The sequence below is a fragment of the Artibeus jamaicensis genome, unplaced genomic scaffold (genome assembly GCF_021234435.1).
Source record: "Artibeus jamaicensis isolate MK-2021 breed Jamaican fruit bat unplaced genomic scaffold, CSHL_Jam_final contig_482, whole genome shotgun sequence".
NCBI lineage: Eukaryota > Metazoa > Chordata > Mammalia > Chiroptera > Phyllostomidae > Artibeus > Artibeus jamaicensis.
In genome coordinates, this window is record NW_026521857.1 from 7,506,684 (window position 1) to 7,616,058 (window position 109,375).

The 109,375-nt window shown below is 40.2% G+C and overlaps 1 protein-coding gene across 3 annotated transcripts; it reads left to right on the plus strand.

Annotated features, from left to right (window-relative positions):
- Nucleotides 1-1,210: 1,210 nt before the first annotated feature.
- RNF144B (ring finger protein 144B) lies at nt 1,211-75,566 on the plus strand. Of its 3 annotated transcripts, XM_053668219.1 has the most exons (9): nt 1,212-1,666; nt 10,397-10,557; nt 13,295-13,492; nt 39,562-39,666; nt 50,608-50,668; nt 63,179-63,383; nt 65,242-65,386; nt 71,914-72,003; nt 73,123-75,566. In XM_053668219.1, exons 3-9 carry the CDS (start codon nt 13,328-13,330, stop codon nt 73,261-73,263), a joined length of 912 nt encoding a protein of 303 aa, XP_053524194.1. In that variant the 5' UTR covers nt 1,212-1,666; nt 10,397-10,557; nt 13,295-13,327; the 3' UTR covers nt 73,264-75,566. The 3 variants fall into 3 exon arrangements, with proteins under 3 accessions (XP_053524195.1, XP_053524194.1, XP_053524193.1); XM_053668218.1 differs by lacking the exon at nt 10,397-10,557; XM_053668220.1 differs by lacking the exons at nt 10,397-10,557; nt 39,562-39,666 and having other exon boundaries at nt 1,211-1,666.
- The last annotated feature ends 33,809 nt before the right edge of the window (nt 75,567-109,375 follow it).

Here is a 109,375-nt window from a genome sequence, read left to right on the forward strand (position 1 = left end):
CTGTGTGCTCTCCCTTCACTGGCACACTCAGACCCCTTCCACCAAGGGTTTACCAGTCTCCCTTTTAGGAAGCACATTCCCGTGTACAGTTGCAAAAGTAGAGTAAGGTTGCGGAGTGAGCACAGAAAGATTCTTGCATCAGAGTAAAGACATTTGTAAATTGCAGCAGATTTGGGACTGTGATTTTTGACATCTGGGGGAGTAAGTAGGTATATATTCTTTTAAAACATTACACAAATTGTCTAAGGTTTTGGAGAGAGGAAGGCACGCCACAGTCTCCCACAGTTTCTGGATTACTTTGTTACATTTTTTAAAATTGAGAATACAGCCTGTTAGGTTACTAAGCATTCCCCACATAATTTGTTGAGAAAGCATTTAAAGTGAAATCATTCTTTCATAAAGGTGCACACTGTACTTTATGAGGTAAATTAAGATGGTCTTGATTTCATTTGCTTGAATTTTCATTTTATCATTGGACACAAAAGGACAGATCAGGTACAAGGTGTTTTTTTTAATTTAAATCATTTTTTTATTTTTCAGTTACAGTGGACATACAATATTATATTACAATAGTTCCAGGTGTACACCACTATGATTAGACATTATATAACTTACTAAGTGATAATATTGACAAATCTCGTACCCATCTGACACCATACATAGTTCATCACCACCAAACCAGTATTCCAAGTGTTAGAGGGTTTTCTTGAAGGAGAAATCAAAACAATAAAATGGCAATAAATACGTCTCTATTAACAATTGAATCTATAGATGCAGAGAACATTTCCACAGTTGCCAGATGGGCAGGGTTTTGGGGAGATGGGTTAAAAAGATGAAGGGATTAAAATACAAATTGGTTGTTACAGAATAGTCATGCGGATGTAAAGTACAGCACAGGGACTATAGTTAATAATATTCTAATAACTAGATAGAAGGTGTTTTGATGAGATGTGCGTGGGACGTGTTTCTAAAAACAGTTGTCTGGCAAGGTGGGAAGGCAGGTCTGGGTTGTTGGAAGTAGAAGAAAAACATTTTTTAAGAGCCGGGAAGGAGAGAGACAGAGGCCCCCTGGGAGGACACAGTGCAGAGAAGCAGCAAGCTCTGAAAGCCAAGAGGCGGCTTGCTCCTGCCTGGGCTGGACGAGGGCGCACGGGGCTGCAGCTGCATACCCCGCTCAGCGTTTCTGCATCAGCTGTCCCAGAAGGAAGAGAGGTCCTGCCAAGTGGAGCCAGCTCAGGAAGACCGGATTGCGCCGGGCCCCTGACCGGCTCGGGCGGCCGGCCGGCCGGGACAGGGTTAAAAGACCATCACCTGCGGTTGAAGTGCGACTCAGATGGGAAGTAGGAAGTGCCGCGCCTGCGCTTCCTGTATAAATAAACGCTGGGCTGCGGGCGCTGCTGCTGGCGAGCTGAGCCGCACGCACTGCAAGGTTCCCCAGCGCCCTGGCGGCTCTCGAGGCGGAGGTGGTTGGTTGTAGGTCCTCCTCCTCCTCCGGGCCAATAGGTCTGGGAGCCCGAGTACTGTTACAGACCTGCAGAGTGCAGAGCTGTCAGCTGCAGAGCTCGGAGGACAGGGGAGAGAGAATGAAACAGCTTCTCCTCTCCGGTGTGCGCGCCAGAGGCTGCTGAGAAGCCCAGCGGCCGGAGGAACATAGCTCTACAGCCAGGTAGGTTTAGTACGCTTTTAAAAAACTGCAGGCAATAAAAATAAAGTTTAAAAAAATAAATAAAAGCTGTAGGCATTGCAAGACGGGAATGGTTTTGGACTAAGAAAAGAAAAACAGAGAGGAAACTATGATACCGTGGGTTTTTAGCTGTACTGTGTCTAGTGCCTCAACCATACAGAATTGAAATAATTTCGAATGCCTTAAACACCTGTTAACTTCTAAAAATAGATGTCTTTATAAAGGTAGATGAAACTAATTTCTGCTAAAACAGTCTCTACAGAATATGTTGGAAAATTCAAGGTTAGATCCAACCTCCCAATGTCTTCTTAAGGGGAGACCAAAAGTTGGCATAACCTCAAGTGTTTACCTGCTGTTACTTGGAAATGCTTAGCAGTATGTTAACACATGTAGATATGAACAAGATGTTATATTATCCATGGGATCTTGGCCATATATTATGCTGATTATTTTGTCAGGTAATTGATGTTTCAACAAAAAAATTTTAATCTTATACTGCTCTAGTAAAATTTAAGTTAAAATGAAACTGATTCCTGCTCTTTCAGCAGAGAAAAGGTATTTTTGCTTGCCCCTTCCAGGGTACCTTTTGCTTTTCTTGTTAGTGTCAGTGATTCTGCTGTAAGTCTACCCCTGATGCATATACTTCTCTTATTCAGATTTCTCAGAAATAAATCCCCCTTTCTGGGAAAATGTTCTCTGTCTTCATGGTTCCACTATAGTCTCTCATGTTCTTACTGCTTTCTGCTACACACACATCTTATCACAACATTAGCTGGAGCTCCTAATGGGACTATTTGTATTCTTTTATTGAATATCTTGAGATTTCTGGATGTTTATTTGAACATAGCCAGGTATGAATTTTAAAAAATGTGTCTATCATTTCTGAAGCAGCAGTTTGGGGGTGTCTAAGCAGAAGCAAAAAATGAACTTGGAGATGACTCAGTTTTCAGGGTGTGGGTAAGAGGCAGAAGGAACCCAGCCAGTCTTCACTGAGTTGTTGGCTAATTAAAGTATCAGCTGCAGCTTTCACTGAGATGAGCCTCTTGAGCTCTGGTCCTTTTCATATGATTCCTATGCTGGTTCCTCCTTTTTTTTTTATTCTGTCCACTCTTCCCAACCCTAGTCATTTTCATGGGTAAAAGTCCTTTAAGTACTTCTGGAACTACTTGAGAAGAAGAGGCGGGGAGGAATAGAACAATAGCCCCAGCAAATCCACAAAGCCACTTGGAGAGAATTGTATTAAGAAATCCAAGGCCTCATTTTCTCCCAATTCATGCCTTCTTCTCGCATACCTGTGTCTGGCATTTTTATCCTTTCTAGTGGGTGTAAACTGGGAAAAATAGGAAAGGAAATAAAAACCCACTTCAAAAGTAGCCTCTGACTAATTGAAACTGTAAACATGTGTAGAGAATGCTAAAAAGATGTTTAGTTGCAGAACTGGGTTGCTTGGCTTTTTATTTAAAACAAACAAAAACCTCAAGCCAACCAATCTCTCCCCACCCCCAAACCAATCACCCTAGATAACTTGCTTCTTATACACTACTGTGCTGGAAGTGAGGTTTGAATGTGGTCACACACTGTCTAAACCCAGAATTTTACAAATATTTACACTCATCAATGCCAGATATCTTTGTGCTGAGCCCCAAGAACATTCTCAGCGTTCAAAAGCACCATTCTCATGAATGGTTTCAGTTTATTGGCAATTTAAAGGCATTCAAGCTTCCAAACTAGGTCAGTTTAAGACATGTCTTTTAAAAAAATAATAATTAGTTTTTGAGTTTCCCAGATTATGAACCAAGTTTTCTCAGCTGAACTGTACAACAGAGAGAGGTTATGCTCTAGTTAGAAAGGAAAAAGTTTATTTTATCTATTTAGCTTCCTAGAAACTTTCTTTCTCTTCAATAATATGAATACATTTTATCTGAGAAAGTATATTTCAGTTTTTCATTTTGAAAAGTACTTTCAGTATTTTAGATGCTTTAGAAACATTTATGAGGACATTGGAATCATCTCTCTGTGGTGTTTTTTAACTAACTCTGGCCTGTGCGTTGCCCCTGGCCTTGACTAAGGGCATTACTTTCTAGTTAAGCGAGGTTTGGAAAAGTGTTTGAAATTGCCAGTTTGAGGTAGAGGTCAGGAATCATGCTGAACCTAGATGTTGATAGAGGAACAAAGTCCAAACAGTTTTTGGCGCTAAACTTACTTTGTGCAGCTAATTATTTTGAATTTGGCAAAGGGGCCCCGCTGCCCCCCATAAGTCATGCTTTCCACTTGGGGCTGTACGGAGTAGGTACCTGCAGCCATTGCTCCCAAGTTCTGTGACTTTTTCAGGGATGCCCGCCTTAATTTATAGAAGTTCCTTAGCTGCAGTAAATCACCAGGGTTTGAATTGCTGAAAGTAAATACAGATGAGAACCAGGCCTTTAATATTTTCTTTTTCCCATGTACATTCAGAAAACGTATCTACTGTAGTATTGAGTGCCTACTGTTTGTCAGGTATATGAATGCTAGGTGCTCAGAATATAAAGTTGTATAAGATGTGGCCTCTCTCCTCGTGGAATTCACATTAACTTGGAAGTGAGTTTGAACTGGAGTGGTAGTTCTCAGTTCGTGGTGTTTTACCTGAGCATGAAAAATACTTTGATGTTTGTCATCTCAACCGTGGCTTCTCAGATGCCTGTCACCTGAGCAGTCATAACATCTAAGCCCATTTATTTAATTATTTTAATTTAAAATTTTTTTTCACTTTAGGCATATGTGGGAGGTCTTGTGCTAATATTTTATTTTTATTAACTTTGGCATTTTTATTTACTTGGTCAGTGAGTACTTGTAACCCAATGCTTCATACTGTAGTAGTTACTTAAAAATGGAAAACAATGTATTAAAGAGACTAAAAGTGATTGGTGCTTTTGCAACATGGAATGAGGAAATTCTCATCTGTGATCAGATCCCTTCCTTGAATTGAAAACACAACAACCTAAGTGAAATGCACATCTCATATTTATAGCTTGAGATACTTCAGGTCACATGGCTGGTAGTATCTAGGAAAGCACATGCTTGGAAAGCCATGTCTCTTTGGTTTCTAATTCCTCTGCAGTCATAAATTTTGAGTCCTGCACCTTTAGTCAACTGGTTCTTTGTCTTTTTGGAAGGATGGAATAGGACATCTCATTTCTCTCTTGTGATCACACACAGTGGACTATGGTTGAAGCTGTAAACCCACAAATTGTCCTGTGTATGATTACATGAAACTACTTGTTGACAGTCTCCTCAACGAGCTTACTCTTTATAGGTAGGTGCTGCATGTACATCTACACCCCCAAGCACCTAACCTCTGTGGAATCCAGTTCTTTGTGTGTTGACTTTGTGTTCTGCACTATTGGTTCCTTAAGAAAATGATTTGGCAAAAGCATACAAAAATGAACACTCTGCACTTTGCCTAGAGTGTGATGGAGGAGATTCCTCTCCCAAACTGGTTTTAAATTTGTTTCTAATTAAAATTGTGATGTGCAACTTTTAACTTTCATAGAAGAGGCAGTATTTACTTGTGCTTTTATTCATTTGGAAAAAAAAGCACTGATGTAGCTATTTGTACTTTAGTGACTGCAGTTTGCTGGTAAGTCATGACCCAAGAAATCAGCCCTTCTCTTCCTGTGAGCCTTTCTGAAATAACACTTCTCCTTGATTTGTTAATTACATCATTGTCTGACCTGCCTTTGAGTGGCATTCCTTCCTGCTTCTGTGCTTTGTTGTTGTGCCAGGCAGGGGAAAGAAGATTATTCAGCAGGGCCCTGTGAATAATTGTGGGAGGCAAGGGAACCGCTGATTAAAAAGGGGTGGGCAGGGCACATGGTGGTGTCAAGGAGGGAGCTACTATGATGAATGTAAAATTACAATGCCAAAAATATCATTGACCTGTTATTATTCTCACTCCTGCCTTCTCTGATGTGTTTTTATTGTTAGGAAGGGTCAGAATGGATTTCCTCCTCTTGGGCCTTACCCTGTGGTAGTAATGAGAATATGAAAAGAAGGCAAGAAGAAAAGAAACGTGCTTTTTAGAAAAAGGATCAGCATTTTACCAGTGTTAAAACTTGATATCCTAGGTGCTCTGTACCTTATACAGTTTAGAATTAGTTTGCCACAACCTCATGATCTTCGTTGACCACGATGTCTTATCTCTTTCCATGTATTTCACCTGTATGTTTTGAAGGAAAAATATAAAAATTGGATGTTTTTATTCTCACCATAAAAAATTGCAACCATATGTGGTGATGAATTGTTAACTAACTTTATTATGGTATCCATTTCACAAAATAGGTATCGTAGGTTATAACGTTGCACACCTTCAACTTACACAATGTTCTGTATCAGTTATATCTCACTATAGCTGGAAAAAATCAGATCTTATTAAAATGGTCCTAACAGACTTCACTTATATCCTAATTTCAAATAGTAAACAGACCATCTGGGACACAGTGCTTGCTGATATTTAAGATGCCCATCTTGATGGCATGCCTGTCCTTTTCACCCACAGACAAGGTAGTAGAGCTATATTAGCATATCGGTCCATTTTAAAAGATAATGGTCTTCAAATTACAAAGTTACAATATTATTGCCATCCTGGAAACTGACGAGACAAAGATGTTAAACCTAAGGAATGAAAGACTGATTTTTTTCCATTTCTTGATTTCCTTTAAGTGACGATTTAAAATGGTGGGGAAGAGAACGGAATTTCCCTTTTACACCTGAGGCTCAGTGATCCACAGTGTTTTCCATCAATGTTGCTGCCTCACAAAGGGGAAGGTTTATTTCTCTCACATGTAAAAATTATTCAGTTATTGGGTTTATTTATTCTAAAGAATAGTTTCCAATCTATTTTATTTTTTTTCAAATAATGACCAAGTGTCCTACATGTGATGCCATGTATTTACTCATTGGCCTTGAGCATTGTTCTTTTTAAAAATAATTAAATAGATATAAAATATAATTGAGTAATTGCATTTCTCCAACTACTAGAGAGGGTATGTCCCAGTTTGTTCTTGCTCTCTCAGGGCAGATATTAGAACTGTTTTTTTCTGATATTATGGGATGTACGCTGGATCATCTAGTCCTTGAATGACCAGAGAGTGGGTCAAAGGTGTAAGCCAGGAATAGAACCACAACACTGGCCAGCATGGAGGTCTGCCATAAGTCCTTACCACCCATACTACCTGTGGTCCTCGCTTCTCTCCCAGCCAGCCGGTCTACCTTCCATTTCAGACTAAATTTAGGGTAGAACTTCAGCAAATGGCTAAAGAATGTCCATACTCTACTAGACTCTGTCAGTATTAGAGTCACTAATGGCTTCTGTTAAGAACATAAACCAGCAGCTAAATAAATCATTGTGTTAGGCAGAGTGCCAATATCAATACAAGCTAATTTTCAGATTGTGTTGAGTGGAAGCTGGTTGCCTGGCGTGTCATTCTTTGTTGGTACTGGGAGAGCTTTCCTCACAAGGCCTCTGGATCACTGTTCCTTTCTGCTGTATTAGAATATTCGCTTTGTGAGAATCTCTCATTATGCAAGGCTGTACCTTCCCGCCACCTACCCTTCCTGAAAAGTCATTCCCCATTGCAGTCACGTACTCAAACCTTTTATTGTAGTTAGCTCACGCGGATGACTTAGTGCCTTGCATGGGCATGGAAACGTTTTGAGAGTATTTGTGTACCTCCTCTTCTGTTGTGTCCCTTGTTCTTGAGTTACTCTCTTAGAATTTCATAGTGTAGCCTGGAACTAAGACCTCACTACAGACCAACTGGATTTTTACATACGTTAATATTCTGTCATATCAGTAGTATCCAGTTGGTTCATTTTGGTGGCTTTCTATTTCTCTTAGTCTCTTTCATTGTGCTTTATCAGTTTACTAAGTTGTAATGTTTTGGCAGAAGGGTGTAAAAATTCCTAAGTAACTACATAAGTATCCTAATAAAACATTGTCCTTTGCAACCACATAATCTTTTTATGGAATGGAGTAACTACTATGATTTTAGGTAGTGAAATGGGCATAAATACATCAGTTAAAAGTACTTTGAATGTTGGCTCGCCCACTGTCTGTGTTTTTGGAGCAGACTGCTTTTTCAGGCAAATTCCTTATACATTTTGTGCTTCCAACACTGCTTCTGAAGTATTCCTTTCTTTGACAATTCCAATGAAAATACATGAGGGGAAAAAGTGGCTTTCCTGTTCTTTCCCATCAGCTAATACTTGCTTCTCATATAATGAACACTTTTAGAGCAAGAGACACTCAGAATAGATGGAACTGCTGATTTCCCCTTCCTGGTAATTAAACGCAAAATCAGATGCTTTAGAGCGTTTTTTCTTCCTTGCACGCCCCAGCCATTCTGTCCTGTTATCTGATTAGTTTAGTTAAGCAGGTGATACTTTTACAATTTGGATGAAGTCTGCCCCTCACCAACCCACCCAGTCCTACCACCTACTTTAGAAAGTTTAAATCTGAAGGGAGCTCTTCCTTCCTTCCTTCCTTCCTTCCTTCCTTCCTTCCTTCCTTCCTTCCTTCCTTCCTTCCTTCCTTCCTTCCTTCCTTCCTTCTTTCCCTCCCTCCCTCCCTTCCTCATTCCTTCATTCCTTCCTTTCTTATTCCTCTCTCCCTCCCTTCCTGTCATTCTTTGCCAAAAATTATTTTCTCATTGGCTCTCACACTCAGTAAGAGGTATCACAGTTGTCATAATGGTGAAGTAATTATAATTGTTACTGGTTTAAATCAGGCAGTAGAGTAGAACATTGAAGTGACTTTCTTATTGTAGGTAAAATGTGAAGTATGAGGCAAAACAAGTTGAGTGGGAATGAGTTACGGGCTTTGTGAGAGGAAGACTTTCCTTGCAAACTGGAGGGGAGGGGTGAGTCGTCAGTGTACCTCGGAACATGTGGTCTCGTGAACGGGTCAGGAGGAGCTGTAAGTGAGTTGCCAGTCTTCCTGTGCACACCCGCTCTGAATCTCGCCATTTACTAGTAGTTTGGGTAGGGGGTGAGTTTCTACTCTTGGTAGTTTCCAGTTGTGGAGACTGGTGAATATTAACAATCATAAATGAAGAAAACTCGGACACCATGGAGCCAGCCATTCTGACATCTCAAGTGCAGGGGAATTTGTTAGCGAACATCAGGATTCTCCTGATTATTGCTTGAAGAGCTCAATTTCTAACACATCAGTGGTGAAAGGATTTCTTGATATTCTTTTTTCATGAAATGCCCACCATGTGTCTGTCATTCATTTGTAAAATACTCACTGCTGATTCTACAGAGAGTGAAAACCAAAGTGCTGGTCTTCCCACTGTGCCCGGTGAAGCCTGCAGCTTCTGTGATGGGGCCGAGAGCCTGCTGAGGGGAAGGTGTACGGCTCCTGGCCTGGGCCTCCCTGCATGGCTTCACCCAGCACCTCTCTGCTTTCATCTTTTGGAAAGCAGTGGTTTACCCAAGATTCTGTGTTCATAGAATTCCATTGCTTTAAAAACATTCGAGAGCCATCCCTTTAGGGAATTGGTGTTATTGAACACAGAAAAATAAATCACTCCTTTTTGAAGCATTAGTTTGGATTGTTCACATCTCAAAGAGATGAAATACGTGACTTCTTTCCTCTCTCTCACTGAGTCATGAGTAATTGCTGATTGGAATGCTTGGAATTTTTTTTAAAAACAAAACATCTCTGCTTTATAAAAAGTTTTGTCGTGAAATATTTATATATAAATATATTTCAAAATTTATATATATTTAAAACCATTTTATTGAGGTTTCATTGACAGACAAAAAGCTATATGTATTTAATGTATGCACCTTGGTGAGTTTAGAGATAAGTGTACACCAGCGGAACAATGTAATGTCTGTAGTTAAGAATACTGTATCCTAACCCTGGCTGTGTTGAGTGTCAGACTGTAAGGGGGCAGGGGTTGCTGGTTTGATTGCTAGTTGGCGCTCCTGCCTGGGTTGTGGACTGAGTCTCTGATTGGGGGGTTCAGGAGGCAACCAGTCTGTGTTCCTTTTGCACATCGATGTTTCTCTCCTTCTCTTTTCCCCTCCCTTCTTCTGTCTTTAAAAATAAATAAATAAAATCTTTAAAAAAGGATGCTATGTAGTATACGTAAAATTTTTCTAAGAGGGTAGATCTTACATTCAGTGTTCTAATAACACACACAAAATAATGATAAAGAGGGCAGAAGGAAACTTTTGGAGATGATGGATATATTTAAATTTTTTAACTTTGATTTTATACTGTATGTCACAGACTAAGGAGTAAAGACTTAAGTGTATGCTAAGGGACAAGATTATGTTTCAGATGGCCTTGATTAACGCAATTTCTAGTGCTGCCTTCCAAAGAAGACTATTTCTAAGATATACTTTCTAAAAGGTATTTAATTATGTCTGTGGTTTTTGAGAACGTTGAAAAAATGGCCTGTTTAATGTCCTCTGAAAAATATGGTAGGTTGAGGCTGAGAAATAAGTGACTTTCTTGAAGGGGGCCGAGATCTCTCACTAGGTTGAAACAGCAAGACTCATCTATTCACGGCAGCTTTCCCCAGATGGGCTCAGAAGTGCAATTGGCATTTGTGGGGTGGGGTGGGGTGGTGTGGTTCTGGCCTGTGTCATTTCCCATCTTCACCCCTCAGGAAGCATTTACAGGCTACAATTCTTGTTGTTTGACTTGGGATTTATCTTTTTTAGGGGGGAAGATAATTGAGAATATGTTGCGTGAGCAGTGTCAGGAAAACAGAGATGCGAAGACAGCAGTTGGGGAAGATTGATGAGCCTCGGTGTGCTTTGGGGAGTGTTGGAGAAACAAATGGGTGATAGTTTTCTAAGCATAAACTGGGAAGAGGGGAGAGGTAAAATAATTCATTTTTTACCCCTAACTTACACTAAAGAGATTTTTTTTAACTTCAAAATCCTGAATTTGATATATGGTTTGATTTGAATTTAATTTGCTCTTGAATGGTAACTCATTCATAGTTAATCAAATAAGAACACCGTGTCTTGAACCTTATTGGCTTGTTCCCAAGAGGTGTCATACTGGAAGCCGATCATTGGTTAGCATCCTATTTTTAACCAGATCTTCTACTGCCACTCATGTAGTAGGTGAAAAACCTTGAATAACTTCACATTACTAGAGTTAGTAACTATTGACTATTTCTGGTATGACATTAAGAAACTCAGTGCAGTTACATATCATAGATTTTTTCTTTCCAACTCATTTAATTTGGTGTTCCCTCCATTGCTTTCGTACTTTTATTTTTTTTAAACCTATTTATTGAGACTTAAGCAACTGTGGGACCTTGTAGCGAATGCTGAACGTGTTATTTCTTTTGCCCCAAAATTGGGAAGAAAAGGTCTGATTCTTGTAGAGAGAAAGGGTATTTACAATTATTTCTATGGCAAAATTTATTAGAATTTGCCATACTCTTTTTAAAATAGTAAGAACTTCAGGATTTTGCTTTTATTTCATCAGAACATGAATTTTCTTGATATAATATACTAGTAAACTGTGAATATGCAGGAAGCTTATTTGTATATGTATTTTACCTCTTTTAAAGATATTCTGGATAAAAACAATCTAGCGAAAGGACTTCAGTTATAATTTTTATTTTTCAGTGTAGACATATCCTTTCCTGTAGTTATTCCGTGTATGGAGACACATTTTATTTTTGTAAAGTTTCAGTGAACTTATGATAGCCGAGGTCATGGACTCCATGGTTCTCTCTCCCTCCCTCCCTCTCTGCCTTCCTACTTCTCTCTCTCCCTGCTCCAGCCCACTACATAATAATTCACTTGTGAGCCAGCTCTGGTGTAACAAACCAGGTACTGGGCTTGGCCCCACAAGATGGAGGTTTGAGTTTTGCTCTGCCGTATACAAACTCGGAGAACTTTGGCAGGTTACTTAAGGTCATAGGACCTCAACTCTATAAAATGAAGAAGATAATTCTCATGGTTGCAAAAGAATAAATGAAATACTGTACATGAAGGAACACAATTAATACTAACACCCTATTGAAATTTTTTTTATTGGAGTAAGATATACATAAGAGTCATTTCAAACATTTGAAGTGTATCATTTAGTGGCATTAATTGTATTTACATTGTTTTACAACCATCACACTATCCATTTCCAGAACCTTTTCAACATCCTAAACAGAAACCCTGTACTCATTAAATAACAACTTTGTTTCCATTTCCTCCAGCTCTTGGCAACCACCTTCCTAATTTCAGTCTCCATGGATTTGACTACTCTAGATACTCCATAGAAACGGAATCATATACCATTTGCGCTTTAGTCTCTGGCTTCTATCACTTAGCATAATGTCTTCAAGGTTCATCCATGTTGTAGCGTATGTCAGAATTTCAGTCCTTTTTGGGTCCTTAGTTCACTGTTGGTGGGATTGCAGACTGGTACAACCACTATGGAAAACAGTATGGAATTTTCTCAGAAAACTAGAAATCGACCTGCCTTTTGACCCAGCAATTCCACTGCTAGGATTATATCCTAAGAATCCTAAAACATCAATTTCAAAGAACCTATGCACCACAATGTTCATAGCAGCACAATTTACAATAGCCGAGAGTTGGAAGCAACCTAGGTGCCCATCAGTAAATGAATGGATGAAAAAATTGTGGTACATATACACAATGGAATTCTATGCTGCAGAGAGAAAGAAGGAGCTCCTACCCTTTGCAACAACATGGATGGAACTGGAAAGCATTATGCTGAGTGAAATAAGCCAGGTGCTGAAAGACAAATACCATATGATCTCACCTTTAACAGGAAACTAAACAACAAAACAAACAAGCAAGATGAATAAAAACAAAGACACTGAAATAGAGAACAAGGGGACAGTGACCAGAGGGGAGAGGGAAGGGAATTTAAGGGGAAAAAGGGGGAGGGATTTGGAGGAACAAATAGGAAGGACACAGGGACGAGAACTAAGAGGGGTGGAAATGGGAGGGAGGTGGGGAGCATGGGGTGGGGGGCCGGGATGGAGAGAAATAGACAAAAAAAACTGTACTTGAAAAATAACTAAATAAAATTAAAAAAAGAATTTCAGTCCTTTTAAAGACTGAATAATATTCCATTTTATATTTATGTTGTATTTAGTTTATCCATTCATTTATTGATGAATATTTGGATTGTTAATACCTTCTAGCTAATGTGAAAAATGCTGCTATTAACATTGGTGTGCAAATATCTGTGTGAGTCCCTTTTTCAGTATTTTTTTGGGGGGGTATATATCTAGAAGTAGAATTGCTGAATCACATGTTAGTTCTTTGTTGAGCGTTTTGGGTGACATCCTATTTTTAATTATTTTTGAATCTATTGAATTGTTTGTAGTTGCATGACTCCTAAATGGAGTGTTTGTTCATAGTGATTATTCCCATAGTTTACATGACTTGAGTCAGGACAGTGAGGTCACCTTAAATTTTAGGAATGCTTGCCCATGGTTTTCAGAAATATTCACTGTACGCTTAGAGATCATAGAGGGTGAGGATTTTCTCTGTTGGTATCCGACTGTGTTGGTTAAACATTAGCTGTATCAATGACTATAATATTTTCTGCTTTGCACCATTCTGCAGGGATTAAAGAGACTAAAGAGGCTGAGCAGGCTGATGGGCTCCCTTGGTAGGCTGCAGTACCTCACTATGACTGCCGAAAATCCAACGCCTGGAGACCTGGCTCTGGCTCCTCTTGTCACTTGCAAACTCTGCCTGTGTGAACAGTCTTTGGACAAGATGACCACACTCCAGGAATGCCAGTGCATCTTCTGCACAGATGTAAGTTTTCCTTGCTGCTTTCATCATGAGAAAATACAAAGAGAAGAAATGTGAAGGTCTAGGATCCATTACTGAGAAGCTGAGTTCGCTACTGTATGATCCTACTTTGGAGAGTAATTCCACGTTTGGGTCTATTTCCAAATAGTATCTTGAACGGTAAATTCTGTATATACTGGTTTTCAGGAAGAGTAAAATTTGTGTGTGAAATATAATTATTTGTTGGATAAGCACAGTTTTTCTGTTGTTAAAGTTTTAGCTAAGAAACAAAATAGAGACATTTTTAACATGCTTTAGTTAACTCTCATCAATAAGTTCATGGGATATTTTGAATGATAGAGAAATCAGGTAGTAATTTACTGAGTTTTCTTTTATATACTTGCTCATCTCCTACAAGGCACATGGTATACAACGGTTTTACTTTGTTGTATCTCCTTTTTTCCAATTTTCTCAATTTGCTGAAGGCTGCTTATTCCTCTTAATAGAGAAATGCTGTAACTCTCCAGGTGTGGGCTTGTCTCTTTCCTTCTGACACTTGGTATCAATGCTGGTGACCTTCACCGCATGTTTCCCTTAAGGTTGGTTGGTTGGTTGGTTGGTTAAGGTATAAAGCCAGGAAACAGACTGACAAGTTCAAAACTACCGAAGTCTGAGCCCAGGTGATCTCACTCAATTTTTCATTTATTCAAACATTTTTTGAGCTTCTCCTATGTGCTAGGCACAGTGCTGGGTGTTGGGAATATAAAAATGGGTAAGATACTTTCCACAGGGAAGATGGACACATTGAAGGTGTGCCACTAGAGTGTGGTGAAATTGGGATGGCTACCGCGGCCTCCCCCAGGACCATCTACTCCCTGGGGCTGCGAGGGTAGGAGGGGCCTCTGGGTGCAGTGATCTCCGAGCTGAGGCTTTAACTAGAGATTGCAGACTGATGCCCATAGACCACATTTGGCCTCAACACGTTTCTTTCTTTCTTTTTTTGATTGAGAGATTTAAAATAACTAATTTTATAAATTTTTCATGAAAAATGGAAAAAGTAGTAAGATACAGCTACTCTGTTGGTATCCTGTGTTCATAGGCCCAGAAACAGATGATCCTTCCTTCACTTATGTCCCTGTCTCTCTCGTGTATACAAGTCTACTTGAATCAACAGCACTTTAAAACTAAGGGTGGGTTGGTGAAGAGTCAGACAGGAAGAGTGCTGGCATCTCAGAGTGGTAGAGGGGAGGGTCTGATGCCTAGATTCAGTATTTACCACTTATCTTTGCGTTGATAGGCCTTGTATGGGCAGACTGTTAGTATTTATTATACAAACAGTACAGTAATCACCGGACAAATGAGGGTTTAATAACCTGACTTTGTGAAGGAAATTGAGCAGTGTAGTTACTGTGATCGGTGGTTAAATCAAGGGGACTAATGAGAAAGGAATCATTTAGGAAGTACAATCATTTATAAAGAGGCATGTTTATCACCAAGCTTTACTAAGCATTCTTTTTTTAACAGACAAATTAAGGTAAAATAAAATTTCCTTGTTGATTTAATCCATGTAGCACCTTTTTAAGTTAATTCATACCAATTTTCTTTTAAAATATTTTTCGATGGAGAATTTGGGTAGGGAGAAGCCTCAGCATGACTTTTAGGTAAAAAGGAAAGGGACTGAAATCCTTTTCATGTGTTTTGAACTCTAGGATCCAAAGATGGCAGAGAATAGCGTTGTCTGTTCATTCATTCAGCACCAATCTAGTGAGCAGCATCTGTATGCCAGGAACTGTTCTAGGCCCCAGGATCTGTCAGTTAAAGAAACAAAGCCCAGTAGAGATCCTTGCTGTTACCAGAGCAAGTTATACAATGAACAGTAGCCATAATGAATAGGAAATTATAGTATCGGGTGATAAGGGCTTAGAAAGAAAGTCTAGCAGGAGGTGAGGAGTGTGGGGTGAGGGGACGTGACCGTCCAAGCAGGCGAAGGCCTCTCGCTACCTGAGGTTCCTGCTGGTTCTGCTCATCTTGTCAGTGTGTGTTGCTTGATAGGAAGTGAGGCACTGGCCTTGTCATCTCAGGGCAGCTTTAGTTTCCTTTGGTCTTGCTTTGTTTCTGAATGCTCTGCTTCAAGAGTGATTATTTCTCTGACTTTTTCACACATTTCAGACTCTTGCTAGTCCTTGAAATTAATGAGTCAGAAGCAACATTTGGTTAAAAGCAGAATGGAAAACTTTTTTCAAGTGTTACTGGACAAAAAGCAGGTATGGAATTCAGTTTTCACTGAGATGTAATAGCACAGAATTCAAGTTGGTATGTCAGTGTTGGGTAAAGAGCACAAAGCTTGGGTCGTCTTTTATATTCACAAGGAGCTGACACTGACATATTGTTTCAGTAGATTCAGTTCCCAATTAAAGACGGAACAACTGCTTCTCATATGTCCTTCAGCAGTTTAGAGGTAGGAGTTATACAATTAGATCATTCTGTCATCTAGGTTCATACTTCCCTATTGTTGGGGAGTGCTCAAAAGCAGAAAGTCAAATGCCATGGTATTTTTGGTAACCCTCCAACTTTGGAACTTTTTGTACCCATAAACATTGGAACTTTTTGTACCTATTAACATTAACCTTGCTTGGCTTCATGATACCCCATTTCCTATGATTGGCCAAAATAGTAAACTGAATGTGTCTGATTACATCAGTGTCTGTAAATTTGCAATTGATACCAAATTCACCTGAAATGTTACTCTTATTGTTGGAGCTTTTATTTCTTCTTTAAAAAAAATTGATTGAAGAGGACTTGCGGCCAAGATGGAGGCGTAGGTGGGAACACTGTACCTCCTTGCAGAACCAAGTTTATGAACAACAAAGATGTAGAAACTGGAACACAACCAGAACAGAGAGAAAATTGAACTGGACAACAATGAACCATTCATCCAGACTGGTAAAAGGGGTGGAGTCAGCGGCTGGCGGAGAGGGGTCCCAGCAGGAAAAAGCTGCTGGACCAACTAAGGCTCGCAGGCGGTGGTTGGCAGATCCCAGGCACCGGGTGGCAACAAGCAGACCCAGTGAGAGCACAAGGCAGCGGGCTGACTATGGTCACACATTTGCACGCAGATAAACCTGGTGAAAAAACCGACAGTCAGATGGAGTGCACAAACCAGGGCCGCGGTGCAGGGAAATCAAGCCTAAAAGCATCAATTGAAAATACTTTTAAGGGTCGAGGTACTGGGAGAGGCTCCCAGACTCACAGAGAATATGTTGGGGAGCCCCACAGGGTCCTAGAATGTATACAAGCCCACCGGGGAACCAGCACCAGAAGGGCCCAATTTGCTTGTGGGAAGTGGTGGAAGGAACTGAAATACAAGTGGAGCAAGCACCATTGTTTTCTCTCTGACCCTGCCTCCACATACAGCGTCACAAGCCCAAAACGTGGGTGGCCCCGCCCTGGTGAAAACCTAAGGCTCCACACCTCAGAAGTAAAAGGCAGAAACAGACCAAAACATTATGGCTCAAGAAGAAGAACAGCTCAAAGCCCCAGAGCAAATACAACTAAGCAATCAAGAGATAGCCAACCTATCAGATGTACAGTTCAAAACACTGGTGATCAGGATGCTCACAGAACTGGTTGATTTTAGTCACAAATTAGATGAACAAATGAAGGCTAAACTAAGTGAAATGAAGCAAAATGCTCAGGGAACCAATGGTGATGGAAAGAACACTGGGACTTAAATCAATGGAGTGGATCAGAAGGAAGAAACATCCAATCAGAAAAGAATGAAAAAATAAGAATTCAAAAAAATGAGGAGAGGCTTAGGAACCTCCAGGACATCTTTAAACATTTCAACATCCAAATTATAGGGGTACCAGAAGGGGACTAGGAAGAGCAACAAGTGGAAAAGTTCTTTGAACAAATAATAAAGGAGAACTTCCCCAACCTGGCAAAGGAAATGGACTTCCAGGAAGTCCAGGAAGCTCAGAGAGTCCCAAAGAAGGTGGACCCAAGGAGGAACACACCAAGGCACATGATAATTACATTAGCCAAGGTTAAAATGAAGGAGAGAATTCTAGAAGCAGCCAGAGATAAGGGGACAGTCACCTACAAAGGAGTTCCCATCAGACTGTCAGCTGACTTCTCAAAAGAGACCTTATAGGCAAGAAGGGGCTGGAAAGAAGTATTCCAAATCATGAAAGGCCAGGACCTACATCTGAGATTGCTCTATCCAGCAAAGCTTTCATTTAGAATGGAAGGGCAGATAAAGTGCTTCTCAGATAAGGTCAAATTCAAGGAGTTCATCATTGCCAAGCCCTTATATGAAATGTTAAAGGGAGTTATCTAAGAAAAAGAAGATAAAAAAGATGAACAGTGAAAGGATAGCAAACTCATAGTTGTTAACAACCATACCTAAAACAAAAGCAAACTAAGAAGACAGCTAGATCAGGAGCAGAACCATAGAAATGGAGATCACATGGAGGGTTAGCAACAGGGGAGTGGGAGGAGGAGAAGGGGGGAGAAGGTACAGAAAATAAATAGCATAGATGGTAGGTAGAAAATAGATAGGAGGGCAAGAATATTATAGGAAATACAGAATCTAAAGAACTTGTGACATGTGGAAATGAACTTAAGGGGGGATTGGGGGGAGGAGGTATGCAGGGTGGAGGGGAATGAAGGGGGAAATGGGATAACTGTAATGGCATAATCAATAAAACATTAAAAATAAAAAATAAATTGAAAAATGTATCTAATCTTCACAAATATTTGCACTCATATGAAAGAGATCTGATGTGTTTTCAAGGCTGAAAAGAAATTTGTGACCTTTTAAATTGTGTCATATACTACTAATTTTCAACATTAAATGTAATTGGATGACATCTCTCAGTTATTGGCTGGGAAAGACCAAATATTTAAAATGGTTTTGCCAAGATAGTCCCTCTCTCCCCTTCATTAGGCAAATGTCCAAATGTAATGGTCTTCCTGATAGGTATGGTGCTATACTTACATATTTTTATAGATTTAATCAAGCTTTGTATACATTCTATCCTAGTCCTGTTTTCCCTAAGATCCATCCCTGAACATTTGTTGTGAGGTTAAAGCCTTTTTGCTTCCAACATCAGTGTGCTCTGGGAGTGCCCAGTAGACAGATGTAGGCTGTTTGACTTGAACACTGAATATTAGCCAGTTCATTCCCTATCTCTAGGGATACCTGGCCTTTCAATAGACATCCCTTGACCTGTGTGGTCCGTGGACCTGCGGCTCTGAGAAACAGAGATACTCCTTGAACAGAGTGTTCCACATGCAAATTAACTTGGAAAATGGTGTGTTCTCTTTCTCTCTTAGAGGGACCCAGTGCATATTTGCATTTTAGAGGCCCTGTGAAATATTGTGGTTAAGAGGAAAGCAAGGGACCCTGTTTAATCTCTTTTGAAGCATTTACATTTGATCATACCTTTTTTTTTTAGTGGAATACCTGTTAACTCACTACAACTAGAGCTCTGAAGAATGCTGCTTTAAATTATTCCATGTAGTTAATTCTCGATTTAAGTGACATCTAGAGAAAAGAATGTGATGAACATCACTTTAAACAATCCATCAATATATTGAGTTTATTTTTAAAGGAAACTTACCACATTCTAATTGCGAAGATGATTTTTGTTAAACTGCTTGGCTTAATATACAGAAGAAAGTGTAGTATAAAGCAAGGCAAGCTGAATTTACGTGGCAAAAATGGCCGTAGCTCTCACCAGCGTGACTGAAGTTACAAGTCATTAGGTGTATTATGGAGCCAGAGAAGTTTATTTGGGAGTTATGGAAAGAGGTGTTGCAAAATTACTTGTTTTTGTAATTTCTCAGGAATGTTGGTCTACTAACTAATAATATGCAAACAGTCTCTCTCTCTCTTTCTCCTATTTAATCCAAATATGCAAACTCAAATTTTCTTCTTCTGGCTTCTGCAGCACACTTTTTTTTAAAGATAATACCACACAATTATAATTAAGTGAAAGAAGAAAAATTCACAAAGGTGAGTTATCAGAGGAGGGTCAGTTTGTGGGTTTGCTCCCTTGTGAGCAATATTTGCCTCTTTGATTTATTTTGGAAGCTATTTCTGTCAGCCGTAAATTAAAGAATAAAGAAAACACAGTTTTTGCATGTTTTTATAACCTAGATAATTTCACCTGAAAAGAGTCGGTATGTTGGGCATGGCCTATTTACCTTTCAGATTAGAGACAGGATGTGTTGAGTAAAAAGAAAATAAAGTCCAGCTATATTCTTGCCTTTTTCCATTACGTTTTGTTGGCTCAAAGTAGTTAGAACTCCTTTTACTATTCATTTCTCTGAGCCAAATGGATTTTCCAATGTTTAAAAAAGTGAGAGGAAATATAAAACATTTCAGACCAAGCCCTTCTTTTCCTTGGGGCCTGTTGGGTGACCTTTAAGAAAAGCCCATGTATGGCCCGGGACACATTTCAGTTTGGGAAAATGAGCTCTGCGTGTGTGCGTATGTGCGTGTGTGCATGCACGTGTATATTTGTGTGGCAATGTACATATTTGTGCACCCACGTGGTTGGTAACTTTCAAATAAAACAAAGAACCTGCAGTGGTTCACTTCTGGATTTTGATATCTGTATTTTGAGAAAGAAACGCCAGTTTTCTACTGCCACCTCCATCTTCTCTCCCAGTGTAACATGATGATTAAGAGTGCAGATGCAAAGCTAGGAAGACCCAGGCTCAAGTTCAGCCTTGGTCATTTAATGGTGTGCGACTTTAGGTAAAATCTTTGGCTTTTCTGAACCTTTGTTTTGTCACCTGTAGGATGAAGGGAGGTAAGGGACGATGATACCTGTCTCAAAATGTTATATGAAGCTTCATGTAAGACTTCCAGTAAAGCAACTAGCTCAGTGCTAAGACTCTAGTAAATGGCTTTGCTCTTCTTTTCTTTCCTAAGTTCTGTCAGGATACTGAACTGTTCTATTTTTCAAAAACATTTTAGAGAAAGAAAATCCTATAAAAATCTTGTCTGGCTTCCTCATTAACATTTTATAAAAAGGAAGTTATATAGGTGATTTCAAACTCACTACTCTTCTGAAATAAACAGTTTAGCAATTAGAATAGACAGAAATTTCTCTGTTAAATTTGTCTAAAGAGACACTAATGGTTGGGTGTTCCAAATGAAGATCTTGAAGTAGGACTTCAAGAAAACACAAGTACAACTTTGAAAGGGAATAGATAAGCACATTTCTGATTGGATGTAAAAGATTTGGATGGAAGAGTATCTCAAGTTACCATTTATTTAAGAGCGTTTTAGTCCCAGTAAGAATATAATAATATAATTGCTTGTTGGCTTGATATGTGTGGTCTAGTATCATTGTGTTTTTTTAAATTGATAACTCCCTGTAACTGCAAGAAATAACAAGGCATTTTATTCCAGCAATGTCACAGAACAAGTTTTTGTCTCCCCTTCTAGTCACGTGACCTGCCGGTCTGTCCCGAAGCTTTAAAATTTTCTCTTCATTCCTGTGTCTTCTAGTCCTGTTCAATGTACAGAAAAGTAAATCCTGCCTCTCTTATTCTGTTGGCTTCTGGTACTAAAATATACTGGCTTGCCAGGTTGTGTTCTCCTTGGGTGATCAACATTGAGTCAGTGAATTTGTCTTTCTCTTGGTTTATTTGTAAATGACTTCATTATACTCATGGATCATACTTGTTAAAAGTTTCAATACAGTGCTATGATAGCTTTGTATTTATTAGTCAAGTCACTTGTTTAAAATACAAATTTTTACACTATATTTTTCCATTGGTGATTGAGCTGCTGCAGGTCAGATAGCATCTGAGAAGTAGGAGCAAATTATAACAGCATGAGAAATGGATTAGAGATGACTCAAGGAGGAGCTGGCTTCCTGGACCTATGATCTCATCCATGCCTAATGCTCACCACTTATTCAAGGAAAATGGTAAAATGTGGTAAGAGAGGAAGAGAGCAGCAAAAGAAAACCATAGTCTTCAGGCCAAGTGACTTTGTCATAGTATCATAGTCCCAGAATTGGAAGGAACCTTAGCTCTTCTAGTCCTCCCCTGCCACACCCCCGCCACCTTTCTAATGAAAGAAGGCCTTTTCCTGGATGCCAGTATGGTTTGGCATTTAAGAGAATGGGTCTCAAATCTGGTTGCCTGGGCTGCATTTATTCAACATATATTTGTCAGGCCATGTGTAGCTCTGATGGTTAAGATATAGTGGTGAATAACTGCATCAAGTCCTGGTTTTCAAATAGCAAAAATTTTAGTGCAAGACACAGAGATTAACAAGTAAATACAGAAGTCAGACAATACATGCTTTGAGGAAAAACAAAGCCAGACGGGGGGACATAGGGAGTGCTACAGGAGAAGGGATTTTCACTTTATGTTAGATGGTTAGGGAAGTCTCACTGATCAGATATTTTTTAGTGGCCGCCTGAAAGACATGGGGAATAGCTGTATAAATATCTGGAGAAGAGAGTTTTAGGCAGAGGCAAGCACTGTCATGGTCCTAAGCTGGGGGTGTGCTTAGTGTGTTCAGAGCAAGGAGGCTAGTGTGAATGAGTGTGTATGTGGGTGTGTGTGTGCGACCTGGGGGAGCAGTAGCAGATGAAGTCAGAGAGGCAGTGGCATTGGTATGTAGGACCTTGCAGGCTACAGTAAGGATTCGGACTTTAGTCTGATGTGAGAGCAGAAACCTTTGTAGAATTTTGAACCACAGAGTAACGTGATCTAACATTGTTGTAAGCAGATCACCATATAGTAAGGGTTCTCCAGACAAAGAGATCCAATAGGATGTGTATTTCCAATATGAGATATATGGATACATATGTAAAGGAATTGGCTTACACAGCTGTGGAGGTGAAGTCTCACAATCTGCAAGTGGGAGACTCGGGAGAACCAGTAGTGTAGTTCTAGTCTGAGTCCTAAGGCATGAGGATGAAGAGAACCACTGGTGTAAGTTCCCATCTAAAGGGAGGAGAAGGAGAAGACTGGTGTCCCAGCTCTTACACTCAGGCAGAGTGAAATCTTCTTCCCTTGCCTTTTTGTTCTATTCACATCCTCAACTGGATGGATGAGGCCCACCCACATGGGGTAGACAGAGTGTGCCCTATTCGCTAATCTCATCTGGAAACACCCTTACAGACACAACTAGAAATAACGTGAAACCCTGTGCCCTGCTCAAGTTGACATCTAAAATTACCCATCACAGTCACCCTGGCTGTGGCATAGAGAATGAACCAAGAGGAAAAGGGTAAATGCAGGCCAGAGATGGCAGTGGTTTGGACCAGCAGGTGGTAGCTGTTAATGTCTTTGGGTAGTCTAAGTCTTTGTTTTCTTTTATGTAATATAAGGATAATAATAAATCAATGCACATATAGAGAAGATGGCAGTAGATAACCTAGATAAAGCACTTAGTGCCTGGAATACAGCTGGCATGTGTTACTCTGCTGGTTGTAACCATCTAGATTTTGCTTGAAAACTTCAAGAATTGAGACATGCCATAACACTGGCTATTCAATTAATGGAGATTCTAATTCTAAACTATCTTTTCTTCTACATTCATTTGAAACATTTCCATGTCGGTCCTACCTATTAGTAGTAGTTCTGTTCTCTAGAACAAAATTGGTTGAAATCTAATTTTTTCTACTTATTAACTCTGGATTGTTTGAATTAAGATCATCTTTCTGTTAGAGGGCAAGGAAAAGATGACTATTAAAAATTCTCCAACAATGCTCCATCCAGTGTGGGAATATTAATAAGTAGAACTTTATTCCTCCATTCTTTGCCCCTCTGTTGACACAGTTCTTTTGGAACTAGCTTCATTTACACAACATTCTCGACTTTGATTAGAGGTTGAACAAGCACTTCAGACTTTTCCATCTTCTCTTAGAAAAGCATTTGCCATCAGGCTAAGGGGTGTGGTACTATAATAAGGAATAAGATTTAATTTAAATATTTTTCTCAAAGTAGGTTATAAAAAGATGGTATATTGATAATCTGTGTTTGTGTACTGTGAAAACTTTTTTTCTGAAGCATACCTTGCTTTCAATTCAGTTCTTCAAATCATTTATCAGAATGTGATGGGCTGGTCAAACATGCAAACCATAACTGGAAAGAAGGCAAAAGTTGGCACACAATGAGAGAACCTTCCCTTACATCCCTTGAATCACCAGGGTTTAATTTAGCTCTTTATTCTTTTGAAGTTGCACTTCATTTCAATTTCCTCTAAGTCTATTTCTGTGTCCTGATTCAGCTCTTCCATTTGTTACTACAGTGTACCAGCCACTGTGCTGCTGACTGTGTGTTTAATGCATAGCCAGCCTAGCTCTCATGTGGGAAGACCCTCTGATGGAGGAAGCACTGGGTGCTAGGAGAGCATATGGGAATCCACCTAGACTAGACTTGTTGAGGTCAGGGAAGATCTCCCTAGGGACTAAGACCAAATGATGGATAGGAGATTTCTTGATGGTGGCATTGGTGGGACTGTGGATAGTAAGAGTGCAACAGGGAGGAAGGGCAGCCACATGTGAAGGCACAGAACCAAGGAAGGCTGGCCTGCCAAGCTGAAGGACATCCCTGGAACATGTTGGAAGTGTGGGTGTGCATGGGTGTGAGGCTGGAGAAGCAAGCAGAAACTAGATGGAGTGTCTGCATGCCATTTTAAATGGCATTACAGTGCCACTGGGAGGCTTTATTTGGGAGTGGGTAGAAGAATGGCTTTAGCATAGTGTGGAGAATGGTCTGAAAGTGGGCAAAGCTGGAATAGGATGAAGGAACGGGGGTGGTGAGAGTGCCGAGAACAGCACCCTCATCAACATGAGCTGTACTTGTTATGGTAGACGGCAATTTTGAGGTCTGGAATATGTAAATTATTTTCATGTCTCCAATGTCTCCTCCTTTCCATTTAGATGCTGATGTCAGATTTCTTAAAATATTTCTGTCAAAATGCCACTACTGTTATTAAGGATTCATGTGTTCCTGTTTGAATCATATGCCTTAGTGCTGACATTCAAGTTCCTCTATGAACTGTCTGTCACACATCTATCCAGATTATCTCCTGCTACCTTACACATGAGGTATCTCAGACATCCATTTCTTTCCTTTCTATAATGCTTACTGCTTTTTTCATGTTACCTGCTTATTTTCCTTTTTACTCTACCTGCTCAGTTCCTAATGAAGCCTCATTTCCCGGTCAAGGCAAACCAGCAGTCATTCAACAAATACTTATTTGGATAGGCAGAATACTGATGGGGGGAGGATTTATTAGAGAACAACTCAAACATTGTTCTTACCCTGGTGGCATTGGCTAACTTCGTGTAAATTTATCTCTCTCTGAAAGCATTTAGCATTTAAAATCTAATTCAGTGTATTTTATACAGATATCTGTATTGCCATATATTCTGTTGACCTAAATTCATTTTTTTTTCCATGTAGAGGGCAAAACCCAGGAAAGCAGTTAGGCATCACTAATCATCACTGTTGTCATAATAGTAGCAGCAAGCACTTATTCAGTGGGAGGTATTGTTCTAAGTGCATTTACTCATTTTATTCAGATAACGACCCAAATCAGTCTTTAAAGAATATCCTTACTTTAAAGGTCATTTAGTAGATATACAGTAGTTACTCATTTACTTAATGTAACCATTTTTTGGATTTGTGCATTCATATTTTGAGGCCCATTCAGCCATCCCAAGAAAATCATTCACTTAATTGCCAATTTCCAAGAGTGCTTGGGACAACCAGGGATAGCATATCAGAACCGTATAGCCATCTACTGCAGTTAACCTCAGCTACTTCTACAAAGTTTGCAGTAATTTAAGGGTGGGATGCATAGGGCTTTAGTTCCTCTGTTTATGTTTTTGCAGAAAAAAGGAAGCCAGTAGGTAAATGAGAGTCCCCAGTAGGAGAGTCAGAAAGGCTGCTTGGCTCAATCGTCTCTTCCCTTTAGCTGCAAGCCCAGAATGGTTTCAGTCCTAGATTGACACTTTAGCTCAATGCAGAGTTCTTGGTGACCAGTTTCATGTACGCTAATAGGGGTAAAGAATTTAATGAGAAATATAGGGAAACCTCACTTGTTTTCCTCCCTCCTATCCCTTTTTTCCTTGCTCTCTTCTTTTTAAAGACTAATGTTTAATTATAAATGCAATACATGCTGGTTTTAAAACAACATAAAACAAAACAAAAATTTCCAAAGTACTGATGATATAAATGGTTCACCTGAACCCCCTTCCAAACTCTTTCTCTGTGGATAAGCATATAAACGTGTGGGTGGACATGTATTCACATTCAACATGTAATAGAGAAGTGAGATCCTTATGTATAGATACTATTTTTTAACTCTGGTTCTGCAGACTTAGTGTATTGTGGACATGAGCACATACAGACCTACCTCCCCTGCCTTCCTTTTTTAAGGGTTGTGTAGTGTTTCTATGGTAAGGCTGTATTAACACTTATTTAACTAGGTCCCTCCTAATAAGTGGACTTTAAGGTTGTTTCTAGTTTTTACTATTATAAATGAAAATGTTTGTACTTATATAAAGGTGAAAATACCCCTCTGTAGGATCAATTTCTACAAGTAGAATTGCCTAATCAGGAGGCATGTGCATTTTAAATCAGTATGTGTTGCTAGATTGCCTTCCCACACTGTTGTGCCATTTAGCATTCTCACCAATGGTTTGGGAAAGCCCCTTTCTTTGACCCTGGGCATTTGCAATTTTTTCATCTTCTCCAATCTGATATATGAATAGAACATATCTCATTGTTTAATCCATGCTTCCTCTTTTAAGGAGGAAGCAAAGTGCAGCAAAACAAAGTGATCTTATGACTCTTTAACTCAATATATGCTGTGTCACTACAATTTGAGCTGATTTTACACGTTGGTGTTCACAGTACTGTAAGTTAGAGAAGCGGGCCCCATCTAGAACAGTGTACTACACATAGGAGAGTGAATGAATGAAAACATAGTGCTCAGAATGGTGATCTTACGGCTGTGTGAGATGTGTTGTCACAAAGTTTATGTTCAATGACAAGTAGGAAAAGGAACTTCTAGAAAAACTTGGGTAAATGGAAGCCAAAAATGTTGTGAGCTCACTAGAAAATTCTAAAACCCTATTTTTTGAATAAGTAAATTCATCAAGGACTGGTTATCTTGTGGATCCACTGTGCCCAGCACCTGTTGGAAACAGGTTAGACGCAGTCAGTGCCTAATTTCCACGGACATAAGTAGCTCTGTGTTAACTAAAAGCCAAAGTGGGTTTGAATCATTTCCCATCCCCAGTAAGGAGACCCTTTTGGTTGTCCTCTTCTGAAAAGTGTTTGTGAATTATTAGCCACATGAATGTAGAGTTGAACTTCTTTGATCCTTAGTTCATTTATTTAAAAAAATCAAAGAAGGACAAGTAAGAGCATTTGAAAACCTATCATGTAATACATATTATGCAAGAATACTACTTTTTTCCTTTTACTCTTACCCTCTAGCTTACAGATAAAGAAACCAGTGCAAAATTAAGTTACTTGCCTAAGACCCTCTTCATTCCTGCATTATAGGTTTGTTCGGATGAAATAAGAACAACCTCTGTCAAAATACGTAATGTACTTCCTAATACATTGTATGTGTTCCCTACATTTTATTTGTTAGCATGAACAATGGCTGAGCCTCATATTAGGTTTTTATGATCCTACTTATAGTTTCTCAAGCTTGACCATGGCCTGTACAATGCAAACGAATAACTGGTTTTTAATTACATACAAGTTTATTCAATTCAAAGAAGATGTAAAGAAGAACTGATTAAAAATTCCAAGGTGTTTTCCAAAGACCCGAGAATATATAATCTGAAAACACTGATGGCCATACTTCAGACTGAAGGGATTGAGCAGTGTGCTACGAACTTTCAACTATGTGACTTCTGGCAAGTTACCAATAAAACCAGGGGCTGAGGAATTAAGAGATATGCTTTCCATACATGGAAGCTCCCAGTGCACTGTATATTCAGGTGTAGAAACTGAAGTCTAGGTTCAAAGACTGGTGTTCTCCTACCCCTACACGCATGATGTTAGTGGAAGTTACTGGTGTTCACAAGAGGCCCTCAGTCTGGCAGCTGTTTTCAAGGGTTCTTGTGTGCAGAGGGCAGTTACTGAATGGGGGTCTCTAAACCACACAGGTCTTTACTGTGACTGGAAAAGAACACTTTATGGCTGTAATATCTACTTTCTCTAGGTAGTGGGGTAAATACAGGTTGTTTTAATATGGAATGGTGTATATGATCTTTGAAAAACTTTGCAGTTTATGGTGTTGATAACCTTCAGAAGGAAAAATATAACGTTTTCAAACTGTAAAGATTCCAGTATTTTGTCATACTTTAGTACTGATAACATGGAAGTGGAGTAGTGAGAAAGCAAGCAAAGGCTGTGTCTCAGTTAGACCCTGGTTTCATCCATCTATCGTTCTGTCCTTTGAATGGTATAGTTTTAATACTCACTGTGAATTCTCTAGTACAATGTTAAGTTCTAAGGACAATGAAACAAGGAAGGGCTTTGAATAGAAGAAGCAATAAGAGAGCCCAGCTTGGGCAGCCTTAGCTCATTGGAAATCAGAGAGGAGGTGACTTTAGGGACAGGTTCAAGGGATTATTAGCCTGGAACAAGCTTCATCTGCCCATTGACTTAGAGTTTAGAAGACCCTTGCCTGTGGGGAAAGAATAAGGAGAAGGGAATGGGATGGGTTGTTTCATAGAGGGAGAGTGCACGCTGGGTCCTTTGTCTTGAGGCTTTTATCTTTTTCTTGTAGATGGGAGTCTTAGGGGAGGTCTCAGGAGAGAGTTTCAGTAGAATATTCATCAGGTTTTTTTAAAATAAGATTTTATTTATCTTTAGAGGGGAAGGGAACGAGAGAGGGAGAGAAACATCATTGTATGGTTGCCTTTTGTGCGTCCCCTGCTGGGAAATGGCCTGCAGGGAACTGGCCTGCAGCCCAGGCATGTGCCCTGACTGGGAATCGAACCTCGATTGTCTGGTTTGCAGACCCATGCTCAGTCCACTGAGCTACACCAGCCAGGGCTTCATCAGTTTTTATAGGGATGCTCTTTTAGGGTCATGGTCTCTGTTGATTGATCAGTGACAGCGCATGTTACTGAACAGAAATGGAGTTCTGCTGCCTGCTGTCCATAGGCAAACTCTGGAGGCAGAGGTTTGGTGAAAAAGGAAAGAGTTCATTTATTCAAAAGCTACATGATTGTGAAAGAATGTCAGGCTTTTTCCTCAGAGCTCATCCCTTCCAGAACAACCGGAGGAAAACACACACACCACCCTCTCCCAGACAAATCCAAGGCTGATCCCAGAGTTCCTTCTCCCATTTAAAACTACCATCCTTTGGGACACTGCAGCTGACCACTACACACTCATTCAGGCAGCTTAGTTTGTTCCTACTTCAGGGTTCTTCCTATGATCTGTCTGCACAGCCCATGCTGCAGTGCCACCATTGCTGCCATTTCCTGTGCCAAGGGCCTGGGGCCTGCAGCTGGGCCACTAGGGCTTGCTGGTCTGCAAGCACTCTGGTTCCTAACAGGCAAACAAGGGGAAGAAGAAGAAGGCATGTTTCTCCCTTTAAATTTCCATTTAAATTTCTCCATTGGCCTAGGCTTCTGTGTACTTCAGGAGGGTCCACCCCCCCCACCCCCCACTCAATCCCATCCTTTTCCCAGGTTAGACTGGCAGGTCTGCACTTGCCCCTGATACCATGTTAACCTTTATGTACACATGCCTCTGTGTCCTATGGTTTCTCTTTAAATCAGGAACTGGAAGCAGGTGGGAGTGCTTTTCCCTTATCCAGACATTTTGATAGCCTCACTCATGCTGCACTCAATGACTTACTCCTGCTGCATCTCTGCTTAGGGGTGGGGAGTCTGTCCTCATGTACAGCACTAGGTTGGTTACTTGGGCAATGCAATGCCGCTCTGCTGTCCCAGGGCCTGTCCCCTCTGCTCCCGGCACCACACCAGTATCAGGGTGTCTTTAGTCATTGCAGGTGGTTCTGGCATCACCCACCTGGTTTTGCAGCTTTTCTGGACCTGAACCTGGACCTGGACCTGAAATACTGGGCCAAAATGTTTGTTTGCATTTTTGCTTAAAATGGCTTTAGTAGCGCTTAGTTGTCTTTACCTTCATTGGAATGATTTTGTTATATTGTGTTGTGACAGTTGTCATATCTCATGCATCTAAGAAAACATCAAAATTGGTGAATTTTTGTGTGGCCATTTTAATATTGAAGATGGAAGAAAGTATACAACATTTTTGGCATATTATGCTTAATTACTTTGAGAAAGTTACAAATGCAACTGAAACACAAGATTTGTGCAGTGTATGGAGAGGGTGCTATGATGATCGAGCACATCAAAAGTGATTTGTGAAGTTTCTTGCTACAACTAACATTTTGGCTAATAATTCTTTGTTGTGGAGTTGTCTTATGCACTGAAAGACGTTTAGAAGTACCCCTGGCCTTTGCTCACTAGAAGCCAATAGTGGGAGATAGCCGGCATACTCAAAATATACAATTCAATAAAATTATTGGTGAAAATAAAAAAGTATCTTTTATTTAATGGAAAAGCACTAAATGGGTTTTTCTGTGCCATCTAGCCCAAAACAAATGAGGCCTAGATGTTATCTCCAGGGAGGAGAGGTTGGTTACTCAGGGGGTGAGGTCCTTGTTCTGCCCCCTGCCAGGCACTTGGGGCCCTGCTGCGCCTTCCACCCTCTTCCACCCTGGTGACCATCTGCCCCTGATTGTAAATTGTTTGGCCAGTCGGTTCAGCTGTCTGTCTGTCTCAGTCTCTCTATTCCACTTGCCAAGGAATTTTCCTAGCTTCTCCCTATTCTGTCTCAATACCACCAAACAATTCTTGGACACCAGTAAGGTATCCAAAAAGTCAGCTTTCATTGTCAGTCACAAGCCCAGGTTGTTACTTGTGCTTCTGACCAACTGGCTATAAGTCAAAGGATCCTACACCCCACCCCCACCCCTTGGGTTTGATTAATTTTCTACAGCAGCTCACAGAATTCAGAGACACATTTTACCTACTAGATTACTGGTTTATTATAAAAATGCATAAGTCAGGAACAGCCAGATGCTGAAGTCAAAGCATGGCGAAGGGTGTGGAGCTTCTGTTCCCTCTCGGGGCACACCTCTCTCCTTGTATTTCCATGTGCTCACCAACCAGAAGTGCTCTGAGCCCTGTCCCATTGAGTTTCTATGGAGGTTTTATCACGTGGACACGACTGATGAAGTCATTGGCCACTGATGATCAGTTCAACCTCTGGCCCCTCTGCCCTCCTAGTCATTCCTCAGGTGAGAATGAGCATCCCAACCCTGTGTGACCAGGTGGGTTCCCCTGGCTATCAACCTCCATTGTGGTAGCCTGGGGCATTTCAAAAGTCACTTTGTTAATATAACAAAAGCCACTTCTATATCTTTGACCACCCAGGAAATTCCAAGTGTTTTAGAAGCTTCTTGCTAAAAATGGGGACACAGACCAAATAATGTATTTCTAATTATAAATCACAATATCACAGTTGCCTTTCCCAATAGGGTGTCATAATTTCCAGTGTTTCTTGTCCATAAAAACATCTATCCTTCATCCTTTTTTTTCCAGGACATTGCCCTCTGCTAGGGAACTGGCCGGTCTAACCTCTGTATTAAATCCTCCTGCCATAATGACATGTGAATGATGACAGGATCATTCTAAAGACAAGGTGCTGAGGAAAGCAATTTAAAGGCTGAAATTTCTGGTGACAGACAGTGGGGAGCACATAATTATATACACCTCATTTTTGAATCCTAACTGCAGTACACACTACAGAGGAGAAATAAAGAGTGCTTGCAATCATGGAAGGGTTTTAAGCAGGTGAAAGGAGTCATCAAGCTTAGATTGTTAAAAATTTTGTTTTGCTTGCAAGTGTGGAGAATTAATTAGGAATAGGCAAAAATAGATACAGGAAGACTAGTGAATGGGCTAAGGCAGAAGCCCAGATTAGAGGTAAAGGCAGTGGCCTAGGATCATGGCAGAAGAGATGGAGATGAACAGTTCTAATCCGTGTTCAGGAAATGGATTGATAGAACTTAAAGGTTTATTAAGTCATGCAATAACACATTTTGTGGAACCTACATGGTTGTCTGGGATCAGTCAAAGAACAAGGCAAGGGTCCTGTCCTTCTGCTGAAATTCTAGTGGGGCAACAGGCGATACACAAGTAATATTAGGTAGTCATAAGTGCTATGAAGAAAAATAAAACCAGGTAAGGAGGCTGATAGGGCAAGGAAGGTTGGCCCGTTTAGCCAGGGAAGGCCTATCTCAGTTTGACCCGTTAAAGAAATAGTGAGAAGGCTCACGTTCCCAGAGTAAAGGAGAATGTAGTGCAAATGGACTCACAGCCATAGAATTTAGGGCATTGTGAGCCATGGTAAGGAGTTGGAGAGGCAATCTAAATAAGATGCACATTCATTGGAAGTTTTGAGCAGGGGGATAAGATATAATTTATATTTTTAAAAGATGTATACATTGCCCTGTCTGGGTAGCTCAGTTGGTTCGAGTGTTGTCCAATACACCAAGCTTGCAGGTTTGATCCCTGGTCAGGGCACATAAAAGAATCAACCAATGAATGCACAGATAAGTGGAACAACAAACCAATATTTCTCTCCCTCCCTCCCTTCTCTCTAATTTCCTCCTGTCTCTCTCAAATCAATAAATAAAAGATGCATATAAACAGTACCCTGGCTACTGTGTGGAATAGAAGCTAAGATCAGTGAGGAAGCCATTGCAGAGGTCTTTGAAATAGACGATGATGATTTGATTTGCATTGGGAGTGGTGAGAAGTAATTAGATTTGGGACATGTTTTGGTTGTGGAGTTTGAGGAAAAGAATCATCAAGGAAGATGGATTTGTTTATTTGTTTGCTAAGCAACTGGGTAATTGGTTCTATTTATGCCTCCCACTGGAATCTGGGAAATACATTCTCTGCATTACAGAGCAGAGCAGGGAAGTGATTGTATCTAGTTAATGAGGTGACCAAAAAGTGCAAAAACAGAAGAGTTTAGATTCCATCCTGCAACTTCAGCATTTACTGGATAGATGAAAATAAAAGAGGTTGAGAAGGAATGGCCAGAGGGGAAGAATAGAGTGAAAATCAGAGAAGTGTGGAATTCTGAAGCCAAGAGAAGGGAAAAGTTTAAGAAAGTGGGAATGGTTAAGTGTATGTGAAAGGTTAGGAAGGAATAAAATGTGTGTTGGATTCAGTGACATGGAAGTCACTGGCAACTTTGGAGAGCCACTACAGTTAAGTTGTAGGGGTGTAGCTGTGACAGCGTTGGTGACGCAGTGAGGGCATACAACTTTTAAAAATATTTGACAATGAAGAGGAGAAAAATGAAAAGTCAGTATCTAGCCAGGAAGAAGTCTAAGGGAGGGCTGTTTTTATTATTGTTCTTTAATTAGAATAGTTTTAGACATGTTTAACTGCCTAAAAAGGACTCAGTATATAGGGAAAATGTCAACACAAGAAAGAAAATAGGTGATCAGTTGGGTAAATACCCTGTAAGGCAGGAGGAAATGGGAACTGGATATGGTGGAGTTGGCCCTGGAAGGCAGAGCTGGCTCCTATGTGTCAAAGGAGGGCAGGGAAGACTGCAGGTGGAGTAGGTTTACACGTTTCAGCGATCGGAGCTGAAGGACTTTTCACAAAGGTGGTGAGTGGTAGGTTCGGGCTTCCAGAGCTCACGGAAGTCTGGGTCCACCATATACTGGATCCTGTGATAGAAAGATGACTAAGATAAGATCCAGATGCTGAAGGAACGCCTGAGCTATTGGGGAGACAGCCTAGTTCACGGTCTCCTGCAATGCAGGGTGATAAGCACTGTACTGTTGACAGGTATGACATACTTAATTGTTAACATCTGGTGTTACCTAAGTTGTTATGGAAATGTTGAAGGTAGGGAGGAAGAGCCACGTCTTCTGGAGAATTGGAGGAGGGGTATATGGTTGTATCATTTATAAAATTCTTTTTGGATAGTCTGATACTCTGATCAGTCTCCAAGGGAAAATATACAACCAGCTGCACTGCCACTGAGAATCACAGGCTTCTCCTCTTTTTGGTGGGTTTATCGAGTTTCCTTTTGAATGGGAAAACAATTTGGGACCCCAACATTGAACTTTTTTAAAATTACTTTTACTGTAGTCTCACTTAAACATAATACAAGGTACAAGCACATTTAGACTTCTGTCTCTTAAATGAGAGCAGCAGAATAAATGGATAAGCTGCACGTTAACTAACATAGGCCAACAACTTTTAAGTTAACATTAATGTGATAGATGAGGTTTAGTTTCCACTAAATCACTTTTCACAGTTAGATTCAGTGTTTGGTGTGTTCTAATGAACAAGTGCTAATTTAATGATCTGGCTACTTTTCTGAGTTGGAATCGCTGAAAATCTTGCCTTGTACACTTTCACTGGGTCCACATACTTGCATAGCTTTTAATCCACCTGTGTCAGTGACCGCTTTCTTTTCTGGAAGAGCTGGACTGCACCACAAATGCAAGTGTGAGCACTGACATTGAGTGGAAATGGGGTTTTCCTTGTAAAGGTTCAGAGTATACTTGTCAAATATTAAATAAAATGGATAAAAACCTTGCCATGGGGATCTCCTGAGCTCCCCAGAATATGTGTTTGCACCTAGTTTGAAAAATACCGTGCTAGCTGGGCACCAGAGTGCTATGAGAACAGATGGGCTGGGCATTGTGCTGGGCTGGGGACAAGATGAGGAAGGCTTTCTGAATAAGACACTTATCCAAGGATGAGGACTGTTAAACTAAGGTCTGTTTTGAACTGGCCTTACGGCTTGTTTGATTGGGGGCTTCCTTTTCATCATCTGGTGCCAGGTTTTTCCATCAGTCCTCTGATGTTCTGTGTGGTTGGCAAAGGGGGGTATTAAGGTGATGCCCATCACTAGTAATACCATATTTGTGAAAAGCCAAGGTTTTGGAAAGGGGCTTTATAATAAAAAGTTCAGTACCATATTGTACCAGGAAACAGTTTACTGCCTAGCTATAGATTATTGATTTATTCGAATTTTTAAAAACCATTATATATTTACAAACCAGGATGCTTTTGGTGTGTTAAAAGGCTTTTGAATTGTGAGAGATGTTCCATCATGAGTTTATAAATAATTCAACTCAATAGCATTCAATGAAGAGAGCTTTATTTTTGGATCTTGTATGGAGATCACAGTCTGAACTGGAATAAACAGAATATTGGCCTAAATATAAGATGTTATTTAGAACACTCTCGAGACATTATGATGTAATTGTGTACTGAGGCAGAGAAGTGTTAGTCTACATTTTATTACATATCCATTTTAGTGTATGGCAGTATGCCAGGAAAATAAAAAGCAAACTTTTAAACTCAAGGTACTTTCTCCCTTGTCAACTTCCTTTCCATCTGTGACTGTGTTTGGAATGAGAAACCCAAGGTTAGTAGTTCACCAACTCATCTTCAATTCAGGTGGTCTGCCAGTCTTTCTTGGACCTCAAAACCCCAGCATCTGCATCCAGAACCATCCAAGAGCCTGAGGATCCATTGAAGCTTTCAGCTAATGTCACACATTACCTCCTTCCTCCCAACAATACATAGTGTCCTCTTACCTCCCCCTCACCCCCCATCTCTGTGCCATCAAGAGACCGACTTCTGGGGGGTCATATCTGTCAGGGGACTTTTGTTTCTACATGCCTGCCTGTTCTTCAGAAACCTATTCTAGTCTCCAATTACACTTCACATTTACATACTTCTTTTCACTTTTCCTTGTATTTTCATGTATTTACCCTCATGAGGGACTTTCTGTTTCCCGGAGAATAGGCTTGGCAGGCAGTGTTGTTTTATTATTAAGAGTGCTGTTGCTGGAGATATTAATGACTTGCCCAAGATGCCAAGGAAAACTTCAGAGCTTGTACTTTAGTCTTCATTGTTAGAATCCAGTTCCCTTGGCTATTCATTGTAATGCTTTTAGAGAAAAATTTTAAGAGAGGTATAATCTAGTGACAGAGAATGCAACTTTATTATAAAAATATATATATGTATATGGGTGTAGCTATTAGGAGCTTTGTCTAAATGAGGCAGCTCTTTTTGCCCTGTCCAGCTAATAGATGAGAACACCTGTGAAGAATGCCCTTTGGTACACAGAAAAATTAACGTGCCTCAAAGGGGTCTAGGAAAAACCTTTTTCAGGGAAGGTTCCATAGTACATACTTCATAGAATCTCAGAGCTGGAAGAGACCACACAAGTCATCTGGTTCAGCAGGTGTTTGGTGGTTAAATCCTTGGCTAGATCCCATTTGAATCCTCGAGGGCTCACAGAATGGTTTTGAGGAACAATCCTTATTATACATGGTGCTTCATGGCCTAAAAAACGTTATGTTCTACCAAACTAACTGAGATGTTGGCTATCCAAAAGAAAAGTTTCTTTCTTTGGTCATCAGGATATTTGAAATGTTGTATTTGAAACATTCCCCTTAGAATTTGTTATGAAAATTGCATATTTAGACATTTGTTTAATGCTGTTGTTTATTGGAATGTAACTTTTTCAGTGTGACTAAATGATGATTGTTTTTCTTTTTTTGTGTTCCTCTGTCTTTATTTACAAGCTAGACACCAGTTTCTTCCAGAATTGCTAACCATTTGTGTATGTTTGGTTTGTATAACATGCACAGGGCTTCACGTGAATGTTTTCAGGATTTTTTTCTGGTTTAGCCAGAGGTTTTGAAGAAGAGAGGGAGAGTTAGAGATTAAATTTTTAGTGTGAACTAATAGAAGACATATAATAAATCTAAGGTACGTGAAAATTTAATAAGAAGCAATAACTGGAGCTGGTTGTTTTCCCTCTTTGCCTTCGAATGGAAATGCAGGCCCCGGGGGATGGAGTGTCGACACCTGTGCTAGAGCATCACTTAGCAAATTGCACTAAAAATCTCTTTCTTGAGCCAGTGTTTCTTAGAATTTAAGGCAAAAGTATATGAGATATGTATAATTATACCCTGTTGTTGGTGCTTGCAGCTTTGACTTCTGTCCTAGAGTCATGGGTCATGCAGTACTGTGGCTGGGAAAGTACTTGTGGGAAGCTTAACATTTCATTGGGTTTATGTATTGTGGTTGCGGCGAACTTGAGAACATGACATTAGCAAATAGAACATTTATTATAATCCCTTGGGAAAGCTTAGATTCTACTTTACAAATTTGCACCATAAGTGGAAATGAATTTTTGTTTTTCACCTATAAAGGCTCACACAGTCTTTTTAGTTCCTATTTAATGCTGAACCTTATGTATAGACCCAAACAGTTCCAAGGAGAGGCTTGACAGTAGGTGTGTGCGGTGTTGCTCCATTACAGTTGTCTCTTCTGTCTGTGGAGCTTCTCAGTGGCTTCGCTGGTCCCCCGCAGGGAGTGGAGGAAGGATAATCTGAGAGGGTCAAAGGGTAACATTTCCCCTCTACATTTTTCATAGAAAGTCTGAGACAGGTGAAGTAGAGTAGAAATATGACCAGGGAACCTATAATTTGCAAATTTTTAAAAGGTTTCCATATACAAAATTTTAGGCTTTTACTTGTGTGTGAGTGTTTTAAACCCTGTGGAGTAACCACAATAGGTATTATTGTCCCCATTTTAAAGATCAAGGGAAGCAAGTCTGAGTCATGGGTTAAGTAATTTTCCCATTGTCACCTGACACAGTGCTGTTGGGGCTGGAGCCCAGATATTAGGATTTGACGTTCATTTCCTCAGATACTTTCCCCTTGAGCCTAGCGGCCATACATTTTCAGTCTTTCTGCGTAATTTTCAAGTGGCAGCTGGAGAGGTCAAGGCAGTGGCACTGGCATCTGTGTGGCAGGTGGAAGGTGAGATGTCCTTAGGAGCAGAGCGGGTGGACAGGCCTTCACATGATTTATTCGCTTGCTCCTTGCCACTCCCTTTGTGAGTCACCTCGGCTGTTTTTCCCAAGGTTCGTGACCCATTGAAATTCTTCCTCATATTTCCTTGCTACTGCTGTTTTCTGCTCACCAGTCTTCCTGGTACTGGAGACCATGTCTGGCACAGGAACTCCTAGCAAGAATGATTGTTCACGCTTCTCTGGAAAAAGAAAGTAAAAGTTAAGATATGGTATCTAAATTGTAGTCAGTTGTCAGGGAAGAGTGACTTAAGAAGACCCCTGCTCCAGTTTTTTTTATTCACCAGTTCATACTAAATCATTTTTTGTTCCCCAATTTATGCCAAGTCAGGAGCACTTTTCTGTGTCTTTAAACATCATTTGAAAATATTTTTCATGATTCTTCATCTTTCTGTTGCATAAATTTAGCATAATTTATGTGTTCTTTTATTTTGGATATTTAGGTTATTTTCTAGTTTCTTCTTCTATGAGCATCATAGAAAAAACTTGACTCCTTGGAGAACCGGAACTGTTCAGTAGTTGAAGATATGCAAATCTGGTTTAAATGGTTTGTTTGCCCAAGTCATTGATTCATTAGTACATTGTGACAGTAATTTCAATCGGGTAAATACAGAATTATTTTTCTGAAATACAATTTTGATATCAGTTTTATTTTCAGATAGGGAAAATAAATAAAGATGGTCAATAGGTCAATAAAAGGAATAGATTTTACAGTTGTATTATCGGTATTCTCACCATAAAATTTATTTGGTGGTTCAGCTTTTATAAAAGGTTGGTGCAGAAGCAGTGTTTTTAATGTAGCAGGTTGATACCTAAATGTGTAAATTTGAATGATCCAAACCCTGTTATAAATAATGATCACTCTGTAACAGTCATTAATTCATCGACTAGTTTATATATATTTTGGGGTATCTTCCTCAAACAGTAAGCTTGATTTTTTCCATCATGCATATAGAAAAGAACTGACTAATTATGAGCAAATGAGGAGAAATTGAGAAGCCAACTCACAGATTTCTTAAGAGCTTTATCTTCTGAAACTATGTTCTTCAATTTCCTGTGGGCATGTGCAAGGGGTTGGGAGGGAGGAGGTAGGAATTAGAGATTTTTGTAATGGTGGTAGTTCCTCTTCTACCTTCTAAGTCTGACTCACATCTCCACTCACCGCCCATGATGCAGGTGCAGCAGGCAATGAGTAGGTCAAGTTTGTCCTTGGTTTTTTAAAAAGATATTTGTTTGTTTTTTTTTTATAGAGAGGGAAAGGGATGGAGAAAAAGAAGGAGAGAAATGTTGATGTGAGAGAGGAAAATCGATCAGTTGTATCTTGTACACACCCTGACTAGGGACCAAACCTGAAACACAGGCATGTGCCCTTCTTGCTGGGAGTCAAACTGGCATCCTTTCACTTTGCGGAATGATGTCCAACCAACTGAGCCACACTGGTCAGGGCTGTCCTTGGTATTCTTCCTCTTCTCTTCTCTGGGTTCCTTTTTTCCTATGAGTTTCTTCTTTACTCAGATTCTATTCAAACCTCCTCATCACAACATTCATCAAGGCCTATGGTTTCAGAAAAGTCTCATTCTCCCTAGTTGTTTTTGAAATTGCCTCTTCCAGGTGTATTCACTGTTAAGGATGCTCCTGGGTAAGTCTGTGCTTCACTTCCATGTTGTTTCTGTTTGGCTGGGTCAGCACTAGGGTCACAGTTCTACTTCTGGGCAAACTTTGAGAGAGAGGACCACTACATAAAAATTAAACTGGGAACTCACACAAGTTTTTTTTTTTAAAAAGGAGAAAGAAGGCTTTTGCCTTTCATACAAAAGAATGTTTCGTCTTTTCCCAACCTATGGTGGATAAAATGTGAGAGCACAGAAATTTGACTTGTTGCCTTGAATAAACTCAGTATTCTTAGGATACAGTCATGCAAAATTGCCTATCTCTGCATTCTTCCCAAAGTGATGGCTCTTAGTATTCACACTCATGATAACTTATGTTTCCCGAGCACATGAGCCCCAGGACTGCCACTTAAGGAAGAAGAGGCAGTGGTGGTTTTGTAATCTCTGTGCTACTGTAACACGGTGGGTAATTGTCTTTTTTCCCTTAACTTCTAGTGCCTGAAACAGTACATGCAGCTGGCAATCCGAGACGGATGTGGGTCTCCTATCACTTGCCCTGACATGGTGTGCCGAAACCACGGGACCCTGCAGGAAGCCGAGGTACAGACAAGGGCTGTGATCTTCCCCTTTCCTCTCAACACATCACTTAGGATCTTCTCTGTGTGCTTCCCGAACAGGGAGTCTAGAAACAAAAGACAGACGTTAACTTTTTAAAGAAGTACTTCATTGCTACACACCTTTGGATTCTTTAGACAAACTGTTAAATCTGTTATTTACCTCAGTTCTATTTATAAATACTATCTGAGAGCTGAAGAGGCTTTAGAATAGATAGGCAAAGGTGTGGAAATCAGATTTACCACATGTGAGGTTTGTAGCCTGAATAGTGAGTGGTCTTGTGATCTTTTTTACTTTAGAGATTAATAGACAAGAGATTAGCCACAGCTATAGACAGACCACAAACTGGCATTTGGGTCTACGAAGGTAGCCTGAGTTGAACCATTTCTAAAGAGCAGAGAAAGGCCTTTCGTTTTATTTTTATCAGGCATCAGAAATGCCTTTTTTTTTTTCAGTAAGTTCTTCCACCATCTTCTTAAGACTGTGATATATCTCTTTCCTTTGTTTCTTCAATCCATGAGCAGTAGCTTGCCCTTCCATCTGCTTTTAATCTTCAGAGCCTGCTCACTGTAAGTCAGAAAATAACCAAGTCTTGTCCATTGATAGGGAGTTGGTGTCTCAAAGAAGTCCCAAGAGACAGCTGAAATAATTTATTTATTCAGCAAACACAGCACTCCTGCTGTATATCAGGCGCTGTCCCTGTGCTCTCATAGCCAGTATACTACCTAATACTTTCAACAAATGTATAAAACGAGGCCCAGAGGGTTTAAGCAATTTGCCCCAAAGGACATGTTTTAAAAAGTAGTAAGAGCTAGAAATCTAACACAGTTCTTTCTGACCATCATAGTTAGATGGCTCTAAGAGTGAAATTAGGTAATAGATAGACTGTGTGATAAAGGACTTGATCATTGGAAGCTGAATAGTGCACACATGTGTATGGATATATATATATCTGTGGGTTATGTATGTGAATGTATATATGTATGTGTATAGGTATATACATGCTTCATTTACAAATATATATTTGTATACAATTTTTTGCTCTAAGCAAAGCAGGCAAAAAGATGTTACTAGACCACTTCTAATCGATGTGCCTCTGGATGTCCTGTGTTCAGCTTATGGAATATCAGCTAAGTGGTACAAGTGAGCTTCCAGGTTTTTTAGGGAAGAACCAAAGGAATACATAATGATTTAGAAGTGATTCATTTCAGGAAAAACACAACATAATTGTTTTTTTAATAAAATTGTAATATTCAGTATGTAAAGTGAGAAATATTGCTTGCTTTTGTGTGAGTAATGGGCAGGAGGAAATTAACATGGGGAAAGATCAGGTTAGTCACCAAGAATGCTATTGAGCAACCCAGAGACAGTTTCTAAAAGGAGATTCAGGTATTGAGGAGCATGTTTCTCTGCAAAATCCTTCCAAGAAAGATGCTTCCTTTTTGACTTCTGATGCTTGATTAGGGAACAAGGTTTGCTTTAGAGCGCGCACTGCGCTGGGCCCCAGTGTGCCCCAGGGCACAGAGGCGAATGAGGCAGGCCTGGTGCTGTCATGGTGGCATCTGATCTAGCAGCGACACTGAACTGATTGGAAAAGTGAAGAGCATTACACAGAATCTGCATCAAGAGCTGTGTCTCCTATGAAATCTTAATTCATGTATTCAAAATCTATTAAATATAAATGTATAGTTTGGTGAAGCTTTAAAGACAAGCCTTTGAAATTAATCACAACTCTGTTCTACACCTGTGCTGCCTGAGCCAGTAGCCACGAGGTTCACATGGCTATTTCAATTAAATTAATTAAAATTAAACAAAATAAAAAATTCATTACTTTAGTTGCACTAGTCACATTCCGAAAGCTCAGTAGCCACATGTGGCTTGTGCCTCCCAGACTGGACAGTACAGAATAGGACATTTCCATCACAGCAGAAAGTTTGGTCGCATAGTGTCATCCTGGACAGTTTTATATGAGCAGTTAGCCTCTGACACTTGGGATATTAGATGTTAGGGCCGATCTGTTTGGACGAATGAGTGAAGGCCATCATTGGTTTCACTGTTCTCTAGAACAGAGCTTATTAACTTGTCTGTTTTCCTCAGTATAGACATTTTCTTTTCATGTTCCCTGCAGTTGTCCTCTGCTTTGTAGTCCTTCCCTTTCCGCCACTGTACCCATTCTCATTCATGCTTTCCTAGGTCTGATTCCATTTACGCAGTTTTACTCTGAAAACAAGTTCACTTGAGGGCTGTGTTACAACCAAACAAACCCATGGTGACTCTTAAAAACTACAAGAGGATATTTGAAAAAAAAAACAGAACAAAAACATGGTATTTATTAAATTCCCCAAAGTCTGTTTCTCATTAGATGAGTAAGAAGTACTCCAGGGTGTTATTTCTGTCCTTATTGGTCTTGCTGAGCGCATGACTGAAGGTGGGCAGGAATGTACAGTAATTGTGTTCTTGACCAACTTGCAATATTTTTTTCAAAGTAAAAAAAAATGTGATGGTGGTGGTGGTGATTGTCCCCATTTTGAATTGAGAAATGGATAGAAGATTATGATGGAGATATCAGTAGCGTCTTTAGTCTATACAGGACTATTCCATTCAAAGCAAATACCATACACACACATGAACTTGGCCTAATACCACCTTCGTTCCTGACTTGCTTTACATCAGGCTTTTCTCCTATACAGTTATTATTATAATATGGAGCTCTTGATCTAAATATTATTGAATATATCACAGTGGGGCTTTTCCACTTCATGCTTGACTGGATTCTGTCTCCATGACTACTTTTCTGCCTTTAAAAAACTGTTGAATTATACAGCTAATACATAACTGTACTTTGCTTACTAAAAATATTTTTTGGTTAAAGATTAAGTTCCCTTTGTCCTGCTGCTATTTCTTTATAATATATGGTTCTTTATCATTTATTGTCTTATGAAATGCTTGTAAGTGTAACATTTCTTCATCTTCAAAGAACACAAGGAGTTTAAACTCTTTCCTGTGAATGCTTCCTTGCGTGGGTCTAGTTTATGCCATTGACTGTGCTCTGTCATGTGCTGGCTTTAGGTCCTGCCTGCCCTCTTACTGTTTCCAGATTGGTTCAGCTGTGGCTCTGCCTCGTTGACCAGGAATAGTTTCCTCAGCAAAGCATTTGATGCCCAGTTGCAATACTATTTGCTCATGTAGGAAACAGTAGAGAAGGCAGCTTCCCCTTCAGTGTCACGGAAGCTGCAGGGAGGCTGTGCCTCTGGAGGACTTGTGCCTCTGGAGGTGCTCCGCTCGGAGCCAGGGAAACGTAACGCTTTCCTTCCTCCCTTGTGTCATCTGGTACTTTCCGCTGTGGCTCTCTGGGGTTTTTCTGATATACTTGATCCAGGGATCTTGCCCAACATGTAATTATGAAAGGCAGGACACAGATGGTTTGTTCTGATAGCATTACTTCAGTCAAGGCCTTTGCTTGGAGTTAATAGCCTTGTTAAAAAGGCGATGACTGCTTTAAGCAGTTTCCTTACAGTCTTAGGGAAGGAGCGTATCATCACTTGCTGGGAGAGCCTGAACCACTGGTCTGGGTCAGGTAAACTTTGAGTGCTGGGCACGTGACTCATTTGAGTAGTACCTACCATGATGTGGCCTGAGAAACTGAACAGTAGAAAGTAAGGAACAGCATCTCTCCCATTAATTGACCTTTCAAGCCCTGGGGCATGGAAGTAACCAGTCTGCCTTTTACTGCTAGTGCCACTGAATGCACCAGAGGAAGGATGGGTGCAGCTGGTCTTGCCAAGAATGGGGCTCCAGAATTCTATAGGAAAGGATTGAGGATGGGGCACTGTGGAAGACTAGGAGAGGGGGATACTAAGGGATGGGGGTGTAGGACTAGGGAATTCGAAGCTGCATTTGCAAAATATACCCAGTTTTTACTCATATTGCATGTTCACTGAGGGTAGCTTTGGTAAAGGCTGCTGGAATTACATTAGCACTGCCTCTTAGCACTGACCCTTAGCACTGCCCCTTAGCAGTGCCTCCACTTGCCATATCTTACCACTCTTTCTTCCCATTATCACAGTGCAAAGCTGGCGTGGAGGAAAGAGGAGGATGTCCAGGGAAAGTGGTCATATTCCTGTTACTGTGGTTTCAGGATGTGAATGGGAAGGGGTTGAGTCTGTCTGTAGTGATAGCCTTTGTCTGCAACATATGCTGCCTGGGGAAGAATGAAACTTTGAAGTGGAAGGAATAAAGGACTCTTCTATGCCAGAGTTAATAGGTATTTTCAAAGTTCTTACCTGAATTTTGTTCTAGAACATTTTTTAAAAATCTGTTTAAAAACTGCATGTAAGTGGGGAATAATGTTTCTAAGCTGCTTGTTTAACTCAAGGCAAATGTAAGAAGACTAAGCAGCAGTGGGCTGGCCGTGTCACATGGGTGTGCACACAGGCAGGTCCCCTCTACCCTGGATGAGCTGAGGGAGGAAGGGCAGGCAAAGGTGTGGGAAGCCGCACCTACGCCCCCGTAGAAGGGGTGGGAAAAGAACAGCAAATGCAGCCCTCTGCAGGGAACTGTGAAAAGATTGCTGGCTCTGGAATCCCACGTCTCCCCCATCCTTCACTTTTCCAGCGGCCCTGCCATCTGGCTCTCAGACAATGACGTTCTCTTGTTTATTCAGCCAGGATTTGAGTGAGGCGTAGTATGTAGGTAAGGACATGAGTTTGGTTTATTATACTCAGGTGAATGGGTAAATGTGCCATTTTCTTTCTTCAGTTGGGAAATACAGTCCTTATTTTCTGTGCTGAGATGGGAAACATTCTTAGTTTCTGTAGTGTTGTGATAAGGCACTTATCCATAAGGCTAGTACTGTTTTTCTTGCCAGCATTTTTGCAAGTCATAGCACCTCTCAAGATCTGCCAAAACCTTGACATGCTGTAATGATCTACTAGAGGCCATTCCATCTCCAGATATAGTGATCTCTTGTATTTCATGCCCAGCCTGGTTTTTCATTAATTTTTAAAAGCAACTGTAACAGAGGTACGATTTAAAGGGCCAGACCTAAGTAAACTCTGGGCTTCCCCCCCCCCCCCCCGCTTTTTTGGGCTTTCCAGACCTGAGGGGCAGTACTTACATGAGGTCAGTCCCTAGCTTCTGTTTTAACCATTTCATTTTCCTAACAAGAAGGAAATATATGTTGTATTTATCAGTATTTCTTATGGGAACATATACCACTTTCAGCATAAATGCTTCTGTAGCAAGTGGGCTCTACTGTCTGCCTCCTTTATTTTTGGGGGTTTTGCAGGGCTAGGTGTTTTTTTTTCTCCTCACCTGAGGTCAGTTTTCATTGCTTTTAGAGAGAGAGGGAGGGAGGGAGAGAAACATCAACGTGAGAGAGCACCATCAATCTGTTGCCTCCCATACACACCTGGACTGCCTAGGTATGTGCCCTGACTAGGAGTCGAACCCGGAACCTTTCAGTTATGGGATGATACTCCAACCAACCAAGCCACACCAGCCAGGGCTGGGCTACTTTCATTGTAGGTGGTGGGACTTACTCATATATTACTGTCATAATTAACAGTGGTAAACAGGGTATGCCTCACTTTTCATTTCGTCTCACTTGTGAATGTATCCAGTTTACTGTTATATATAACACTTAAAGCACCTGGCACACACAGGTGTACAAAGTTTGTCCGGAAAAAGTCCAACCACTGTTAACATAATGAGAACGGCGTGAGCGACATCAGTGTAGCCTGGCAGCCAAGGAGAGTGGACTGGAATGCACATGAGTGAACAATGACAATTTCACTGTTCTGGTCAGTGGGGGTGGTAGATACTGTTGAGTTGAGCACGTGTACTGGATGGCCATTATGTTCAAAATGACTGAGCGAGTAGAGCCACGAATTTGCATCAGGTTTTGCATGAAGCTTGAGCATTCCTCCTTGGAAACTATTCAGATGATTCAGAAGGCTGCAGCTATGGGCAACTGGTGATTGGCAGCTTCATCATGATAACACGCCAACTTATGCATCACGCCTCGTGCAAAGTTTTTTGGTAAAACATTAAATCCCCAGGTAACTCAGACCCCCTACAGCTTAGGTTTAGTGCCCTGTAACTTCTGGCTTTTTCCAAAAGTAAAATAACCTTTGAAAGAGAAGAGATTTCAGACTATTGATGAGATTCAGGAAAATATGACAGGGCAGCCGATGGTGACTGGGAGAACTGTGTGAGGTCCCAAGGTGCCTACTTTGAAGGGGACCAAGGTGTCATTGTCCTATGTACAGTGTTTCTTGTATCTTCCTCAATAAATATCTCCTTTTCATAGCACATGGCTGGATACTTTCCGGACAGATCTCACATTCTGACTTCCCTGGTTATGTTTCACTATAAGAAGAGTTGAATGGAAAGTGGAGATGTTCAGCAGAGTATTAGCTGGGTGTTTAATAAGTATCTCCAGGTTCATTTATTTTTATCCTTACCTGAGAACATTTTTTATTGTTTTTGTTTTCTTTTTATAGAGAAGGAAAGAGGGAGAAAGGGAGAGGGAGAGAAACATCAGTGTGAGGGAGAAACATGGACTGGTTGCCTTCTCACATGTGCCCCAACCAGGCATTGAACCCACAACCCAGGTGTGTGCCCTGACCAGGAATTGAACCTGTGACCTTTTGGTCCATGGGGTGATGCTGCCACTGAGGCACACTGGCCAGGGCCCCAAGTTTATTCTTTGACTTCATTTTCATTGTTGACCCTATTATAGATGTCCCCAGTTTTTCTCCTCCTTGGCCACCTCTACCCAGCCCACACCCCTCTTTCCCAGGTTCATTTTTACCAGAAGAGGAAATGTAATGATAGGGAGTTAGTAAATTTTTGTTGTTATTATTTTGATATTACTACTATTATTTTATTAAAATGAAACTGAATTTTCTCTTTGAATTCTCTTTTTGGAAATAATTTATGGAATGATGAGGAAACGTGGTCTTTCTTGGATGGGAGAAGATAGAAATTTTTGTTTAACAGGTAGATTAGCACAAATTTCAAAGGAAAAATAGCAAAATATAACTTTAAGTTCAAGATTTTTTAGTAATTAAATTGAGGGAAGTGGTCTCTTGATAATAGAGAGGATACTTAGATATCTTTGTTTCTCCTGCTTGAAGATGGATTTGATTAGTAATGGATTGGAACCCAGTAAGTACAATAAATGCCAGGAGTCTGCATCAATCTAAAGAATTGAGTAAGCAAGTAAACGGGGAAGGAAAGACAGCCCTTCCTTACAACAGAATTCTAATGAACAAATAGAGATGGATATAGAAAATCATTATTAAGCAAATGGCACAGTCATAATTATGGTGGGCAAGAATTTTCAGTAGCTACAAACATTAGTGGGCAAAGGTATGATTAGAAACAGGATATCTGCAGAATCTCCAAATATCTCCCTACAAAATTACAAAGGCTGGAGCAACCTGGCAGATACTACCTTAACCAAGTTAGAAGTTAACCAGTAATGACAGAAGGTAAATGACATTTACCTTGTGATGGCCCAATTTTACTTCTGTGATGTTCTTGCCAGAAATGCACAGTCTCAACCTAATCATGAGAAAACATCAAACAGACCCAAATTGGAGAGCATGTACGAAATAATTGGACTTGACTCTTTAAACGTGTCAAGGTCATGAAAGACAAACGCAGAATGAGGAACTGCCCCAGGTTAGAGAAGGCTAAGGAGACCAAGAGACTGAACGCTAGGTCATGTCCCAAAGTGGATCTGGAGTGAAAAGAAGGACATTTTGTGAATGTCCTTGTGGGTCAACGTGTGAAATTTGAATAAGGCCCGAAGTTTGACTAATTATTTTGTATTAATGAAAATTTCATTATTTTAATAATAACTGTGGATGTATAAGATGTTAACATTAGGAGAAGTTGGGGGGGAGGCGTTTAGGAACTCCATATAATTGTTGCAGCTTTTTGTGAGTCTCAAATTTCAAAATAAAAAGTTAAAAAGGAACATTCTGGTATGATTTTGAACGCTTTGGAATTCCTTAGTTGGCAGGAAGAGGATAATTATATACCATATGACACCTCATATATAATCTCTCATTCTCTAGGATTTTAATTTCACAATGAATTTTAGAGGCCCTTCTGATTCCTTGCAGTTTTCTTTAAGGACTAGCCCTTTAACCTGTGGCCTGATTGAGCCTTCAGTAATCATCCTAAAGCATTTATTCCAGTTTTATAATTGCAAAAGACCTAGAGCAATAGTGACTTAGTTCCAAGTGGCAGTGGAACGGGAATTTAATACTTTGATTTATCTTTTTTTTTAATCTAACTCAGCTTTCAATAGCAACATTTCAGAAAATTATCTGTAATCTGTGAACTCCAACAAATGATAACATGATAAAGTAGATCTTTTTTTTTTAACTTATGCCTATGTATTACCTCCCCAGGAATTTTAGTTCTTGGAGGGCAGCTTCTGTGTCCCCTTGCTCATTTGTATCCCTAGATGTCCAGCCAGTGCTGCACCCATGAATAGGCTGCCAACACGTCTTTAGAGAGGATGCAGGTCTAAGTGGTGGGGGTGGGGAAGAGCACAGTGCATTTAGGGGCTTATCTTTATTCCAGAAGTATCAAACAGGGCGGAAAGTGGTAGACCTAACATATTGCGATGACAGATTTCAGTAGAAAAATTGATTTACTGTATGAAGGCTTAATTCTACACAAACCTTTCACCTAAAAATAATAAATAGGAGGTTCAAAGTAGAGGGAAAGGCAAAAATATTAGAGACCTCTGACCTTCCTGTTGGCAGTAATATGTCCTCTGATGAAAATTTAACCTTAAAGGTCTACCTGTACTGTTGACTTTTTACTGCATCGATCTCTGTCATTGCTCATGTTAGCATTTCATGTGTGTCTATTTATCTCCTGTTTGCTTTGTCTTTTTTAAAAAAGCTTTAATCTGTTTTTTAGAGAGAGAGTAGGGGAGGGAGAAAGAAAGGGAGAGAAATATGGATGTGTGAGAGAAACATTGATTGGTTGCCTCTCTCCTGCGCCTAACCAGGGACCTGGCCTGCAACCCAGGCATGTGCTCTGAATCGTGCTGGCGACCTTTTGGTTCGCAGGCCAGTGCTCAATCCGCTAAGCCACACCAGCCAAGGCTTGCATTGTCTTTTATAAACTGTATTTGACTTAGCTGTTATAAGTTGCTTGTCATTGAAAAACATCAGAATTTTTAGGGGTTGACTTTGAGGGTTTGAAGAAAGTCTTCATCTGTCCAGAAACAATTTTAGATGGTGTAAGAAGAGTACAGACCTGTCCCATAAAATAAAACTTCAATAGCTTTTTTTTCTGGTGGGGGGAGGTGTTAAAAATTGATTTGTAGAATATCACTAAGGTCTGTTGGGCCCAGATGATACTTTCTCCCAAGTCACCTTGACCCAAAAGTTGAAGCAGTATTCGATTGTTTATCCTCCACCTGAAATGAATCAATGACTAAGTCAGGAACTGAACTCTGACTCCTTAATGCTTCCCATACTTTCACTTCTTGCCCCTTCTGTCTCCAAGGGCATTTCATTTGAGGCGCCTTCGTCTTGTAGGAAAGAGGTCCAGGTAGTATAACAGATGAAACAAAACTGGCTTTCAGTAGAATAAACATCTAATCAAGTTTTAAAAATTATGATAAAATACACATAACATAAAATTAACCATAATTTCTATAGTGATTGTTAAGGAGGTTTTATATAAAGTGCCAGATGAAAATGCACCATTTCCTCCTCAGCTAGAGAGAAAGGTTATATTGAATTAAATTTGTGTTATTACACTTCACTCAAAATAGACAGAATTTGCCTGTTTTGTGGTTATTCATATATTTAACAAACTTAATTCATCTGCAAAATACTTTTTTTTTGTGAGAGGGAGGATTAGATTTTTGAATGCCTTTTAAAATGTATTCTATTTGTTAAGTACAATTTTAATTGCTTTAGTTATTTTTTTACTCCAGTTTTCTCAAAGCACACTTCTTTCCTATAATTGCAAAAAATTCCACCTAGACATGTTTTATTCCAAAAAAATGCAATGTTTTATGAGTCAGAATTCCCAAGGTATGTCCTGTATCAACTTGCTGAATGTCTGGAAGCCTAATATCAAATTCTTTGATTTTTCCTAGTTGCAAATCTTTCAAACAATGTCCATTTAATCAATGGAATTATTATTTTTTTAGAATGCGAGCTTAAGAGCAGTTAGCTTTGCCTGCGTCTGATTTCAAAATGCAGCTTAAAAATGATCAATCTGAAATGTCGTTTGGTTAGGTATGAATTGTTGTTTACGAACTTTGGGATCACATTGCCATCTAAGGTGGGAATGGGAGTCTAGCCATCAGAAACATCGGAGGCCTGTCTTTTCTCTCAGTATGTGGATGATGATGCATGGTAACCAAGGGCCCCGTGAAGTGATTTTTGTCAGAAGATAATGATTTTTACTTTGCTTAGAAGGTGCCATTCCCTAAGTAACGAATGAAGTTTTCACAGTTTGGAGGCACTATCTATCTACCTGACCTTAATATGGAAGGGTTCTGAAGCTAGAAGTATAATCTTAAAAATTTTCTCAAATGAATCAAGAGAGAGAAAAAGCATCTTTCATATATGACCACAAATAATTTGTGAAGTTCAAAGATTTCATTGCCTGGTCTTAGTAGCTGCTGCTCAAAGAGTGGAAGGTGATGAGTGCATTCTGTAACTGCACCTTGAACGACTCCTGGCTGTGGCAGACGATGGGGGCTGAACTAGGTGGGTGTGGTGCTTGTGTTACTGCATGAACAGGGTAGACAAAGGGGTTTGCAAACAGCTTGTATAGAGACAATGAAGTAAGCCAAACAAGGAGAGATCAAAAAAGGCTGCTGGCTCGGGCCTCGTATTGACTGAAATCTCATCTTCATCATGTGTCTGATTTCAGATTGCCTGTTTGGTACCTGTGGATCAGTTTCAGCTTTATCAGCGGTTAAAATTTGAGCGAGGTATGTATGCACTGTCCTTTTTATCCCAATGCTCAATGCGGTTTTACATGTGTCATCTCTCCACCGACCTGCATGCAAGATTAAGGCAGCTGTGGGCTGTCAACAAAGCCACAAGAGTTCTCAGAGAGGGGAAAACTAATTGCAACACCTAATTTCAATGTTCTCAGCCTCACCCAGAAAAAAATACAGACTAGCAGGAAATAGAACTTTCCTTATATTGGTTGTTTTGTATTTTTAACTTGGCTCATGTGAGAGAGGTTCTGCAAAAGTCGGATAGTTTCATAATAACAATACTATTACAAAGAAAAGTGATCCTCAGAATGGGTTTTACTTTGAATTTTTGTACTCATGGAGATCATTCTTAAAACATTAATCAGCCCAAACATTTTTACTGCTTGTTATATAATATTTATCATTTGTTCTTTTGGTACTACCAAAAGTTCTTTTTGTACTGCCTTTAAAATTATAGTGATGGCTGAGTGTATTATTTGAATGACATTTACAATGTTTTGGACCAATTTTCTTTCTGACTTTGGATTTGGGGTAATTTATATAGCTTTTTTAGTTATTCTGCCTTTTGGTTTATAGGAATTGTATTTTTAACTTTTTTTGGCTTCTCTTAGATCTTTTTTTAGGAGCCCTTTCCTCCTGTTGCACCCTAACATGTTCATGAACTAAATGGTCTGTTTCTTTGTATCTGAGAACTAGAGAAAAAAAATTATTTCCCCTTGGCCTTTTAGGAGTGGTGTAGTCTTGTTGAGTATATAAAATAAACTAACGTGGCATGACCATGCAGTTTTTTGATCACTGACTTTTTAATCTGGATAATAAAGCCTGCAGATGAGCATGGGCAGGCGGTGGAGGGGGGTGGACATTTATCTATCACCTGCCAGTAAGTTTAGTAAACACAGTTACCTATATTTCATTTAATTTTTGCAACATCCTGACATATAATTCTTACTTGAAAAAAGAAAGAGGACCGTGCGAGTGGGAGCACGCACCTGCAGGGAGTCACAGCGCGGCTTTTACTACCAAGGACCAAGGTCGGACTCGGTCTCATAGGCTTGTTTTTTCCCCCAAGCCAAAGGCAGAGTCATCTCTCACAGGTGGATCACTTAACTAAATTTATAATATTGACAGATTAAGGTGGAATTTAGGAAAAAATTCTTGTAGTAGATTCCTCGAAGTTGCAAATAAGAGGCTAGGAAGTAGAATGTTGTTGAACATAGGATCAGAAGCAATAAAGTCAGGTGAATTTTAAGTTTCATCATAAAAATACAGTGTGATGAATTTTGTCCCATGGATTCTGAGCTAACTAGAGAAATTAAGGATAGGCAGTTTATATTGGCCCACTGTATTCCATCTACCTGGGCTGATTAGATTGAGCATTGTAACATCAGGTGAAGATTTATTGGATATGAGAGCCAAAGACGATAGATACCGGGGTCAAACAGCTGCCCCACCATTCTCCCACTTCACGACAGTGTTCCCCACTATAAAAATAAATGACTGTTGGAACAGGGACATTTTAACTATTCACTCGTGGATGGATGTGGTTGGTAGCAAGTGGCATGATTTTGGACCTTTTGAAAGGAGAGTGTCAAAGGAGTTAGACTTTCAGGCTTCTTCTTAAATGGTGAGACCTGTAAACTCAGCAGTCCTCCTTAGCAACCTGAGCTCAGCCTGTTTGCAGCATTCCTTTGCCCACACATGCTTCTCTTCTCCCGTGTCCACCGACCTCCTCCACACCCACTCCGCTGCTCCTTCTCTTAGGCCTTATTCCTCATTGTTTACCTTTTAGGGACATACTTATTAGCTAAAATGCCTTTTTGTAATTACACAAATTCTGATAGTACCAGGAATTAAAGCTTTCTATAGGTGGTTCTCGTAGATAAATATTAAAGTTTCAGTTTAATTAAAAGAGCAATGCTTAAGAGCCTGGGTGGGAATGCAGTCTTGACTACTTACTAGCCGAATGATGTTGGGCAAGTTCCTTCATTTCTGCACCTCATTTTTCTCATCTATAAAATGGGGATAATGATAGTCCCTGCACCATGGGGTTGGGACGAGGATTAAGGCGAATTAATACTTATAAAGCACTTCCTGGGGGTGCTTTCCGTGTTTAGTGTTCAAAAGATGAACAGTTGTTGGTAATAAAAGTACTGATAACTTCAGAGTAGCATCTTTTACAATAAAATATATTCAGTGATCTTCCATTCCCTTTTTTCTGAGATGAGATAATCATAACAGGAAATACTCTCATATTGAAAGAGATATTACAATTGTCTTTCTGTTAGTGGGATTAGAACGCTGGAAGCTGATTGACCACATTCATTTTTTGTTTTTGTTTTTTGATGTTGTACATTCTATGGGTTTGAGAAAATTTGTAATGGTATGTGTACACCATTATGGATACACTACGCAGCCTTCTCTGATTGCCTTCTTTCACTTAGTGATATGCATGCATTCAGTCCATATCCATCTTGACAGTAGGAGTAGCCTTGCCATAGGTGAGGCACCCGTAAAAAATCACTGGCTAAGACTCTTATAGTTCGCTTTGTGACTGGAACTTTTTAATGTTCTTATAGTGTTCATCCCTACTTGTGATTGGCTTATTTCTTCATTAGATATGATAATGTATTCAATCTGTTACAGTCAAGTTGAGCAGGCTTTGGAGCCAGACTGTGCTTTGTGGGTGGTCTTGCATATCTCTGCTTTTATGCATTGTGAGGTGATCACATAGTCTTACTCATACATGGGATTTATTTTTTTTTCACAGGGACTCTGCAGATGCCCTACAATAGATTCCTATGAATTGACAATTGATTTTATTATTTCTTTTTTATAGATACAGTAATTAAAATGGGAGGGATTGAAACTTGCCTAGGATCAAATTGCCTAAGTTTCCTAATCTATCAAAAAATTTTAAGTTACATAAATTTTTATTGGGGTAAAATATGTGTAATGTAAAATTTACTATTTCACTCATTTTAGGTTGGCTTATTTCACTTGGTATAATGTTTTGAAGGTTCACCCATGTTGTAGCATATGTTAGAACTTCATTTTGTTTTGCAGCTAAATAACATTCCACTGTACGGACGTACACATTTTGTTGACCCATTCATTGTGGATGGACACTTGGGTTGTTTATGCGTGTGGCTATTGTGAATAATGCCACAGTGAACACTGGGGTACAAGCATCTGCCTGAATCCTCTCTTTCAGTTCCTTCACATACATAGCTCTGAGTGGAATTTCTGGGCCATGTGGTAATTCTGTGTTTAGTTTTAGAGGAACTGTCAAACTGTAAAACTCTGTAACTTAATTATAAGTTTAACTAGACATTTTAATTATTTTAAGTATGGAAGTATGTTAAATTTGTAAGTATGTATGTTAAATCCTGTGACCATTTGGTTCATCCTTCTCATTTTATAAAAAAGGAACCTGAGACCCAGAGACATTTTGATCTTAGGTGATTTTGGAAGGGAATTTGTAATCCTGTAATTCCTTATTATCATCCATTATAAATAATTACATTAGAAAATAGACATTTCAAGTAAGGGTAAATTTATGTTAATACAGTACTGTATAATGGGATTTACTTGATCAGGTTACTTTACATTGTACACCTCATTGTTGCATAGTGGACTTCTGTTGTGGACCGCTCTGTCTGGTTCTAGGAATTGTAACTCTACCCGCTGTGGCTAAGGACCTCTGGAATGCGAGCCGCAGGAGACAAAGCTTGTCTCTGAAAGCAAATGCTGCCTCAGTTTCCTCCCTGCCCCCAAAGCTTGGTCGGAGGTCCTGGTGAGTAAGACCCCTCAGAGGAGGGGCATCCTAGGCCAGACACGACCACTTGGGAGGCCTTCATGGAAGGACTCGGGGGCTGCAACAAAGAGCAATGGACTCTCACCCCTCAGCTTTGACATAGCCAGAGTCCCCACGTTCTCTGGGAGAAGTGCTTCCTGGCTTTAATCCCCTTAAGCCTGAATACCTGATGGGGAGGGGTGCAGCTCCTTGCCTTGCTAGAGTGTGTCCTGGGGAAAAATCTGGCATCACAAAGACTTCCTGATAAACCTGTGAAATCTGCTCTGCTAAGAGTGCTTTCATTCATATGTTAAGGGTTTGAGCAGGAAACCCTAAAACTCTGTTCCTGACAGACTCTGACTCAGACTATCTACTGTTTGATCCTTGCCACCCTGTATACCTGTGTATTACAACCGAATAAAAGCCTCTGGAGGAAGGGGCTTGAGGCCTTTTTTCCTCAGAGAAACTGGCCACTCCTGGCCTTTGTTTCCCCTGAGAAACTGGCCACCTTTCCTCCTCGAGCAGATCATATCTTGTCCTGTTTACTTTTATCCGTGGCGGTTGGAGGGAGCGTGTGGGAAAAGTTGCCCCCACAGACTTCATATTCACCTCAAACTCAAGACTTACTAGCTAGGTGACTCTGAGGTCTGTGCCATGAAAACATTTTATGTGAAACTGCTTTGAGGAGGATCTTGGGATGCAATAACTACCAATGTTGTATTGAATGGGTTAAATGACTAAGTGGCAAAAAGTGAAACTCATTGGCTGGGCTCTGAGATAGAACTGTGGAGATGGCCGTTGCTCTGATGAAATGCAGAATCAGTTTAGTGGCTGCCTTATATCTTCGTTATAAAAATTGTTGTTAGTGTTGGCCGATTCTTACTGACTACCAAGTTCTCTTCTCAGTTTTGAGTTTGTCATCCGGTGTTTTTTTAATCATCCTCTGCTTTATGTTACATATGTGAGTAGCTTGCCCTTTATGTCCTTGTTTTCGTCCGAGTCTTTCTGAGGACAAAAATCTATGGAACAGGAATGGGCCCAAATCATCCCTGTTTATACAAAACAGAGAAACATCATTTGGAATTGATTGGGTATTCTAAGAATGCACTTTGCATCTGTCCATGACTTCCATTGGCTGCTGCTGTGTGTGTGGCTCACCCTTTCTGAGTCAGTCTCCCAGTCTTCACAAAGAAAAGGGGGCATTAGTTCTGTCATGTGTTAGTGATTTACCGCTTTCCTTTCTGCTGGGTCTCAAAGCACGTGCCTGATGACTAATGCTAGATTTTTTTTATTCTTGTTTCCAGAATCTACTTTTTGAAAAGAATTTTTTAAAAATTGGGTTAAGATTTTCCATCTCTAGTCCTTAACTGCTTTTTCTTTGGCAACCCTATTTTACTTACTCTAATGGCAGTTTGCTTCAGTTCCTTGGTAGGGTAATGTGTCTGTTTCTGGCTAATGTGTTGTATGATCCTCTGGTGATTAGAAACACACAGAAATGTTTTAAGTGCCACAGCGTTCTTCTTCATAAAGAAGGAGAGTAAAATAGGAATTTCTTCTCCTGGCATCTGCTAATCATACCATGTTCGCTTATGTATTCAGCATCTCCTTTTTATGTAGCGAGTATCTGTCATACACTAAGGGCTAAGTGCAGTTCCACATGCTGGTTTCCTCTTTCTTTGAAAGCCCTTTGGTTCTCAATATTTTTCACAAGTCTCCTGTCATTTTAAGTCTTAACATTTATGGTATGGCTCTGAGTTTCATCTCACTTTTTTATTTGTCTTTGGTCAAATGCTCCCACCCCATCTTTTGTGTCCACAATAAGGTTTTGTCTCACCAGATCTCTCTATGTAGGTATTTGGGGTCTTCTGGTGATCTTTTTTTTTTTTTTTGGTAAGAATGTGATTCTTTTTTAAAAAATATATTTTATTGATTATGCTATTACAGTTGTTCTATTTCCCCCCTTCATTCCCCTCCACCCTGCACAGCCCTCCCCCACCATTCCCCCCCTTTAGTTCATGAACACGTGTCTCAAGTTCTTTAGATTCTATATTTCCCTTACTATTCTTGCCCTCCCCCCATCTATTTTCTATCTACAGTCTATGCTACTTATTTTCTGTACCTTCTCCCCCCTACTTCTCCCACTCCCCTGTTGCTAACCCTCCATGTGATCTTCATTTCTATGGTTCTGCTCCTGATCTAGCTGTCCTCTTAGTTTGCTCTTGTTTTAGGTGTAGTTGTTAATAACTGTGAGTTTGCTGTCCTTTCACTGTTCATCTTTTTTATCTTCTTTTTCTTAGGTAAGTACCTTTAACATTTCATATAATAAGGGCTTGGTGATGATGAACTCCTTGAATTTGACCTTATCTGAGAAGCACTTTATCTGTCCTTCCATTCTAAATGAAAGCTTTGCTGGATAGATCGATCTTGGATGTAGGTCTTTGGATTTCATGACTTGGAATACTTCTTGCCTGTAAGGTCTCTTTTGAGAAATCAGCTGACAGTCTGATGGGAACTCCTTTGTAGGTGACTGTCCCCTTATCTCTTGCTGCTTCTAGGATTCTCTCCTTCATTTTAATCTTGGCCAATGTAATTATGATGTTCCTTGGTGTGTTCCTTCTTGGGTCCAACTTCTTTGGGACTGTCTGAGCTTCCTGGATTTCTTCGAAGTCTGTTTCCTTTGCCAGATTGGGGAAATTCTCCTTGATTATTTGTTCAAATAAGTTTTCCACTTGTGGCTGTTCCTCTTCCCCTTCTGCTACCCCTATAATTCGGATGTTGGAGCATTTAAAGATGTCCTGGAGGTTTCTAAGCCTCTCCTCATTTTTTTGAATTCTTGTTTCTTCATCCTTTTCTGTTTGGTCATTTTTTTCCTTCCTTCTGGTCCACTCCTTTCATTCAAGTCCCAGTTTCCTTTACATTACTATTGGTTTCCTGTGCAATTCCCTTCATTTCAATGAGTTTAGCCTTCATATGTTCCTCTAATTTGTGACTAAAATCAACCAGTTCTGTGAGCATCCTGATCACCAGTGTTTTGAACTGTGCATCTGAAAGTTTGGCTATTTCTTCATCACTTAGATTTATGGGCTCTGGGGCTCCGAGTTGTTCTTGAGCCATGTTTTGATCTGTTCATGCCTGTTATGTATGAGGTGTTCACCAGGGCAGGGCCACCCAGGTCGTTGGTTTGTGATGCTGTATATGGGGGCAGGGTCAGAGAGGGACAATAGGTCCCCTCTGCGGCTTCCCACCACTGGGGCCCACACGGTCCGTCTGGCTGCTCGCTTCTTAACTGGTTTATCTGCGCGCGAATGTGTGACCATGGTCAGCCCTCAGTGAGTCCACCTCATTGAGCCCTAAGTGCTACTCCACACCTGGGATCCACCCCTGGCTGCTGGTGCGCCTGGGTCACATGCCAGGGTCTGTCCAGCGTGGGATCTTTCCTGCCCCATCCCACTCTGCTGCTGGCTCTGCCCCTCATACCAGTTTGGCTGAAGGGTTCGTTGTTGTCAGACTTGCGTATAGTCCAACTTTTCTGTGGTTTGGCTGCATTTTTGTTGCTGAAACTTTGTTGTTTTTAAGATTGGTTGTGTGAGAAGGCACAGTGCTTCCACCTATGCCTCCGTCTTGGTAGAAGTCCCAGAATGTGATTGTTAATGACCTTATTGGTAGTGCAGGTTTTTGGGTTTTTTTAACATCTCCCATCTCTCATTAGCCATCTTCCTTCTCATAGGTGCTGATCATAAGCCCATTCTTATTGTGTGTGTGCGCACGTGTGTTTTCCTTTTTGAGCCTGCTTTTCTGGTGTTTCGTGGTGAGTGGTTAAGTCGAAGGTTTCCTTCCTAAGCTATCCTATGCCTTCGGATGATAGCACTTTCTCCTCATCTTCTTGCTTCCTCTACCATCCTGTTCTTTCTTGGTGGTCAGTTTTAAGTCTAAAACAGTGCCCTTTAGATGTTTCAGTTTTCCTTTGAAAAACTAAAATGTCTTTGGGAAAGGACATTTATAGCACGTAGGATGAAACTTCTAAAGGGGACTTGAATAAGAGGCACAATGTCAAGTGTTCACAGCTTCCTGTGTGTACTTCCATTTCCTCACTTGTCGAAGGGGATACAATCAGTGGTTATCATAGGACTGTTGTAGAGGGTGAGTAAATATTTGTGTATTAGCTACAGTATGTGTTCAGTAAATTATCACTGCTGTTATTGTTATTGTTGTTGCTAGTAATCATTACCACCACTAAATCTTATTTTTTCCCATTTTCTGAACTAAACTAAGAAAGCATCTTCCAGAATCGAGCTCGTACCTTGGACTGAGTGTATAGCACAATATTACTTCTGTGTTCTTTTTGACTTAGCCCAAATCTTTATCGGCATGTTTCCATCCTTTGTTGTCCTAGATTCTAGAGTTATATAGAAACTTGATAATCAATGCTAATTCCATTATGGCAGCTTAGCACATCCATTTTCTTCCTACAGTATATATAGTATACTTTTCCTATAGGTGTGAATCCACGTTCTCTGACCACCCCCAAGGAGATCATAACTTGCTGAGAGGATGCATTTAGAGTTGCTGCTTTGAGGAAAAAATGTGGCCATGGCGATAGTGGAAATTAAACTCCATTTAGTAGCATGATTATATTTTGACATAGTGAATGGTTTTCTAGGGGTAATAAAAGCTTGATCCCAACATAACTCCATTGTGCAATCTTCTAACTTCTGTGGGTACTAATATAACTTAGTACCCACTAATATAGCTTAGTGTTAGACTAGCTAAGCCGAAAGGTTGTTTCCAAGTTTGAAATTCTGTGGTTCGCTTCAGCTATTTTGAGAGCAATCCCTCTGCCGATGGCCACCTCTGTTTGAGTGTATTTCCTGTAGCAGATGTTAATTCTGATCAGCTTAATCTAATTGTATTTTAACTACCTTCAGAAGACCATAGTTCTTTGAGATACCAGAAAGCAAATTAACTTTGGCGTAATTAAAAATGCAGTGGGTCATAAAAGCTAAAACAGTTTGATTTATTTCAGCTGGTAATTAAATTAGTTTGGGTGCAATAATAAAAATACAATAATAAAAACTCATGTGATATCATTCTGGGCACAGCCTCATAAGGGTAGAGCATGGCAGGAAACCACTCATGTGAGGCAAGAGAATATACTACAGAATAAGAAGCAAGCCCAGCATAAGTGATGCTGATAGTTCCAAGTGGGAAAACCAAGGGTCCTGGAGTTCAGTTTTTGAAAACTGCAAACGTTCATTGGTGTCAAATATGGTCTTTAGGTTTCATGGAAGTTTTATTTTCTTAGAATGTTTCTACTTCTCAATAATTGTCAGATTACAGAAGTAAAAGATAGTTTAAATAGCATTTTTTGCATTGCAAATATTACATGAACAAGCAGAGTTTTATGACCAAATAGTCACTGGGCTTTACTTCAGTAATCAATTCTCATTTTCATAAGTACATTCCAGTATAAGTCTTTGACTTTGTCTGTCTCTGATGTAAGTATGTTACAACTAATCACTTTTAAATAATGTTCATCTTAAAAGTGTTTTGGGCACTGTTAGTTGGTGGCTGATTTACACAGACTCCTGGTTTTCCTTTTTCTAGATTTGTGAACCTCTCCCCATCTCAAAGCAGCATGAAGCTTTTGTCATTGCCGATGCATAAGAAATGAGTTGAATATACATTAGTTCATTTTCCCCCCTAACTTTGGAAAATAAATTTGAAATGGAAAGAAACTAGACCTTAAATGTTTTGGATGAGTGTACATTTTGTTTGCTAAGCCAGAAGCTGCCAGGAGGAGGTGGCAGCTCCATTTCAATTCTAAAATTGAATTCACCACAATAGTAATAAGAAGTGTTTTGAAAATCCCCCATTAATCCAGTGGGACTCCCCTTCCCCTCAGTCTCCTGGCAGATTGTCAGCATGGAGGTGAGAGTGGGGAGAAGACAGCTCTTGCACGCGCTTGGGGATCTGGCCACCACCTGCTCCAGCAGCCTGTTCCCTTTTGGCTTGTGTTCTGCAAAGTCTTGTTAGCTGCCAGGGCTGCCAATGTCTGATGCCCTTGCAGCATTTCTTCCTTTTCTACTAACCTGGTGTGTAGGCCTCTTTTGTGGAACACTATTACCTGGGGTATGTAAAGAAAAATTGTGCTATTTCTGGCATATTGGAATTATAATAATTAAAAACTACAACAACTCTTATAGCTTCTGTTGACTTATAAGTCCCCTAGGGTTGGAGCTGAACGGTAATCCAAAGGACAAATGCCTTTTCTGTGTGACCAGGCCCAACCTGTATGTCTGGATTCTTGTTCCATTGGGGAAAGCTCTTCTCCAGGAGACTCCAAGGTGCTCTTAAAAAAAAAAAAAACCCAAACACGAAACATTTTCTGGGTAGTTATTGCTGTTCTCGAGAAATGTCTGAATAAAGAGCAGAACAATATGGAATCTTAGCACTAATGTGTCCATTATCTTTTATTACCAAAGGAATTTATCTGTAGATTCAAATTTTCCCTCTTATGTAGCTCCTTTCATTTATTCAATTACATTTACTATGTTCCAGGCATATTTCTAGCCAGTGTTTGTCAACTGGGATGACTCTATCCAACTGCTTTTCTACTGGAAAATCTTGACAATTTTGCCCTTCAAATATGCTCCAAATTTTCAGTACTTTCACTTCTAACATATAATCCAGTGTAGCACCACTGGTTGGATCTCACAGTAACCCCCTCTGTGCTGCTACTTTGTGCTGCTACCATCTATTCTTCCTACAATACCCAGAGTAATGTCCAGAAAATGAGAATCATACCATGACCCTTCCCTTCAGTGGCTTCTCATCACACTTAGGCTTTATCATCATAATCTGTGATTGGGCTATTGATTGCTATTCCCAAATAAACTCCCATGAGTCTCCCTCTGCTCATTTAGCTCCCGGTAAAATTGGACCGCTTTAATACATATGTAAATCTTTCTGTCTCTCTTTTTGCATTATTTTGACAAAAACGGGAAAGTTTTCACATGTGTAGGTTGGCTGCTTATTCATGGTTCTAAGATACAGACTTACCTTTATCATCAGACTTTGAAAGACCTATTATTTAGAATGGATAATAAGTAGATATTTGACCTGAGAGTCCTTAGCCCTAAGTTATATACCAGCCTTCATTTCTTTGGGCTTAGTAGTTGAAACGGTCATAAGAGTTTGGATGAAAACATAAATGGTTTGGAAACGCAAGGTAAGACCTTGGTGCATGGCGTGCCACTGTCCCTTGAGTGTCTAACCAGCCCGTCCCAAAGTCTGAGGGACCTTCCATGGTCCATCTCTCGTAGGGTCTGAAGATCTATGAATCATCAGTTTTCCTTTTTTGGTTACATTTGGCCCATCATTTTCCAGTTCCTGTCCCCCAGAATTAAAGAAGAAAATATATTTAAGGATGTTTTTAAAAATAAAAACCTATAACCATAGCTTGAAATGTTGCATTTTCTAGGTGAAACATTAGTGGAGACTAATGTGGGCTGGAACATTTCAGACTTTGTCCCCCGAAGAAATTATTACCTTTAAAGCTAAGCTTACATTTAATACTTTCATTTTCTTTTGTGCACCACCCTTTGGGTTTCTTTGTCTCCCAAGCAGAAATTTTGAAGAATCACAGACCTAAGGAGATTTAAAGCTAGAGCCTTATCAGTTCAAAATGTGCAAAGTGCAGGGTGGAGCAAAAGTAGGTTTAGAGTTGTTTGTATAGCACCTAATGTAATAAGTAATAGTACAAGAATAAACTGTGTTTCACATACTCAAAACTACTTTTGCCCCACCCTGTACATTGCTTCAGAGGAAAAAGAGTTATTTTACCCCTCAAATAACATTATTTTTTACATGATATGTTCCCTAAAAGGTCATATTACATGACAAGAACATGAGGCCTGTTATTGTATAGAAAATGGAAAACTGAACAAGGTCTGTAAAGCTTTGAATAGAGAGACAGCCACTCACCCCCAGCCCTGTGTTCTTTCCTTCACGCCACTCGGGTCTAGCCAGTGAGGTATCGGACAAAACTGATGTTTTATGGCCCGTGAAAGTTCCTGCCTCTTGTTTTACAGTATGTGGCTGTCTTTCAAATTGTCTCTAAGTGCCATATTGGTAGGGCAGCACAGAATCCAGATTAACAGCTACTCTAACTTTCTGGCTAAGCCATACCAGACACTGTTTGGCCCCTCAATTATTTGTTTCTTCAATAATTTCTCTCTAAATAGCAAAGCAAACCTCACTACCTAGTCTCAGTGTCTGGAGGATGAAATCTGTTGTGAATTTTTTTTCTTTCACTTTGGTAGATACTTCTTATCCAGTTTCCTCTCTTGTCCAGTTTCCTCCAAGATAGTACCCAAAATAATTGTAGAAAGGACTTGAGATTTTTACGTATTTTGAGTGCTTAAAAGAAAGAAATATTCCAAAAGAGTAGCACATTTTGGTTAATGAGAACACGGCTTATCTGTTTATAGGGGCAACATGGCCTGTCCTGTTAGTACCACCTCTGGGAAATGTGGCGAGGCTGAGTGACCTTGTAGGTTTGGATTCCCTGTGAAGAAATCACTGCCCTTGGTTGTACTAAATTTCCATAAATATTAGCTTGTGCAAGAGACTAAATGAAGAGGAGAAAGCCTCAAGTTCGAGTGAGAGACAGGTAGACCATCACATTTTCTTTCTTTACACTTCAGAAGTTCACCTGGACCCCCACCGAACATGGTGTCCTGTCGCGGACTGTCAGACAGTGTGCCCCGTTGCAGCAGGTGACCCGGGACAGCCTGTGCTGGTGGAGTGCCCTTCCTGCCACCTGAAGTTCTGCTCGTGTTGCAAGGATGCTTGGCATCCTGAGGGCTCCTGCAGAGACAGTCAGCCTGTCATCTTGCCAACAGAGCACGGGTAAGAAGGAAAATGTGGGGTTTGGGATTATTCATATTTTTCTTAGAAAAATGAAGTGTGTTGCTTGGGGAAGGAATTATCTTGTGATGAAATTCAGCAATTCATTATTTCCCTGCAGTACTTTGCTAACAAAGAATAAGCCAAAAAGCATCTCTAGGGAGATTTTAGTTATTTTCCCTGGAAAGTCTTTCAGGTACTGCTGAAATTAGAGTTTGTATCAGTTTTGATTTCTCTTTAGTTAGAGAGTCACACGATCCACTGGTTCTCAGCCGGAAGTCGTAGCTTGTCCACAGCGATTTGCTTGGGTACCATACCTGCCGGCTATTGACATACCTCGTTCTTTATGCTTGCCAAGTGTGCAGAAACTAGTTTCTTACCTAAGGAAATTGCCAGCTCATGAGGTGTGCCAGTCATATCGGAGAGAATGCAGCAGTGGAAACAACAGTCCTTCAGTGTAGTACAGTGCTAAATTCATAGGTACTACAGGAAAAGAGCTTATATGTCAATACTTTATGCTTTGAAAAGATGGTGCCAAGTTGTGATGAGAAGCAATTAAACCTGTGCCTTTCAGTAGGGACAGTTTTTATGGCAGCAGCAGGGCCCAGAGTGAGAGATCTTTCTGTTTGATCTCTTGCTTTGCTTGAGGCTATGGCTGTTCTGCATCAGTGAGAACAGAAATACCAGTGTTGTAGTCCGGTTGGCTTAGTCACCCAGTGCCCTCAAGAGTGTGTAGAAGCATTCTCAGGAATAGCAGTGCTACCTGCCTATGATACTGTGCTTGAATCTGAGACCAGACAAATCAAGAGGGAAAACAGATCCAGTGTATGTGGCAGGCCTGTGCCCTTTTACCAGTACCGCCTACATTTTCACTGCCACTGCCAGGAGGTCCCCGGGCATCATGGGACAATGTAAAGATCCCAGAGGGAGAAGGACTGAGTTCTGACATTGTCACATGGCATCCCTGTGATCTCATCAAGTCTCTCAGGCCCTAGGGGATGATTCTCTATTTGAGAAAAAGAGGGGAGCTAATTAAAGTAGTAAGTGTCCCACTGCTATCTATCTATATAAGGTTATTGGGAAGTACCCAACTCCATCACAGTTTGTACAACTCTGTGAAGTTGATGTCCCTGTGCCGGGTGTGGTTTGGATGAACAGCTGAAGTACACCCAGTGCTGTGGCTCACCCAGCCTTCCCTCTCACCCCACCTCCCCCCTTATTTTCTGTCCCTCTGGCCTGTGACCCTTTATTGGCCTATCCATCTGTTTGGAGTCTTTTTAGTGACTTTGGGCATTTACTTTAAAGTATTGATTATTGACTCCCCCAGCTGCCTCCATTTGTTTATTTGGACAGATCATTAGATGGGTTGTCTGTGCCCCATTAGATCCTGAGCTAGTTTTTCTGCTGTGTAACAGACTTCTTGCACTTCTTATTCTGGCAGTGTGTGTTCAGGGGATGAAATACTACTGTGGCAAAACAATGAATTCAGTCAGCTGTGGGAAATACGATTATATAATTCACTCAAAGCCAAAGATAAATAAATGAAGGTCTTCTTTTTTGTTCTGAGTTATCTGAGTAACTAATAATGTCTGTCTCTCCTGTTTCCTCACCCTTTTCCCTGGGGGTGAATTAAGCACAGATAACAAAGAGTTTACAACCTACCCATCAGGAGCCCTAGGAATTCCACTGATGACCAGAAAATTGAGTCTAGAAGAGCATTATTTAACTATTAATTATATCCAGCCCACTCTTACCACAGCTCTGGTTAGTGTACACCCTTGTGGCTCTAGTTTTAAAAAAAAAAAAAATCAGGCAGCATTCTCCATCCTCACCATATCTTTTCTCATCCGTTTGTTTCCAGGGCCCTCTTTGGGACGGATGCGGATGCCCCCATTAAGCAGTGTCCAGTTTGCCGGGTTTATATCGAACGCAATGAGGGCTGTGCTCAGATGATGTGCAAGAACTGCAAACACACGTTTTGCTGGTACTGTCTGCAGAACCTGGACGTAAGTTCCCTGTGGAGGACGCTTTCCGGAGTCGTCTTTCTCGGTTCTGTACCTGTGCGCCAGCCAGTGTCCTACAGGCTTTCCTTTCAAAGTATTAAGCTGTTTTTGTTCTGCCAAAGAATTTATTTTTCTTAACGAGACTTCCTGAGTCTGTTGCTTTAGATATCTGTAAAACCTCTCTTTGATTGCCTTAGGTGTGTCACCTTAGCTTTAAAGGCAACTGTTTGTTTTAGGGACATTTCCGGCTTTGAGGACATTGTCTTATTCTATTACGTAAAGGACTGTTAGTGTATTAGTTTCATGTTGCAATTGTAACAAATGACCACAAACTTTTGGCTTAAAATGACACAATCTTATTATCTTTAGCTCTGTATATTAGAAGTCTAATGTGGATCTCATTGCATGAAAATCAAGGTATGTGCAGGACTACATTTTTTTTTCTGGAGGCTCTAGGGGAGAATCATTTTTTGGCCTTTTCCAGCTTCTTGAGGCCGCCCGCATTCCTTGACTTGTGGCCTCTTTCTCAGTCTTCAGAGGCAGCAGCAGCTCACCTCTCTGACCCTTCTTTCACAGGCATAGCTTCCAGAGCCGTTCTGTCTGACTGCAAGCTGGAAGGCTTCTCTGAGATTAGACTGGGCCCATCAGGGCAATACAGGAGCATCTCCCCTACCTCAAAGTCTTAATTTATCACACTTGTAACATCATCACAAGTTCTGGGGAAAAACCATGGACCTCCTTAGGGGAGCAGTTATCCTGCCTACCACAGTTAGGTTGTTTTCCTCTTTTTGAATTTAAAGAAAAAAGCCGTTCAAATCGGTGCAGTGATGTCTCTCAAATAACAGTCTTATTCATTGGCATGGCAGAGGTAGTGTTCCTGCTTTGTCAGGGTTCTCTTCTAGATAAAAAGGTCTGGTTTCCTTGTCCTTTTTCCTAACCATTCCCGAAGCATGTCTTTTCAAATTCAAGTGTAGTTATATTCGGTCCTATGCCGAGACTAGTAATTGTAACCTCAGAGTTAAAAGGTGGTGTGAAGGATTATTGAGTATTCATTCTCCTGTTTTCAATTACACTGTTTTAAGGTAGCCTTAGTTATTTATAGATATTCCCTATTTTGACAGTTTGGACCCATGAAGTATGTCCATATCAGTGTAAGCCCTTGCACATGGGTGGTCATTCTTTTCTCAGCTTCCCATTTTAATTGCTCGGTTTGCTTCAGTTCAGTAAGCGACTCTTGTAGTGCTTGAGTATCACACACAGTTGGCGAGCAAGTGTGCATTTCACATGGCGTACATGCTGGCCACCATGCTGATTTTTAACTGAAATTCAATAAGTTGTCTAGGCTGACATCTATAAGTAAGAATCTTGATCAGTTTTATGTCAGTGTTTCAAGAAAAGGTATAAATTGGAAAGAAGAAGATTAACATTTTAGACTCAGCTCAGCTTGAAAGAAATATTTTCATTCCTTTAAAAAATTCTATTATAATCCTTGAACTACAATTATGTTTGATAGTTTAGACTGCTTATAATTTTGAATGAGTAACATTCTAGATGACAGATTGTACATCCCTCATGCTTTACCATTGGAAGAAATCATTTTCCGTTTTCTTCCAGGTTTAACCAGAATATTAATTGGGCTCAGATCCACAAGCAGGCTGAGCGCATGAGGTTCTCTGTAGGAAGCAGGAGTGTAAGGGATAAATATGTGTGCCAGATCCCTCCATCCCCTGGCTGGCATGGGTTTGTGGTGTGCAGTTGCAAAGAACACACTGTTCTGTCACTTGTACTGTTCTTGGGCTTGAGATGAAATGGTACACGTTAGGTGGCTGAATACACAGCATCTTTTTCTGGTTATTATTTTCTGAGACCTCATTTTTTTGGTTTTAGCTGGGGGCATTGGCTTTTTGGTGATGTTTTTCTGTAGACAAGTGTTCTATGTAGGATGGTGGTGTTGATCTTTGTTTATAGGAAAGTTTTAGAGCACAGGTCTAGGAGGAGGTGATTGTCCAAAAGCCAGGCCCGAGGTAGACACCAACAGAGTGATTTTGAGTTTTGAGTGTGTTTCCAAGCCTTGAATCTCAGACCTGCTATTTCCGAGGATGAGGTATTCTTATTTTGTTTTGTTTTTTCTTTTTGCAGGGGGTGGTTAAGTATTTATTAAACTCAGTTTTTAAATAATATTACCTATAGTCTCTAAACAAATACAGCACACATGTAAGTAAAAGGCTCTTAGATTAATAATAATGGAAAAACTAAGGAGCCTTTTGTACACCCACACCTCACCACTCCTGGGGCCGATGCTGTGGGGTCGTGTTACAGTTAGAATTCAATGAAAAAGCAGAAGGGGTTTAGCTGAACTCCACCTGCTAGGATGAAATTCAAGACAGATAATTTTTCCACTTAATAGGAGATTGGGTTATAACAAGGCAACAATGTGGGCTTTACATTCACTGATTGGCTGAAATAGTACAAATAAGCGTTTCTTCTGGATGTCTCCCTCCCTGTTACCACAGTTAGTAAGAGATGGCGGAACACAGGTGTTTACAAAGATAGGTAACTCATAGGGCAATAAATGTCTACAGTTAGCAGAACACAAACTTATAGTATTTGCCTTTTCCCCTAATGTACAGAATATTATAAGTGTGTTCCAGAGGTACAGCAGACTTCAGAGTGGGAAGAGAGCATTTGTAAAGAAGCAGCACTTGACTACGAAACCCACAGAGGGAGCTGAATGCAGACGAGAACACACAAAAGACAGAATGCTAATTCTTCACCTCTGATTGTCCTACTTAACAGATACCTATGATTAGCTTACTGCCCTTTATGTATTTTAAAAAGTAACACTTTTCTACCCATGTACAAATTTTATTTTTTATTTTTTTCCATGTACAAACTTTAAAGAAGATTAATCCTAATCATGAGACAAGCAAGAACCGATTCACTTAATAGCAGCACTAAAGTCAATGGAACGTGCAGTGTTTTGTGTGCTCTCATGTACTTCTGTGGACGGGGCATTATCACATCCCCAGAATGTTTTGATAGAGTTTTTAAAATTTCCACAAAAATCTATTTTGTAGTCATTTTAGATATAAAGGGAAAAAAGTCCCAAATGAGAAGGTAAAAAAGTTCACAAAGTGACTGAAAATCCATGAATATGTAAGTGGTATCCATATGTTCCCTTAACACTTTATCAAGTGCTATGTAAGACATTGTAATACTATCCTGAAGCCAGTCTCATTGAAGAAGATACAGGGATGCCTATTTTAATTCTAGAATTAAAAGCACTCATTCCATACAATGCGATTTTCAGCTCGGTTCACATCTACTTGATTGTACTTGTTGGCGTCACCCTGAAGCTTTTTCAGAGCTTCATGGCAGACTTGAACTTTAAAAGCTCGGAACTAACATTACCACTGAGAGTTACTCATTCCAAGTTCTTACAGGGAGTGAAGGATATGCTTGAGTTGTCCTAAGGTCACTTCCGCCTAGAACAGTATCCCCTGGAAACTTTGGCAAGTTCCCTAGCCAAAAAAAATCTCTATAATCTAAGGTGTTTGGGCCTCGCTAGGTCAAATAAACAGGTTCCACTTACACACTAACATGCATTCTACACCTTCAAGACACAGCTTTTCCCAAACTCACTCGACCTTGCCAGGGACGCCCAGAAACACCACTGGTTCCCAGGACACTAGTTTTCTGTGGAACACTGTTTGAGAAATGCCATTCTAAAGTAAATTTTCTCAAGTAGTGGTTCTAAAATCGTAGTGAATATCAGAAACATATGCAAGGCATGTTAAAGCATAGATATAATACGCCACATCAGAGGTCTGCAGTGAGACCTAGGAATCTGCATTTCTAAACCACTCCTAGTGAAGCTGATGAAGCGAGAACCACACTTTCAGTGGTATTTGTCTAGACAATACCCCACACAAATCTTAGCTGCAGGAAGCCTTCCCATGGCCTCAGGAAAGGTTGCATATGGCATTTGCCACATTGGCTGGTCAGATCAGCCCAGTGATATCTGAGAGGGTCCCGGGGTACCTCGGTGGGGTGGAGGAGCACTGACTTGACACCTGGCTCTTCCCCGCCTCACCAGGTGAGCAGGCACAATGACTGCTTCGGAAAAGAGGAATAATAGCAGCCCAGTCTGGGGGATCTGTGAAGCATAAAGGAAACTACCTAACAAAAAACATCATACAAGTGTAATTAATCAGAAGAATGTGTCAGTTACAGCAGGAGAATCCCAGATGAGTTTTCTGTCTTCTGCAACTGCTGAGCCTTCAAGAAAGCACATTCTGGCAGCTAATGAAGAGGAAAGAGGCTAAAATCAAAGAAAACTATGATGAGAGAAAGATACATAGTGGGTTACTTAATTAAAAATATCTAATTGTTAAAAAAAAATCAACTCGCAAAGCCTTTAATTATGCTGGCTTTGAGATAGTTTTCCAGAGTTACAGTCTGTTGATCTTTGAACACATTTGCTCTTCTATTTTACCATGTTATTAATGCTGGTTAAATTTTAACATCAAGAGACTGTGAAAAAATTCCTCCACTCAAATACATGTGAATCAGATCTAAAAACAGCTGAGATAGTTCCAATCTTACAAGCTACCACTGTGGGAAGATGAGGTGTTCTTTTTTTTTTTTTAATTTTAATTGTTGTTCAAGTACAGTTTTCTGTCTTTTATTCCCATCCCAGCCCCCCACCCCCAGGCTCCCCACCTCCCTCCCATTTCTACCTGCCCCCCCCCCCCCGCCCCTGCCCAGTTTTTGTCCATGTGTCTTTCAAACTTGTTCCTGTAAACTCTTCCCCTTTTTCCCCTGAAATTCCCTCCCCTCTCCCCCTGGACACTGTCAGTGGGCCTGTTCTCTATTTCAGTGTCTTTGGTTATATTTTGCTTGCTTATTTGTTTTGTTAATTAGGTTCCTGTTAAAGGTGAGATAATATGGTATTTGTCTTTCACTGCCTGGCTTACTTTGCTTAGCATAATCCATGCTGTTGCAAAGAATAGGAGCTCCTTCTTTCTTTCTGCTGCATAGAATTCCATTGTGTAAATGAACCATAGTTTTTTGATCCATTCATTTACTGAGGTGTTCTTAATCTTCTGCCTTGGGAACATAGGTGACTTGCACCCTTCAGTTATCTTTTCTCTCTCCTCTGACTTCAACTTTTGCCCTCTACTCTCTAGTCTCTAACTGACCAATGCATTCAACCGTGTCCCATTTAAAAATGAGCAGAAAAAAAAACAAAGACACTGAAATAGAGAACAAGGGGACAGTGACCAGAGGGGAGAAGGAAGGGAAGTTAAGGGGAAAAAGGGAGAGGGATTTGGAGGAACAAATAGGAAGGACACAGGGATGAGAACTAAGGGGGGTGGAAATGGGAGGGAGGTGGGGAGCAAGGGGCAGGGGAGGCTGGGATGGGAGAAATAGACAAAAAAACTGTACTTGAAAAATAACTAAATAAAATTAATTAAAATTTTTAAAAAATGAGGGACCTTTTCCTCAAGCCTACATCTTTCCCTTACATTTCTCTCCTCCTGTGAGCAGCCAGGCCTCAGTAAAACATAATCACCTGTAGCTGTTGACCCTTACCTTCAGTCTTTGCTATGTGTCCAGATTCCTACTTGGTTACACCCTGACTGTATTCTTCCAAGGCTTCAAGTAATGTGGGTAAAATCCAGGGACGCTTAAGTTCTCATCTTACCTAGATTCTCTGCTGCCTTTGATAAATCTTGACCACCTCTGATTCCATCTCTTCAGGTTTCCCTTCCGTATTTCTGGCCACTTGTCAGTTTCTTTTCCAGACTCTTTCTTGACCTATTTTTATACTTGTGTTCAACAGTTGTTTGCCTCTCAGACCATATACGTGCTCCCTAGGATCTCATTCACTGCTGTGGTTTCTTCTACCCCATGGACACTGATTGCCAAGCCCTTTCCCCTGCAAATCCACATATATTTAACCAGTTGCCTTTTGAACAGTACCACTTGTATGTCTTAAGTATTTCTCAAGTTCAACTTGTCCAAACTGTGGTCATCACCTCCCAACAAAATCCATCTCTCTGTTCTTGTTTCTCTCAACAAAGCAATCACCTTCTACCCAGGGACTTTCCCCTAATCTGTGATTTCTCCTTATTTATCCACCTGGTTCATTACCTTCTTAATATCTTGTGAGTGTGTTTTCCTCTTCTCCTTCTCAGCCTCTAGCATGTCATAACCTCGTTTACTACAGCCACCTTCTCGCTGCCTCACTCACAGTCCTCTCATCCCATCCCATACCTTGAAGATAATTGGTCAGGCCATTAATATCTTTTAGACTCAGTCAAGAGTTCCATTGATTAGGATCTGTTTTCACTTGGTGATATGTAAAACTACTGAGATACAGTCTAAAGATCATGGGCTGGGAGTTTCTAGAGGCTGTTATTGATATCACCAGACAGCCTTTGCTTCCAGTAAGGTGATCTGATGTGGTTAATATCCATTTCTCAATTCAAAATGTTTATGAATACTTTTCTCTTTTTTTGTTTCAGAGCGACATTTTCCTCAGACATTATGACAAAGGACCATGTAGGAATAAGCTTGGCCATTCAAGAGCCTCGGTGATATGGAACCGAACACAGGTACCCTGACCTTAAAAGGAGAATGAGATAAACCAGATATATGATGGCTTAAAAAGCTCACCTATTCATCCTCTTCACTCCACTCCCGCTTCCCCATTCTAGCCTGGGAGGTTCTGGGAGTTCTGGGGCGGGGCTGGGAAAAAGTAATGGAGCAATTGCCCCGAGTTAATTGATGAGCACAGTTCTCTTGAGGATAAGTGGAGGGGCAGGGCATCAGAGCAGCCAAATAATTAAGAGTGACTTGCAGAATGAGGGCAGATGCTCTTTCCCTCTGAAAAAAAAAATGGCGGAATGACTTCCCTAAAGCCCTGTACAGCATATTTGCTGTGAAAGGCGGTGCTCTAAAACCTGATAAGCCCCCGCTGGGGCTTAGGTCCCTCTGTGCCTGCAATGGTGTGTTTATATGACAGGTTCAAAGGGAGGCCTGGTTTGTTTTTAATAGTGTTTCATATTTGTTAGAGGCCATGTTCCTTTTGAAAGAGTCAGTGTTAATAGCCTAGTAATTATTATTAATGTCCCTATGAGACTGTTGAGGAAACTCAGGTAGAGAGAGAGCCAACATCAACATTTCATGATTATACTGAGCTTGTGCCAGAGCCTGAGTTAGGGTTTGGTTTGTTCTCCTCACCTTTGATTTAGTCTTTGGTATTGTCCTGATTTATTCAGTTCAGACCATTGCTGGATAAAAGGTCCCATAATTGTGACTATTTTATGTGCCTGAGATGGTCCCTTAGTCAGTTGAGGCTGCTATACAAAATTACCATAGACTGGGTGGCTTAAACAACAGAAATTTATTTCTCACGGTTCTGGAGACTGGAAATTCAAGATCAGGCTGCCAGCAGGACTGGGGTTGGGACTGGGCTTGTTGGTTCACAGATGGCCATCTTCCTATTGTGTCTCACATGGCAGAGGGTAAAGAGGCAGCAAGCTCGCTGGTGTGTCTACTTATGGGGGCAGCCATCCCTTCATGAGGGTTCCACATGGCCATATTGGGAATTAGGATTTCGAGATGAAATTTTTGTGTGGGTGGGGCACCAGCATTCAGTCCACAGTTGTTGGTGTAGTATCCAAATAGGGAGATTTAATTGCTAAAATTTTTTTTTTCTTCTAAATTTCCAGGTGGTTGGGATTCTTGTGGGGTTAGGCATCATTGCCTTGGTGACTTCGCCCTTGCTGCTTCTGGCTTCCCCATGTATAATCTGTTGTGTCTGCAAGTCCTGCCGGGGCAAGAAGAAAAAGCATGACCCATCCACAACCTAAAGATCCATCTCTCTTTGTGTCCGTGTGCCACACATGTCTTATACATACAAGACAATACAGTGATAAAGCCCCACTTAGTGAACTCGCCTCCTTTTTCTTGCCAAATTTTGGAAGTGCCTCTGTGTCCAGACTTTGAACTGGCCTACCTGCCTGTGGCGTCAGGAAAGGCCGAGCATTGGTGTGTGTGTTCCTGTGTAAAGACAGTCGGGTTCCGCAGTCCAGGTTGCATCTGTGGAGCATGTCAGAAGCTTCAGGTTCCTGGGAAGGAACTAACACATCATCACCCTATCATCTGAAGGATCCCACTGGACTGCTCAACTTCCAGCCAGATTCAAGGAGCCTGAGTGAATGTTCATATAATAAAGGTGTTGTCATGGTTGGCAATATACATGATCATTGAGAAGCTCAAGTGTGTTCTGTATTGTTTGACTACCATGGGAAACGTGGGGGAAAGTCATGGATAAGACTGTTTCGGGGAAAATTTTCATAAGAGTGATAAAGCAGGCTGCTTATCTTAGGACTCGATGTGGTGGCTCTGCCGCTGCCAGCGCCTGGGTGTGCTTTCCCAGCATATCCCCACAGTGACTTGGCAGGAGCACAATGGGTTTCTGCTTGTGTGATCTCAGCTTCAAGCAGGAGAAACTTCTGTGCAGAGGAAGTTGTCCCTTCCCACTGAAAAGGTTTCGACATATAAAACAATATGGTCTAGTTTAGTCTGTCTCTGGGCAAGTGTAACTTTTTAAAGGTGATAAAGCCTTCTCTTGTAGCCAGTAGCTGCTGTCTACACACTTGTTTTACACGAAGGATTTGGGTGCAGTGGCAGAGGTTCAAAACCTTCATCATAGATAACAGGGACCTTTCTTAGGTCTGTGTTCATACAGACGTAGAGTCAGACCTAAAGGTACACACCAAGCCCTTAGGTGCATCTAGAACCCATATGACTTTCTGCCTACCTAGAATTTCTATCCATTGGGCATGCCTGGATGTGAATGCAAAATCATAGTGTGTATTGTCACACACAATAGTACAACACACAAAATACATGTTTATGTAAAAGCCAGTCTGTATCCTTCTGTGACTAATTGTTTATTATAAATCAACCTACAGATTTTTTTGCATATTATACATGTAAATTTTGGATACAACTTCTTAACTTACCCAAGTATAGACTCATACACATGACTCTTTTAAAACGATACTTAGTACTGTCATCTCAGTTGGTAAAACACTGATTGATAATCACATTATTTGTGTGTTTTCAAACCAGAGCAGCTGTCTTCTTGGCAGAGTTTAGTATCTGTTATGGCAGTCTGAATTCTGTATGTACAAGACACTGATAAAACAACAAAAATATATCAGAAATAAAATGTAAAAGCTTTATATATATTCACCAGTTTGGACTTGTATAACCTCACTGTGACATGGTTTTCCCACTATACCATTAGTCAGATTTTGAATAAACGGGTTTTGAAAAGACAATGACTTTTCTCCAATTTCAGGATGACATAATTGCCATTAGCAGTGTAGCCGGGTGCCTCCTGAGAGCTGGACTGTGTTAATAGAGAGCTCTCCTTGAAGCCAGGGATACCGCATAAGGAACTGTCAGGAACTATGATATGTTCTGAGGTAACTGGGTAACTGGATTACTAAATTGCTGCTATCCTGGACCTATTATTAAAGAATAATGCTTTGCCTATGTAATGGAATGTATCCTAAGTGGGGATGTGTATATTTAAGGAACTTTAATTCACACATACATACATATATATATTACTATATATATATTACTTTTGGTCATGCATATTTTTATTTACAGTTTGTATAGAACATCGATTTGAACTCTGGGAAAACTTTTGATGGCAGCCAACTAAAAACATTTGTAATTGTTTATTAGAAATTTCTCAATATTGTATATTATTTTCCTTTGAAACAAAAAAACCAGTACTATTCATCAATGTATTTCATATTAGTACATAGGATAGGGGTATATATATTTGAATAATTTGCTTTGTCTTACACTGCCTCATCAGAGTTAAAGGCATTCGTAACTGCTCAGGGGATCACAGGAACTCAACTGAACTGAATTTTTCTATCAAGAATGTTAGTAGTTGCAATCTACTACTCAATTAGCAAACTCTTCAACCTTGGTTCCACAAAGAATTTTATGAGAGTGACTGGTTTCAAGTTACCTAAAGGGTGTGTTATTAAACGTGGAGCTCCCGAGTTTAGACTTAAAGTGGAAGAAAACATCTATGTTATCTCCCTAGAAAAATAAATGGAAGGGACTTGCCTTCTCACAGAGATTCTGTTGTAGAAGAATTGGCTCCTTTTCTTTTGTGGGGAATAACTAGTAGGGGTTGTTTGTCAAACAGATTTAAAATAACAGGATTTATTTTTAAATTTTGAAAAGTACCTGGAAAATGGTGACTTCTTTCTTAAATAGCTAAATGAACTGACAGGTGTAAAATTGTCAGAATCAACAGGACAGATTGGGAGGTGAAACCCAAGTATACCTCTGGTACATCAAGGGTCAAGATGTAAGCCGATCAAGAACATTTGTTTGTACAGGAGAAAGCTGACAACTTTGATAATGGACTGATATTATCATTTTGGATAATTGGCCAGTGAAAGCATTTAACCTTGTCTCTTCCCTCAGGTTTATTCTTTCCTAGTCATTCTCACTCTATAGTAGGAAGAAATCTGCGTCTACATGGTAATGTTTGGATATTTTGGCAAAATCCTTTTGTGTTTGGAGTGGTATAGTATAGTCCATTTGAAATAGGAATTTAAAAGTCCACCAAAATTGTGGTCTGGATGTAGTAACTGAACAATGCAGAAACAATGCTGGATGTAATGGCGTAACACCTGGCCCTTGCTGCTTCTAGGGATTTTCCTCTTGTTCTTGGGTAGGGAGGTGAGGAGGAAAGTCACACGGAAGCAAATTTTAGCATCTTAGGCATCCTGTTTGTTCATGCCATAGATGTTTGCTCTGGACTTGAAATCTCTCTTTTGAAGGAGGTCTTTGATAAATGAATAATTCGCAGTGTGAATTTTCTTGTGGCCTGCCTCGCAAAAATTTTCCCTATCCAAGTCTGAAAAATCTAAATGCTTATTTGAATGTAAAGCACTGTTTCTTGGAACCCCAAATTTGTCCCCTAAAACTTATTCAGAATCTAAATGTGTATGTATTACTTTAGCCCTCCCTAAAAGTGCTTCTGAAAGACTCTGTTCATGAATGGATGCCTTTATGTGCATAGGTCATTTACATATGTGTAGCTTCAGAGACAATTTCAGAGGCCTTAGATGAATGATGTTTTGTAAAATGGTCTCAACTGATATCTGTAGGCTATTGCACTGTATGTTGATTCATGATCCAGAAAGTTTTGTCACGTATTTAAGCAATTGGTGTCATATTTTTCCATTATTTAAGAGAAAAAATAGCTGTTTTTGTCTCTTAGCCCCAATAAATGTGGAGCAGGAAGTTAAGCATGTTAACTGTTGTTGTGCTGCATGTTTTTAGACATGTTCAATTTTATTATCCAGGAGCACTATTAAATGCTAGGCTCAAAATGAACATCAAGTACCCAAATCCACAGTACCACTTAATGGAAGTAAGTTTTGCTACATTGTGTCTTCAAGGAAATGGGAGCGAACCTAATGCCATCCCTTGTGGCAGACTTTCTTGTTGCATGTATGATACTCCACACTGCCAGGGCACAAGCATTGGTAGTTATCTAGAGAAGCAACCAATAACTTAGGCCTTTGATCATTCCAATAAAAATGGCTCCAGGCATCAAAGTCATTAGTTGGATTGCCCCCTCCAGTCCAACTAATTAAAACTTGTCAAACAAGGGTTGGACTGCATGCTCTCTCAGGTCAGTTCTAACCTTCCAAAAGTTTATTAGAGGAATGTGTTTCCTTGTTATGATTTTTTTAAAAAAGGAAGTGTTACCTTAAGCTCACTTCCATTTGATTAGTATTCAAGGCTGGACTTCTCTAAAGTTGAGTGCCAGAAGTTGGTTAACAACTAGAACTTGTGTTTCTGCAAAACTGAAAGCTCACATTCGTATACTGGTGTTGATGTCTTTTTATTGAATATTGTATGCTACTATACCTGAGTACAAAGGTTTATAACTGACTTGTAAATTGAAATTTTATTTTCTAATCCTTCAGTTTTGAGGAACTCAATGACATCATTTTAAAACATTTTAGATTATGGTTTCTTAATCTGCTTAATCATCTCCTAGAATGTCAACATCATTTCATTTTTAAAGTGTGCTTATTGTTTGCTAAACTTAAATTTGCATTCCCAGAGAAGTATTGAATGAATTATGTTATACAGCAGTGATTTTAGTCAATGCCTGGCCAGCAAGACTTATTGCAATGTAAATTATGAATCTAGTGAACTTTGGGAATTATAATTACAGTTTTCTGTAATTCAGTTATTTCCTTTTAGATAATAAATCTAGGTTTTTTTCAACCCTAAAGATAGTAAACAACCCTATAAGAAAAAAAATTGTCTTCAAAGAATTTAATAGCAATTAAGTGTTTTTAATACACTTTTACATATGCTTTTTAAAGAACTTTGAGAACAGTTCTCTGAGATAAATTGAACAGATCTTTTTCACAGAGAAAGCAATGGTTTAGTGTCGATGTCTTGCCAAAGGTCACACTATGAATGGCAGCCAGAAAAGGAATGACAGACCGCGTGGAAGTACTTAAATGCTCTCACATTCATCAGGGATTCTGAGCCTGCCTTCACTCCCACGTCTGAGAATGTACTTCCTTCTCAGTTATTTGTCCCAGCAGAAGTATGTGTAAGAGAATAATTTCTTATTTTGAATAATCACTTCGACTCTGTTTTGGTGTGTCTGACAGTGTGCCTAGGGCAGGTGGCCACTCCTGAGATCCAATGCAGCCAACTCCCTGGGGCTCAGCCAGAGAAGGGCAGGAGATGGAAGGTGACTCATTAACTAACATGTCTGACGTGCTAATACTGGAATTAGACTCATACTTCCTTCAAATGCCAAAATGTTTGCTCCTTCCATACAAGTACAAAGTACATTCTCACAGGTTCCTTTTAATGTTTATTGTCCAAACTCAAAGCAATGGTTAATGCGAATCCAAGTTCTTTCATGTGAATGCTACCAGCTTGGACTCTGGTGTATATTTCTGTCCTATCACTAAGTAAATCAGCCAAGTCACAGTTTTCAACAGCAAGAAATGAGGCTCTAAATAATGAACTTACAGAATGAATTTTTATATGTATAAGAAATACATGATTTCATGTATATGGTATATATGGAATTCATTCTGAATGTTCATTATATATATATACATATATGTTGTACTTTGAGTTCCATTTTCTGCTTTTATATTTTTCAATTTTATCAATTTTCCTTTTTGTATGTTAAAACTAGAATGTAGGCTTTTGATGAGAAGGAAACTAAGTGTAATGTTGGCTATTTATTTTTGTAGTTTCTTAATGATCAGGCATGATTCAAAGGGTATATTTTCTTTTTGGAGGAGTGGATGGTTGGTTAACATAATGCTATTCAGCATATTCATGTAAGATAAACATGGAGGTTTTCTTGAGGTGAGTTATGGGACTGATTATTGATCAACCTGGCCTTATTTTCTAGACCCAAGCAGTTTGTTTAACTAACAGCAAACAAGTTCAGAAATCCACATGCCACCTTGCATGATGTGCCCCAAATTCAAGCCTGGCCCTGGGACTTAGGCACCACAAGGGTACATGCACAGCATGTTGGGGGAGGGTTGGCAAATCCAGTGTCACCCTGGGCACAGAACAAGCAGGCAGTGTCCTCTGTTCTTCCTGCCCTCTGCTAATCCAAGCGTGTGTGAGGGGCCAGGGGGAGGTGGAGGGCATCAGCTTGCAATAAGTTGACTTCACTTCTGGGCCTGACTTTGCTCTTGTGATGTGGTCCAGGGCCAGCCATCTATCATACGGCATCATTTCATCTGTCTTAGCTCTGGCTTAGAAGGAGCCTATGAGATCACAGATGTCAAAGTACTTCTAAGTGTTGTTTGTTAGGAGGTCGAGGAGAGGGAGTGTGCAGCACTGTAGGGCATTGTGCTGGGTGTGCCATGGCTGTGAGTGTGAGTGACGAGTTTTGATCCAGACACTGATCCCAAAGGAGAAGAGGGGCTCACAGATTGCAAACTTGCAAAAGTGTGTTGAGAGAGGAATGACCTCAGTAAATATATTGTCTTTTTAGATTTAAAAATGTCTTTGTGTTGCTTTTTCACAAAGGAGTATTTCACAAATATTTAGCTAATTTTATGCTCAATTAAAATGGAGGGTATATGGAGAGAAAAATGTAGAATTTATATTAGTGTGATGATAGTCGGGAAGGCAGAGGTTTGTTACAAAAACCTGCATTTCCACGATGCCATATGGTGTGTGCAAAGTACATTTCTATTTCATTTTGCTTTTAAAATTACTCTAGAAAGTAGCTGTTCATGTGCCCTTCCCCCAATTTACAGATGGGAGATGAGATTCTGGGGCTAGGTGACATGGCACAAGGTCATACAATGGGTTGGTGGCAAAGCTAGAATTTGAACCTACATGTTGCATGAGCATTATTTTAACTTTCTTTTGAAGTGGCTTAAAAGAACACATTTATTAACCTCAGCTCCTGTACACCAGAAGTTTGGCCCACTTTTATCTTCTTATATCTCCCTTGGTCCGAGAGCCTTTCCCATTTCTTCCAGCAAACCCCTCCTAGGAAGCCCCTCCTGACTTCCCGGGCAGGGTACCTTCTTACTCCCTGCTCCCATGGCGCTCTTCTTGGCTGGTCTTTCTGTTCAGGGTCTCACTGGACTAAAGATCAAATTGTTGGCCAGGTTTATTCTCATTTGGGGCTCAGGGCTCTCATCCAAGTTCACTGGTTGTGGGAAGAATTCAGTTCCTTCTCCCACTTTCCATGTGGCCCCCTTCATCTGCAAGCCACATAGAGTCCTTCTTATGCTTCAGATCTCTGACTTCCTCTTCTGCCACATCTCTCTGACTTCTATTATTTTAAACTTAAAATGTTTAATGGGAACATGTTTATGATTGTCATTTTCAACAGGAAATTTAACTTTTTTTGCTGTTCTGTTTCCTTGCCCTGTGAAGCCCGTTTGCAGATGTGATGGTATCTTGTAGAAGACATCACAAACTCATAGAAGGAAGAGCAATATTGAGTTTCCTACAAGGGAAGCTTTGATCTAAAGTTTCAGTTGAGCCTGGCATGGCCACGGTGTTAGAAGCTTCTGGCTGGCATCCTTGGGAGGGCTACTTGGTCTTTACATGAGACAAATTTTCCCAAGTGGACTTAGAAGAAAACCTGATGTCAGATTTTTTCATTTAATGTTTTCTAGTATTTTAAGATTTTTATTCTCAACTACAATTGACATATAACATTATATTATGTTCAGGTGCACAACATAGTGATTAGACAATTCTATACCTTATGAAGTGCTGATCTCATTTTTTAAATATGTTTATTTTAATCGTTGTTCAAGTACAGTTTTCTGTCTTTTACTCCCATCTCAGCCCATCCCCCCAGTTCTCCCCACCTCCCTCTCATTTCCACCCCCCCCTTAGTTCTTGTCCATGTGTCCTCCACACTCGTTCCTGTAAACCCTTCCCCTTTGCCCCTGAAATTCCCTCCCCTCTCCCCTCTGGTCACTGTCAGCCTGTTCTCTATTTCAGTTTCTTTGGTTATATTTCGCTTGCTTGTTTGTTTTGTTGTTTAGGTCCTGTTAAAGGTGATGATCTCATTTTTTTCAACAAACTTTCAGAAGATTCAGGCTTGGATTGAATCTCATGTTGGATTCCAGAAAGACAGCTCCTTTTAAGAGCTGGTTTCAAGCACAGAACGGTGTTTCCACCCAAGTCAGACTAATAAAGCAATGGATTGGAGTGAGACAGTTTCTTCCTGTTATGAGGGGCCTGCACCAAAAGTCAAGGTTGTGTAATAGTCCCTTGTGGCTTTGGACACTTTATCTTTGTCTCAGTTTTCTCATCTAGAAAATTGGGAGTGAATGTTTCCTTGTTCCAATTCAAATCGAACCTTTTGTGTGAGTTGGGAAAGGTCACCAGCTCCACAATGCACTCCAATATTCAAGAATAGTTAGCACAAGGGAAATTCTTATTAGGCAAGCAATTGGTAATTGCCAGAAGAAGCTTTCATTTGCTAAATTGTGAATAATTCCAGAAGCATGTGAAATATATTATCAGTTTATTTAAAATAAACAAATTCAATGAGCAATAGTTGAACTCCATGGTTTGTTTACAGTTCTTGGTGGCTGAAAAAAATTTACAACAAAAGTTGCTTAGGGAATTTCCAGGGACATATTTTCTCCAGTACTTATATTAAAAACATCAGAATCTTTGCATCCATATTTTAGTCACCCTGTGGATTACTCTGAGTATGTCAGTTTAAGGAGACTTTTTAACATTCAGTTACTTGTTATTGATTATTTTTTCCTCTCTGAAATAAAGTTAAAGTAATAGTTAAAGTAATTTGGCTCTGTATATGTGTTAAAAGATGGTACATAGGGCAACCATGTATTATTTGAAAGCCACAATAAACTGTTGGTACAGGCAATACTCCCACTTGTGACAAAATGTTTCTACTTAGGGCTTTTAACATTTAAGGAAAGAAACATTTAATTTTGAGTGGTCATACTAAAACACATTTCCAGTATTTCTGTCTGACATCACAAATCATAACCAAGGAAGTAAAACAAAGACTTGAAAAATATCTTCGGGTTTAATTTCTATTACCCATTTTAATAAAAACAAAAATGTATATTGATTGCATCTTAAAATGAAAATGATGAAAAAAGGAAACGATTGTATTCTTTCCCTATTACCCATTCACAGTATTTGTACAAATGTTTCCACATAAACGCCCTCAACTGGTGTAGGAACACGAATTCACCCCTGGAAGGAAGAGCAGATGGCTTGGAGGCATTGCTGGAAGTGAACTGCTGAGGACTGGAAACTTACTGGATATCTCCTGTTTTATTTTCTAATTTCGTCTTTAAAATTTATCCAAAAATTATAATCTACTCCATATTATATTGATTTCATTTTAAACATAACATTGTAAATTACATAAGGAAAATTAATGTCTTAAGGAAGCTTCATCTTTATCTCTTTACCTTCTTTCCTCTAGTACCCATAGTGCATCCCCAGGGTGCTCCTATGCCTGTTTGAGAGGCATGCACTTGTAGCTGAACATGCTGAAGAAGGCGGGTCTATTAGGTTACCATTCTCAATATGAAGCATGTGTTCAGTGCCCTCTTCATATAAACAAATATGTGGCAATGAGTTGCCTAAAGTGGCTTAATGGGGTTTAGAGGAAAACACACTGAGGCCTAGAAAGATGACTAGCCATACTGTTGCCAGAGAAACTCTGGTTCTTCTTGCCGACATAGTAAAGAATTACAGATCAGCAAGCCTAATAGCATACAAGCAATGTTTATTAGTGCTAAGTTCTTTTTTTTAAAAAAAGTATTTATTGATTATGCTATTACAGTTGTCCCATTTTCCCCCTTCACTCCCCTCTTCCCTGCACAACCCCTTCTACCCACATTCCCCCACTTTAGTTCATGTCCATGGGTCATATATATAAGTTCTTTGGCTTCTACATTTCCCATACTATTCTTAACCTCCCCCTGTCTATCTTCTACTTACCATTCATGCTACTTATTCTCTGTACGTCCCCCCCTCTCTCCCCACCCACTCCCCCACTGATAACCCTCCATGTGATCTCCATTTCTGCGGTTCTGTTCCTGTTCTAGTTTGCTTAGTTTGTCTTTGTTTTTGGTTTTTTTTTTGGGGGGGGTGGTTCAATTGTTAATAAGTGTGAGTTTGTTGTCATTTTATGGTTTATATTTTTTATCTTCTTTTTCTTAGATAAGTCTCTTTAACATTTCTTATAATAAGGGCTGGGTAATGATGAACTCCTTTAACTTGACTTTATGTGGTAGCACTTTATCTGCCCTTCCATTGTAAATGATAGCTTTGCTGAATAGAGTAGTCTTGGATGTAGGTCCTTGCCTTTTTGACTTGGAATACTTCTTTCCAGCCCCTTCTTGCCTGCAAGGTTTCTTTTGAGAAATCAGCCGATAATTTAATGGGAACTCCTTTGTAGGTAACTGTCTCCTTTAGTCTCTTGCTGCTTTTAAGATTCTCTCCTTATTTTTCATCTCGGGTAATATGATGTGCCTTGGTGTGTTCCTCCTTGGGTCCAACTTTGGGACTCTCTGAGCTTCCTGGACTTCCTGAAAGTCTATTTTCTTTGGCATATTGGGGAAATTCTCCTTCATTATTTGTTCAAATAAGTTTTAAATTTCTTGGTCTTCCTCTTCTCCTTCTGGCACCCCTATGATTTGCATGCTGGAATGTTTAAAGATGTCCTGGAGGTTCCTAAACCTCTCCTTAGTTTTTTGAATTCTTGTTACTTCATTCTGTTTTGGTTGAACTTTTCTTTCTTCCTTTTGGTTCACACTGTTGATTTGAGTCTCAGTTTCCTTCCCCTCATTGTTGGTTCCCTGTACATTTTCCTTTATTTCACTCAGCATAGCCTTCATTTTTTTCATCTAATTTGTGATCATACTCAATCAATTCTGTGCGCATCCTGATCACCAGTGTTTTGAACTGTGCATTTGAAAGGTTGGCTATCTCTTCATGGCTTAGTTGTATTTTTTTCTGGAGCTTTGATCTGTTCTTTCATTTGGGCCATTTGTTTTTTGTCTCTTCAAGCCTGTTACATAGTGAGGGGCAGAGCCTTAGGTGTTCACTGGGCCAGGGCAATGCACACCACTGTATTGTGATGCTGTATGTGGGGGAGAGGCTGGAAAGGGAACAGTGCCACTTGCTCAGCTCTCTGCTGATTTTCAGTCACTTCCCCTGCTACCCACAATCAAATTGGGCCCTTTCGGTGCTGATTCCCAGGTGGGTGGGCTTGTGTACAGTCTAGGACCCTGTGAGTCTCTCCAAGGAACTTTCCTGTGAGGCTGGGAGTTTCTCCTGGCACCTCAACCCCCACAGATGCTTTCAATCAGAGGTTTGAGGCTTTATTTTCTCATGCTGGAACTCTGGGTTGCGTGATCTGTCTGGCTCTCCAGTTGTTCTTCCCAGTTTACCTACACTTGAATGTGGAACCACCTGGTCCTCCAGGCGCTGTCTTGCCATGAGTCTTCTCCACCCTGGCTGCCCATCTCTGCCCCTCATACCCTCGTACCAGTCTGGATGAATGTTTCTTCTTTAACTCCTTGGTTGTTGGACTTCCATACAGTTTGACTTTCTATCAGTTCTAGTTGTTTTTTGTTTTTAAATTTGTCATTGTTCTTCTTTTGGTTGTGCGAGGAAGCACAGTTTGTCTACCAATGCCTCCATCTTGGCTGGAAATCCTTAGTGCTAAGTTCTAATGGGAGAGCAAAAGCAAGGGTAGCTAGAGTTGGGGTGGCCAGAGGCTGAGTGGCCAGGGCCCCCCACCCCACTAGCCAAGAAAGGCCCACTAGCCAAGAGAGAGAATCCTTTGTTCTGAGGACTTATATAATTGGTGAGATCGAGGTGAGGGAGTTACATATTGACTGGTGGGTAAATGTGGTTGCTAGCTTTCCCAGGGTGACACAACTATGCAAATGTTAGGTATGGGTGGGGGTCTGTTAGCTCGAATCCTTGTCTTGTTCCAGACTCTATTTGTCCATTTTGCATATGTGATTGGGGCAGGCAATTAACCAAAGTTGCTTTATGAGCTTTTTCTCCGGGCACTGTAGTCCCTTGCCCACCACCCTTTCAGGCCTTGGGATGAATACACAGTCCCAAGGTTTTCCTTTTCCCAACTAGAGGAGATGATACACACAGACTTTCGAGGGCTCCCCCTCTCCTTCACTATCTTGTTCAGAATGCCTGGAGCCTTATAGAACCAGGCTCAGAACTACTGGGTCAATAGGTGAGACACATCTTCCTTTGCTTTTAGCCTCCTGTATTAAGTTCTTTGTTAGATTGTAATGGTAAGGGCCCTGCCTTTATTTCCCCTCTGGCTTCTCAATCTACCATAATGATACCACATCAAGTTTGCTAAATGCCTCAGCAGTGGGATGTAGAGGGGGAGAGAAAAGACTGGAACTTTTTGGTTAGGGGTTTGAAGAGATGGTACCAAATCAGGGCTTTGAAACACAGTTATGATTGTGATTACAAAGAAAGGAACAAAGGCATTACAGAGGGGGGCATGATGAGATCAAGGTGGCTTGGGGATTAATGAATAACCTAGTTAAGCTGAAACAAAGGACTTGCAGGGGATAGAAGAACCAGAAAAGTTCAAAGAAAGAGAGACCCATGACTGCCAGGCTCAGGAGCTGGTACGGAGCCATTTAAGGGTTCTGAGCTTGAGGGGAGATATATACAAAGGTACATTTTGGGAGGTTAATCTGACAGCAGTGTGTTGGCTGCATTGGAAGGAACAAAGCTGGAAGTAGCATGACCAGGTAGGGCACTAGTGCATTTTTAATGAAGGCCTGGTCCAGAGTAGCATCTGCAGAGGAAGGTGGTGGTGGTAGCAGGGCTGCGGGGGGGGGGGGGTGGGGAGCAAATGAAAAAGAATACATACATTATGTATGTAAGTCACAAGCCTTTTGGTAGTTATGTCACCTACAGAATAAGTGCTTCCTAAAAAGTATTCTATTATACAATTATTTTCTTATTTAAACATATTGCTCTACAGTTGCTATTAGTTTTTACTCAGAACCAGGGTACAAAGTGTTTTGTTACTGTGAGGCTTACTCATAGGTCTTACCTTTAAATCACTTCTGGAACAAAGCAGAGAATAAACAAAATTACTCATAGGCCATGTCGAAAGAGCCAGATTGAATGCAGAAAAACTGTGTAGGAGATGTATTTCTACCTGGTTTTATAACGTTAGTTAATTCTTATTTAAAGGGCACAGGAGAGGGTCTTATATTAATGAACTCATTAGTGTTTACAAAATGCTTTCAATTCAACTAACTTCTTTTTGTGGGGAGAGCCAGGAGTGCTGAAGTACATACCCAACTTAACAAAGACCAGAAATGGAGCTGAGTTATGAAAGTGCTTTGAGGAAGTTAATTGACCATGTTGTTTTCATTTACTTTGGAAAGGAATTCCCTTTGAAAGTGAAACAAGGTGTGTCTTTCCCCTTAGCTGCCATTCTGTTTGCTAATAAGATAAACTGATGTAATCCTATGTCACATACTTCCGTTTTGCATATGAGTAAGTAAATTATACTTCTGTTTTGTATATGAAGAAGTAAAGCTTGTAGTGATACTACTTAACTCAGTGATTCTATGCTATAATTGATGATTAGCCCATTCTCAGAATTTTCTCTTGCCCTTTGCCTACGGAAACCATTTGCTCTCAGTAAGTCTGGCACAGTAGCTGTAGGAGGCCTGCTTCATACAGCTGAACATAGACAAGCAGGGACAAAAGAGTCTGAATACTGAATTCTGGGCCATCCTGTCTTCTGTTAGTCAATACCCATTACTTTAGGCGGAAAAAAGGAATAGTTACATGTCATGATCAGAAACCAAGAAGGCCCATTCCTCTAACAAAGAGTAGAAGGACAGCTCAGCACCCCCATAGTTTTTGCATGCTAATCGATTGATACTCAGGAAGGAAAAGCGAAACTTGGAGAAAAATTTGGAGAGTTTCCTAAGTTCTCCCATAGATATTGACATATGCAACTATTTCTCTATTGATTCTATTAATGCCTTTGTTATACTGAGAGGGTGAATAATTGAGTCATATAGAGAAGTCTTTTATAATTAAAAACAAACTCTGATGATCAGAATGATGCTTTTATCTGTTTATTCCTCAGTTGTTTCTTTTTTAAAAATCTCACCTGAGGATATGTTTATTGATTTTAGAGAGACAGGGGGAGGGAGAAAGGGAGAGAAAGAGAAATATTGATCAGTTGCCTCCAATAGGCACCCCAACTGGAGATCAGACCTGCAATATTTTGGTGTATAGAATGATAGTCCAACCAACTAATTCACTGAGCCATGGTCTTCAGTTGATTCTTAATAGCCAGATATTTGTCTGTTTTCTTAGTCTTTTAAAACAATAATCTCTTGGATTTATCAGTCATATTTTGTTCTCCAATTCATTAGTTTAAAAATATTTATTAATTTTTCCTCCTGCTTTGCTTATTATGTTTAAAATTTTTCTTTTTTACTTGGGTTGAATGCTTCACTGATTTTTGTTTACTCTTGTTTAATTGTAAGAGCATTTTTTAATTTTTTTAAATATATTTTATTGATTATGCCATTACAGTTCTATTTCCCCCTTCATTCCCCTCCACCCTGCACACTCCCTCCTCCACCATTCTCCCCTTTAGTTTATGACCACGTGTCTCAAGTTCTTTAGATTCTATATTTCCCTTACTATTCTTGCCCTCCCCCATCTATTTTCTACCTACCATCTATGCTATTTATTTTCTGTACCTTCTCCCCCCTTCTCCTTCTCCCACTCCCCTGTTGCTAACCCTCCATGTGATCTTCATTTCTATGGTTCCCTCTTGATCTAGCTGTCCTCTAGTTTGTTTTTGTTTTAGGTGTGGTTCTTAGTAACTGTGAGTTTGCTGTCCTTCCACTGTTTGTCTTTTTTATCTTCTTTTTCTTAGGTAAGTCCCTTTAACATTTCATATAATAAGGGCTTGGTGATTATGAACTCCTTGAATTTGATCTTATCTGAGAGGCACTTTATCTGTCCATCCATTCTAAATGAAAGTTTTGCTGGATAGAGCTATCTTGGTTGTAGGTCTTTGGATTTCATGACTTGGAATACTTCTTTCCAGCCCCTTCTTGCCTGTAAGGTCTCTTTTGAGAAATCAGCTGACAGTCTGATGGGAACTCCTTTGTAGGTGACTGTCCGCCTATCTCTTGCTGCTTCTAGAATTCTCTCTTTCATTTTAATCTTGGCTAATGTAATTATGATGTGCCTTGGTGTGTTCCTTCTTGGGTCCAACTTCTTTGGTATTCTCTGAGCTTCCTGGATTTCCTGGAAGTCTATTTCCTTTGCCAGCTTGGGGAAATTCTCCTTGATTATTTGTTCAAATAAGTTTTCCACTTGTGGCTGTTCCTCTTCCCCTTCTGGTACCCCTATAATTTGGATGTTGGAATGTTTAAACATGTCCTGAAGGTTCCTCAGCCTCTCCTCTTTTTTTTTTTTTTGAATTCTTGTTTCTTCATCCTTTTCTGTTTGGTCATTTTTTTCCTCTTTCTGGTCCACTCCATTGATTTGAGTCCCAGTTTCCTTCCCATTACTATCGGTTTCTTGTGCATTTCCATTCATTTCTATTAGTTTAGCCTTCATATGTTCCTGTAATTTGTGACTATAATCAACCAGTTCTGTGAGCATCCTGATCATCAGTGTTTTGAACTGTGCACCTGAAAGTTTGGCTATTTCTTCATCACTTAGATTTATGGGCTCTGGGGCTCTGAGTTGTTCTTGAGCCATATTTTGATCTGTTCATGCCTGTTAGGTACGAGGAAGTATTCACCAGGGCGGGGCCACCCAGGTCGCTGGTTTGTGACGCTGTATGTGGGGGTGGGTCAGAGAGGGGCAATGGCGGTCCCTTCTGCCACTTTCTGCCACTGGGGCCTGCATGGTCTGTCTCACTGCTTTGCTCCTTCACCAATTTATCTGCACTGGACTGTGTGACTTTGGTCAGCCCTCAGTGAGTCCACTGCCTTGCGCCCTCAGTGCGTCCGCCCGCTACTCCACACCTGGGATCCGCATACGGCTGCCTTTGCACCTGGGTCCCGCGCCTGGGTTGGTCCGGTGGATCTTTCTTGCCTGACCCCACTCTGCTGCTGGCTCTGCCCCTCTTACAGGTTTGGCTGAAGGGTTTGTTGTTGTGAGACTTCCGTGTAGTTCAATTTTCTGTGGTTTGGCTGTGTTTTTGTTGCTAAAATTTGTTGTTTTTAAACGTGGTCATGTGAAAAGGCGCAGTGCTTCCACCTACGCCTCCATCATGGCGGAAGTCTCTAATTGTAAGAGCATTTAAAACTGACTTCTCAATATGACTTTGATAGCATCCAAACAACTTTATTTTTATTATTTTTTTTAATATAATTTTTTTATTGATTATGCCATTACATTTGCTCTATTCCCCCCTCCCTTCACCTCCACCCTGCATACCCCTCCCCCACCATTTCCCCCTTTAGTTCATGAACATGTGTCTCAATTTCTTTAGATTCTGTATTTCCCCTACTATTCTTACCCCTCCCCCTATGTATTTTCTATCTACCATCTATGCTACTTATTTTCTGTACCTTCTCCCCCCTTCCCCTCCTCCCACTCCCCTATTGCTAACCCTCCATGAGATCTTCATTTCTCTGGTTCTGCTCCTGATCTAGCTATCCTCTTAGTTTGCTTTTGTTTTAGGTGTGGTTCTTAGTAACTGTGAGTTTGCTGTCCTTCCACTGTTCGTCTTTTTATCTTCTTTTTCTTAGGTAAGTCCCTTTAACATTTCATATAATAAGGGCTTGGTGATGATGAACTCCTTGAATTTGGTCTTATCTGAGAGGCACTTTATCTGTCCTTCCATTCTAAATGAAAGTTTTGCTGGATAGAGCAATCTTGGATGTAGGTCTTTGGATTTCATAACTTGGAATACCTCTTTCCAGCCCCTTCTTGCCTGTAAGGTCTCTTTTGAGAAATCAGCTGACAGTCTGATGGGAACTCCTTTGTAGGTGACTGTCCCCCTAGCTCTTGCTGCTTCTATGATTCTCTCCTTCATTTTAATCTTGGCTAATGTAATTATGATGTGCCTTGGTGTGTTCCTTCTTGAGTCCAACTTCTTTGGGACTCTCTGAGCTTCCTGGATTTCTTGGAAGTCTATTTCCTTTGCCAGCTTGGGGAAATTCTCCTTTATTATTTGTTCAAATAATTTTTCAACTGGTGGCTGTGCCTTTCCCCCTTCTGGTACCCCTATAATTCGGATGTTGGAACGTTTAAAGATGTCCTGGAGGTTCCTAATCTTCTCCTCTTATTTTTCTGAATTCTTATTTCTTCATTCCTTTCTGTTTGACCATTTTTTTCTTCCTTCTGGTTCTCTCCATTGATTTGAGTCCCAATTTTCTTTCCATTACTATCGGAATCTTGTGTATCCCCATTCATTTCAATTAATTTAGCTTCCATATGTTTCTCTAATTTGTGGCTAAAGTCAACCAGTTCTGTAAGGATCTTTATAACCAGTGTTTTGAACTGTGCATCTGAAAGACTGGCTATTTCTTCATCGCTTAGATCTATCGGTTCTGGGGCTCTGAGTTGTCCTAGAGCCATTTTTGGTCTGTTCGCGCTGTTAAGTGAGCGGAGCGAAGCCTTAGTTGTTTACCAGGGCGGGGCGACCCAGGTCGCTGGTTTGTGACGCTGTGTGTGGGGGCGGGGTCAGAGAGGGAGCAATGGCGGTCCCCTCCGCTAGCCCAGCGTTTCCAGTCACTCCGCACGTATGGGGTTTATCCGATCGGTATTGCGCCGGCTTCCCCTATCTCACTGGCTTCTCCGCACGTAAATGCGCGCGACTGAGCGACCCACCGCGCCCCTTCTTTGTGCGTCTCCGGCAGCCAGCTCGCTCGCAATCGCGCCCTCGGTTCCCTGCGCGAACCGCGCACCGCCCCGGGAATTTTTTCTTGCTAACCTGCTCCGCTGCTGGCTCTGGCTCCTCGTACCGGTCCAGCCGAAGGGTATCTAGTTGTCCTTTGGACTCCATATTGTCGATTTTCCGTGTGGCTTGGTTGTGACTGCTGTTAAAAATAGTTGTTCTTAGATTTGGTTGTGCACAGAGGCGAGGTGGACCCTCCACCTACTTCTCCATCTTGGCGGAAGTCCCAAACAACTTTATTAAATAGTGTTGTCAATGTTAGTTTTTCTACAAAATAATCACCATATTGATTGTTTACCTTCACTAAATGAATGTGTTTAGATAGGCTTCAGTTTTCAGGTGTATTTTGTTTTTAAAAAATATGACTAATATCTAGGTTTGTTTTTGCATTGGGGGTCAATTTCTACTTTGGGGAATTTTTGGAGAAATTTTTTGTGGAAAGAAAATTAGAAGATATTCCAAAAACAAGTATTTTCTCTGAGGGGTACACACTCTAGGTATGTATGTATTTATTTATGTTTCAGCTCGATAGAGGTATAATTGATGAATGAAATTGTAAAATGTTAAAGTGTGTATTGTACATGCATTTATTCCTGGGCTTGCTGTTCTGTTCCATTGACCCATGTGTCTGTCTTTATGCCAATATACTGCTTTCATTTTTATAGCTGTGTGTAACATGATCACAAAGTGTAATTCCTCCACTTTGTTTTTCTTTCTCAGGATTGCTATTCCTATCTGGAGACTTTTGTGGTCCCATACAAATTTTAGATTTTTTTCTTTATCTCTATTTAAAATGCCATTAGCATTTTCACAGGGATTACATGAATTTGTGTATTGCTTTGGGTATTTTAACAACATTAATTTTTACAATCTGTGGACATGGAATACCTTTTCATTTCTTTCTCTTTTTCAATTTGTCTTATAGATTTCAGTGTACAGATCTTTCACCTTCTTGGTTAAATTGATTCTTAGGTAGTTATTCTGTTTTTGATGATATTGTTAATAGGATTGTTTTATTTATTTTTTTTAGATATTTTACTGTTAGTCTATAGAAACACAGACAAATTCTCTATGTTGATTTCATATCATGCAACTTTACAGAATATGTTGACTAGTTCTCAGTGTTTATGGTGGAATTGGTAGGGTTTTTTTTTAAAGTAATATGACATTTGCAAATAGAGACAGTTTTACTCTTTTCTTTCCAATTTGGATGCCTTTTATTTCTTTTTCTCACCTAATTGCTCTGGTAAGGACTCCTCATAATGTGTTGTCTTGTTTCTGATCTTAGAGGAAGAGCTTTCAGTTTTTAACCATTGAATATAATGCTAGCTGTGGTTGTGTTGTATATGGTCTTTATTATGTTGAGGTACGTTCTGTCCTTACCTAATTCATTGAGATTTTTTATCATGAATGCATATTGGATTTTGTCAAATGCTTTCTCTGTGTCTATCAAGATGGTTGATCATACAATTTTTTAAAAATTGTATGTCTTATTGATTATGCTATTACAGTGTCCTATTTTGCCCCCTCATTCCCCTCCACCCTGCGCATTCTCTCCCACCCACATTCCCCCTCTTTAGTTCATGTCCATGTGTCATTAGTTCTTTAGCTTCTACATTTCCCACACTACTCTTGCCTTCCCCTGTCTATTTTCTACCTACCGTCTATGCTACTTATTCTCTGTACCTTCTCCCACTCTCTCCTCCTCCCACTTCCCTGTTGATAACCCTCCATGTGATCTCCATTTCTGTGGTTCTGTTCCTGTTGTAGTTGTTTGCTCAGTTTGTTTTTGCTTTTGTTTTAGGTGTGGTTGTTAACATTGTGAGTTTGCTGTCATTTTACTATATGTGTTTTTATCTTCTTTTTCTTAGATAAGTCCCTTTAACATTTATATAATAAGGGCTTGGTGATGATGAACTCCTTGAATTTGATCTTATCTGAGAGGCACTTTATCTGCCCTTTCATTTGAAATGAAAGCTTTGCTGGATAGAGCAGTCTTGGTTGTAGGTCTTTGGTTTTCATGACTTGGAATACTTCTTTCCAGCCCCTTCTTGCCTGTAAGGTCTCTTTTGAGAAATCAGCTGACAGTCTGATGGGAACTCCTTTGTGGTGACTGTCCCCTTATCTCTTGCTGCTTCTAGGATTCTCTCCTCCATTTTAATCTCGGTTAATGTAATTATGATGTGCCTTGGTGTGTTCCTCCCTGGGTCCAACTTCTTTGGTACTCTCTGAGCTTCCTGGACTTCCTGGAAGTCTATTTCCTTTGCCAGATTGTGGAAGTACTCCTTTATTATTTGTTCAAATAAGTTTTCCACTTGTGGCTGTTCCTCTTCCCCTTCTGGTACCCCTATAATTCGGATGTTGGAATATTTAAAGATGTCCTGAAGGTTCCTCAGCCTCTCCTCTTTTTTTTTTTTTGAATTCTTGTTTCTTCATCCTTTTCTGTTTGGTTGTTTCTTTCTTCCTTCTGGTCCACTCCATTGATTTAAGCCCCAGTTTTCTTTTCATCACTATTGGTTCCCTGTGCATTTTCCTTCATTTCACTCAGCGTAGCCTTCATTTTTACATCTAATTTGCGACCAAATTCAACCAATTCTGTGAGTATCCTGATCACCAGTGCTTTGAACTGTGCACCTGATAGGTTGGGTATCTCTTGATTGCTTAGTTGTATTTGCTCTGGAGCTTTGATCTGTTCTTCTGTTTGGACCATTTTTTTTTTTTGTCTCAATGCACCTGTTACATACGAGGGGCAGAGCAACCCAGATGCTGGGTTGTGATGCTGTATGTGGGGGCGGGGTCCAAAAGGGAACAGTGGTGCTTGCTCCACTCTCTGTTGTATTGCATTCCCTTTTGCACTTCCCCTAAGCAAACTGGGCACTTCTGGTGCTGATTTCCATGTGGGTTGGCTTGTGTACATTCTAGAACCCTGTGGGTCTCTCCAACGAACTCTCCTGAGAGGCCAGGAGTCTCTCCCAGACCTCCACCCCCACAAGTGTTTTTAATTGGTTTCTTGAGGCTTTAATTCCCTGAACTCAGATCCTGGGTTGCGCGGTCTGTCATGCTCCCCAGTTTCACCTGGTTTATCTGCACACAATGTGGGACTACCATGCCCTCCTGCACAATCGCCACCTCAGTGGGTCTGCTCGTTGCCACCCCGCATCCAGGGTCTGCCAGCTGCCACCTGTGTGCCCAGGGCCTGCCCACTGCTGTCTTGCTTGCCCAGGGTTTGTCAGTTGCTGCCTCAAGCTCCCAGTGCCACTACTTTTTTTGCCATGGCCCCTTTCTGCCTGGCCACCCGACTCCGCCCTTCCTACTGGTCAGGATGAATGTGTCTATTTTAACTCCTTGGTTGTTGGACTTCCATACAGTTTAATTTTCTGTCAGTTCTGGTTGTTATTTTGTTCCTAAATTGTTGTTGTCCTTATTTTGGTTGTGGGAGGAGGTACAGTGTGTCTGCCTATGCCTCCCTCTTGGCTGGAAGTCCTGATCACACAATTTTTGTCTTTTGTTTTGTTCACGTGGTGTAGAACATTGATTGATTTATGGATGTTGAACTATCCTTGCATCCTTAGAATAAATCTTATTTGGTCATAGTGTATGATCTTTTTAATGTTTTGTTTTACTCAATTTGCTAATATATTGTTAAGGATTTTTACATCTATGTCCATTAGTCATATTGGTCTGTAAATTTTTTTCTTATAGTGCCCTTGTCTGGTGTTGATATCTAGGGAATACTGGTCACATAAAATGAGTTTGGAAGTTTTCCCTTTTTTTTCTGATTTTTTTGGGAAGAGTTTGAGAAGGATTGATATTAAAGGATTGATATTGATATTTATTTAAAGAATATTAATTCTTTAAATGTTTGGTAGCATTTACCAGTGAAGCCATTTGATCTGGACTCCTTGTTTTTTGAAGGTTTTTGATTACTGACTCAATCTCCTTTCTTATTATTGATCTATTCAGATTTTGTACTTTTTCATGACTCAGTCCTGGTAGATATATGTTTCTAAAAATGTATGCATTTCTTCTAGGTTGTCCAATTATTTGGTGTGTAATTATAATTGTCCTTCATGATTCTTTGTATTTGTGTGCTATCAGTTATAATGTTTCCATTTTCATTTCTAATTTTATTTATTAGTGTTCCCTTTCTTTGTTTCTTGGTAAGTGTAGCTAAAGGTTTGTTTTCTTTGCTAATGTTATTTAAAAAAAATAGCTCTTTATCAATGGTGGAAAGATGGAAGTGGAGAATCTGCAGTTCACAACTCAATTAAAGAAATTTTCTGTAACAAATGTAGGTGCTAAGCCATTGATGTCTTAGAAGAGGAAAGAGAGTGGCATTTATGCTGAAAGAACCATTGTAACCAAGGACCAATTCAACAACAATTAATGCTAATAATGAAAGCACATTCTAGAAACAGTAACCCATTGAAGGCTGGCAGGAGAGGGTCCAGAAATGTATAATTGGTTTAAACTTTCTCTTTAGCATTCTTTCCAATGCTTGTGGAATTCCCTGGTAATATGTATGAATCCAGGGACAGTAGGGACATTGAAAGAACTTTTAGCAGTAATACATATACAAAGAATTAATACTTGCCACATAATCTTTTTTCCCATAGCAGTGATGATAAAAATTAAAATTGATAATATTGAGTGTCCACTCTATGTACTAGGTGCTTTGGCATTACCATTTAAAACAGTATTTGCCATTACTTACAAGGTGTAAATAATAATCATTTTAAATGAAAGGACCAAGTCTTACAGAGTTCAGATAACTTAATATAGTAAATACAAAGCAAGTTTTGAACCTGGGTATAAGCTCTGTAAAGGCAGATACCATAGCTGTCTTGTTCATTTGGTACACCTAGTGCCTTGACATAGTCTTTCACATAATAGATGAATGAATACATCCCATAACTGAATGCTTTCCACTATCTCAGCATTTCATATAAAGATGAATTAGGAGTTTTAGTTCTCTAGAGCAGATATTCCAAGGGATTCAGGGAGTTGGAAGATATTAGTAACTTTTGGTGATCTGGAGGTCCTTGTAGGATGGGCAACTAGCTGTGACTGGTATACATTAGATGTGAATAATGACAGACCTATAGAAGTAAACCATTACTGAGTAAAGGATTCATCCTTGCATTTAATAGATTCAATATAGGAATCTTCAAGCTAGGAAGTATAAAGCCCAAGCGATTCTCTGGGACGTCCTCAAGAAAGTTGTCAACACTAAAATTAATGCCAAATTTTGTTGTGTATATTTTTCTGGAAAGAGGTTTTCATCATTTTCAGGGGCCTATGATACTAAAAAGATGAACAGTGTTCAATGGAACATTTATCATTTAAATTCTGGTGGATAGTGTTGGAATTAGAAATAAGAATTCTTTCTGCAGATTTTTATTAAAGAAAAAAATTGTTTTTGCCCACAAATAATGGGTTTAAGAGTGTTTTTAGGTATAGTTGACATTTTGAGTGTAGGGCTGGGGCCTATTTCCTCCTGAAAAGCCTATGTTACTCATTATATCAAAGCCCAGAAGAGAATATGAATTAATGCCTTCAAATTTGGAGGCAGGATAAAAATAAGCTGGTTTCTTCTTCTGACCACCCAAGTTGTTAGTTCCCCTAAATGCTCTTTCTTGGTCTGTCATGTTTTTGGTCCAAACTTGCTCAATTAGGGTCTTCTACAGGTTTTCTCTGAATAAGCATGTGAGCATTTACCTGTTTCTAAACAAAATCCACAGAGCTGCCCATTTGATCTTGACAAAGTCCCAGGGCTACAGGCAAGTTTGCCTTCGCTTTGATCTGGAATGTGTATGACACTGTAGTTTTTGGCTGCTCTGAAGCAGACTTGCCAATTAGATCCGAATGTGTCAGACAGCCTCGGAGAGGATACTAGTGGCCAAGTTTCCATTAGTGGTTACTACTGATTGATGCCTGCAGGGCTCTGTTCATGTACAAAAAGAAACCTAGTCCCCTCTTTAATCTTGGGGATAGGAGTTGACGTAATGGGGAGGAGAAAGTTCCAGAACACAACTAAATCTCTTCGTATCTCTCAACTTTTGTTTTACCTTTAATGCAGAAAAGACTAAAAATTGTAGGAGGTAGTGATTCTCTTATTCAGACTAGAGTGTACTTGTCATCTTCTCAGGTATATAAGGATGAAGGGAGAAGGAAAGTATGCTCTGCGCCTGCAATGGTGCAAGATGCTTTCACATGTGACCTTATTAGATAGTCTCTAACAATTAGAAAATAGGACTTAGCATTCAGCATCCTGTTGAAGAAATCTTGGTTTAGAGATGATGACTATGTTCTATATTGTGTACATTTTAAATGGCAAAACAAATTCGCACAGGTATCTGTCAGATTTAACAGTCTGTGCTACTTCTCTTCCACTGTGCAATAACGTGAGCAAGTATGGTGTTAATTCCTCTAGTACCTAAAAAGAGCTTGGAGAAAGCCTCGAGTTGCATAGTGGAAATATGAGTCACCAGAAACCAACACAGAAAAAATTAGACCAGGGACCTAATTTTTAGTTTTCAACTTTGCATTAATATTTAGAAGCGAGCCTGTGTTTATTTTTCTCTTCAAGTTGTAGTATATAATTTCTTAAAATCAGATCATTGTTCTGAGAAGTGAAGTGTGCCCGAGGAAAGCATGGAGGAGATAACACATAAACCTTTCTTCTTTGTTAATGAATCATATTGTCTGCACTTGGGTTTCCACTGAGTTCGCTGATGTGGATTTTGCCTCTCTCCCGGGAGGACCCTCAGGATGGTTCACAGGGCCTGCATCTCATTTTTGGTACCAGTTAATTCTGGAAACACAAAATGTATTAAGTTTAGTGTATGTTTAATAACACTTTTTCTTTCTTATTTGCGAGGAATATAATTTGATATTTGGGGCTGTATTACACAAACGCTGGTGAAGTATACTTTATCACAGCTTTTTGGGGAAGAGAGGTTTATTGCAAGCAGAAGTTGCAGATGTGGTGAATAGCCTAGAGCAGAGGTCGGCACACTTTTTCTGTAAAGTGCCAGATAGTAAATATTTTAGGCTTTGCAGGCCATGTGGCCTCTGTGGCAACTACTCAGCTCTGCTGTGGTACTATGAGAACAGCCACAGACAGTATGTAAACAAATATGTGCAACCATGTTTCAATAAAACTTTACTTACAAAAGTGGGGAAGGGTCCAGATTTGGTCTGTGAGCTATAGTTTGCCAAACCCTAGCCTAGAAGATGTCTCAGGATTTTCTATGTAGATGACACTCACTGTCAAGCACACTGTGAGTGCTCAATACATTTTTTAAAAATTAACTGAATTCATTATGAAGAAAGAGTAGAACTCTTTTTTTTGTTGTGGTCTGAATTCATGTGTTGAATTTCATATGTTGGAAACCTAATGCCCAAGGTGTTAATATTAGGAGTGCGGCCTATGAGAGCTCTGCCCTCATGACTGAAATTAGTGCCCTTATACAAGTGACCCCGGAAGCTTGATTTCCACTTCTCCCAGGTGAGGACTCGGGGAGAAGTCAGCACTCTTAAACCCGGGAGAGGGCTCTCACCTGGATACGACTGTTCTGGCACCCACACCTTAGAAGTCTAGTCTCCAGAACTGTGAGAGAGAAATGGGTTTGTTTATAAGCCACCCAGTCTATAGTATTTTGTTATAGCAGCCCAAACAGAGTACATCTTTATTATTATCCACTGTGTTATAAATTATGAAAGGAGTTGGTAGAAATAGACTTAATGCATAGAGAGAAAAATAAAGCATGAGAAACTAGTGTCCCAACAAATTGCAGGCAAATTTTCATTTAGAATTCAAGCTTCTTGATTCTATTCAGTGTTGCATTTACTGAACCCTTTTGGTTTTTAAAACTATTATATCATTTATTCTAAGCAATGCTTCTACTTTCAGAGAGAACACTATTAATTTGAGCTGCATCAGATAAGGTTCTCTGTAGCAAGAGATGGAAAACCCAATTCAAACAGATTTTAACAATGCAAGGCATGTTTTGGCTGATAAAATTGAAAAGTCTAGATACAGAGCGGGCTCCAGACAGGCTAGACTCAGTCACTCAGAGTTACTGAAAACCCAGTTCCTGTCCGTCTTTTTATTTTTACTGCTACTTGGTCATCTGCACTATCAGATCCCATCCTGTGGGACACCCCTTAAGGTTTTCTTGCCTGGGGATGGTGAAGTGGGGAAAATAAACTCCTCAAACTTCTACTGATCTTGCCTGATTCAAGAAAGAGTTCATAGTCAAGGACAGATTAACAAGTGTCCTGGTTTGGGCATGGGAATCAGAATGAAATTAGCCAAGTCAGTTGAATATTTGGTGGTCTTGAAAACTGGGAGCAAACCAGGGTAGAGATGCATTCTAGAGAAAGGAAGACTTTTGGAAGCATGCAGGAGCTTGGATGGTTTGCTGAGCCCAAAGCCATATAGGATCACTGCAGACCGGGGAGAATATGGCGTGTAAAGGTGGGTGGACAGGGAGTGAAGGACTACATCTGAAAGCCACTGGAGTCAGCCTTTATCTCTGACATGAGTGGGTGCTACTGGAAAATTTTGAGCAAGGGAGCAATAAGATCAGACCTGAATGTTAGGAAGATCACTCTGACAGCTTTGTGGAAAGGGGCTCAGGGAGAAGCAAGGAGATATCAGTGCACCTAATACAGTCAGCTGTGGCAGGATGGAGGCAAGGGGAGAGGAAGCCATTTAGGTAGAACCAACCCACTATGGGTTATGGGTTATAGGGGAAGTGAAGCAACCAGAATGACTTCTGGGCTTTTTTTCAACAGTTGGGTGCATAGCAGGCCACACACTAGGATGGGTGAATAAGCATGTCCCCATGCCTTTGTTTTTGAGGACATGTATGTGGGAGTCTGGGATGTACTGTGTAATTTTCCAGATATATTGAATGAGGAGAACCTGAATAGGGGTGACAATTCCACACAGTGTTTAGTTGCTCCAGTCAGGGTGGGGTCTCCGTAAGGGTCTATAACCAGTTTATGACCTTAGTTCCTCCTGTTGCTGAGAAGTACAGAGCACTGGGTGAAATTCAGAAGTGTTCAATGAGCTCCTTGGCTACACAGCCTGTTCAAAAAAACACTAGCTTAAATCACTGTCAGGGAAACTGCTCTTTCTGTCCAGTCTCTTCTAGTTGCTTGTGCTAAAGAAACATGTTCTAATAGTTCAAGCCACTGTCAGCTCCAAAAAGACTAAGGCCTCTCTTGCTTTTGTAAAGAGTCTGGCAGAAGGGTTCACTGTATGTGTATGCAATTGCCCGAGGCATCCTTGTGGTGAGGACTTGCGGGGGCAGGCAGCCCAAAGCCCTGTGTCCATCTGTGACTCAGGCAGGGCTCAGAAAGAGCATTCACCAAACTTCGTTGGAGAGAAAGAATTGACAGGAGCCTTGTCATTGTGGTGGCTGTGGGGACACATCAGAAACATTGTCCCAGCCATTGCAGAAGGGCTCTCAGCAGTGCTTCCTGGGGGATCATGCGTTAAACTGCTGATAGTAGCAACCACTGGTCAACCTGTGAGGGACCAGAGGAAGGGTGGATGTGCAGAGACGGCTGTGTGAGCCATTGTGTCTGTGCAGAATAGCCTCTCCTTCTCCAGGAACTCAGCTCAGCCTGCCCCCAAAGACCTGGGCAGCAGGAATTATGGGTGGGAGGCAACTGAACCTATGATTCAATAAAGATAAATTCTTTAGGTAGAAAATGTTTTGAGATTATGGTAAAAAGGATTTAAAATTGCAATGCAGTGTCATTCTCATTGGAGACCCAGGAAGCTTTTTAAAGATCCAGGGCGAGTGAGCTACTTTTCAGGTAAAACCAGTCCTGCAGCTATCTGTGACCAGGTGGTGCAACTCCACACAAGCGGTAGGTGCACAAGTGGACAGATGTTCTGTTCTGACTGGTTCAGAGAAAGCTTTTCAGTCTTCTCTCTAGCTCCTTTCTCCTCTTCCTTTCTTTCCTATTAAAATGTTCTCACTTGATATAGCAAATAAAGAAGTCTTTGGACTTGGTTTTAGGCACAGATGAACAACTAAAGTCTTAAGGAGCACTCTGATCAAGACAATTCAACAGCCTATGTTGAATGTTCGTGATGGGCCAGGTATCTTGTAGCAGATGAAGGTCAGCCAAGGGCTGATGTGTCCATACTCTCAGGTGCTCACTGTCTATCAGGAGGATGAGCATCTTTTCAAGTAATTGGTACATGCATCAGGAAAGGTATAAATAAGCTAGTAGGTAATGCAAAAACAGAAATACTCTTACAAGGAACATGGGGAAGGTTTCAGGAAAGAAATGACATGGAAAAAGAGAAAGACAAAGCAGGACTAGCATTGCAGCTGAGGAGGAACTAGGATATTCAGAGTGGGAATGTCCCTCACAGACTCTGCCAGGGCAGGGACACATCAGGGTGCCACCTATTATTAACTTGCTTCCCACAGGGTACTGGAATTTGGGAGTGTTGCTCATTCACAGGTAGAAAAGTTTAACCCTGACAGAGAGTCAGAAATAGGGGCTGGTCCTCACTGGGTGGGTTTCCACAGAAACAGATGAAACACAAAGGCCTCTGACATTTCAGAATTAAATGGGTAAACCAGAAAAGGAGAAGGGTAGGGTTTTTCATGGACTTTTTTTCTTTAATATTTATTGAGAATTCTTTCTGAATGCTGTGGACACTCTCTGATGACAAGGAATGTGGTGGAGTCAGGTGAAGGAGATATAGAAGTTGCTTTTTATGGCTTAAAATAGGAAGTCAATGTTTTTCAGAGACCCTGAATGTGCTGAAACCATTCACCTAACAAAGCATTTTTCTTAGGCCTGTACTCTACCAGCCAAGAGAAATAACAGTCCTTCCTCTGTTTCAGATATTCTCTGAGATACGTGTTTCTGAAAGCTTGAGTAAATTTTGCACTCATCTCATTTTGATTCTGTGACTGCTTCTGGAGATTGCTGTGTTAGTCCTCAGGACTCCTGGATGAAGTAGGTAGTAGCCCTATAGCGTGATGAAGAAGCCAAGACTCTGAGAGGTTAAGTAACTTGCCCAGGCCCATCTACGCAGAAATGATGCAGCCATGACTCAAAAGCCAGAATCCAGGGCTTATACCACTCTGCGTGGCTGCTGCTCAATCAGGAAACAAACAGTGCTGTTCTTTCATTGTGCTGATACCAGGAAAGGAGCAAGTACTACTCCACCAGCACCCTTACTACAGCTAGGGCAAAGCTTTCCAACTTTTCTGTCTACTGCTGTGGTAAGAAACACACACGACAAGGAGACCTAGTATATATATATATAAATTTCAAAAGTTTCATGAAACAATTCTTGTATTAACTAAGCGTGAAGTGCTCTGTTGTTCTATTGAAGTAACATGCACTATTCATTCAATTAAAAAAAATGCCATTCTTGACCCTCCTGTTGTGGGGTGGCCTGCATGGTAGAAACACTCATTGTGTGTAACCAAACCAGAAAGATTTGTTTGTAGCTCTGGACAGAAATTTGACAACTTCTTTTCTTTTTTGCATACACCCCTCTGCCTAAGGATGAGATGTTACCCTTTTATGACTTATTTTTCTCATAAAGGCTGTCTGTTTCTAGTGTTCATAAAAGAAATAGGTAAATCTATTTACCTTTCTCCAAGAACCTAACTTGTCTGTAGGGTCACATCCCAGGAGCTAGTCTTCACTCAAGGAGAGTTTTAAACAGGAGAAACTTGATTATGTCTGCTTTTTAAAATGATTTCCTTTGCTCTGGCTGGTGTGGCTCAGTTGATTGGGTATTGTCCTGCAAACCAAAGGGTCACAGATTCAAATTCCCAGTTGGGCCACATGCCCGGGTTGCAGGTTCAGTCTCAGTCGGGGAGTATACAGAGGACAAACAATTGTATTTCTCTCTGGCATTGATGCTTCTCTCCCTTTCTTTCTCCCTCCCTTCCCCTCTCTCTAAAAAATAAATAAATAAACTTAAAAAATAAGGCTATTTTCTTTGTCTAGGTCATATATAGAGATTCTTCCTTGTGACTCCACCTGTGAATAAATAGAACTTTTAAAACAGTACCTTTTCATTTTAACCATTGAAATTTTGCTAGATTTGTGGTCTCAAACACATCATGTGTGAGAGGATGGAAGAGAGGTAGGTGGTATTTGACGAGGTGGGCTTTTTGATTCTCCCCACGCTGAGAGGCTCCTATCTGAGGATCATGATGGCCAGATTTGTAGGAAGAAACCTACAGGAATAATCTTTTCGAAGGTATGGTATACAGTGCTAGACAGATATGAGCAATTATTGTTATTGGGTGTAATGCGGAGTGAGACCATAAATCTATTCTTTTCATAACAGATGGCCCACCTTTCCTTAACACAACCAGGAGCTGTAATAAATTGTTGCTCATGTAACCACAAAATGCTTGCTTTTTATTTGACCAATAAATCAAATACATATTAATTCCCTATTATATGCTAAATATTATGCCAGGCTTTGTGGAGGCTGAAAACAAATGAAACAGGGTCTCTGCACATACGGTGCTTAAAATTGATCTTCAAAGAGAAGCAAAATTAAAAAACAAAACAAAAACATGAAAAGTTCTTTATCACATATATCTCAGTGGTAAACTGTGCCTCAGATCATGGGAGCAAAACCAAATGATCAGATCAGTCAGAGGAGCTGAGGCCGGCCCTGCGGTCTGTGAAGAAATCTCCATGTTGGAAACTGGAGAGAGGAATGAGGAGGCTTCAGAGGTCTGTTTATTTGGAAAACTCTATTCAGTAACCAAAGACCTTTGGGATTGTTGACTTTCTTTGATTGATTAAACTCACGCTACAAGACATCCCATGCACTATATCACTCACCTAAGACCTCAGTAAAAACTTAACTGAAGAGCTGTGATTTCTGAGTCTTGGTGTATTACTCAACTTTGGCTGCCATAATAAAATACCATAGTCTGGGTGGCTCAAAAAATAAAAATTTATATTCCTCACTGCTGTAGAGGCTGAGAAATTCAAGGTCAAGTTACTGGCAAGGCTTCGTTCTGAGTCTTCTCTTTGTAGATTACTGTCACCTCATATGACCTCTTTTTTGATTGATCTCTTGTCTTTCTTATAAGACATTAATTCCATCATGGGAGCCTTAACCTCAGCACCTCGCCTAAACCTAATTATCTCCCCAGATAATATCAGATTGAGGATCAGGGCTTCGACATGTAAGTTTTGGGAAGACACAAACATTCAGCCCATAGTACTTGGTATGCTTAAGTTCTGTGATGAAAGGGAGAAAGAGAAAAGCATAAGAGAGCTTTCATTCACTTTGCCACCTGTGAGCTTTGCTATAGAGAAAATCCATCCTAAATACTCTGTTCCTATCACTTGATGTGTTCAACTTTTTTCAAGGCCACACTAATTTTGACATTTTTTGTCATAGTTAAAATCACAGCTCTGAATGTTAAACTGGAAAGCTGCCATAGTGCCAAGCACCAAATTATGAGTATCAAGGCCTTGAGAAATGCCTTACTCTGTTAGACAAATCCTAAAACTTACCTATCGTCTTTCATAATTAATCTAACGTCTGAGTGGTAGAGAGGCCTCTGCTCAGTTCCTTCCCAAATGACCTCCTGTTCCTGACCTAATGATAGCCCAAAGTTACTGGCACTTTTCCCCCCGCCTTTGGTGGTTTCACCCAGTATTTTCAATGGCATCTTCCTTTTGAGCCTTCCCCTTTGCCTCTTCTTCCCGGCTCAGAAAGATATCAGTAAAGTAGACATGAGTTGTTTGTTCCTTTATTTTTCTGACTCTGTTGCTGGAAGAGCCATGCCTGCTACATTCAATTTAAGGTAGGCAGGGGTCACCTGTAGTTAATCATTTATAAAGAAAGTTCCAAAGAGGACAGATTGTGAGATGTTGGATGAGGTGAGTGCCCTCTGAACCAGTATCAGGAGAGGCCTCTGTTGTGCTGGGCAAGGAAACATTTGGGCTGTGGGGAAAAATATGCCACAACCTCAATAAAGAGCCATGGCCACTGGGCTTCTTCCAAGTCAAGCAGGTTCTTGGGCAAATTCCAAATATGGTAACCTTGTTTCTTTCAACATTAATCTTTCCTAGCAACTTTTGTTTTAAGATGCTTTGCCAAGTTTGCCCATTAAAGGAAGTCTATCCTCTGGATGACCTGATCTAAGTCACAGGGTATCACAGAAGGTGATTTTACATGGAATCACAGAAATTTGTGGATGGAGGACCTTTAGGGATTATTAGTCCAAAGTCCAAAGTTCTCAATTTCAGGTAAGGAAAGCAATGCCCACCGGGGTGTGTCTTACATCAGTCAGTGGAAGAGCTGGCCATATGTGTAGACCTCCTGACTTCCACTCAATTCACTTTTCTGTTCACTATGACCCATCTTGGAAAGTCTATGCATTTCTTTATGGTTGAGATAGACTTCCTTTGAGGATTGACTGATTTTAGCAAAATGCTGGGGCTTTTTTAAGTTCATAGTTAAAAGGCAAAGTTGGCATGAATTTCACCTCTTTAGCAGAGCAAATAGATATAGAAGTGATAAATAAAGTTTTAAAAATACACTGGGATAAAATTTCTTAAGTCAACAAAATTAAGGCTATATGCTGTTCAGAGCTCTGAATGTTGTTGTTAATTCATTATGAGGTACATTGGAACATTGTCTTTGTCTAGGCATTTTTCATGGGCAGTTGAATGAAGAGATGCTCTGTCTTCAGGCATAGTTACAATGCTGGGTGATGGTAGGGTTGGACGGTTGGGTGTGGTATTGGGAAGAAAGAGAGAAGTGGGCAATGTAGCCAGAGAGAAAATGGTACTTTGGTCAGGAAACCTATTCCTTCTCCATCATGGTCTTGTTTTTGAAATAAGGTCCATTTCACACTTTAAGGTTTATTCTAATAAGGAAACTAAAGATTAATTAAGGGTACATTTTATGACAGGTTGTGTGTTTACAAAAAGACTTTCAACAAGAAGCCAGGAGACCAAGTAGCCTCAGCTGTGCCACTAGGAAGCCAAGATCATCCAACAAGTAATATTGACCCCTTGAACCTGAGTTTATCAGTTTCATGAAGAGGTGAATCACTTTCCTAAGTGAAATAAGTCAGAAAAATCTACACTCGAAACCTATATAGCATTATTGATCAATGTCATCCCAATATATTTAATTTTAAAAAAATATATGCAAATCAATGAAATTTAATTGATGAAAAATCAATGAAAATTAGTGAAAGGTGAATTAGATGACTTCTTGAGTTCTCTTGTAGCTCCCAAATTTTAGATCATCCCTCATGGCAAATACCCTGTTCTTGAAACTGTTTTGATTTGGTTGTGTACTCTGCCAAACAGTGTAACGAATACTAATATATACAGTCCAAAATTGACAGGTTTGTTTATTAACTCCCTGTAGGTCATAAGTAGGAGGCTGCCTTCTTTCTACCAAAAACCAAAGAGAAAGATTCTGCACTTTGAGGATGAATGCAATGTCTGGAAGGCATATTGCCCAAAGAATTCTTCCATCTTTTGTCTCAAATGCTTATTGTGATCAAAGTACCCGGTTAAGTGTCTGGCACTGCACAGCTTCCCCAGGAGTGTGTGTATATACATACATTAATATACATATATACACACACGCATGCACATATACAAATGTATATATACACACACATATATATACATTTATTTATATTAATACATAAATGAATATATATAAGTAAGGTGCTGTAGAAGGGGATCATGGTCTGTAAACTCAATCTGTGCCAGGTCAAAGAAAACCAATATCTTCAAAGCTTCCAGTAGATCCTAAGAATGATATTTTATTTAGAAAAATAATGAATGAACAATTTTATTAAAATAATAAAAGTTATGCCTCTTGGAATGATCTAGAGGAGAAGATGGAGTGTAAACTGCTAAGTTGCTTTGTGATAAAATGAAGGGAATGTGAGTTTTCTTGGGTTGTATGTTGGTAGAAAGATAGTGAGGACTCTTGGCCCAATGAAAGAAAGGAGGGTGGTAGAAAAATATGCTAGGATACAGCAACATAAAAAATTGTAAGGACTAAGGGAAAAAAAAGCAGCTAGCAGGACTTTCCTGTGGAGGACTGAGAAACTGTCAGAACAATGATGCTTAATACCCAATGATAAGTTTTTCTTCAGAGCTGCAGTCTTCCTATATTAAACATAAGCTTTTAGCAAAAGTTTGTTCCCTGAAGTAGTGGTGATACGATTGCTTTAAGTATTGAAAGGAGGTGGGAAGGTAATGGCCAAAGGTAAGAAGTTGGATGAAGAAACAGGTGAGCGTCTGCAAGAAGCAATATGGTAAGTAGGACTGAGAAGCCAGGAACAGTAGGAATTTGGAGTGAGATGAACCAGGAGAGCATGCTTTCTGGACTCCTCAAAAATATTGGGAAGTAGTTGGATTTCTCACCATACTTTAGATGGTGGCTCGAGTCATTTTATTTGAACTTTACTGAAAAAGGTGATGCCTGATTAGCTAGTAAACTTAGGGACATTTGGATTAAAGAAATGAGTATGTGTACACACGAAACGTGCAAAATTATTTGGCATCAGGTGCTACATTGGGTAACATTGTGTACTTGTATACCAAGCCCATGGTTGCATATCAAAGTCCTACACAGAGCTTTAAAAAAATTACTTTGCCCTATTCACTCCTAGACAGTCACTTCAGTTGGTCAGGGTGAAGCTCAGTCATTGATATTTTTAAAAAGATCCTTGGTTGATTCCTAATATGCAGGTAGGGCTAAGAACAATAGACCAAATAGCTATTTAAGATAAGTAGCGTCCAAATAATTTTTGCTCACTTGTACTTTGATTTTAATTATAGAGATAAAAGGCAACCTGGGGGGCAGCAAAAATAATTCTTATGTTTATAAAACATTGAATGTTTGAAAACATTGCACACTATATACATTTCATAGTTATTAAGAAGTATCTGTCAGATGCAGGGTGATGTGGATACGTCATCAAACCTAGAGTCTAGTTTTGATTCAAACCAGCACATTGTATTGGAAGTCGAATTTCTCATCTGCCAAATAAGACTAATAATAGTATTGCCTAATCTACCTCATATCTTAGGAATGAAACAATATAGTAATATATGCACGAGTTATTGATAAAGGCAGAAAGTTTTATATAAGTGTAAGATATAAATTTTTCCTTTGTAGCTCCATTTAGCCACACTCATGAAGGACTGTATATGTATACATGTATATATGTATACATGTATATATGCACATAATATGCACAGAAACATATACCATGGACCTTGACTAATTTCAGGAATTAGGTGCACTGACCCTTCAAGGTAAAAAATCCACATATAACTTTTGACACCTTTATAGTTGGCCCTTTGTATCAATGGATACAACCAACCTGGGATGGAAAACAGTAGTTTTAATCCACAGTTGAGAATCTGCAGTTGGGAATGTGAAAATACTGTGTACGATTCCACGTTGTTTGAATCTGAGGATGCAAAACCTGGGGACGGGAAGGGTGGATGGTGTTTATTGAAAAAATACTACCGCCGTATAAGTGGACCTGGGCAGTTCAAACCCCTCTTGTCCAACGTTCAGCCGAATAAATATATGTACACACATATACAAAAACATGTATATCCAATATCCATTGGGCCTTTGGAAGCAAAGGTGTGCGAGGCCCACTAGGTCCTGCCGAGAAACCGCTCCACCACAGTTGAGAAGTCCCAGGGTGGCAGCACCCACAGCCTCACCCTTGTGTTGACAAAGTTTCCTGATGTGTTTTGAAGATAATGGGCTGGGCTTCCGGCCTCCTTTGTTTCGGCCCTTGGATGCCTTCTGTGCCTTCACCTCTCAGTTAGGAGATAGACCACAGAGGGTAGCATGGGCAGTGTGTGCCTGGAGAGCCAGTGCCACTTTCCCAGCTCTCAGATGGAAGCATTTCCTGTGGATATCAAAGAGTTCCTAGAGGGGCCCCTGACAGCAATGCACCCTCAGAATGGGTGGCTCTTCTTAACAGTTCTCTTGGATTCTTTTCAGTCCCCATCTGCCTTGTTCTCCGTGTTAAGACACTCAGGATTGAAAAGTGTTTTGGATGCTTCACTCCTAATTTTTGGGCGGGGAGTCTCTTCCCAGGCCTTGAGCTCTCCCCAGTGGGGGAGGACGCGGGCTCTCACAAAGGAGGCGGCGCAGCTCTGCTGTTAGCCAAAGAGGAAGCCCCAGTAGGAACAGTCAGGGAGGAAAAGTTGTTGGCGAGTGTACCGTGAAGTCATATTAGGGGGTTTTAGCAAAAATGCAGAAAGTTTGTGGTGGTTCCCCTCTTTGACAACAGCCTGGAGAACACTTTCCACACTGGCCATCCTCGGGGAGAATTGAGAAATCTGGAATTTAAAGAAACCCAATTTCTTTACATAACTCTTCTTTTCTGCCCTAGCTCACAGTTTCCCAA

Coding starts and splice junctions, on each gene's coding strand:
- RNF144B (XM_053668219.1), top strand. CDS start 13,328: ATGGGCTCCCTTGGTAGGCTGCAGTACCTCACTATGACTGCCGAAAAT. Junction 65,387..71,913: donor ACTGTCTGCAGAACCTGGAC/GTAAGTTCCCTG, acceptor TTTTTGTTTCAG/AGCGACATTTTCCTCAGACA. Junction 72,004..73,122: donor TGATATGGAACCGAACACAG/GTACCCTGACCT, acceptor CTAAATTTCCAG/GTGGTTGGGATTCTTGTGGG.